Source organism: Coregonus lavaretus (genome assembly GCF_964263955.1).
Source record: "Coregonus lavaretus genome assembly, chromosome: 14".
Taxonomy (NCBI): domain Eukaryota; kingdom Metazoa; phylum Chordata; class Actinopteri; order Salmoniformes; family Salmonidae; genus Coregonus; species Coregonus lavaretus.
The window spans coordinates 31,979,072-32,123,250 of record NC_140001.1 but is presented as its reverse complement, the minus strand read 5'-3'; the positions used below and the strand labels follow the sequence as shown (position 1 = coordinate 32,123,250).

The window sequence follows — 144,179 nt, the reverse complement described above, 5'->3', positions numbered from 1 at the left end:
GGCTATAGAAAGAGCTATGGACGCAAGGACTGACCAGTCATAATATTAAAATGTTTTGAGGCTATACAGTGTTTGTTTACATTTGCTTTGTTTACAAACATTGTTTACAAACAACCTTATATTTGGGGTTCTGTTGGGGTATGACAGTTGAACTAAGCTCATGAGGCATTTATAAATTACATTCTTTTAGCGCGTTCGGCACAGGGACCTCATTCTCCGGCTGCTTCCAGTGAGGTGTCAAAGAGAATCATGTCTTCCACAGCAAATATGCTGTCTCGCTCTCTCTCTCTCTCTCTCTCTCTCTCTCTCTCTCTCTCTCTCTCTCTCTCTCTCTCTCTCTCTCTCTCTCTCTCTGTGTGTGTGTGTCTTCCACTTTTTCACGGTGACTAGAACCCTATAGTCCCTCCGCCTGGGTCTATTGTGATGATTAATGTGTGAGCGTGACTGTAAATCTTTAAATAGTCTGGCTTATAGAGAACTGTATTACTCTGTGTGTGAGAGTATGCATTACTGTGTGTTATGTTACTGTTCGAATCACAGTTTCACTTAATCCAGAAAGAATTTCTGGGAATTGGGAAATCTGTGGGGTGATTGAATGGACAGACATCAAACACACACACACACACACACAGACCTTTGATTGGTTGATTCATCTATTTATCTGATTAATTGATAGATCTATTGATTTACACATTACCATTCACAGTCAGTAGGTAGCCTATATTAGTTCGCCATAGAAACTGACAACAAGCTCTCTAGGAGGTGGGATGGCCACCCCTGAGCTAGGTTGACCCATCACTATATAGTTTGACCCACAAACACTGAAAAGCACAAGATAGTGAGAAAGGCTAGGGCTCGCTGAACACTGCTGAGTTTCATCCTTCCCCCTAATCGGACTGATTCAGACCTGGAACACCAGATGAGTCGTGTACATGGCCAAACAAGGTTAAAAAACAGTCAGGGAGAAAAGAAAACCGGGTAAAATGAACGTGCCTCTGTCTGTCAGTGATGGTTGGTCTAGTACAGGGCTATTCAACTCTTACCCTACGAGGTCCTACCTGATAATGAATTGCACCCACCTGGTGTCCCAGGTCTAAAGCAGTCCCTGATTAGAGGGGAACAATGGAAAAACACAGTGGAACTGGTTTAGAGGTCCAGAGTTGAGTTTGAGGGGTCTAGTAAGATTGGATCCTAGGTAGACACACAGGTTTAGTGTTTTTATCACAAGTACACTACTTGTCACAAGTACACTACATTCCTCAAGCCTTACAGTAGGGGGTGACAGTACAGAGATGTTGGTACAGGGATGTAGGCAGGGTATATCGTTTTTTTTATTTACCTCCTGGGATTGGTGAGGTGTAATAAATCAATAAATTGATCAAAAACCACAGAGGTGTTGGCTCAGGCTGGAGTGAGGGGTTGTGAGAGTATAGGTGTATGCATGTGTGTGTGTTTATGCATGTGTGCATTCGTGCGCTTGTTATGTGCATGTGACGACTTGTGATTTGAGTCATCATCGTGTGTTTGATGCTAACTAGCTTAGAGTGGAAGATTGAGACAGAGTTGGCTCTGGGCTCAGAGAAACCTTTCCTCACTCTCTCCCTCTCTCCCTCTCTCTCTATTTCTCTCTCTTTCCTCCTCTCTCACTCACTTTCACTCACTCTTTCTCTCTCTTTTACTCTCTGGGTCATTCCACAAAATGAGTGCCCTTTGATATTTTAAGTAGAAATTGTGCACCAATATTGAATTTTAAAAGCCTGTTTATTAAATGAAGTGCCCTCTAATATAGACCACATGGAGAATTCAATAAATCCGATTTTTAATATGAATAAATACTTGCTAAAGTGCCCAAATTCTATATTTTGACATGCCCCTCCGTGCACCCTCTGTGATTTCTAGGAAGATTTTAATCCACTTAACCTCAAAATGTATCCAAGTTTTCACCATCATTGTAAATCCCTAGTAATGTTGTTGCTTTGACAAAGTTATTTCTGAAGATTATTATTTATTTCATGTGATTAGTGATTGATTTACGTCTGTCAGCCCTGTTACGTGAACTGAACTCTCATTTTAATATGGTGAAACTATTCCTTTTAAAATATTTATTTAAAAAGAAACATTGAACATCTAATAGTGAAATCATAGTGTAAAAGCGGGTGACCTGGTTCTACTCTTTTTGGCCATTTTCTGGTGTTTTGTGGTGGAAAACTGAGTGGGTCAAGGATAACATGTCAACTCTGTTACCCATAGATAGACAGGCTATAAATGTTTTTACAATTTACATTTTGTAGTGAAGCATGCCACTCCTTGTTTGATTTGAACATTTTATTATACATAAAGAAGCCACACCAGGCAACCAATACATGTACCAAATTGCTGAGGATTATACAAAAAGTCAAAGACTTGTTTCCATTGTGGTCCTCTATTGGTAGGCAAGTGGGTGCAGAGCAAAACAAGTGATATGGGCACTCTGTGCCATACATTCAATCATACACAATGTCCACATATGTGATGAGTGTGATAACAGGAGTCAGGCGCAGGAGGGTAATCACCGAATGCAGAGTTTATTCCGTCGTGCAGAAATAGCGCTGGATAGCGACAAACGAAACAGGCACAGGGGAAATCTACCATGGCAATACAAGGTAACGGTAGTGTCACGCCCTGACTCAGGGGACGCTTAAATGTTGAGTCAGGGTGTGTATATTCTTTGTTGTGCGTTTTCTATGTTTGTATTCTAGTATGTGTAGTTCTATGTTGGCCGGTGTGGTTCCCAATCAGAGGCAGCTGTCGCTCGTTGTCTCTGATTGGGGATCATACTTAGGCAGCCTATTGGCACTAGTGGGTTGTGGGATCTTGTTCCGTGTAAGTTATGTTGTGTGTGCTACCTTGGACTTCACGTTTAGTTTCATTTGTTGTTTTGTCGTGGTGTTTATCAGTAAATAAACATGGACGTATATTACGCTGCGCCTTGGTCTGTCCCATCATTGAACGAACATGACAGAAGATCCCACCAAACGAGGACCAAGCAGCGTGCCCAGGCGGAGCGAATAGCCATGTCACAGGTGGGCAAATTGTGGTCATGGGAAGAGATATTCACGGGGAAAGGACCATGGGCTAAGGTAGATGCCCAGGCAGGAGAGGAGCAACGGCAACACGGAGGAGGTCGGTCGAGGAGGAAGCCCGAGAAGCAGCCCCAAGAAAAAAAAATTGGGGGGCACACGGGGTGGTTGGCGGAGCCTAGGGTTAGAGCAGAGCCAACTCCCCGTACTCACGCGAGGAAGCGTATGACTGGGCAAGCTCCGTGTTATGCGGAGCTACGTACTGTGTCGCCAGTGCGCCAGCACAGTCCTGTACGTCCTGTGCCAGCACCCCGCACGTGTAGTGCGAAAGTGGGCAGCCAGCCAGGACGGGTTGTGCCAGCTCTCCGCTCTAGACCTCCAGTCCGCCTCCACAGTCCGGCCCGGCCTGGTCCTGCTCCTCGCACCAAGCCAGTGGTGCGCGTCGCCAGCCCGGCCCGGCCTGTTCCTGCTCCTCGCACCAAGCCAGTGGTGCGCGTCGCCAGCCCGGCCCGGCCTGTTCCTGCTCCTCGCACCAAGCCAGTGGTGCGCGTCGCCAGCCCGGCCCGGCCTGTTCCTGTTCCTGCTCCTCGCACCAAGCCAGTGGTGCGCGTCCCCAGCCCGGCCCGGCCTTTTCCTGCTCCTCGCACCAAGCCAGTGGTGCGTGTCGCCAGCCCGGCCCGGCCTGTTCCGGCTCCTCGCACCAAGCCAGTGGTGCGCGTCGCCAGCCCGGCCCGGCCTGTTCCTGCTCCTCGCACCAAGCCAGTGGTGCGCGTCGCCAGTCCGGCCTGGCCTGTTCCTGCTCCTCGCAACAAGCCAGTGGTGCGCGTCGCCAGCCCGGCCTGTTCCTGCTCCTCGCACCAAGCCAGTGGTGCGCGTCTCCAGTCCGGCACGGCCCGTGCCCGTTCCACTCCGGAGCCAGAGCAGTCCGCTCCACCGGTGCCTGATCCAGTGCCGGTCAGCTGCTCCACTCCGGAGCCAGAGCAGTCCGCTCCACCGGTGCCTGATCCAGCTCCGGTCAGCTGCGCCACTCCGGAGCCAGAGCAGTCTGCTCCACCGGGGTCCAGTCCAGCTCCGGTCAGCGGCTCCACTCCGGAGCCAGAGCAGTCCGCTCCACCGGGGTCCAGTCCAGCTCCGGTCAGCGGCTCCACTCCGGAGCCAGAGTAGTCCGCTCCATCGGTGCCTGATTCAGCTCCGGTCAGCGGCTCCACTCCGGAGCCAGAGCAGTCCGCTCCACCGGTGCCAAGTCCAGCCCCGGTCAGCGGCTCCAGTCCAGACCATGACGTCAGCCCCTCTCCAGGTTCGGGGTCTCCCACACCAGGGTCCAGACAGGGCCTGGCGTATCTTGGGAGGAAGGAGAGGGGAAGCAGCGCGCCGAGGTCCAGACCAGACCAGGGGCGCAACAGGGAGGATCCGCCTCCGAGGCGGAATGCCCACCCGGCCCCTACCCTGTTATGTTTATGTTGTGCGGTCGGAGTCCGCACCTTTTGGGGGGGGGTACTGTCACGCCCTGACTCAGGGGACGCTTAAATGTTGAGTCAGGGTGTGTATATTCTTTGTTGTGCTTTTTCTATGTTTGTATTCTAGTATGTGTAGTTCTATGTTGGCCGGTGTGGTTCCCAATCAGAGGCAGCTGTCGCTCGTTGTCTCTGATTGGGGATCATACTTAGGCAGCCTATTGGCACTAGTGGGTTGTGGGATCTTGTTCCGTGTAAGTTATGTTGTGTGTGCTACCTTGGACTTCACGTTTAGTTTCATTTGTTGTTTTGTCGTGGTGTTTATCAGTAAATAAACATGGATGTATATCACGCTGCGCCTTGGTCTGTCCCGTCATTGAAAGAACGTGACAGGTAGCTCCAACAATAACAGGCACAGGGGAAATATCTACCCCGGCAATAACAAGGTACGAGTATCTCCACCGAGCTACACTACTCTCACGAATAAACAATCACCCACAAGGACAAGGGGGGCAGAGGGAACACTTATACACGGACTAATGAGGGGATAAGAACCAGGTGTGTGTAATTAACAAGACAAGACAAATGGAATGATATATGGAGGGCAGTGGCTAGTAAGCCGGTGATGACAAACGCCGAAGCCTGCCCGAACAAGGAGGGGAGGAAGCCTCGGCGGAAGTCGTGACAACATATTTAGATTTATACAAAAAAGCACAACAAGCTTCCATTACCCCTGTCACAACAGGATTTATGGCTGATTTAAGGTGAAATTGTTAACCCTGTTACTTTATTTGCCACTTAATTTATATTTACTATATATATTTTTTTTTTTTACATCTTGAGATGGGAAAATTAGTTTTTTAGGAAGTTGAACTTACCAAGTCAAAAGGCACCGAATTGGTGGAATGACCCCTCTATTTCGCTCTCATCCCCCTCTATCTCTGTCTATCTTTCTCCCTCACTCCCTCTCTCTCTGCAGGCATGGCTGACATTGATGAGCTGTTGACATTTTGATGTTTATGTAAACGATAATGTGATATTTACATGTGTACAGTATTTACATAGATAGTTCTGAGATATGTATTGAAGTAAGAGCGTTCGTCTAGTGCTGTAATTCAGGGGGGACTCATTCAAGACAGATCCAAGAAACTTTTTTATTCAAGAACTATGTCTGTCTGTGTTCCTGTGTCCTTCCCTCTGTCCATCCTTACCCCTTCTCTGTTATAATCAGGTCTAAACCAGGGCTGACCAACCAATGACCTAGAGCCCAGGTTCCAGCTCTTTACTACACTACTTGTGATCTAAATTGAAGACTATGTTTAGTTCATTATCTGATTCAGGTGTTAGTGCTGGGCTGGAACGAAGGTGTGCACACACTGTAGCCTTTAAACACTGGTACCTGTACAGTAGGAGCAGAATGAGATTACACTCACAGTCAGCATCATATGGCTTTACACTTACAGGTTCACTTCAAAGAAGAGACATTTTCCACAACTCTGTGAGTCCTCATCACTCAAAGCATTCACACACACAAACACACACACACACACCTGCAAGTGCATGCAAATACACCTGTTCAATCGGTCCCTAGAGAGACATACAGAGGCTCATTAATAATTGGGGGGTCTTGTAACCACATCCCCTAGAGAGGCACACACACACACAGCACTGTGTAGAACAGAATCAGTGTGGATATTGAGTGGCTGGAGCTACACAGGGAGAGATTTACAGTAGCTTTTTTCATGTGGCCAATGGTTTCATCTGGTTTTCACCAGAGGAAATAAAACATAATTAGTATAGTACAAACGATGACACAAATATTAGGATCAGTGCTCATGAATAGAAGACAGTATCAACTTTTTTTGATAAGGCGTGTATGTAGTACACAAAGCATGTTGATGGAAAAGCTTCCATTCTTGATTTTTGCAGGCTGAGCTCACATTGATCAACGTCCGTCCAGTACCCTGCCCTGAACCTTAGTCACTGTTCTAGCTGGCTACCATCCTGTACTCTACCCTGTACCTTAGAGACTACTGCCCTATGTACATAGAGTCATTGAACACTGGTCACTTTAAAAATGTTTACATACTGTTTCACTTTATATGTACAGTATATATTGTATTCTGTATTCTTATATAATATTTTTTAAGTTTTTATATGTGTGTATTTATTTTCTTTTTATTGCTAGGTATTACTGCGATAACATCTGCAAATCTGTGTATGTGACCAATTAACTTTGATTTGATTACTGTTATGTCAGTACACACACACGTATGCAAGCACAGACAAACACACACAAACACACAAACCACCCCTACACTCATGTCCATATGAATCTGCCACACTCCCACACACCCATGGTCTATGACAACCATGCGTTTTCTCACAGAGAAAGAGGCAGTCTCAGGAGACAGCAATAGAAGCTTTGGACTCCTCTCTCCCGGTCATGCTTTCCCCCCCCCCTATTGCTGTCTTTTCCTCCATCCTTCTCTCTTTCTTTTCATCAGTCTCTCTCCATCCATCCCTCTCTCTCTCTCTCTCTAGTAGCCATGTTACACAGTGTAAGTGGTCTTCGTTGGGTCAATACTCATTACACACACGGATCCTTTAAAGCAGACCACTGTCACACACACACACACACACAGAAAAGCAGAAAGGACAGAGAGAGAGAGAGTAGGAGGACAGGAGAGAGAAGACGAGCGAAGTGATTGACTGAGAAATAAATTGGGAGCAATGGAGAGATGGAGAGAGAGAGAGCTAGAGAGAGAGAGAGAGAGGATGGATATGTATACTGACACTGAGAGGAAGGAAAAATATGAATATCAAGGTCTAATGAGAGAAAAGGGAGATTCTGGTGTGTGTGTGTGTGCATTAACGACAAAAAATGAAAATGTGTCACTGACTCACCCATCGATTTCTGTTTCAGCATTGTCTCAGTGAAGAGTTCAGTGTTTGACTCGCTGGGTTATCCACTTGCGACATGCACATGCAATTACAAGACTGGCTTGAGATAGCGGCAGGTGCAGGATCAATATCCACCTTGGTAACATGGATGAAACCTGAGTTGGAATGTGAAGCTAACTGAAGCTGGCCAGCTTTAGAAAATTCAGAGTAGTTTCATTTGGCGTCATAGTATAGACCTCTGGTGTCTTTGCCAGGTCTGAATCCGTCCCGATAAGGTGGGAAGGATGAAAACCAGTAGTGTTGATAAACTGTAGGCCTACACTACAGTCTTTAAAACATGAGTAATACATAGTGGGGGAGGAGAAGAGGATAGGAGGGCAGGAGAGAGGAGTAGAGGGGGTACAAGGGCAGAGGAGGGAGAGAGAGGTAAACACACTCACAAACATATAGAGAGAGAGAGAGAGAGAGAGAGAGAGAGAGAGAGAGAGAGAGAGAGAGAGAGAGAGAATATCTCTCCATGGTGGTGTCACGATCGTCGTAGTAGTGAGTAGACCAAGGCGCAGCGGGTGAAACAAACATGACTTTATTTAATTAAAGTATCAAACAAAACACGACTCGTGAAGTCCACGGTTAACAATACCGACACGGAACAAAAACCCACAACACCCAAGGGAAAACATACAGTTTAAATATGGCTCCCAATCAGAGACAACCCACAACAGCTGACACTCGTTGCCTCTGATTGGGAGCCACTCTGGCCAACATAGACATAGAACAACTTAGAACACCCAACATAGAAAATGAACACATAGAATGAACACACCCTGGCTCAACATATAGAGTCCCAGAGCCAGGGTGTGACAGGTGGCCAGGCAGGATGTTAATCACACATGACTTATTAATGGATTACCCGTCTGTGACGCTACAGTCGAGGTCTCTTCTCTCCTCCGCTTCTCCTCTGCTCCTCTCCTTGCTTTGCTTCTCTCCTCCACTCCCTCTCCTCATCTCTCTCTTCAGTCCTCTTCTCCTCACTCCCCCTTCTCTCCTCCGCTCCCCTCTGCTCCCCCTCCTCACCCCTCTCTCCTGTCCACCGCTCCTCACTCTCCTTTGCTTCATTAGTGATGGGTCTATAATATCTCAGCATCTCTCATTCAGTACATCACCACATGAGGAAAAAGGCTATGTTAACCATAAGGGTTAGGTTTAGGGTTAGGGTTACAATTAGGGTTACGATTAAAATTAGGGTTAGGGTAAGGGTAAAATACAATTTTTGCTTGATCCAAAAATGTGGTCGGAGGCTCCGTAGGGAGGGTGTGACGCAATCGCGGAGCCTCCGGAGGCATGCAGAGGTCAAATTGAGCTCGGTACTGCATTGCTGTGCACCTCCCAAATTTTGTAACAATGCAGAGAGCTCCGTATAGCTCTGTATAGTTTCGCATTGACATGATTGGTTGATGATAGGTGGGGGCGGGAGGTCCTGTATAAACACAAACTCACTTCCTTGACAACTTCCTTCACAACAGCTCTACTCAACAGCAGTGCGGTTCTCCACGAAACGAAATAAGTATAAATGCCCTGACTTCTGCCGAGGCCGTATCCCTGTAAATGCGGCACGGCCAATGCAGACGGCAGATTGACCATGCAGAGCCTTTAAGGGGTTAGAGGTTAGGTTTACGTTTACGTTTAGAGTTAGGGTTAGGGTAAGGTTTAGGGTTATGGGATAGGTAAAATAGGATTTTGAATGAAAATTAATTTTAGGTCCCCACGAGGACAGAATAACAAAATATGTGTGTGTGTGTCTGTGTGTGTGCAGGCACGTGAGCCCACTCCTGTGTGCCTTTAAGCCTACATGTTTTTTATTTGTGTGTGTTGTGAAGGGCAGGATACCACTGTCTGTGCCCCTTCTGTATATTTGTGTGTGTGTGTGTGTGTGTGTGTTTGTGTGTGTGTGTGTGTTTGAATGCTAGACTGGCCTGACTGTATGAATAATCCAGCATGTGGGGTTTTTAAATCCAAAAGAAGAAGAGAGACGGAGATAGGGAGGAGGGCTAATTCAGGGTCTGTTGCTCCTCTCCTCTTCATTATACTTCTCTCCTCCTCCTCTTCCTCCTCTCTTCCCCCTCCTCTCCTCTCCTCCTTTTCTCCATCCTCTTTCTTCTTCCTGCATGCCCTCTCCTCGATTTTCCCTCTCTCTCTCTGTTACTCTTTACATTTTCACTCCAGTCCCCTTTTTACCTCATTTATCACCTGATTTACTTAAGAAAAGGCACATCTCAATAGGTGATCCAGGTATCCTCATGACCTGGCACAAGTGGGGGGTGGGGCTTTCATATTTTGTTCTCTATTGCGCCACTATTGTTTACTGGAAGCAAGGGGGGAGGCCGATGATATCAAAGGGCACCACCAGACCAACTCCTTGAATGGCCTACTCCTTGAAGTTTGCAGTTGTGTCTAAAAAATACAATTTTCCTCGAAAAACATTTTTGTACCCTTATTAAGTGTGTTTACATTCCTGTATTTATATGTGAGATATTGTTTTTCAACAGGAAAAGTTACAAAAATACTGTTCCTATCCTTCGTTTCTTCCTCTACATCTTCTCCTCTTGGTTGTTTCTTTTATTCTTAATCTGGCATGAAGAACGATAAAAAGATTTCCAGAGAATAGGATGGGTAGAATTATATCACTCCTTCATCTTCTTATGTGGTCATTCTGCAATGGGATATCTATGTGACATTAACACACACACACACAGGCACCACACACACACACATACACTCAATTCAATTCAAGGGGCTTTATTGGCATGGGAAATATATGTTTACATTGCCAAAGCAAGTGAAATGGATAAACAAAAGTGAAATAAACAATAAAACAGTAAATATTACACTCCAAAATAATAGAGACATTTAAAATGTCATATTATGTCTATATACAGTGTTGTAGCGATGTGCAAATAGTTAAAGGACAAAAGGGAAAATAAATAAACATAAATAAATACACTCTTTCTCATTATGTTGTTCTCCCCTACTTCTCTCTCCCACCTTATCTACCTCCATCTCTCTGTGAAATGCACAAAAATGGAAAATCAATTTGATATAATCTACTGTACATCTCTCCTTTGTCTCTCTCTTTGCCTCCACCCCTCTTCCTCTTCCTCTTTTCTCTCCATCATTATCTCCCTCTCTCCCTTATCCCTCTCTCTCTCTATCTCTAGCCCACCACTACCTCCTCTCTCTCATCCCTCTCTTCCCACTACTCTCCCGTCTCTCCTCTATCCTTCCTTTGCTCTCTTGCTTAGATAGCCCAGTATTCATTAGGATAAACCAAGAACAAACCAGTCCTTGTTTTCACTACATTCTCCCTCTCTCTTCTCTCTCTATTTTCTCTCTCTCTGTATAAAGAGAGGGATGAGCCTGTGTGGTCAGACTCCCCCATGATCTCACAGCCATCTACATTCCTCCACTGTGTGTTTTCTTCTCCCGTCATCCCTTGCTTCCATCCCACACGGCAGAGACCAAACAGAGCTCCTGTGTCTTCTCCCGTCATTTCCTTCCCTCTCTCACCAAGGGGACCTAGCCAATCATGTGTGTTTGTGTGTGTGGCTGTGGGGGTGAGACAGACGTCTGATCAATGGAGACATTTTAGAAGAGTTTAGGGAAATGAGCTGTATCTTATTAGATCCCTCATCCATCCAGACTGACATTCACAATGCCCTTGGACCACTCAATCACTTTGTTGAAACATCCATACGTAAAGAGACAATGCTGTTCTGCTATGCTTTAGGATTAGCGGTTAGCGGTGGAGACACACATAAACCCTAGGACCAATGTTCCCTCTAAGCTGCGTGGGTGCGCTTGTGAGCAGCTCCCCCGGGACTGCCACCCAGAAGAAATATCATCCCGCGCAGAGAAGCATGAGATTGAACTTCACTCAACTTTCTTGAGTTTTCCCCCTTAGTTAACACTATCAACGTTTCCCTTTACTGTGGGAATTGTGATCGAATCAACGCAATATTAACTACTTTCAATGCAACATACTGAAACAAAACGAACTATGCAAGAGATGTTGTTGGATGCAGAATGCATCGGAGTAGGATTCTATTGCATTGACACACATGACTCAGCCCATACTTTACACAGACCAGTGCGGCATAACCAATTAGAGCTGCAGTAGGCCTATATGCAAACAGACCATTGCCATATACAGTGCATTCGGAAAATATTCAGACCCTTTCCCTTTTTCCACATTGTTATGTTACAGCCTTATTCTAAAATGTATTACATATTTTTTTCCCTCCTCAATCTACACACAATACCCAATGACAAAGCGAAAACAGGTTTTTAGAATTTGTTGCAAATTTAAACAACTGAAATACCTTATTTACATAAGTATTCAGACCCTTTGCTATGAGACTCGAAATTGAGCTCAGGTGCATCCTGTTTACATTGATCATCCTTGAGATGTTTCTACAACTTGATTGGAGTCCACCTGTGGTAAATTCAATTGACTGGACATGATTTGGAAAGGCACACACCTGTCTATATAAGGTCACACAGTTGACAGTGCATGTCAGAGCAAAAACCAAGCCATGAGGTCGAAGGAATTGCCCGTAGCGCTCCGAGACAGGATTGTGTCGAGGCACAGATCTGGGGAAGGGTAACACATTTTTTTTGCAGCATTGAAGGTCCCCAAAAACACAGTGGCCTCCATCATTCTTAAATGGAAGAAGTTTGGAACCACCAAGACTCTCCCTATAGCTGCCCGCCCGGCCAAACTGAGCAATCGGGGGAGAAGGGCCTTGGTCAGGGAGGTGACCAAGAACCCGATGGTCACTCTGACCTAGCTCTAGAGTTCCTCTGTGGAGATGGGAGAACCTTCCAGAAGGACAACCATCCTAGTCAGGATCGAGGGAAAGATGAACAGAGCAAAGTACAGAGAGCTCCTTGATGAAAACCTGCTCCAAACCACTCAGGACATCAGACTCGGGCGAAGGTTCACCTTCCAACAAGACAACGACCGTAAGCACACAGCCAAGACAATGAAGGAGTGGCTTCGGGACAAGTCTCTGAATGTCCTTGAGTGGCCCAGCCAGAGCCCGGACTTGAACCCGATCTAACATCTCTGGAGAGACCTGAAAATAGCTGTGCAGCGACCCTCCCCATCCAAGCTGACAGAGCTTGAGAGTATCTGCAGAGAAGAATGGGAGAAACTCCCCAATACAGGTGTGCCAAGCTTGTAGCGTCATACCCAAGAAGACTCGAAGCTGTAATCGCTGCCAAAGGTGCTTCAACAAAGTAAAGGGTCTGAATACCTTTGTAAATGTGATATATCCGTTTTTTTTGTAATTTATAAATTTGCAAAAATTTCTAAAAACCTTATTTTTCTTTGTCATTATGGGTTATTGTGTGTAGATTGATGAGGGAAGAAAAAATATTTAATCCATTTTAGAATAAGGCTGTACCGTAACAAAATGTGGAAAAAGTCAAGGGGTCTGAATACTTTCCGAATGCGCCGTATGGATCTGTGCCATTCACTTTGAACTGGACTGTGTTCAGCATGAGTGGTCGTGAGCAGAAAAGCTTGTTTTGAGATCACATTTGTTCATAACCTTTGCTAGTTAGTGAGTTATTAGCCCAGTTACAGATAATTTGTAGTCAGCAATGGGGGAGTGATTGATTCCTACATTTCTAGACATCTTTGAAAAGGGGCAGTGTTGTATTTTGAGACGGTCTTGAATAAGCTAAGTAGCCAATAGGCAGAGGGTAACATTCTTTGTCTGATTCTCTGTAATAATGGTATGGGAATAATAATGCATTTTATTTTGTAAAGTGGTTTCTTGCATCAAACAACACAACAACATTTTCAGTCACCTACTTGTCTAAAGGACAAGTGGATAAACATGTTAATGTCAAGCCCTGCATGTTTTTTCAAAAGTCTCATGGAATGTAGGCCTACATTGAACACCACACATTGGCTTCTACTGTAGGCTGAATGATAGAACAGCTATTTCCATGTTAAAATGTTACGGGATGCATTTTCTCAATTGTTTTTGATGGTAGGCCACTCTGGTAGGCGTACATTATGATCAAATAGCCACAGTAGCCTACTTGACCACTGTCTGAAACTGTAACTCAAAGCAGGTACAGCCTCAGTGTTCACAGTAAACAAGCGCTGGAAGTTGCACAGAATTTTCACAACATTCAAGTGTGCGCTCAGCAGATGAAAGGGATTAGAGGGAACATTGCCTTGGACCTCTTACTCGTTCCCCCCATCCTTCTGTCGCTCCCCTCATCTGTCTGTTCTCATGTTGAATCTTTCACTGGAGTGTGATCTGATGACCCTCTACATCCATCTCTCTCTCTCACACACTCTCTCTCTCTCTCTCTCTCTCTCTCTCTCTCTCTCTCTCTCCATTCATCTTCATCCATCTCTCCTTCGCCCCATAGCTTTTTATAGTCCCGTAAGAACTTTACAGACAGAAATTTGTCACATTGCTTTCATCACTTTATTAATTTCTACATGTCCATACATCTCTGCTGTTAGACCAGCCCACAGTTGTTAGAGCTGGCATTTGACGGATTATCTTAATTACAAGACCATGGTGCTTGCCTATGGAGCAGTGAGGGGAACGGCACCTCTGTACCTTCGGGCTCTGATCAGTCCCTACACCCAAACGAGGGCATTGCGTTCATCCACCTCTGGCCTGCTGGCTCCCCTTCCTCTGCGGAAGCATAGTTCCCGCTCAGCCCAGTCAAAACTGTTCGCTGCTCTGGCACCCCAATGGTGGAACAAGCTCCCTCACGACGCCAGGACAGCGGAGTCACTCACCACCTTCCGGAGACATTTGAAACCCCACCTCTTTAAGGAATACCTGGGATAGGATAAAGTAATCCTTCTACCCCCCCCCCCCCAAAAAAAAAATTGTAAAGTGGTTATCCCACTGGCTATAGGGTGAATGCACCAATTTGTGAGTCGCTCAGGATAAGAGCGTCTGCTAAATGACGTAAATGTGCCCTTGAGCAAGGCACTTAACCCTAATTGCTCCTGTAAGTCGCTCTGGATAAGAGCGTCTGCTAAATGACTAAAATGTAAATGTAAATGTAATTGATGAATGGTTAATGATGAGCCATACAGTAGTATTGATAACAGTAACTATCTGTTATGGAGCTCGTGAGATGGAGCATGGCATTTGAAGTAGCACTGAATGGTCTCTAATGAGTCATTCACATGTGAACAGCCCAGCTTTTGAACACCTTATTCATTTAATCGACTACTCATCTTGATTAGCTGAATCAGGTGTGTTAGTGATGGGCTGGAACTAAAGCCTGCACACCCTGTATCTCTCCTCCAAGACTATGGGCCTGTGAACTGAAGTGTGCACTTGTGCCCTCCCTCTTGTGAATTTAAAAGGAATTAACTGGTATTTTAAAAAATGGTACAAACTCCCTCTATCCTAAGTTTACACCAATCCAATGTTTTAAATCCAAGGGAGGGAGTGAGCAAATGCTCACATCAGGGAGAGGGGTATGAGATCAGAACGCAGCATCCTATAGGCCCCATTCAGAATTGGTTCAATTAGTCCTTCTTTTAAATTAGTTAGCTACACTGTGGCCTTACTAAACACTCCTCAGAGATACAATATAAGAGCTCCTCAGAGAATAGAATGTAAGTGTAAGGTTAGAGGTCAGTAAAAGAGACACACAGAGCCTACATTGCTTTATTGATCCATTGTGCCTCTCTGTGTTTGCACATGTCTATCATCAATGGTCTACAGTAGTAATCATTCACTGTCTGTCTCCCTATGTGGTCTGCAGGTCTGTAATTGTTTTCTTTCTTTCTCTCTCAATTCAATTCAATTTAAGGGCTTTATTCTCTCTTCTCTGTCTCTCTCACTCTCTCTCTTGCTCTCTCTCTCTCTTGCTGTCTCTCTCTCGCTCTCTCTAGAAGGACGGTAAGGTGGTGGATGGCAGTCTGTTGGGGGATGCCAACGGGGTAGAGCCTGGTCCAGGAAGAGTGAAGGAGTCTGGGAAATGGCAGAAGCCCCAGTTCACACACAAAGCCCTGATGAACTGTTGTCTGGTCAAATGGATCATCACCAGCAGGACAACACCAGATAAAGGTGATGATGGAGAGGGTGGGGTGTGGGGTGTGGGGGAGGGCTGGAAGGTGAGGGGGGAGGGAGAGAGTGGCAGGTGAGGGGGGGGGGGAGAGAGAGAGGTGGAGAGAGGGGTAAGGGACAGAGAGAGGGGAGAGAGGAGGTGGAGAGAAAGAGGGAGATATGTGGAGTTGAATGTTTAAACTCTAATTAACTGGATTGGAATTTATTAATGAATCAGCTGTGTAGTGCTAGGGCAAAAAACTAAACATGCAGCCAGGAGGTGCCCCAGGACCGAGTTTGGGAAACCCTGGTATAGACAACAGCTAAAGCGGCTATTAAAAACATAAACTGGTCGCATACCTCTCCCTCTGCATGTCTCTAAATGTACAGCATTCACGTCATACTGTTCTATCAAACATCTGTTCCTTGAGTGAGTGTCTCCTCAGGAGTTTACTGTCACAGCTCTTCACCACCACCTTGTGGTCAGAAATGGGACTGCACATTGAAATGCGTTTGGAAAGTATTCAGACCCCATTACTTTTTCCACATTTTGTTACGTTACAGCCTTATTCTAAAATGGTTTAAATTGTTTTTGCCCCTCATCAATCTACACACAATACCCCATAATGTCAAAGCGAAAACAGGTTTTTAGAAATGTTTGCTAATTTATAAAAAAAATAGTAAAAAACTGAAATACCTTATTTACATAAGTATTCAGACCCTTTGCTATGAGACTTGAAATTGAGCTCAGGTGCATCCTGTTTACATTGATCATCCTTGAGATGTTTCAACACCTTGATTGGAGTCCACCTGTGGTAAATTCAATTGATTGGACATGATTTGGAAAGGCACACACCTGTCTATATAAGATCCAACAGTTGACAGTGCATGTCAGAGCAAAAACCAAGCCAAGAGGTCGAAGGAATTTCCCGTAGAGCTCCGAGACAGGATTGTGTCGAGGCACAGATCTGGGGAAGGGTACCAAAAAATGTCTGCAGCATTGAAGGTCCCCAAGAATACAGTGGCCTCCATCATTCTTAAATGAAAGAAGTTTGGAACCACCAAGACTCACCCTATAGCTGGCCGCCCAGCCAAACTGAGCATTCGGGGGAGAAGGGCCTTGGTCAGGGAGGTGACCAAGAACCCGATGGTCACTCTGACAGAGCTCCAGAGTTCCTCTGTGGAGATGGGAGAACCTTCCAGAAGGATAACCATCTCTGCAGCACTGCACCAATCAGGCCTTTATGGTAGAGTGGCCAGACGGAAGCCACTCCTCAGTAAAAGGCACATGACAGCCCGCTTGGAGTTTGCCAAAAGGTACCTAAAGGACTCTCAGACCATGAGAAACAAGATTCTGTGGTCTGATGAAACCAAGATTGAACTCTTTGGCCTGAATGCCAAGTGTCACATCTATAGGAAACCTGGCACCATCCTTACGGTGAAGCATGGTGGTGGCAGCATCATGCTGTGGGGATGTTTTTCAGCGGCAGGGACTGGGAGACTAATCAGAATCGATGGAAAGATGAACGGACCAAAGTACAGAGAGATCCTTGATGATAACCTGCTCCAGAGCGCTCAGGACCTCAGACTGGGCAAAGGTTCACCTTCCAACAGGACAATGACCCTAAGCACACAGCCAAGACAACGCAGGAGTGGCTTCGGGACAAGTCTCTGAATGTCCTTGAGTGTCCCAGCCAGAGCCCGGACTTGAACCCGATTGAACATCTCTGGAGAGACCTGAAAATAGCTGTGCAGCAACGCTCCCCATCCAACCTGACAAGGCTTGAGAGGATCTGCAGAGAAGAATCGGAGAAACTCCCCAAATACAGGTGTGCCAAGCTTGTAGCGTCAGACCCAAGAAGACTCGATGCTGTAATCGCTGCCAATGGTGCTTCAACAAAGTACTGAGTAAAGGTTCTGAATACTTATGTAAATGTGATATTTTCGTTTTTTTGTTTGTAATACATTTGCAAAAACTTCTACAAACCTGTTTTTGCTTCGTCATTATGGGGTATTGTGTGTAGATTGATGAGGGGGGGAAAACTATTTAATCTATTTTAGAATAAAGCTGTAACGTAACAAAATGTGCAATAAGTTAAGGGGTCTGAATAATTTCTGATTGCACTGTATGTGTTTCAGTACATGATACTGTTTAGTGTGTGTGAGGCATGAGAAACTTTGAGGTTTGACCTCACTCTGTGTGCATTCTGTTCTCAACAATGTAACAGAACCGCATGGATCTAAAGCTATAGAGTTATTCTAGGACGTAACAATGGACCATGGATCAAAAACTGATGTTTCTTGGATGTTATTCTAGCAGGTCAGTGAAATGTGATTAGGAAGAGAGAATCACATCCCTATATACCCTATATATTCTGTTTCTGTGGTCACAATCACAGTGTTCTGTGTCAGGAGCATGAACATCAGATAGAGGGAGAGAGAAAGAGAGAGAGAAAGAAAGAAAGAGAGAGAGCAAGAGAGAAATGGGAGGGAGAGGGGGGAGAGAAAGAGATAGAGAGGGGGAGATAGGGGAGGGAGGGATATATACTGAGGGGAGGTAGAGTGAGATAGAGAGGGAGACTGGGGAGAGAACAAGAGCGATAGAGAGGGGGGACAGGCTCAAGTCTGGTTGCTACTGTGAGTCCCTCTAATCCGCTGGATACACACAATCCTATTGCATGTAACAAACCATTATATCACCTGTAGCACGGTCAAGCAAGTTCATGTTTTCAACAGTTTACTAAACAACTACTGATTTAGAACCACGGAGTTACCGCAAGTCAGCACAAAGACAACAGGAGCACTGCCTCCGCTATTTCAGCACCATTTCAACACACACACACACACACAGACAGACAGACAGAAATCAGTGCCATGGACAGCCACATGATATTTAGCAACACTGATTTGACTAAATTGTTTTTGATATCTTTACGTTTGTTTTCAGTGTATTAAACTTAAGCATATATTGCCTTGTTGATTTGATTATGTTTAAATCTGTGTGTGTGTGTGTGTGTGCATGCGTGCGTGCGTGCGTGCGTGCGTGCGTGCGCAAGTAAAAACAACAGTTTTTTGCTCACTCTCTTTCATTTTGGCAAAACGGTCTATGACTCTGTCATACAGTACACTTTTAGTTTTTGTTGTCATAGGCTACCTAGCTAAAATGCTTGCTAGCCTAACTTCGTTGCATGGGCAACAATGAAACACAGAACCAGCTAAGTTAGCTAGCTAGCTAGCTAGTTAGTTAACGTGAGCCTACTATACTAAATCTAGGCTACATATTGAGCTTCAATGGTCTCAGGCCAGTGGCACAACATATTAAATTATGGTTGGATCATAATCATTGGCCTGTACAGAGAATTAAGTCAAAACCACAAGTCCAAATACCCATCTCCGTCCATGGCTTAGCAAAGGGACGATTTCGCAAGCTAGCTACTGCAGGACATCAACACAAGCAGACCAGAAACAGAAAGTGTTTCTGAAAATGACGTTTTGCTAAGGAAGTGATTTGATTGGTCTGAAGCCAAATCCAAACTTGCCTCCTTCAGGGGCGTTTTGCTGCACCAGGACAACCCACAGTTGAGCTCAGCTCAACGCTGATTGGCTAATTATTTTATAATATTTTGATCAAGGGAGGCCAAATGCTTGCTGGCATCAATCAATCAAATGCTACGGTGGCAACATGTTATAATCTTTTGGTCCAGACAGCATCAGATACATGGGCTACACATACTGAGACAGAGGGGTGCTGTTTCCCTCATTCAGGTGATTTCTCCGGTGAGATTCAGCCACTTGCATATTTACGGAAAATTATGAAAACACAGAGAGAGACGAAATGTAATTATTTTATCATTTTTATTTTCTAATTGGTCACATATTTGGGGAAGCCTGGCTTCCCTTGGCAGCCATGAATACACGCCACTGCACACTGTCGTGGAAATTCTACACAGGGACACTCAAAGTCAATCTTAAATGAATCATTCTTTATTATCAGTGCGCTAGAGAGGTTCCAACCAACTCAATACACCAAGTACACATGTCGATCAGGAGCTCTACTGGGGAAGTCCCGTTAGATCTCTTATATACTGGTTACAGACACATTACGGGGCGGCAGGTAGCTTAGTGGTTAAGAGCGTTGTGCCAGTAACCGAAAGGTCGCTGGTTCTAATCCCCGAGCTGACTAGGTAAAACATCTGTCGATGTGCCCTTGAGCAAGGCACTTAACCCTAATTGCTCCTGTAAGTCGCTCTGGATAAGAGCATCTGCTAAATGACTAAAACGTTTTAAAAAATAGGCATAGTTCATAGGGTTGGTTACGGCATGTGTCTGGCACTGTCTCCTATCTTAACTTGTATAAAATATTCTGGGCATTCTGCGAGAAGGTCCTGAGGAGGTGGTCATGTCACCCCCCCCCCCCCCCCCCCCCTAATATCTTTACCAAGCACAGGCAGGAACCAATGATTATTTATGACACTAAGACAAGATGAACATTTTCAAGGCTGTCCCTTCACAAGATACAATTTTCCATCACAACACGACACATGTATGTAATCGCTACCTCAGCCTCTACCTTAGCCTCTACCTCAACCTCTTCCTCAGGCTCTACCTCAGCCTCTACCTCTCTTTCTTTTTTTCTCAGTATCCTTGATCCTTAATCTCATAATGGATCTACTTTATGAGTCCCTATAATCAGGCCAAAATGAAAGACTCCACACATGTTAATTTGTCTTAACCTCAATTTACCTTTACGTGAATGTTATTCAAATGCTCCTCCTTTTATGGTTTGTATCCTGATTTCCTGGTTACCTCGGTCCTTCCTGGTTACCTTAGTGAGGATGAACGAGTGCAGGACGGAGATTAAGAAGGAGGTGAATAACATCCTATGCTGCTTCTTTGGCTTCCTTACCGGATCACTCGCTCCAGGTACTCCAGGTGGTCTCTTCCTCTGTGTGTCTCTCCAACATAGTGCCAGGCTCTTCTGTGCCAGTGACCTATATGTGTGGGAGACTAGATAGCATGAGGTTATTAAGTTACATCATGGGTCAGAACAGAGCAGAGCAGGTCACTAGGGTGCTTAATCCATTATATGGGGTCATTGGGTGGAACGCTCATTCTTGTCTCTCCTCCCATCTGGTTTGTGGTCTATCTTGCTCTCGGCAGGTTGTAAGTTTTAGCAACACTATGTTGCCACTCTTCAATCAGTGGGTGTTTTTGTTGTTTTTTAAGACTGGTACAAACACCAAGACAAATACATATCAGTGTTATTTAATGGCGTTAAAGGTTTTCTTGTGTTCTCTCTGACTTCTGGTTATGACTCGGCTTGTCAGTCATTCTGTCTGTCTGTCTGTCTGTCTGTCTGTCTGTCTGTCTGTCTGTCTGTCTGTCTGTCTGTCTGTCTGTCTGTCTGTCTGTCTGTCTGTCTGTCTGTCTGTCTGTCTGTCTGTCTGTCTGTCTGTCTGTCTGTCTTTTGACCGACAATTAATGAGATGTCTGCCTGTCCTTCCATTGTGCCATTGATTAGATGTAAAACTATCCCCCATCCTCCTCTGTCCTTCTGTCCAACAGCATCCATCCATTCATCACTCTCTCTGCCACTGCTGAATCAGCAAGCTCATGTCCTTCTCTTTCTATCATTTTTTCGTCCTCTCCTTTTTCTGACCTTCTCTGCTCCCATGCTGTCTTTCTCTTTCTCCGTCCTCTGTTATGTAGCCTATGGGTGTCTGGGGAAAGCATTTTTGAGTGTATGCCAGTGTTTGCTCGCCCTTCCCTTTCTAAACTAGAGAGGCCATTTTGAAAACAGATATCTGGATAGTATAAATAACTGGGGGCAGCTACTGAGGCTATACCTAAGAGTTCAGGGAGGAGGAGGAGGAGGAGGAAAGCAGTCCCATGGTGGACGGAGGAGTGTGGGGCAATGGTGAGGAGTAGGAACAGGACATTTAGAGTACTGAAAAGGACGCATAACTTCCAACATCTGATTCAGTATAAGCAGGCCCAGGCCATGGTGAGGGGAACTATCCGTCAGGCAAAGAGGTCATGTTGGCGTCGGTTCTGTGACACCATTGGAAGGGCGACACCTGTGGGAGAAGTGTGGGGGATGATTAAGAGGAGTGGGGTCAGAAGGGAGTGGGATTATCCATTGTTGACGAGTGGGGAGGATGTGCCAGTAACAGATGAGGTGAAGGCAGAGATGATAGCCAAAGCGTTCATCCAAGTGCATAGCTCTGCAAATTTGTCAGAGGAGGGGCAGCGGGGGAGAGAGAGATTGAGAGAGGAGCAACCAGGAGTGCTGGATAGGAGGGAGGATGTAAATAATGTGTTGAATGAACCATTTATCATGGCAGAGATGAAAAGGGCAATAGGTAAGGCTGGGTTAACCTCACCTGGGAAAGATGAGGTGTGCTATGCTGGCCCATCTTAGTGATGAGGCACTGGATAAGGTATTGGTGTTGTACAACAGAGTGTGGGAGAAGGGGAAACCAATCCGGAAGCCAGGGAAGGACCAAACGAGGCCAACAAGCTATCGGCCAATAGCAAATAACATAAAATGTGGTGGGATTATGGAACGTATGATTACGGAGAGGCTAACTTACTTCCTGGAGAGTAGGCGGCTAGTAGCGCCACATTAGAGTGGGTTCAGGAAAGGGGAGGGGAACTATGGACCCAGTGATCTGCTTAGAAGCAGAGGTCAGGAAGGCTTAGGTGAACAAGGAGACTGTTGTAGTTGTCTTTTTTTATTTGGAGAAGGCGTATGATATTGTAATGACCCTGCTGGGTCATAAAGGAAAAAGAGACGGACACCAGGTGTGCAGGGCAGAACACAGGTTTATTCCTAAACTGGGCTATTGTTCAGGCCACAGTCCACGCCACTAAATTCCGAACATACACAAATATACCATGTCAAGTTAAGGGCAGACTCATAGGAGCAGATCAGGGTCCCGAATAGAGAGAGAGAGATGAGACAGTAACCCCTATTTATGCATTTCAAAACCCAGTGGGATTACCCATCATACCCCCCCCCCCCCCCCCCAATATTTCCGTCTGTCCTGGCATATTTAACCCCTGCTAGCACCCATGAGAACAATAACACACCCACGAACACAGAACACAATACCGGGTCGTTACAATATGATGCGGAAGGAGGGGTTGTTAATCAAGCTTGATATTATGGGGGTAGGAGGAAGAACGTACAACTGGATAAAGGATTTCCTGTTTGGAAGGTCTATCCAGGTGAGGGTGGGGAAGTCTCTATCAGGCAGCTACCTGGTGGATAATGATACACCGCTGGGGAGCGTGATCAGTCCTCTGTTGTTCTCAATCATGATCAATGATGTTTACTCTCAGGTACGGCCGGATATTGGGAGGTCGTTATTTGCAGATGATGGGGCCTTATGGAAGATGGGAATACATAGCCATACATAGTCAGGAAGGTACAGGAAGCAATTGATGAGGTAGAGCGGTGGGCATTAATGTGGGGATTCAGGTTCTCTGTAGAGAAAACTCAGACAGTGTTCCTTACCAGGAGGAAGGTGGGAGATGAGGTATGCTTGAGGTTATTGGAGAAACTTGGAGAGGGTGGGGGCCTTCAGATTCCTTGGGGTATACTTTGACACTAGACTGACCTGGGCAGAACACATCGAGAGAGTGGTGGAAAGTATAAGAAGGGGGTAAATGTGATGCGCTGTCTGACAGGAAGGAGTGGGGGGCTGGGCGTTCCTCATTGAGGACCATGTATGTTGCATTGATCCGATCTGTAATAGACTATGGCAGTATAGCATATGGTACAGCAGCCCGAACCTCATTGGAAAGGCTAGATGTCATACAGGGGCAACGACTCAGAATATGTAGTGAGGCGTTTCGGACCTCCCCAGTGGCTGCACTATAGGTGGAGATAGGAGATATGCCAATTATTGGGTCAACCTACAGGGACATGGTGTGTCTCATCCTGCTAAAGGGATTTTACAGGCATGCTGGGAACATGAGTGAAGACAGAACACAAGCTTTGGGTGGGTGGGTAATACCCAGGCGAAGGAGATGGGACTGTATGGAAGGGAGTTTAGTCCAACGGTAGCTATTCCTGTAAATCCACCATGGCTACTCCCACCTCCAGTAGTTGATTTATAAGTGTTGGAGAGACTATAGAAAGATAGGGAGGGTGTTGATCCATCTGATTTGTTTAATAGACGTCTGTGTATCAGGATTTTGTGGCCATTTACACAGCAGGTTCAAAATATCCAAGGACAGGATGTACTGGGTCAGCATTTGTAGTGCAGGAATGTGGGGTGGCAGTCAGGAAATATATTACAGATCATCTGGCTGTATATACAGCGGAGCTGATGGCCATACTGTTGGCCTTGCAGTGGGTGGAGGAAGTCAAGCCAGACAGAGTAGGTATTTGCTCTGATTCATGTGCAGTGTTGATGAGTCTGCAGTCCTTTGGCTCATGTAGCAGACAATACCTGCTTTATGATGTACTACAAACCCATTGCAGGATTAGACAGATGGGTATACAGATAAGATTTACTTGGGTCCCAGCCCATGTGGGGGTGGAGGAGAATGAGGCAGTTGATGTACTGGCTAAACAGGCACTTAGTAGTGGGGATGTTGATGTTGTAGTTTCAATGAGCAAGGCAAAAAGCTTGATATGGACAGTGATGGTGCAGAGATGGCAGGAGCAGTGGAATAGAGATACTAAGGGCAGGCATTTATTTCAAGTACAGAGGAAAGTTGGGAGGACGGCAGGAAGGGACAGAAGAGAGGAGGCTACTTTTACAAGATTAAGGGTGGGACACAGCCGGTTGAATAAGACTTTAAATGTGATAGGAAAGCATCCAACAGGAAAGTGTGATTATTGCCAGGAAATAGAGACCGTGGAACATGTATTGCTACAGTGTGGGCAGTATCAGAGGGAAAGAGAGAGGCTGAGATCTAGTATGAGGGAGAAGGGGATACAGGAAATTAGTTTAAAGAGTATATTGAGTAGAACGTTATTAGATATAGTCTCAAATATTTTGTTATCTTTTTTTAAGAGCAACGGGCTGGCAGGTAGAATTTAGTTTCTCCCTGTCTCTGGCCTACACTCCAGTACAGTAGGTGGTGGTAATTCAACATTACGTTGGATGCCAACTGTCGATAAACCCCACCGAAGAAGACATGTTTCAACCGGAATATAGCGAAAGGTTTTGAAACAAAGAGACTTAGCTAACATTAGAAGCTCAGCTACAGCCGATGCCAGCACCAAGTAATCACTCCTCTCAATGACGCCCTTTCCTTGAGATCAAAACAATTCACATCTCTTGTCCCCATTCGTTTAACGCGGAGTGCCTGCTCCCTCTGACCAGCAGAAACACAAACAATTATCACCAGACCACTTCTGGTTACCTTCACCGATTCCACAGCACCCAACTCTGTTTTCACCCACCCTGAAACCACAAATGGATCAGCCAAAAGACGAGGGTCCACTTTTTCCAAAAATGTCACTCCTACTGTCACAGGCTCATCTTTATCCTGACCCTCAGTGCAAGCCTAGGGCTCCGAGAACTTCACCACACCTACAACCTCCGATACTTCGCCCTCATTCACTTCCATTTCTCCTCCTGTCTTTGATCCGGCGTACAGCTCCCTCTGCTTACACTTTCTACCATTCTTCTTTAACAAATCATCTCCCTTTTGTTCACAATTTTTAACCAACTCAAGCTCACCCTCTTCGTCCCTCTTCGACCTCCTCTGCCTCTCTTTTTCCCTCCAGTCCTCCTCCGTATTCCAAGTATACGTCTCCTTATGATAATTCTGCACTTCTCCTGACATCTTGTTCTTGCCCTCTCAAGGGGCGCCATATAACCGGCTGTCACAATCTCCGTACAATCAGCACAAACCCCTCGGGATGTAGCGCTCAACAGTGCATCCCACTTGTAAAGCAGCTGCTTCGTCTTGATGTTCTTCTTTGTCAGTAACTACCGAGAAGATTTTCCATTTCAAACAAGCGCGTTCTTCCAACCACCATCCACAGACACTTCCTCCCCCAACTGCCTCTCTACTCCTGTGTGTTGGTCATTCGAAGTAAACAATGCAATTATTCAAGTTTGTGGGCCCTCTACCTAGCAGTCTGTATCAGGATTTGCTATAAATGCTGGCCTTTGTGGTTCGCTATGAGTAGACAAATACATTTCGATTTGACATTTTAGTCATTTAGCAGACGCTCTTATCCAGAGCGACTTAAAATAGTGAATGCATACATTTTCGTACTTTTTTTCGTACTGGTTGCCCGTGGGAATCGAACCCACAACCCTGGCGCTGCTCTACCAACTGAGCTACACGGGAATACACAGGGAATAGACACTTCCTGATGTGCTAGTTCTGGCTTGTGGTTTGGATAAGTGTGATGTTTATGATAAAAACATAATGTTGTTCGTATACATTCATGTGGTCCTCTGTAGCTCAGCTGGTAGAGCACGGCGCTTGTAACGCCAAGGTAGTGGGTTCGATCCCCGGGACCACCCATACACAAAAAAAATGTATGCACGCATGACTGTAAGTCGCTTTGGATAAAAGCGTCTGCTAAATGGCATATTATTATTATTATAAAAAGTATTCAGACCCCTTCCCCTTTTCCACATTTTGTTACGTTAGAGCCTTATTCTAAAATTGATTAAACAAAATGTCCTCATCAATCTTCACACAATACCCCATAATGACAAAGCGAAAACAGGTTTTTAGAAATGTTTGCAAATGTATAAAAAATAAAAAACAGAAATATCTTATTTACATAAGTATTCAGACCCTTTGCTATGAGACTCGAACTTGAGCTCATGTGCATCCTGTTTCCATTGATAATCTTTGAGATGTTTCTACAACTTGATTGGACATGACTTGGAAAGGCACACACCTGTCTATATATGGTCCCACAGTTGACAGTGCATGTCAGAGCAAAAATCAAGCCGTGAGGTCAAAGGAATTGTCCGTAGAGCTCCGAGAATGGATTGTGTCGAGGCACAGATCTGGGGAAGGGTACCAAAAAATGTCTGCAGCATTGAAAATCCTCAAGAACACAGTGTCCTCCATCATTCTTAAATGGAAGAAGTTTGGAACCACCAAGACTCTTCCTGGAGCTGGCCGCCCGGCCAAACTGAGCAATCGGGGGAGAAGGGCCTTGGTCAGGAAGGAGACCAAGAACCTGATGGTCACTCTGACAGAGCTCCAGAGTTCCTCTGTGGCGTTGGGAGAACCTTCCAGAAGGACAACCATCTCTGCAGCATTCCACCAATCAGGCCTTTATGGTAGAGTGGCCAGACGGAAGCCATTACTCAGTAAAAGGCACATGACAGCCCGCTTGGATTCTGCCAAAAGGCACCTAAAGGACTCTCAGACCATGAGAAACAAGATTATCTGGTCTGATAAAACCAAGATTGAACTCTTCGGCCTGAATGCCAAGCGTCACGTCTGGAGGAAACCTGGCACCATCCCTACAGTGAAGCATGGTGGTGGCAGCATCATGCTGTGGGGATGTTTTTCAGCGGCAGGGACTGGGAGACTAGTCAGAATCGAGGGAAAGATGAACAGAGCAAAGTACAGAGAGATCCTTGATGAAAACCTGCTCCAGAGCGCTCAGGACCTCAGACTGGGGCGAAGGTTCACCTTCCAACAGGACAACGACCCTAAGCACACAGCCAAGACAATGCAGGAGTGGCTTCGGGACAAGTCTCTGAATGTCCTTGAGTGGCCCAGCCAGAGCCCGGACCTGAACCCGATCTAACATCTCTGGAGAGACCTGAAAATAGCTGTGCAGTGACGCTCCCCATCCAACCTGACAGAGGTTGAGAGGATCTGCAGAGAAGAATAGGATAAACTCTCCAAATACAGGTGTGCCAAGCTTGTAGCGTCATACCCAAGATGACTTGAGGCTGTAATCGCTAGTGGAAACACTGGTAACATATGTGTAATCGAATGGGATTATTTTGTTTCCATTTGGGTTCCTGTTTTGAATCGATTACATCCTTGTGACACTGAGACACTGAACAGGAACATAGGAATGACCAACCACGTGACACATTGTAGGTCTACACATATTACATGATCATGAATGTTTCTGTAGAACAGCTGAGTAAGACTTCATGTGATTCTTTAAATAGGTTGAACTATTATTTGATCCATCCTCTCATGTTTCATCTCTCATTGACTGCTAATTAGGAATGAAGATATCAGATGACAAACCTTTCAGCATTACTGTATACCAGAGCTGTATATAGGTAAACGTGACTCTGCTGCATACATGGTGTTACCGTCCTCTAGTGGGTATTATAAATCATTACACAGCTTTGATTTTGGCCTTAACATGGTTATATGACAATTTTGTCTGGTTATGTTGTTAAGACCCAACTTTTACAACAGTTTCTACAGTTCCTCAGGTACACATGTTACAGGCTGTATATTTGAAGTATTTCACATGTGATCATGGAACAGGACAAGAGAGCGGGAAGGGGAGATGAAGGGGGAGTTGAAGGGGACTTAAATGTGAGGAACGTGGACAGAGTGAGAGAAACAGACAGAGAGACTCAGTGGTGAGAGAAGTAGAGAAGAAAGAGGTGGAAGTGTGTGATGTTTCCTGTGAAAGGTCAGGCTCTCTGGTCTGTCCTGTTTGATCTCTCTCTCTCTCTCTCTCTCTCTCTCTCTCTCTCTCTCTCTCTCTCTCTCTCTCTCTCTCTCTCTCTCTCTCTCTCTCTCTCTCTCTCTCTCTCTCTCTCTCTCTCTCTCTCTCTCTCTCTCTCTCTCTCTTCATCTGTCTGACTCAAGCCCAGTGTCACAAACTCAAAACAGACTGGGAAATTTGACACACACACACCGTCTGCCCTCTCCACAAAGTTTTCAGTGTCAGTTAAATCTGTGCTGTGATCTATTGGGCTGTAGTTTGATATGACAGGTAGAATAGTTATTATCTGAGAGTTCACTTTATTATTACTTTATTTTCTGACTGGATCACTTTGCGTGTGTCTCGTTGAAATCTCATCTTCTCTCGTTGCAGTGTTAAGTTGTGACTAGCTGTCTCCAATCATAGTTGTCTCTTCTCGTTGGAATCTTGCATCAATTCTTCTAGGGTCATCTCATTGGAGTCTCTAGTTTGGCATTGGTGGCATCTCTATTCAGAGCTGAAGTCTAGTCTTGTCTAGTCTAGTTTATTCTCTAGTCACCTTGTGCCGTCTGGTCTTGCCTGGTTGCTATGGGTGCTGTGATGGCAGCTCTCTCCCTGGAGGCCAGGAGGCGTCTGTCTCGCCCCAGCTGTCTGTCTGACTGTCACCATAGTGCTGCACGCTACCACCGCTCAGGTAGGCTCTCACCCCACTCTATACTACTCTTCTCTCTGGCTTTCACTTCACTCTCTACCTCTCTACTGTGGCTTTTTCTCTCTATGCTCTTTATTTCTCTCGATACTCATTTTCTCTGTCTGACTGTCACAATAATGCTGCTAGATACCACTGTTCAGGTATTGTACACCATCACATGTACCCTCTCTCTCTCCACTCCCTCACTATACTCTCAAAAACCCATCCGCTGTACAATTCTCCTCTCCTCTCTGTTTCTTCTCTGTATCTCCCTCCCTCACTCTCCTTCCTCAGTAAGTCCTGTTCTGAATATGGCTCTACGGTGTTTAAAAGCAGTATTTAGATGTGTCCATATTGACAGGTGTGTATCTTGTCTGTTTGTGTGTTGGACCCTGTCGCTCTGCTACAGTAGGACTGTTTTCACCAGCCAGATACGGATAGCATGGATCAATCCTCAGGCTATCTATGGCACAGCTGTCCAGAGGCTGGGGCTGGAGCTAATGATGCTCCACTCACTGACCAGATACCAGACATTGAGCTCTTTCCTGTCTGTCTGCTCTGAAGCAAACTGTATGTTTTTTTGTGTTGAAGAAATGAGATAATAAGCTGATCTCTGCAGTGATGCTGGCTGGGATGAGACACACACACACACACCACTGTGTGGAACCAAATCACTGCGGATATTGAGTGACTGGAGCGACATACTGTAGGGAGAGATTTACAGTAGCTAAGTGTTTTCGTGAGGGTAACGTTTCCATCTGGAATTCACAGACAGACAGACATACAGTGGGGGAAAAAAGTATTTAGTCAGCCACCAATTGTGCAAGTTCTCCCACTTAAAAAGATGAGAGAGGCCTGTAATTTTCATCATAGGTACACGTCAACTATGACAGACAAATTGAGAAAATGAAAATCCAGAAAATCACATTGTAGGATTTTTTATGAATTTATTTGCAAATTATGGTGGAAAATAAGTATTTGGTCACCTACAAACAAGCAAGATGTCTGGCTCTCACAGACCTGTAACTTCTTCTTTAAGAGGCTCCTCTGTCCTCCACTCGTTACCTGTATTAATGGCACCTGTTTGAAACTTGTTATCAGTATAAAAGACACCTGTCCACAACCTCAAACAGTCACACTCCAAACTCCACTATGGCCAAGACCAAAGAGCTGTCAAAGGACACCAGAAACAAAATTGTAGACCTGCACCAGGCTGGGAAGACTGAATCTGCAATAGGTAAGCAGCTTGGTTTGAAGAAATCAACTATGGGAGCAATTATTAGGAAATGGAAGACATACAAGACCACTGATAATCTCCCTCGATCTGGGGCTCCACGCAAGATCTCACCCCGTGGGGTCAAAATGATCACAAGAACGGTGAGCAAAAATCCCAGAACCACACAGGGGGACCTAGTGAATGACCTGCAGAGAGCTGGGACCAAAGTAACAAAGCCTACCATCAGTAACACACTACGCCGCCAGGGACTCAAATCCTGCAGTGCCAGACGTGTCCCCCTGCTTAAGCCAGTACATGTCCAGGCCCGTCTGAAGTTTGCTAGAGTGCATTTGGATGATCCAGAAGAGGATTGGGAGAATGTCATATGGTCAGATGAAACCAAAATATAACTTTTTGGTAAAAACTCAACTCGTCGTGTTTGGAGGACAAAGAATGCTGAGTTGCATCCAAAGAACACCATACCTACTGTGAAGCATGGGGGTGGAAACATCATGCTTTGGGGTTGTTTTTCTGCAAAGGGACCAGGACGACTGATCCGTGTAAAGGAAAGAATGAATGGGGCCATGTATTGTGAGATTTTGAGTGAAAACCTCTGTCACGCACTGGCTCTAGGGACTCTTTTATGTTGAGCCAGGGTGTGTAGAGTCTATGTTTTGTGTTGATTGTTTCAGTATCTAGTTCATGTGTTTCTGTGTTGGCCGGGGTGGTTCTCAATCAGAGGCAACGAGAATCAGCTGTTGCTTGTTGTCTCTGATTGGAAACCATACTTAGGCAGCCTTGTGTTCACTTGTTATTCGTGGGATCTTGTTCCGTGTTGGTTTGTGTTTGCTACCAAGGACTTCACGTATCGTTTTGTTGTTTTTTGTTCGTGTGGTGAATATCTAATAAAGTATGTTCGCATTCCACGCTGCGCATTGGTCCACTCCTTTAGACGATCGTGACAGAAGATCCCACCATAACAGGACCAAGCAGCGTGTCCAGGAGCAGACAGCCTGGACTTGGGAGGAGATATTGGACGGGAAAGGGTCCTGGACTTGGGAGGAGATCCAGGCCGGTATGGATCGCCGTCCGTGGGAGGAGACGGTGGAGGCGCGCCGTAGAGAGGAGCAGCGGCGCCAACCGGGCTGACGTCGGACACGCAAGAGGCAACCCCAATAAATATTTAGGGGGGGGCACACGGCATGGACGACAAGGCTGCTGGAGGCAGCTACAGGGCGAGTTTGGGGATTAGGAGAGGAGGCCACCGGGTTTGGGGGGCCGGAAGGGAGGTTGGCGGAGCCTAGAGGTAGAGCAGAGCCAACTCCCCGTACTCAGGCTAGGCAGCGTGAGACTGGGCAGGTTCCGAGATATGCGGAGCTGCGTACTGTGCCGCGAGTGGTCCGGCTCAGTCCGGTACGTCCTGTGCGAGCACCACGCACGTGTCGTGCTAAGGTGGGCATGCAGCCAGGACGGAGTGTGCCGGCTCAACGCTCGTGGCCTCCAGTACCCTTCCTCGGTCCCGGATATCCTGCGCCAGTGTCACGTGCTGTAGTGCCAGTACGTGTACACAGCCCTGTACGTCCTGTGCTGATGCCTCACACAGAGTGTGTTAAGATAGGCATTCAGCCAGGACGGGTTGTGTCAGCTCTTCGCTCCAGACCTCCAGTCCGTCTCCACAGCCCGGTCCGGCCTGTTTCTGTCCCTCGCACCAAGCCAATGGTGCGCGTCGCCAGCCCGGTCCGGCCTGTTCCTGCCCCTCGCACCAAGCCTGTGGTGTGCGTCGTCAGCCCGGTCCGGCCCATTCCTGCTCCCCGCACCAAGCCTGTGGTGCGCGTCGTCAGTCCGGCACAGCCCGTGCCCGTTTCACCGGTGCCTGGTCAGGTACCGGTCAGCTGCTCCACACCGGAGCCTAAGCAATCCGCTCCACCGATGTCCAGTCCAGCTCCAGCCAGCGGGGCCAGACCAGACCAGGGGCACTACGGGGGGGTTATTAGAGGGTGGTGGTCACGCCCGGAGCCGGATCCGCCTCCGAGGAGGAATGCCCACCCGACCCTCCCCTGTTCGGTTTATGTGGGCGCGGTCGCAGTCCGTACTGTCACGCCCTGGCTCTAGGGACTCTTTTATGTTGAGCCAGGGTGTGTAGAGTCTATGTTTTGTGTTGATTGTTTCAGTATCTAGTTCATGTGTTTCTGTGTTGGCCGGGGTGGTTCTCAATCAGAGGCAACGAGAATCAGCTGTTGCTTGTTGTCTCTGATTGGGAACCATACTTAGGCAGCCTTGTGTTCACTTGTTATTCGTGGGATCTTGTTCCGTGTTGGTTTGTGTTTGCTACCAAGGACTTCATGTATCGTTTTGTTGTTTTTTGTTCGTGTGGTGAATATCTAATAAAGTATGTTCGCATTCCACGCTGCGCATTGGTCCACTCCTTTAGACGATCGTGACAACCTCCTTCCATCAGCAAGGGCATTGAAGATGAAACGTGGCTGGGTCTTTCAGCATGACAATGATCCCAAACACACCGCCCGGGCAACGAAGGAGTGGCTTCGTAAGAAGCATTTCAAGGTCCTGGAGTGGCCTAGCCAGTCTCCAGATCTCAACCCCATAGAAAATCTTTGGAGGGAGTTGAAAGTCTGTGTTGCCCAGCGACAGCCCCAAAACATCACTGCTCTAGAGGAGATCTGCATGGAGGAATGGGCCAAAATACCAGCAAAAGTGTGTGAAAACCTTGTGAAGACTTACAGAAAACGTTTGACCTGTGTCATTGCCAACAAAGGGTATATAACAAAGTATTGAGAAACTTTTGTTATTGACCAAATACTTATTTTCCACCATAATTTGCAAATAAATTCATTAAAAATCCTACAATGTGATTTTCTGGATTTTTTTTCCTCATTTTGTCTGTCATAGTTGATGTGTACCTATGATGAAAATTACAGGCCTCTCTCATCTTTTTAAGTGGGAGAACTTGCACAATTGGTGGCTGACTAAATACTTTTTTCCCCCACTGTACATACAGACATACACGCACACATTTAGGGTCACAGGTTATATGTCTATCTAATTGCCAAGCAGGCTTCCTTAACATGTCAGAGTAGTGATGATTGTAGTGTATAGAAATTAGGATATGGAGTGTTATAGTTAGTGCTGTGGAGGTAGGAGCAGAGGACAGGGGAGAGGCTCACCACAGGTTCATTGATCTCTCTCACGCTGGCCTCTCCCTGTCTCCCAGCCATCTCCATCAATGCATTAGCGTGCGCTCACACACACACACACATACACACGTGTCCATCACCATCTTACTCAATGCATTAGCAAGTCCACACTCATCAACTACTGTATCTTATCCTCCGTTTTTCACCACCTATCCACAGACCTATCCACAGATATGTCTTGCACAAGTGTGCGCATGCACACATACAGAAACATCTCCTTTTATTGTCTACTGAACACAGCCCTTGTCTAGCATTTGCTGTGTCTATGTGTGTGTGTGTATGTGTGTGTAAACCTTTAACATTGCAGTAGAAATCTTATCCTCATTTCTTTCTGTTTTTCTAGCTCTATGAGAGGAAAGGACAGAGGGAGAGAGGGCGAGTAGGAATGGGGCGGTGGGGTGTCTCTGCCATTTGATCTGTGTGTGTGTGTGTGTGTGTGTGTGTGTGTGTGTGTGTGTGTGTGTGTGTGTGTGTGTGTGTGTGTGTGTTTGATCCTCCTATCGGGCCCTCTCTCTGTCTCAGTATGGAAATGTGACTTCACCCCTGGTCCCCAAGCACTACATATGAAAAGAGATGAGAGGGGAAAGGTGGTCAGAAAGAGAAGAGAGGGAGAGATAAAAATAAATAAAAGAGGGAACAGAATTAGATACTGAGCCTGTGGTTGGAAAGCGTGAAGGAATAAATGTGGGGGATGGAGGTCGGCTGGAAAGAGAGTGAGAGACGGAGGTGGAGAGAGAGAGGTAAGATGAATGAGATGGACAGAGGGAGGAGAGGAGGGGCGATACGGACAGAAAGAGAGGAGGGGTGGAGTGGAGTGGACGGAGAGATTCACTGGACTGCCCACTGTAGCTTCATCATCTGTGGTTTCTTACGGGACAGTGGGACAGAGGGGAGAGAGAGAGACGAAAGGAGGGTGGAGAGAGAGAGAGAGAGAGAGAGAGAGAGAGAGAGAGAGAGAGAGAGAGAGAGAGAGAGAGAGAGAGAGAGAGAGAGAGAGAGAGAGAGAGAGAGAGAGGAGAGAGAGAGAGAGAGAGAGAGAGAGAGAGAGAGAGAGAGAGAGAGAGAGAGAGAGAGAGAGAGAGAGAGAGAGAGAGAGAGAGAGCCCAGAACAGGAGAGAAGGGAAGGCAAGGGGCGGTAAGGGATGGGCGGTGCTTGCTGGTAGCTCTTCAGTCCGTCGGACCCCTCTCAGCTCTACACAGACCCAATCCTCCGGACCCCTATGTGGTCACTTCCTGGACTAAACTGGACTGAAATTACTGGACCAGACTGGGCGTGTACTGCATTAGCGTGAATCACATCGAACCTGGCGTGAACCCAACCAGATCTGGACCAGATTGGATTGGACCGGACTGGACCAACTGTTACTGAGAGAAAGAGGAAGGAATGGTCGGGAAACAAAGAGAAATAAGTGCAAAGATTGTTCGTAGTGCCTTAGAAAGTGGTGTTTGGTGAATTATCAGGGACTAGAGGACTGATATTTAACTAGTCTATTGATCTGTCAATTATAGTATTGATTATATGGTGGATTGATTGATTGACTGATTGATTGACACATACTGTATACTATGACAAGATCTAAAATAAGGAAGGGAAAGGCACCCAGGGACGTTGGTGTTGTGTTTCATTCACAGAGAGGGAAGTTCAGAGATTCTGTTTCTTTATGTTATAGATGTTCTTATAGTTCTGTTTATATCGTGGGAAAGATGAGATGATCACAGTGAGCTGTAGGATTTCACTCTCACCACTTCACTTCTACATACCTTCCTGAGTCAGCAAGTTAGTCATCTGATTCACTTCAATGATTAACAGTTTTAAAACACATCATCAACCGGATATCACATAACATTGATAGGAATTCTTCGTAATACCTGAAGGTGTTTTTATCCAGAGATTATTCAGTCATTCAGTCCCACAAATGACGGCTCTAAGATGATTGACGTTTACAATTTGGACTGTAAAGGTGTACAGCGATGCTCTATCAATGGCTATCTGTCTGGATTTTTGAGAACGACTGTGGAGGAATGACTACAAAGTTAACTTTAGACCGCTCCTCACCACCAAAATAAGTGGCCTTTGACTCAACCTCCATTTTCCCACAGGTCAGATCTAAAGAGAGCGTTTTTTCCATGTCTACCCACTTTAGAATATTTTCCATTACATCATCTTTGACATTTTATATCCATTTTCTTGTCCATTCTTTCATGCTGCTCAGCTCGTTATGTTAGCACCAGCTGATAAGCTTAGCCAAGCCTCCAAGTACCTAGCCTACCTGACTGACTGGTGGATAGTCTAGCATCTGTTGTTCAACCACAGCGACTATTACAATCACTAACCTTGCACCTGCTGGAGTCTCCCACCCTGCCCCCCTGCCCTCCCCGGCACCAGGCCTCTGTGTGTGGGCTTGCCCTCAGCGGGACCCCCTTGCCAACTCCCAGCCATGGGGTTTCAGATCCAGGGCATGGAGCTGTTTGCCATTGGTGTGGTCATGATCATGTTTGTGGCCGTGCTCAAGGGCTTTGGCATCCTGGAGCCCATGTCCTCCTTTGAAGGTAAGGGCCCTGAGGGGGCTCCAGATACTGAAGCTGAGGCTGGAAATACAATGAAATGATTGGGAGGCAAAAATGCTGGTGGTCTATATCTTTTTATTCCATGTCCACAAAGGTGGACATGGCATTTAGGTATGTGTTTCAGCAAAGGCAGGGCATTAACTATCTGCTATCTGCTATCTGAGGTTGGGTGTTCAATTTGTATATTGTATTTGAGGCAAAGTAGATATGTGGTACCATGGGGTTACACATTAGATATTCTGGGATCGTATCTGGTATCTGGGTATCTAGTATCTGGGATAGGGCATTTGGTGTGTGATACTTTGGCATTTGATATATTCTAAGATAGTATAAAAAGAAAGGAAGAAAGTGGCACACTCTATATATGCTCCCAACAATTTAATGGGTAAACTTAACCAAACCTAAAGCTCCCCTCTCCTGAGGCTGGGGTAGGGCAATGTGTATCTTGCAATTGGGCATTCTGAGATAGGGGATTATGGTATCTATTAGTAAATCTCTCTCAAGACAAAAATGTTTTAGTGGGCATTAAAGTAAAGTTTACTCTAAAGGCTGTAAAGAATCACATCATTCAGATTCTATAATGTTCCCTGAAGAATATATAGTTTTAGGCCAAAGGCCGGACAAAGTGTTCTGTAGTCACTGTGCCAAAGCAATTACAATAGAAAGCCTCCAAACCCACATTAAAGTGCTTCAGTTTAGACTTATCACAGACATCATAAGCATTAGAGAGCAGTATAACGCCACGTGTGCCTTTTATCTTGTTATCTATGGATCAGGTAAATGATGTAGTATTTGACACATTTATTGCTCCTCTGTCGCTCTCTCTCTCTCTCTCTCTCTCTCTCTCTCTCTCTCTCTCTCTCTCTCTCTCTCTCTCTCTCTCTCTCTCTCTCTCTCTCTCTCTCTCTCTCTCTCTCTCTCTCAATTCAATTCAAAGGGCTTTATTGGCACGGGAAACATATGTTTACATTGCCAAAGCAAGTGAAATAGATAATAAACAAAAGTGAAATAAACAATCAGAAATGAACAGTAAACATTACACCAACAAACGTTTCAAAGGAATAGAGACATTTCAAATGTCATATTATGGCTATGTACAGTATAACGATGTGCAAATAGTTAAAGTACAAAAGGGAAAATAAATAAACATAAATATGGATTGTATTTACAATGGTGTTTGTTCTTCACTGGTTGCCCTTTTCTTGTGGCAACAGGTCACATATATTGCTGCTGTGATATTTGGGAGTTTATCAAAATTGGATATAAAAAAAAAAAAATTGTGGGTCTGTGTAATCTGAGGGTCTCTCTCTCTCTCTCTCTCTCTCTCTCTCTCTCTCTCTCTCTCTCTCTCTCTCTCTCTCTCTCTCTCTCTCTCTCCTCCCTCCCCCTCTCTCTCTCCATCTCTCTGTGGTCACATCTTCAGAAAGGCAGGGCCCACACCCAGGTCTAGCATTACCTAGCATCAATTATACATGCCGTATTGAACAGGCTTTCTTTGAGAACGCCTAAATATGGAGCCTGCAGTACTTCGCCAGGACCATGAAGGACACTGGCCATCCCGTAATGGCCCCCAAAATCCTCTCCCACTGTTCAATAGTGTCCCACAATAGCTTTTCCTCTCCTCTTTTTTTCTCTCTCTCAATCTCTCTCACTTTCTTTCTTAAGTGCCCCTCTGACATACAGCAGAAATGTACATAGAGAAATACAAAATTACGTAGCCATAATAATAATAGTTACATAGCCAAATTGATCAGCAGTCAAATAAGAGCATCTGTTTTACCAGCTACATTATGTACGGTATATCCATCTAGCACTCAGCAACAGGACCATTAACCACCATCCAATAATGGGTATGGGTGTCTGTTTGTGTGTGTGTGTGTGTGTGTGTGTGTGTGTGTGTGTGTGTGTGTGTGTGCCACACAAATTCCTAGTTGCTTTTGAATTGAGACTTTTTACCAGTCCTAATGTGTGTTGTATTTTGGATCTGTTTGGTTTATTTCTGGTATGTGTGGTGGTGCTGTGTATTCTGGATTGTGTGTGGCGTCAGTGAGATGAGAGAGTCTGGCCATTAATGTAATAATGGCCGTCGACTGATCAATATTGCCTGGACTTCTGCCTTCTACTTCCTTTCCACTGCCACCAGAGGACAGTATTGATCACCCCCTGTCTTCATCTCAATGGGGTGTTGTATTGTGTGTGTGTGTGTGTGTGTGTGCGGGTGCGTGTGCGCATGTGTGTGTGCACATGAGCGTGTATGTGTGAGTTGCAAAGCACTAGTATGAGGACGTTGAAATAACGAGATGAGTTTTTGGCAAGTGTCACAGGCCTCGAGGGAACCAGCGTCCAATGAATTACAGTAATGCTGTATATGTTCTGACTGTGTCTGACTATGGGTGTGTCCCAAATGGCAACCTATTCCCTATATAGTGCACCACTTTTGACCAGGGCCCACAGAGCCATTTGGGACGCATCCAGTGTGAAGTGTCTGCCTGCTGAGAGCTGTGTTTATGAACTCTGGAGAGATGAGAACAATTAGACTTGAACTGGATCACAGAGCCTGCTGGGGACATGGGATTTAGGACAGATGGGCTGGGTCTCATTACTCTAAACTAAAGATTCTTCCTTTCCTTGCTTCCTCTCCTTCATTTGCACTGATCTGAAAACATAGGCTTGGTGAAAGTAATATGCCGGATGTCTATTGGGTATCAGCTTCCACCTGTCTTGTTCTGTCAGATCAGAGCAGATGAAGGAAAGAAGACGAGGAGAGGAAGCCACTTTAAACTATTGAGACACAGCCATCTACACTGACTCCTCAATGGCAAATGGGTTCACTAACAAGCACTGCATTAATGTTGTGGAAACATCTTGTTAAACATCTTCATAATGAATGCAGACTTCTTGTTACAGATTTGTCTTGTAAGCAGAGGGTACGTGGGATTTATTTTGTCGGTGGAACTGTCCCTAAATGTGTGTGATTTGTCATGATTATGAAAAAATAAATGTGTTAGGTTCCGTCTGTATCTGTGGGTAGTTTTGACAGGAGTCCACAGGTTAATGGGATGAAGATAATGAGAGGAGGAGGGGAAGCCAAGGAAAGAAGGAGGGATGAAAGAGAGTAAATTCTCACGGTTAAGTGACGCATGTCTGTTGGCTCATCAGAGTTTGATTCAGTGAGATGATATGAGTAACCTCTCACCTGGATGTCCCAGGACTTGGGAGTAAAAGGACGGGACAATAAGTAAACAATTGGAATAATCTTTTGGGACAACAGCTTGGGAATTCTCATGGAAAGAAGGATTGTATTTGTTCCCTGTAGTTTCAGTTTTATTTGAAAGGTTGTTTTGTCCTTTTGGATATCATTGAGCGTGAATCTGGTACAATCGCTTTTCATGGCTTCAACTTAAATCTCTCTGCATCACAGTTGGAACTATTCTCTCTAGAACTGTAGAACTCTCTGGAACTTTATAGCATCCCAAGGATCCAAAGCAATATCTGTCTTTAGTTTGAGAGACAGGTGGTCTTTTATTGAGAGACTGGCGGAGGGAAAGAGGGTACGGAGGGAGAGATAACTGAGGGAGAGAGGACAGAGAGACAGAATTTTCACGCTGGGGGAACAAAAAGATGGAAAGACGGAGGAAGAAGGGGAGATGAGTGTCAGGTGGGAGTCAGAGGGGCTACAGACGGTTGGGATTGTCTGCCTTGTACTAATGTTCCTCAAATTGATGCACTTACTGGGACTCATCGACATCACAGAGACTGGTAAGAGAGAGGGGGATGGAGGGAGATGAAGATAGAGAGAAAGTGTCAGAGAGAGGTAGTATGGTGGGAGTATGAAGGGAGAGAGTGGGACTAACTGCATTTATAAAGATTATGTCTGTTCCCCTCTTGTTCTCCCTAGTCAGTATTTGCGTTCCACAATGTCTGACTTGACTTGACCATGTTCTCTGTTTTTTCCCTCTCTTTTCTCACTGTCTCTCTATACCTCTCTTTACTCTGTTAACTGTCTTTACATCTCTCTATCTCTCTTACTGTCTCTCACACACACACACACACTCTCTCTCTCTCTCTGTTTTATGTGTTTAAAGATGGTGAGTATGGAAGCAATAGAAACTCTTGGTTTCTAGAAACTTATTTTTGAGCTATGTCTTGCTTTTTTCCCCCCAGTGTTAGTGCTTTCTCTTACTGTGTTAGAACGAGTAGGACTAATGCACATCAAATAAAATCAGTCTTATAGTCATGGCTTTCATTGGATATTTCAGAATTGAGTTCTTTCAATGCCTTGTTATTGAATATTACTAATTTGGCAGGTGTTCACTCAAATGTAATCAGTGAATACTAACAGAAAACGTAGTTTCTTTGCAAAGATCACACTATAAAAGAAAGTACCTCCCTCCCTTTTGAGTCCTCTCTTTGTTATTATCTCATTCTTCTTCACTTTCTTGATCTGACCCTCTTCCCACCCCTTACATTTGTTTTCCCTCTTCCTCTCTTTCCCTGCCTGCCATGGTCTTCCTATCCCTCTCTCCCACTTTCCTTCATCTCTCCCTCTCTTTCCCCTCTCCTTCTCTCTATCCCCTTCTCTTTTCTCTTTCGCTCCCCCTCTCTTTTTCTCTATCCCCCCCCCCCCCCTCTCTCTCCCTCTCTCTCCCTCTTCCCCGCTCTCTCTCCTACAGACAGTAGTGACAGTGATTTGGAACTGTCTACAGTTCGTCACCAGCCAGAAGGCTTGGACCAGCTGCAGGTTCAGACGAAGTTCACCAAGAAGGAGCTCCAGTCACTATACAGGGGCTTCAAGAACGTACGTAGGGGAGCAGAGAGGATGGGGTGGGGATGCTGTAGGACTGTATTTGGGAGGTATTTTTTAGCCTTTATTTTAGCAGGTTGAGCGTGGATCTTTATTTGTGGGCAGGTTGGAGTTCTACATGAGAATGTAGAATAAATGAGAGTAGATTTGAGCATATTGATATACTGAAATGACTTTACTATTAACTCTCTCGCTCTTTCTCTTTCTCTTCTCTCTCTCTCGCTCTCTTTCTCTCGTAGGAGTGTCCAAGTGGTTTGGTTGATGAAGAGACGTTCAAGACCATCTATTCTCAGTTCTTTCCCCAAGGAGGTGAGAGGATAGAACTATCTCCATTGAAGCTACTCTCTGTCTCATTGTGCCTGGAATATGCTAATAGTACACCTGAACTACAGGGAGAATGACAGGAAAAGCTTATGGTTGTCACGATCGTAGGAGGAAGTGGACCAAGGCGCAGCGTGATATGCGTACATAATTATATTTATTAGAGTACCACACGAACAAAACGATACGGGAAGTCCTAGGTAACAGACACAAACCATACACGGAACAAGATCCCACAATACACTGTGGAAAACAGGCTGCCTAAGTATGGTTCCCAATCAGAGACAACAAGCAACAGCTGATACTCGTTGCCTCTGATTGAGAACCACCCCGGCCAACACAGAAACACATGAGCTAGATAATGAACCTAGAAAACAAACCCATAGAAACTACACACCCTGGCTCAACATAACAGTACCAGAGCCAGGGCGTGACAGTACCCCCCCCCCCAAAGGCGCGGACTGCGACCGCGCCAAACATAAACCGAACAGGGGAGGGCCGGGTGGGCATTCCTCCTCGGAGGCGGTTCCGGCTCCGGGCTTGACCACCACCCTCCAACAATCCCCCCGTAGCGCCCCTGGTCCGGTCTGGCCCCGCTGGCTGGAGCTGGACTTGACATCGGTGGAGCGGATTGCTTAGCCTCCGGTGTGGAGCAGCTGACCGGTACCTGACCAGGCACCGGTGACCCAGGCACGGGCTGTGCCGGACAGACGACGCGCACCACAGGCTTGGTGCGGGGAGCAGGAACGGGCCGGACCGGACTGACGACGCGCACCACAGGCTTGGTACGGGGAGCAGGAACGGGCCGAACCGGGCTGACGACGCGCACCACAGGCTTGGTGCGGGGAGCAGGAACGGGCCGGACCGGGCTGACGACGCGAACCATTGGCTTGGTGCGGGAAGCAGGAACAGGCCGGGCCGGACTGGCGATGCGCACCATTGGCTTGGTGCGGGGAGCAGGAACAGGCCGGGCCGGGCTGGCGACGCGCACCATTGGCTTGGTGCGGGGAGCAGGAACAGGCCGGGCCGGGCTGGCGACGCGCACCACAGGCTTGGTGCGGGGAGCAGGAACGGGCCGGACCGGGCTGACGACGCGCACCATTGGCTTGGTGCGGGAAGCAGGAACAGGCCGGGCCGGGCTGGCGATGCGCACCATTGGCTTGGTGCGGGGAGCAGGAACAGGCAGGGCCAGCTGGCGACGCGCACCATTGGCTTGGTGCGGGGAGCAGGAACAGGCCGGGCCGGGCTGGCGACGCGCACCATAAGCTTGGTGCGGGGAGCAGGAACGGGTCGGGCCGGACTGGGAACACGCATCACTAACTTAGTGCGGGGAGCAGGAACGGGTTGGGCAGTACTGGGAACACGGACCACTAACTTAGTGCGGGGAGCAGGAACGGGTCGGGCCGGACTGGGAACACGCACCACTAACTTAGTGCGGGGAGCAGGAACGGGCCGGACCGGACTGGTGACACACACCACTTGCTTGGTGTGAGGAGCGGGACTGGGTTTCTTCATAACCAGCCGCTCCCTCAGCTGCCTACACAGTTCCTCTCGCCGTGCCTCTACTCTCTCCTTCTCCCTTATCGCCTCCAGTAGCTCCTCCCTCTGACCCACTAACTCCTGCTCCCTCTGGACCAATAGCCCCCTTAACCTGGTGGCCTCCTCTCCTATTCTCCCGATACGCCCCGTAGCTGCCTCCTGCTGCCATGTCATCCATGCCGTGTGCCTCCCCCTAAAAATTTAATGGGGTTGCCTCTCGCCTGTCTGACGACGGCACTGTTGGCGCCGTACCTCCTCTCTCGCCAGGGCCTTAACTTTAGCCCATGGCCCTTTTCCCGCGAGCATGTCCTCCCAGGACCACCATTGGCCCACCTGGGCCATCGCCAACCTCTCCAGCTCCTTACCCGGCGCTTGCTCCTGGACACGCTGCTTGGTCCTGTTTTGGTGGGATCTTCTGTCACGATCGTAGGAGGAAGTGGACCAAGGCGCAGCGTGATATGCGTACATAATTATATTTATTAGAGTACCACACGAACAAAACAACAAAACGATACGTGAAGTCCTAGGTAACAGACACAAACCATACACGGAACAAGATCCCACAATACACTGTGGAAAACAGGCTGCCTAAGTATGGTTCCCAATCAGAGACAACAAGCAACAGCTGATACTCGTTGCCTCTGATTGAGAACCACCCCGGCCAACACAGAAACACATGAGCTAGATAATGAACCTAGAAAACAAACCCATAGAAACTACACACCCTGGCTCAACATAACAGAGTCCCAGAGCCAGGGCGTGACAGTACCCCCCCCCCCCCAAAGGCGCGGACTGCGACCGCGCCAAACATAAACCGAACAGGGGAGGGCCGGGTGGGCATTCCTCCTCGGAGGCGGTTCCGGCTCCGGGCTTGACCACCACCCTCCAACAATCCCCCCGTAGCGCCCCTGGTCCGGTCTGGCCCCGCTGGCTGGAGCTGGACTGGACATCGGTGGAGCGGATTGCTTAGGCTCCGGTGTGGAGCAGCTGACCGGTACCTGACCAGGCACCGGTGACCCAGGCACGGGCTGTGCCGGACTGACAACGCGCAACACAGGCTTGGTGCGGGGAGCAGGAACGGGCCGGACCGGACTGACGACGCGCACCACAGGCTTGGTGCGGGGAGCAGGAATGGGCCGAACCGGGCTGACGACGCGCACCACAGGCTTGGTGCGGGGAGCAGGAACGGGCCGGACCGGGCTGACGACGCGCACCATTGGCTTGGTGCGGGAAGCAGGAACAGGCCGGGCCGGGCTGGCGACGCGCACCATTGGCTTGGTGCGGGGAGCAGGAACAGGCCGGGCCGGGCTGGCGACGCACACCATAAGCTTGGTGCGGGGAGCAGGAACGGGTCGGGCCGGACTGGGAACATGCACCACTAACTTAGTGCGGGGAGCAGGAACGGGTTGGGCCGTACTGGGAACACGCACCACTAGCTTAGTGCGGGGAGCAGGAACGGGTCGGGCCGGACTGGGAACACGCACCACTAACTTAGTGCGGGGAGCAGGAACGGGTCGGGCCGGACTGGGAACACGCACCACTAACTTAGTGCGGGGAGCAGGAACGGGCCGGACCGGACTGGTGACACACACCACTTGCTTGGTGTGAGGAGCGGGACTGGGTTTCTTCATAACCAGCCGCTCCCTCAGCTGCCTACACAGTTCCTCTCGCCGTGCCTCTACTCTCTCCTTCTCCCTTATCGCCTCCAGTAGCTCCTCCCTCTGACCCACTAACTCCTGCTCCCTCTGGACCAATAGCCCCCTTAACCTGGTGGCCTCCTCTCCTATTCTCCCGATACGCCCCGTAGCTGCCTCCTGCTGCCCCGTCATCCATGCCGTGTGCCCCCCCCTAAAAATTTAATGGGGTTGCCTCTCGCCTGTCTGACGACGGCACTGTTGGCGCCGTACCTCCTCTCTCGCCAGGGCCTTAACTTTAGCCCATGGCCCTTTTCCCGCGAGCATGTCCTCCCAGGACCACCATTGGCCCACCTGGGCCATCGCCAACCTCTCCAGCTCCTTACCCGGCGCTTGCTCCTGGACACGCTGCTTGGTCCTGTTTTGGTGGGATCTTCTGTCACGATTGTAGGAGGAAGTGGACCAAGGCGCAGCGTGATATGCGTACATAATTATATTTATTAGAGTACCACACGAACAAAACAACAAAACGATACGTGAAGTCCTAGGTAACAGACACAAACCATACACGGAACAAGATCCCACAATACACTGTGGAAAACAGGCTGCCTAAGTATGGTTCCCAATCAGAGACAACAAGCAACAGCTGATACTCGTTGCCTCTGATTGAGAACCACCCCGGCCAACACAGAAACACATGAGCTAGATAATGAACCTAGAAAACAAACCCATAGAAACTACACACCCTGGCTCAACATAACAGAGTCCCAGAGCCAGGGCGTGACAGTACCCCCCCCCCCAAAGGCGCGGACTGTGACCGCGCCAAACATAAACCGAACAGGGGAGGGCCGGGTGGGCATTCCTCCTCGGAGGCGGTTCCGGCTCCGGGCTTGACCACCACCCTCCAACAATCCCCCCGTAGCGCCCCTGGTCCGGTCTGGCCCCGCTGGCTGGAGCTGGACTGGACATCGGTGGAGCGGATTGCTTAGGCTCCGGTGTGGAGCAGCTGACCGGTACCTGACCAGGCACCGGTGACCCAGGCACGGGCTGTGCCGGACTGACGACGCGCACCACAGGCTTGGTGCGGGGAGCAGGAACGGGCCGGACCGGACTGACGACGCGCACCACAGGCTTGGTGCGGGGAGCAGGAACGGGCCGAACCGGGCTGACGACGCGCACCACAGGCTTGGTGCGGGGAGCAGGAACGGGCCGGACCGGGCTGACGACGCGCACCATTGGCTTGGTGCGGGAAGCAGGAACAGGCCGGGCCGGGCTGGCGATATGCACCATTGGCTTGGTGCGGGGAGCAGGAACAGGCAGGGCCAGCTGGCGACGCGCACCATTGGCTTGGTGCGGGGAGCAGGAACAGGCCGGGCCGGGCTGGCGACGCTTACCATAATCTTGGTGCGGGGAGCAGGAACGGGTCGGGCCGGACTGGGAACACGCACCACTAACTTAGTGCGGGGAGCAGGAACGGGTTGGGCCGTACTGGGAACACGGACCACTAACTTAGTGCGGGGAGCAGGAACGGGTCGGGCCGGACTGGGAACACGCACCACTAACTTAGTGCGGGGAGCAGGAACGGGCCGGACCGGACTGGTGACACACACCACTTGCTTGGTGTGAGGAGCGGGACTGGGTTTCTTCATAACCAGCCGCTCCCTCAGCTGCCTACACAGTTCCTCTCGCCGTGCCTCTACTCTCTCCTTCTCCCTTATCGCCTCCAGTAGCTCCTCCCTCTGACCCACTAACTCCTGCTCCCTCTGGACCAATAGCCCCCTTAACCTGGTGGCCTCCTCTCCTATTCTCCCGATACGCCCCGTAGCTGCCTCCTGCTGCCATGTCATCCATGCCGTGTGCCTCCCCCTAAAAATTTAATGGGGTTGCCTCTCGCCTGTCTGACGACGGCACTGTTGGCGCCGTACCTCCTCTCTCGCCAGGGCCTTAACTTTAGCCCATGGCCCTTTTCCCGCGAGCATGTCCTCCCAGGACCACCATTGGCCCACCTGGGCCATCGCCAACCTCTCCAGCTCCTTACCCGGCGCTTGCTCCTGGACACGCTGCTTGGTCCTGTTTTGGTGGGATCTTCTGTCACGATCGTAGGAGGAAGTGGACCAAGGCGCAGCGTGATATGCGTACATAATTATATTTATTAGAGTACCACACGAACAAAACAACAAAACGATACGTGAAGTCCTAGGTAACAGACACAAACCATACACGGAACAAGATCCCACAATACACTGTGGAAAACAGGCTGCCTAAGTATGGTTCCCAATCAGAGACAACAAGCAACAGCTGATACTCGTTGCCTCTGATTGAGAACCACCCCGGCCAACACAGAAACACATGAGCTAGATAATGAACCTAGAAAACAAACCCATAGAAACTACACACCCTGGCTCAACATAACAGAGTCCCAGAGCTAGGGCGTGACAGTACCCCCCCCCAAAGGCGCGGACTGCGACCGCGCCAAACATAAACCGAACAGGGGAGGGCCGGGTGGGCATTCCTCCTAGGAGGCGGTTCCGGCTCCGGGCTTGACCACCACCCTCCAACAATCCCCCCGTAGCGCCCCTGGTCCGGTCTGGCCCCGCTGGCTGGAGCTGGACTGGACATCGGTGGAGCGGATTGCTTAGGCTCCGGTGTGGAGCAGCTGACCGGTACCTGACCAGGCACCGGTGACCCAGGCACGGGCTGTGCCGGACTGACAACGCGCACCACAGGCTTGGTGCGGGGAGCAGGAACGGGCCGGACCGGACTGACGACGCGCACCACAGGCTTGGTGCGGGGAGCAGGAATGGGCCGAACCGGGCTGACGACGCGCACCACAGGCTTGGTGCGGGGAGCAGGAACGGGCCGGACCGGGCTGACGACGCGCACCATTGGCTTGGTGCGGGAAGCAGGAACAGGCCGGGCCGGGCTGGCGACGCGCACCATTGGCTTGGTGCGGGGAGCAGGAACAGGCCGGGCCGGGCTGGCGACGCACACCATAAGCTTGGTGTGGGGAGCAGGAACGGGTCGGGCCGGACTGGGAACATGCACCACTAACTTAGTGCGGGGAGCAGGAACGGGTTGGGCCGTACTGGGAACACGCACCACTAGCTTAGTGCGGGGAGCAGGAACTGGTCGGGCCGGACTGGGAACACGCACCACTAACTTAGTGCGGGGAGCAGGAACGGGTCGGGCCGGACTGGGAACACGCACCACTAACTTAGTGCGGGGAGCAGGAACGGGCCGGACCGGACTGGTGACACACACCACTTGCTTGGTGTGAGGAGCGGGACTGGGTTTCTTCATAACCAGCCGCTCCCTCAGCTGCCTACACAATTCCTCTCGCCGTGCCTCTACTCTCTCCTTCTCCCTTATCGCCTCCAGTAGCTCCTCCCTCTGACCCACTAACTCCTGCTCCCTCTGGACCAATAGCCCCCTTAACCTGGTGGCCTCCTCTCCTATTCTCCCGATACGCCCCGTAGCTGCCTCCTGCTGCCCCGTCATCCATGCCGTGTGCCCCCCCCCTAAAAATTTAATGGGGTTGCCTCTCGCCTGTCTGACGACGGCACTGTTGGCGCCGTACCTCCTCTCTCGCCAGGGCCTTAACTTTAGCCCATGGCCCTTTTCCCGCGAGCATGTCCTCCCAGGACCACCATTGGCCCACCTGGGCCATCGCCAACCTCTCCAGCTCCTTACCCGGCGCTGCTTGCTCCTGGACACGCTGCTTGGTCCTGTTTTGGTGGGATCTTCTGTCACGATCGTAGGAGGAAGTGGACCAAGGCGCAGCGTGATATGCGTACATAATTATATTTATTAGAGTACCACACGAACAAAACAACAAAACGATACGTGAAGTCCTAGGTAACAGACACAAACCATACACGGAACAAGATCCCACAATACACTGTGGAAAACAGGCTGCCTAAGTATGGTTCCCAATCAGAGACAACAAGCAACAGCTGATACTCGTTGCCTCTGATTGAGAACCACCCCGGCCAACACAGAAACACATGAGCTAGATAATGAACCTAGAAAACAAACCCATAGAAACTACACACCCTGGCTCAACATAACAGAGTCCCAGAGCCAGGGCGTGATAATGGTTACTGATTATTTGAATGTCTGCCTACCCCCAACATTCTCTTCTCCCCTCCATCTCTCTCCTCTCTTCATCCCTTTTCCCCTAACCTCTCTCTCTCTCCCTTCTTCAACCCTTTTCCTGTACCCTAACTCCCCTCTCTTTCCTTTCTTATTTTCTCTCCTCTTCCCCCACCCCCCTCTCTCCCTCTATCCTACAGACGCCACCACCTATGCACATTTCCTGTTCAATGCATTTGATATGGACAGAAATGGCTCCATTCGTTTTGAGGACTTTGTGATTGGCTGTCTGTTCTTCTGAGAGGGTCAGTCACAGAGAAACTCAACTGGGCCTTCAATCTGTATGACATAAACAAGGACGGATACATCACTAAAGAGGTACACTGCGATTGGCTACTATAGAAACATCACATATCTAAATGATTGGCTACAGATGTAGGATCTTAATTTGATCCGTTTTTTGTTGCTGAGAATTTGCAAACGTGTAGTGTATTTGAGGTTTAATTAAAAAGGTTTCTAAGTCCATCATTTCCACTTAAATTTCCACTTGATTTTCCCTAACGAAAAATGTATCAACCCCTAAAATAAAATGTCCATTCATTATTATCCACATAATCATTCACATTTCCTGTTGCTGCAGGATTGTTTTTCCTGCTGTAGCAAACTGGCTCAAATTAAGATTCTACATCTGTAGCTTTAGATACATCACGGTAAACTCTGACCCCTCTCTCCTCTATCTCCTCTCTCTCTCTCTCTCTCTCTCTCTCTCTCTCTCTCTCTCTCTCTCTCTCTCTCTCTCTCTCTCTCTCTCTCTCTCTCTCTCTCTCTCTCTCTCTCTCTCTCTCTTCTCCTCTCTCTCTCTCTCTATCTCTCTCTCTCTCTCTCTCTTCTCTCTCTCTCTCTCTCTCTCTCTCTCTCTCTCTCTCTCTCTCTCTCTCTCTCTCTCTCTCTCTCTCTCTCTCTCTCTCTCTCTCTCTCTCTCTCTCTCTCTCTCTCTCTCTCTCTCTTCTCTTCTCTCTCTCTCTCTCTCTCTCTCTCAGGAGATGCTGGCTATTATGAAGTCCATCTACGATATGATGGGCAGGTACACCTACCCCAGTGTACGGGACGAGGCACCCTCTGAACATGTGGACAAGTTCTTCCAGGTGCCCACAGCTCTGTGCGCACAAACACACTCACACGCACACAACATGCACACACACACACCTCAACAAAAACGTTTCTTACCCACTGAACATGCTTTCTTCCTCTCTCCTTACTTCATTCATTCTGCGTCTCCCTTACCCCTCCCTCTCTCCCTCCCTCCCTCCCTCCCTCCCCTTCTCCTTTCTTCAGAAAATGGACAGAAACAGAGATGGAGTGGTGACCATTGAGGAGTTCATTGAGACATGTCAGAAGGTACCACAGTTACAAAACATACAACAACACAACAGCAGACCTGTACGCTACCTCACACTTTTGACATAATGAATAAAATACATAGATGATGTGAAGGGGGTATACATAAGGCATTCATAACACCTTTATGAAACCAGTCATAACACCTTTATGAAACCAGTCATAACACCTTTTGAGTGTTGCAGTATCATTCATTACAAACCTTTAACACATTTATTCAACATTAGTCATAAGAAGTACAGTGGAAATGTGTATTTATACTGCCACAGTACCCAATCCTCTGAAACACTATTCACATCAGGCTAGGACCAGCACAGGGTAAGTGGGTAGTGACTGTGTGCATTGAGTGTTCTCTGTCCTCTCTAATGATCTTTAAATATGGCAGAATGCCACCTTGGAATTATCATTATTAGCTTATTAACTTTTCTGGTAGTGGTGTGGTTAAGAATAATAATTGTTTAGTTTGTGATAAAAGCACCAAATCATATAATCAAAGTTTATTGGTCACATGCACACAGTACAATGGAATGCTTCTGGGAACACAGAGAGGAACATTTGGTGATGCACAATATTTGCAGCATGTGCTAGGTAAACTGCATCTATGTTGTTATCTAGCTCACATGTTTTAGCTAGTACAGTGTCAATGTCTTCATCAAATACCATCAGAACCAGTGATGTAGTGGTAAAGAAATAGGTGGGTAAACACTGGTCGCCGTTGGCTGTCAATGCAGTAACAGGTAGGTAAACGCTTGCGCAAAATAAGACAGGTGTGTAAATGGTGTTTATGTGCGTTTACCCTCAACTACACCACTGATCAGAACATCCCCTCCCTTGTTTTGGGCCCGCATAATAAAAGTTTGATTAAAAAATATATATATTAAACGAATCCTGGAACAAGCAGCTTCCTAGAAGAATCCTGGAAGAAGCAACTGCCGTGACCTGTGCTCCTCTCAACTTTGTGTGTGTGTGTGAGATGTGTGCTATCTGGGGAGTTATGAGTAATGAGAGCAGAAGACACATTTCTGTTGTTCGCTGTAACATGGACAATTAATTTGTATTGTATTGTATTGTATGGCGGAAACAGAGTACCTGGCCTGGAGCACCAATCCTGCTCTTAGGATAACACTTAGGGGGTTGGCTACTGTGGCTGTGAACATATTTCTGTTGTAGTATGGATTAACAAGACAACAGGAAACATGTTGTCCCCCACAAATGATGCAGCTCCCCCCATTGGGCTAATTGAGATATTGTGTGTGAGTAACACATTTCAGTTATCGTGTGTGACCACAGATTATCCATTATATTGACCAGATACTCAAGTGGCCACTCTAACAATGAAAAGAAATGTCTTAAAAAATGGAAGGCAGTCGAGAGGAGGCAATATCAGGTGGGACCATTCTAGCCAATGAGAGGGCAGATACGCGTGTGAACAACAGGCACCACTCCGAAATAACGTTTTTTTTTTTCAAAGTTACTTATATCAGTACACACATAACAACCTAACCACAACTTATATTTGATCAAAGAAGCCACATGTAGCAAATAAGCCATTACATTGTTTGTTAACCAAATTCGACACTCTCTCATTGACATCCATACAAAAACTACTCACTTGGTGAGCAAAAACCCCCCTGAAAAAACACCACCTGCTAGAGAAGACAGATTTTGGACCCAGTTATCCCTCTCGCTTTGCCTCTTCCTCTCTGGTGTGACTCACACATTTCAGTTAATTAGTATAGCTCCCGCCTTGGGCCAATCAGTATAATTGTGTAAATGTCAGATCTTCATGGCAAGACACATCATTCACCAAAGTTTGTCAAAATGGGGCCAGTGCTGTCTGAGATATTGCGTGTGACTAACGTACGTACATGCAAACGGACAGACGGGCGGACAGAGATTTCATTGTGGGGAACAAAAAATATCTTGAAGGTGTTATGACTGGTTTCATAAAGGTGTTGTGAATGTCTTATGTAAACCCCTTTCAAGTAAAGTGTAACCTGGATGTCAATGGAAGATTTGCTGGATGTTTGAGTTTGTGGAACAATAATCCAAGTGAACAAAGAACCAGACTCATGACTTTCATTCAACAGTCTGTCCTGTCTGTCTGTCTGTCTTCCAGGACGAGAACATCATGAACTCCATGCAGCTCTTTGAGAACGTGCTCTAGAACCCAGCAGAATGTTCTACGCCATTCTCCCATCGTCTGATCCTGTCCTCCTGTCTATACACAACCCCTGTCCAATCCCACAATACACACACACACACACACACACACACTCAATTTAGTACATCCTAATATAGGATGGCTAATCCACAGATATGTACGTGTGTAGAAACTAGCAGAGTTTCTTTACTGCTGCACTAGCCTCAACCTACCACTGCTTGTGGAAAGAGAGCACTAGAGAAAGAAAAGAGGAGAGAAGAGAGCTACTGGGACCTCTTCTACTTTACAGCTTGGCAGCTTCCCAAAGAAAAGAGAAAGAAGGACCAAACTGCTTAACACTGATGATCCTAGGAGCTTCTAGAACTCTGCCTCCTCATTGGACCATAAAGACAGATTACCAATCAAAAGATGGAGAGAGAATGTGAGACTGGAAATAGTGGAAATTCATCATGATGTTGCTGACCTCCAGACCGGGATCCTGTAGCTATAACACACAAGTACAGTAGCCTCCACACTTACACATACTATATGTGGACACACTGACACACTTCTTTGAAGAGTGTTTAAGAGAGTTGATGTAGTATGTAGTAGATGTATGCACTCACTAACTGTAAGTCGCTCTGGATAAGAGCGTCTGCAAAATGACTAAAAACGTTTAAAAAAAAAATTTTATGTAGTATACAGAAAGCTGGATTGAGCCTGAGAAAGGACACCGGCACCAAACACCACAGAGACACTAAAAAGAAAATAACTGAAGCATGCGCTTGCACTAAGAATCATTCATATTGTACAATATGCACCAGAAGAGAATGCATTGTAAATTTAGATAGCCACTGTAAACCACTAAAAGAAAACTCAGTGTGTATGTAGATATGTATAGACAATAATATATAATAATAACATATCCTAAATAAAGCTAGGTGTTGTGCTCTCATCTGTACTGCACTATGGGTAGTAAGTTGTAGGTGGTGTTAAGGTTTTCTTAACACCTACAGAATACTAATTGATGGAATTGTAGCCTTACATGTTTAGTAGAAGTATTTTTGGATCATTTGATCCTACAGGTATTTTGTTTCATTTCAAGTCAGTTCTGGAGTTTTGAGGAACCCCTACAGGCGGTGGGTTCTACTCCCATAGTTCTAGGTGACACAGGGAGGGTCACTGGTTCTGCTCTGTCACCAATGGACCAGCGAGTCAGAATAAGCATGAGATGTACAGTATGTCAGTGCCACCTTATAATGTGTGTAACAATAAGACCGATATACTAAGATGTATATGTGTTGTAAACTAAAGCCATCCTCAGATGAATACAGAGTATACAGCTATGGCATAATCCCTCTTCTCAATCGTTCATCAGATATTTTGTTTTGTTAATGTCCCAAAATGGCACCCTATTCCCTCTCAAAAGTAGTGTACTATAAAGGGAATAGGGTCCATTTGGGACATCTATGATGTCATCATCTGAGGTCTGAGCACTGGCCCCTACTGATGACATCACTGTTATTTCCTATCCTAAGCCCTGATAAGATATGTGTTGTTGTTGTTGTTGTTGTACAGATATATACAGTAGTGAATGAGGGAACAGTGTTCCTGTGGCAGAAAGTATTATTACATCCCCATTCTTCTCATTGAAACCAAGGACAATTATGGGATGGCAAAACTATATCATAATCCTGATATAGTAATACCATGGTAAATAATGGTCATACTATAACCCTTTATAACTGTAACACTTTGACTGCTAAGACTGGAGAAAAAAAAACACCCAGCCCCACCCCATTCTCTCATACCCCTACACCTAAGCCCTAACCACCACAGCCCCTAGGCCCCAGGCCCTATTTACAGTATTGTACCCTGTGGACCTGTTCTAGGAAATCACATTGTCTCAGAGGTAGAGTGTTGTAACAGAGGTTTTCTCTGTCTTTGCCATAACAACATAGCTCATGTGACCTGGCCTGGAGCAGATTAGTTCTGTTCACGTGTGTGTGTGTGTGTGTGTGTGTGTGTGTGTGTGTGTGTGTGTGTGTGTGTGTGTGTGTGTGTGTGTGTGTGTGTGTGTGTGTGTGTGTGTGTGTGTGTGTGTGTGTGTGTGTGTGTGTGTGTGTGTGTGTGTGTGTGTGTGTGTGTGTGTGTGTGTGTGTGTGTGTGAGAGAGTGCACGTGTTTGTTTGTGCGGTGTGGCATGAATGAATGAAACAGACTAGAGACCAAACCATGGAACTAAAGCATACACAGACAGCATGGCAAAGCCCTGGTGCCTGGCCTAGAACTCATACACACACACACGCTCCATGTGAGCCGCTCTCTCCATGAGAAAACAATGTTGTGTTATAACTATTTACCGTTTGAAGGAGGGCCTGTTTTGAAGCAGAAAGACTAGAATGACCAGTACAAACATGATGGTAATTCTTAACTCATAACTCATTTGAATTCCAAACTGCCTCATTGAGAATTCCCAGGATTCCTAGGTTGTATGTGTCGATCACTTCAGTATCCGTGGAATGTCATCTCTCAGTGATGTCATCAGAAATCTCAGGACTGTATCATCAGAAAGTGTATGAGGGAGGAACTGACTGAGAAGGTACACCTCTCAAACTGTTTTGATAGATGGTTGTGACATTTCAGGGGTACTAAAAGTAGCAGGAAACACTATACTTTTAAGTCATGTGTCAAACTCATTCCACGGAGGCCGAGAGTCTGCGGGTTTCGCTCCATCCTTGTACTTGATTGATGAATTAAGGTCACTGTCGCGTAGAATAGGCCAGAAGGCTTAACTGGAAAACCTAACCTCTACTAAATAAAATGATGGCGGAGCCGCAAAAGTACTTCTGTGCAAGGGTGTTTATTTACATAGTGATTCCGGAAGAAAAACAGTACTGCCACCAAAAGTATACATTATGGGGACAGCTAAACAGTGCTGCCCCATCAACAGCATGTGGGGCATGTTTTGCAGTATGTTTGCACATCATTATACATGGAGGGCCAAAAGAAACGGGAGCCTGAGGTAGGTCTTATGTTGCCATTGATGGCCTGTCCATGGAACTGTATGTGCAAGGTTGAGAACAAGTGGTCTACAACTAGACGGCACCACTAACTTCTTGCTCTCTGCTTCTGACCCAAGGTAGAGTATGTGGTTGTCTACGAAATCCCCCCACATGAAGATTGGCTGTCCCCAGCTAAGGCCTTGTCAAACAACAGTTTCAAGGTTGCATCATACTTTTGAAGTGTAGCAACATTTTGGGGAACATCCCATTGCACCTCTAACCCAGACACATCAGCAACAGGTACAGGGGCCCCCACATACTTCTCAAGACGCAGCTGGCGGCGTGACTTTCTGGGCCCTTTGGTTCCCCCCTCGCACAGACTATCACAGAAGTCAGGCACAGGTGGTAAACCAGCTTTGGCCTGGGCACAAGTGACAACTGAGCATGACACATGAACATCAGACTGGCAAACTGACTGCTCGTATAGCTGACCCCCCACATTTCCCAACAGATCAGAGAGTACAGGCACATCCCTCCCCAAAATCATCTCAAAAGGTAGCTTCTCCATTACCCCAAATTGAGGAGGTACTTCTGGCCTATTCTACGCGACAGATGGTGTCAGCGGTGGGATGGCGCACTGCAAATCAGTGAATTCCAAAAAGAGACGTAAAGGAACGCGTATAGGGTTGTGTTCTCAGCAACAGCATCAACTGTCAGAAAAGGTACCTAAAATTGAAACGGGGTGGAATACCATGGAATCATCCGGTGAAGAAGAGGTCAATTATGAGAAACTAGGAGCCCGACCAATGGGCCAACCAGAACCAGAACCGCCTGAGCTGCCAATAGAAACACCAGATACAGCCATAAAAGACCAGCCGACTGAAGGAGCAGTTGTGGGACCAGAACCACACCCAACCATGGTAGCCCTTTTACAGCTTACCAAATGCTGCCCGCGGCCAGTGACGGACTTCTCTGTCACAGTCACTAATTAGAAAAGAACTCCCTTCACCTGGTTGTCTAGGTCTTAATTGAAAAGAAAAACCAAAAACCAGCAGACACTCAGCCCTCTATTGGAATGAGTTTTACACCACTGCGGCAAGTAGTTTCAAGGAAGAGTGTGTGTGTGTGTGTGCATGTGCGTGTGTATGTGAGCGTTAGAAAGTGTACGTGCGTGTGCATGAGCTCTAGAACGTGTGTGTGTGTTGCCAAGTGGAACATGATGTAAATCCAGGCTTTAGCATCTGTAGTGCTACTCCTCCTGCCAAACACCTTCACAAACACGTGACTCCTGATTCTACTGTCCCAAATCCCCAGGTCTCAGCTCCCTTACACCACACGTGCACACACACACATTAAGATTCAAGTTCTAGAATACTACAGGCCTACTTAAGCCTTTACCTTACATACCTGTAGTCATAGTCATGTGGTGTACTTTATCTCACATGCTTATTTAACCACCAAAGAGAGCACTGAGAGAGAGGTGGTGTATGTCTGCCATGTCTGATCTCAGTCCCTGTTGTATGCGTCAGTGGCAAGTGCTGGTAGGGTAAAGGCTGATTGGGGATTAGCCAATAGCCAGGCCATAGCAGGTCAGGAGGACACAGCCACTTTGGCCAATGAAAAATGAAGCACTTTACATAGTTAATTGAGTAGATGACATACTGTAGCAGATCTTACACTACAGGGCCAATAATAAACTACATAAAGAGTAGATCAGGTCCCTGCTGTACATGTAATCTTATTCATTATTGTCTAAAAGGCTAAACTGATCCTAGATCAGTACTTCTACTCTGAGACGTTTGATAAATACGGGCCCAAATATGACTTTGTTTCTGGATGGAGATTGATTTGCCAGACTGCTGTATATATTCCTCTGTTGGTCTTTCAGTTGACTGCCTGATCTGTTAGGTATCTGCTTTAGCTTTCAAATAGATCATTGGTTTAGTTGCTGTGAGTTTTATTGTTGTTATTTATCTGTGTTGGAAAACGGCGGTGATAAAATAACATGGTTATTGCTTATGATGGTGGAAGGGAATTGAAGATGACCAGAGTAATGTAATGACGAGATGAGACCAGATGGAATGTGATGAGATGTGATATTGTTGCATTACATGAGAATATCACCACTTGATGCCGATGAAGAACACCACTATGAGGAAGTTGGACTTTCACATCGTGAAATGGAAGGGTGAGATTTAGTAGGATAGCCTAGGTTAACGATGTGGGCCTGCAATTGGAGGGTCGCCAGGCTGAATACCATGTCTGATTGGAAAAAATCTGGTAGTATTCTAGATAAGACCTCAAACTTATATTACACTTTATATACATCACAGAAGACTGAAATATAACAAAACCATTTCACATAGAAACACCGGATTTTCAGCGTAATTTTTTAAAAAGTTTATTAATTATACAATTATGAAAGATATGAATAACATTCCACCCATGAGGCCACTAGAGGGAGATTTGGTAATTTGACTGCAGGAAAGGGCTACCAGAAATTAATGTAACCAAATTATGAGGATTAACGGTACATTTACTACTGGTGATATACTGTATGTAATAGGGAATTGATCAAAATAAACAATCAAAGGGCAACTCAATAATCAGCTAGGCCTATTGCCACGCCCCTGCACTCAGCACCCCCTATTCAAAACATATTCCTGCTGCTATACAGGCAGGCAGGCAGGCAGGCAGGCAGGCAGACACACACACACACACACACACACACACACACACACACACACACACACACACACACACACACACACATATATAGAGAAATTGAACTATTAGGAAACTGGTTAATATTGGCCCAGTTCACATTTCAACAGTAAGATGATTGCACAATATTACAGTGCTTCAGTCCACAATGCAATCTGGAGACAGTTTTTTTTTAGAAGGCCTACTTTAAACCATTAATATCTTCCTCCCCCCTCTTGGTCTTGTTTTGGATATTTAATTATTTGGGTTATATATTTGGGCAGCATGCCTTTGTTTGTTGAGCATGGGTCCTGAAGCACTGCGAGCAGTAACTGACTTTAAAATAGCAAATAGGTTATGTTGCTGCGATACGCTTAGAAGACCACTAGATGTGAGTATGGAACGGTGTAAATATCCACAGAACCAGGGAGAAAGTGGAAGACGCCATTTTTTGTTAATAAAAACGGAGATAAGCTTAGCGAATCGGAGAGCGCGGAGAAAGAGAGGGAGATGGGAGGAGGAGAGAAATTGAGAGGAGGATGGGTAGGTTTATGGAACCAGCGTGCCAAGAACACACCGACTTTTGCCGCGTTCAACAACTGGGAACTCGGAAATCTCCGACTTCCGAATTCAGTGTGTTCAAGACAACTGGGAACTCGGAAAAAAAACTAGCTCCGACTGGGAAAAATAGTTTTGAACGGTCAGCCAACTCGGAATTCCAAGTCAGAAACTCGGGTATATTTCTAGAGGTCCGACTATCCGACCTGAAGATCACTGACGTCCTGATTTGACCTCGTTTTATTCCGAATTCCCAGTTGTCTTGAACGCGCTAAAGTCGCAAGTCGGAGATTTTCGAGTTCCCAGTTCCTGGTTGTCTTGAATGTGGCAGTAAGCACCAAGAGGAAGGGCCTGACGTCAGGGCCTATTTGAGCATGCGCGATTTTGTGTCCAGTCAACCCGGTGTCTATCTGTAGACTACATAATACACAGTCTTTCTGTATATATAGACATTGCTATCTGACAGCCACATACACTGGTACGGTAGACTGCAAGAAGAGGTATTTCCTACCTACTAAGAACTGGACCAACACACATCTAACGCTCCTTTCGGCTTCATTTGAAGGTTGTTGTTCGGGTTTAGCCTACCTTTGGCTGTATCACCCCTAACCAACTTACCTCACCACCACCGTCACGGTTTCCTGAAGGGAAACGGGTCCTGCCGATTCTCCTTCCCCAGAACAGGTGAGTCTTTACCTGGGGAGCCAGCTGTTTGGTGCTCACTAGCCGTATTTGCATCATTCTCGTGATGATGATTATGACGGCATAGCTAGCTACAGTGTGACAGAGAGAGAGAGAGAGACACCATCCGAGGATGGACCAACAGCAAACGCGGAGGGAGCAGAAGGATCATGTCTATAGCAATGCAGAGGGCCTCATCATTTAATGATAAGAGATGCGCAGTGGTATAGTAGGAGGCATTGCGTTATATTGATTAGCATATGGGCAATTCCATGGTATCAGAATGACGCTGAGACTGATTTTTTACAAAGTCAAACAAACCATACAACTCTATGCACAAAGACTACTTTCAAAAATGTCCACAGAAAACAACACATATACTTAAAGAGTGCAGATGTAAAGTTTTGTAACAGAATGACAGTAAAATGTCCCTCAGTTTATGTGACCAAGTTTTCCAAAAAACTCTGTTCAATATCTACTCTGAATGATGATTCAAAGATGTCTGCAGAAGGCTATGATATGACACATTTGAAAACATCTGAACTATAATGAACAAAAATATAAATGCAACATGCAACAATTTCACCGATTTTACTGAGTTACAGTTCATAAGGAAATCAGTCAATTGAAATAAATTGCTTAGGCCTTAATCTATGGATTTCATATGACTGGGCAGAGGCGCAGCCATGGGTGGGCCTGGCTCCCCAGTGGGTGGGCCTGGCTCCCATGCCAGGCCCACCCATGGCTGCGCCACAGCCCAGTCATATGAAATCCATAGATTAGGGCCTAATCAATTTATTTCAATTGACTGATTTCCACCCACTGGGGAGCCAGGTCCAGACAATCAGAATTATTTTTTCCCCACAAAAGGGCATTATTACAGACCGAAATTCTCTTCAGTTTCATTAGCTGCCCGAGTGGCTGGTCTCAGACGAACCCGCAGGTGAAGAAGCCGGATGTGGAGGTCCTGGGCTGCCGTGGTTACACATGGTCTGCGGTTGTGAGGCCAGTTGGACGTACTGCCATATTCTCTAAAATGACGTTGGAGGTGACTTATGTTAGAGAAATTAACATTAAATTCTATGATAACAGCTCTAGTGGACATTCTTGCAGTCAGCATGCCAATTGCACGCTACCTCAAAACTTGAGACATCTGTGGCATTGTGTTGTGACAAAGCTTTACATTTTTAGTGGCCTATTATTATCCCCAGCACAATGTACACCTGTGTAATGATCATGCTTTTTAATCAGCTTCTTGATATGCCACACCTGTCAGCTGGATGGATTATCTTGGCAAAGGAGAAATGCTCACTAAACAAATTTGTGGACAACATGAGACGATAGGCCTATTACTTAGCCCTACTACTAATATTAGATTCAGGACACCAGTGTCACTCCCTAAAACAAACACAAATGAATAACCAATTACATAATAATAGGCCAACATGGGATTCAAATATACCACAGTTAGATTTTTCAGATGTTTGGGGCACTGTTATGGATAATTGGCCTGAAAGTATCGTCTTCTCCACACTGCCAAGCAGACTATAATGGCTGACATAGAGCAATAGGCTACCATTCCAGCTGACTAGCTTTTTTTCTTGGACACACACACACACAGGCTGGATCCCTGGCGGGACTGGCTGGATCGTGGCGGGCATTGCTGGCTTTTGTAGCTGGCAGCGGCTGATGGGATCTGCTGGGGTTCGCCAAGCTGCAGGCCCTCCCCAGTGGAAGTTTTTAGAGGCTGTCGTCAGGAGCACCATCAGGGCGCTACCCTCAAGACACTCATTTTCCTATTAATAGCCTAATAATAATAGGCCTACCTGTTATTTTAACAACCACTGGTCAATGAGTAGGGGAGGCTACTGTGTTAGAATGTCTACAATTAATCAAGAAAATAAATCTTACATTCATAAAAGTAGGCCTATAGGTGTTGCAAAAGCAAACTGTCTGGGGACTAAATGGAAACTAGATGACTAAGGAGTCCAATCCAGCTCAATGTTACAAATAAATCCATGAGATCCGATTAACTCACCGCATTTATGTGTGTTAACTTAATGTAAATATTCAAGTGTACATTCACCTTTTGTTATTTAAACTTTTTGATGACGCAAGGACTTTGGCTAAACTGCTGAAAATCTAACTCATAATCGTTTGTATAGGACACTTCTCACCGTCTTCTAGGGATGAAAAGAATGCCCCTCCTGAAAAGTAGATATGGTAGGAAGGCCTACAGTAGTACAGTGTTGATAAAGAAAAACCTAGCACTAACAAGTAATACATTCAATTATTTATTAAACTTCACACAAGTAGTTTGTTGAACATGATGATTAGATAGAATTATACAATTACTAACATTTCATTTGGGTGAATTAGTGAGTTCTGGATGAGGTTAGTGTTAAGGCTAAGTTAGCCTACAGCATTGACACTAAGCATAACCTCTGCGAATAACCAGCTGGTTCCTATGCATCGAACAGCCCCCGCGATATGCAACTTTTCAGGGAAGTCAGGAACTAATATACACAATCAGTTAGGAAAGCAAAGGCTAGCTTTTTCAAACATAAATTTGCATCCTGTAGCACTAACTCCAAAAAGTTTTGGGACACTGTAAAGTCCATGGAGAATAAGAGCACCTCCTCCTAGCTGCACTGAGGCTAGGAAACACTGTCACCACCGATAAATCTACGATAATCAAGAATTTCTACAAGCATTTTGCTACGGCTGGCCATGCTTTCCACCTGGCTACCCCTACCCCGGCCACCAGTTCTGCACCCTCCGCTACAACTTGCCCATGCCCCCCCCGGTTCTCCTTCACCCAAATTCAGACAGCTGATGTTCTGAAAGAGCTGCAAAATCTGGACCCCTACAAATCAGTTGGGCTTGACAATCTGGACCCTTTCTTTCTAAATTAGCTGCTGAAATTGTCGCAACCCCTATTACTAGCTTGTTCAACCTCTCTTTCGTATCGTCTGAGATCCCCAGAGATTGGAAAGCTGCCGCGGTCATCCCCCTCTTAAAAGGGGATGACATTCTAGATTCAAACTGTTACAGACCTATATCCATCCTGCCCTGCCTTTCGAAAGTATTTGAAAGCCAAGTTAACAAACAGATCACCGACCATTTCGAATCCCATTGTACCTTCTCCACTATGCAATCTGGTTTCCGAGCTGGTCATGGGTGCACCTCAGCCACGCTCAAGGTCCTAAACAATAGTATATCCGCGATCGATAAAAGACAGTAATAATATAATAATAATAATATGCCATTTAGCAGACGCTTTTATCCAAAGCGACTTACAGTCATGCGTGCATACATTTTTTTTTGTGTATGGGTGGTCCCGGGGTTCGAACCCACTACCTTGGCGTTACAAGCGCCGTGCTCTACCAGCTGAGCTACAGAGGACCACCCAGTACTGTGCAGCCGTCTTCATTGACCTGGCCAAGGCTTTTGACTCTGTCAATCACTGCATTCTTATTGGCAGATTAAATAGCCTTGGTTTCTCAAATGACTGCCTCGCCTGGTTCGCCTACTACTTCTCAGATAGAGTTCAATGTGTCAAATCGGAGGGCCTGTTGTCTGGACCTCTGGCAGTCTCTATGGGGGTGCCACAGGGTTCAATTCTCGGGCCGACTCTATTCTCTGTATATATCAATGATGTCGCTCTTGCTGCTGGTGACTCTCAGATCCACCTCTACGCAGACGACACCATTTTGTATACATCTGGCCTGTGTTAACAAACCTCCAAATGAGCTTCAATGCCATACAACACTCCTTCCGTAGCCTCCAACTCCTCTTAAACGCTAGTAAAACTAAATGCATGCACTTCAATCGAACGCTGCTTGCACCCGCCCGCCCGACTAGAATCACTACTCTCGGCGGGTCTGACATAGAATATGTGGACAACTAAGAATATGTGGACAACTACAAATACCTAGGTGTCTGGTTAGACCATAAACTCTCCTTCCAGACTCACATTAAGCATCTCCAATCCAAAGTTAAATCTAGAATTGGCTTCCTATTTTGCAACAAAGCCTCCTTCACTCATGCTGCCAAACACGCCCTCGTAAAACTGACAATCCTACCGATCCTTGACTTTGGCGATGTCATTTACAAAATGGTCTCCAACACTCTACTCAGCAAATTGGATGTAGTCTATCACAGTGCCATCCGTTTTGTCACCAAAGCCCCATATACTACCCACCATTGTGACCTGTACGCTCTCGTTGGCTGGCCCTCACTACATATTCGTCGCCAAACCCACTGGCTCCAGGTCATCTATAAATCACTGCTAGGCAAATCCCCGCCTTATCTTGGGGCGGTGCACAATTGGCCCAGCGTCGTCCAGGGTAGGGGAGGGAATGGCCGGCAGGGATGTAGTTCAGTTGGTAGAGCATGGCGTTTGCAACACCAGGGTTGTGGGTTCGATTCCCACGGGGGGCCAGTATGAAAAATAAAAAAAGAATGTATGCACTCACTGTACTAACTGTAAGTCGTTAGTCAAGTTAGTCATTTAGCAGACGCTCTTATCCAGAGCAACTTACAGTTAGTGAGTGCATACATTTTTCATACTGACAGTGCCGAGGGTAGTCACTCACATTCCAGACACCAGAGATCACGTGGAGACATAGTTATTTCTGATGAACCTATGTACCATAGACTGGAGGCAATTGATAGGCTGATATTGTCTCTCTTTTTAAGCACCTCTTAGACACCTTACAGTCAAACATAAATAGCTTACGACAGTCATCTCTCGATACTTTGCCATTTGTAAATGAACAAAAATGAACATTTATTGCAGAATGGTGAAATGAAATATTACCACCTCCTCACGGCTGTAGTCATACTGATAGGTTCAGCAAGTTTGTGAAATGGGAAAATTATAAATTATTGGTTAAAGCTGCAATCAGCAGTTGAAACAATAACAAAGCAGACTCCCCACCACGGTATGAAGCCGGGGGATTGGGCTGGAGAAATGTAACCACTCTCAAATTCAAAAGAGGCTATGGATGCAAGGCTGACCATCTGATATCAAAATTATAGTTTTAACCATGTTTTTTATGCTTTACAGTGTTTGTAAACAAAGTAAATGTAAACAAACATTGGAGTAAAACAAGCTTATGTTTTGGATTCTGATGGGTTGTGACAGTTGAACTCAGCTCACGAGACATTTCTAATTAATATTCTTCAAGAATCAATGGGTACATATCATTAATTTACAAGTCTTATAATGGATGTAGCAACTTATGATTGCCTTTAAGTGATGGTCTGGGATCAACAGGATATTCTTCTTTAGATTGTCCCACGCTGGTCCAGCTCTGTCTCTGTGGAGTGATATGGGCTTTTTGTTGACCATGTGTTGTAAAGCAAGGTAGCCTCAGGAGCGTGTTATTGAAGATAGGACTGTCCATCCCATGGCGAGTGAGGCTGTAGGAAATTGCTGTCTCCAGCTGTTCTCTGTTTCCAGTTATTCAGGCTTGCCTATTGAAGATGAAGGATCAGTGAGGCACTTCTCTGTACAATCAATACGTTTCTTTATTCACCGTCCTGGGGAACACTGTATCACAACCAAGCATGGCAGAAACATATTGAAAGACCAGGCCACACAAGTCAGTCTTATATTTCTGAGTTCACATTACATCACTGTCCTGGCTCGTAGTGAGATAAAAGATCTGAGATATAGGATGGGGCTAAACCAAGCCTAGCCTTAAACATGATTAATAACATTTTAAAATCTATTCTAAAAGGGTACCGGTGCCTGTTAAAAGCCGAGCTGCAGCTCTTTGAACTAACTGTAGACGATGGAGTGATTTCTGACTGAGACAGGTATATACAAAAAGTTACAGTAATCTAGGCATGAGGAAATAAAAGCATGTATAACTTTCTCCAGATCAGTGACTGAGATAAAAGACTTGACTAGCTATATTTCTTAGATGATGAAAGTAGAACCCCTGCAATTCCCCCCTTTTCCCCTTGCTGGCATACCCTGTGAGAAACACCATACAAGCACTTAATATATCACACAACCTTTGCTATCTCTGCTGTATGTTATGCCTAACAAGCAATTTTCTTGTTTTTCAATTATTATTACATTCTCCACATCAATCAATAATATATAGTGTAGCAACCTGGTGTGCATTCCTTGTATTCCATGTAGCAACCCCTGCATGTGCTAATGGTATACAGTGGGGGGAAAAAAGTATTTAGTCAGCCACCAATTGTGCAAGTTCTCCCACTTAAAAAGATGAGAGAGGCCTGTAATTTTCATCATAGGTACCCATCAACTATGACAGACAAATTGAGAAGAAAAAATCCAGAAAATCACATTGTAGGATTTTTAATGAATTTATTTGCAAATTATGGTGGAAAATAAGTATTTGGTCACCTACAAACAAGCAAGATTTCTGGCTCTCACAGACCTGTAACTTCTTCTTTAAGAGGCTCCTCTGTCCTCCACTCGTTACCTGTATTAATGGCACCTGTTTGAACTTGTTATCAGTATAAAAGACACCTGTCCACAACCTCAAACAGTCACACTCCAAACTCCACTATGGCCAAGACCAAAGAGCTGTCAAAGGACACCAGAAACAAAATTGTAGAGCTGCACCAGGCTGGGAAGACTGAATCTGCAATAGGTAAACAGCTTGGTTTGAAGAAATCAACTGTGGGAGCAATTATTAGGAAATGGAAGACATACAAGACCACTGATAATCTCCCTCGATCTGGGGCTCCACGCAAGATCTCACCCCGTGGGGTCAAAATGATCACAAGAACGGTGAGCAAAAATCCCAGAACCACACGGGGGGACCTAGTGAATGACCTGCAAAGAGCTGGGACCAAAGTAACAAAGCCTACCATCAGTAACACACTACGCCGCCAGGGACTCAAATCCTGCAGTGCCAGACGTGTCCCCCTGCGTAAGCCAGTACATGTCCAGGCCCGTCTGAAGTTTGCTAGAGTGCATTTGGATGATCCAGAAGAGGATTGGGAGAATGTCATATGGTCAGATGAAACCAAAATATAACTTTTTGGTAAAAACTCAACTCGTCGTGTTTGGAGGACAAAGAATGCTGAGTTGCATCCAAAGAACACCATACCTACTGTGAAGCATGGGGGTGGAAACATCATGCTTTGGGGCTGTTTTTCTGCAAAGGGACCAGGACGACTGATCCGTGTAAAGGAAAGAATGAATGGGGCCATGTATCATGAGATTTTGAGTGAAAACCTCCTTCCATCAGCAAGGGCATTGAAGATGAAACGTGGCTGGGTCTTTCAGCATGACAATGATCCCAAACACACCGCTCGGGCAATGAAGGAGTGGCTTCGTAAGAAGCATTTCAAGGTCCTGGAGTGGCCTAGCCAGTCTCCAGATCTCAACCCCATAGAAAATCTTTGGAGGGAGTTGAAAGTCCGTGTTGCCCAGCGACAGCCCCAAAACATCACTGCTCTAGAGGAGATCTGCATGGAGGAATGGGCCAAAATACCAGCAACAGTGTGTGAAAACCTTGTGAAGACTTACAGAAAACGTTTGACCTGTGTCATTGCCAACAAAGGGTATATAACAAAGTATTGAGAAACTTTTGTTATTGACCAAATACTTATTTTCCACCATAATTTGCAAATAAATTCATTTAAAATCCTACAATGTGATTTTCTGGATTTTTTTTTCTCATTTTGTCTGTCATAGTTGACGTGTACCTATGATGAAAATTACAGGCCTCTCTCATCTTTTTAAGTGGGAGAACTTGCACAATTGGTGGCTGACTAAATACTTTTTTCCCCCACTGTACATGGTTCGGAATTGTTGATGGTACTTTTCTGAATATGTATTCCAAGTTACGACACCTGTGTAAAAAAATTAAATAACAATAATCTTGTCAATGTACTAAACCAGTGGTTCCCAAACTGTGGGGTCGTGCATACCTTAGAGAGCTACAGTGGGGGAAAAAAGTATTTAGTCAGCCACCAATTGTGCAAATTCTCCCACTTAAAAAGATGAGAGAGGCCTGTAATTTTCATCATAGGTACACGTCAACTATGACAGACAAAATGAGGAAAAAAAATCCAGAAAATCACATTGTAGGATTTTTAATGAATTTATTTGCAAATTATGGTGGAAAATAAGTATTTGGTCAATAACAAAAGTTTCTCAATACTTTCTTATATACCCTTTGTTGGCAATGACACAGGTCAAACGTTTTCTGTAAGTCTTCACAAGGTTTTCACACACTGTTGCTGGTATTTTGGCCCATTCCTCCATGCAGATCTCCTCTAGAGCAGTGATGTTTTGGGGCTGTCACTGGGCAACACAGACTTTCAACTCCCTCCAAAGATTTTCTATGGGGTTGAGATCTGGAGACTGGCTAGGCCACTCCAGGACCTTGAAATGCTTCTTACGAAGCCACTCCTTCGTTGCCCGGGCGGTGTGTTTGGGATCATTGTCATGCTGAAAGACCCAGCCACGTTTCATCTTCAATGCCCTTGCTGATGGAAGGAGGTTTTCACTCAAAATCTCACGATACATGGCCCCATTCATTCTTTCCTTTACACGGATCAGTCGTCCTGGTCCCTTTGCAGAAAAACAGCCCCAAAGCATGATGTTTCCACCCCCATGCTTCACAGTAGGTATGGTGTTCTTTGGATGCAACTCAGCATTCTTTGTCCTCCAAACACGACGAGTTGAGTTTTTACCAAAAAGTTATATTTTGGTTTCATCTGACCATATGACATTCTCCCAATCCTCTTCTGGATCATCCAAATGCACTCTAGCAAACTTCAGACGGGCCTGGACATGTACTGGCTTAAGCAGGGGGACACGTCTGGCACTGCAGGATTTGAGTCCCTGGCGGCGTAGTGTGTTACTGATGGTAGGCTTTGTTACTTTGGTCCCAGCTCTCTGCAGGTCATTCACTAGGTCCTCCCGTGTGGTTCTGGGATTTTTGCTCACCGTTCTTGTGATCATTTTGACCCCAGATCGAGGGAGATTATCAGTGGTCTTGTATGTCTTCCATTTCCTAATAATTGCTCCCACAGTTGATTTCTTCAAACCAAGCTGCTTACCTATTGCAGATTCAGTCTTCCCAGCCTGGTGCAGGTCTACAATTTTGTTTCTGGTGTCCTTTGACAGCTCTTTGGTCTTGGCCATAGCGGAGTTTGGAGTGTGACTGTTTGAGGTTGTGGACAGGTGTCTTTTATACTGATAACAAGTTCAAACAGGTGCCATTAATACAGGTAACGAGTGGAGGACAGAGGAGCCTCTTAAAGAAGTAGTTACAGGTCTGTGAGAGCCAGAAATCTTGCTTGTTTGTAGGTGACCAAATACTTATTTTCCACCATAATTTGCAAATAAATTCATTAAAAATCATACAATGTGATTTTCTGGATTCTTTTCTTCTCAATTTGTCTGTCATAGTTGACGTGTACCTATGATGAAAATTACAGGCCTCTCTCATCTTTTTAAGTGGGAGAACTTGCACAATTGGTGGCTGACTAAATACTTTTTTTCCCCACTGTATTTATACATTTATTTAAAAAAATGTCGTCTCTCAAATATCTCATGAATTAATTAGACATTGCAAAATGTATAGAATTGCAAGAAAATGTGCTTTACGACTGCAAAATGTTCTTTGCACCCAATGAGAAAATGTGTAGAATTGCAGGAAATACGTTTTAAACCTGCTAAATTCTCTCCACCAACAAGGGGGATGTGAACTGTGTGTCATGAACAGTGCTTGTGCCTATAGAAATAGACGTGGCGCGTGTGCGCGCAGGGGGGAGCGGGATGTTCTGTAGGCATACATTCTGTAGGCGCTGTCCCCTTCTGTATAACGACCTCCATTAATATATGGCCCAGTGTCATTATAGAAAACTGTGGAGCATATTACATAACAAAGATGTATCAAAGGGAACAGGATTTCATTCCATTAAATGATTTACAAATGTTCACCAAAATCATTCAACTATCCAACTTTTTTACTACCTTGTGGATGAAACATGTTGGATCGTCACCTTTTTGAAAGAGAAATACATTGGAGTACAGAAAGGGATCAATGCTTATATCCCAATACCTGTTTTAAGTTAAATAAATTAACACAATATGGCTGCTTCTTTTTCTTTGCAATAGCAAAGAACAAAATGTGTCTTTCCTGGGTACAAACTTGATGTGGGTGATGTGGCTGGGTCTATAGTAATTCTATCCACAACCTATTGTTTCCTTCAGCTAAAACTTTAGCTTCCTGCTAGTGTCGGGTTAATGCATGCTACTATATAGTGCATGCCATTTTTCTTTCGGTTGGGAGGGAAGCAACTGGTGAGATGGAGTTAGCTTCAGACAAAAAACAGGTTGCCTCCTTCATCCAATGGGCAAATTCCCTTCAGCGGGGCTCATAGTTGAAACAAGAAGCAATGACAGAAGTCTGAGTTAGTTAAATAACAAGGAAGTCCTATACAGATGTAGGTTCTTAATTTGAGCCAGTTTACTGCAGCAGGAAAATAATCCTGCAGCAACAGGAAATTATAATTATTATGTTGATTATAATTGCTGAGTTCTAACATTTGCACATGCACTGAACAAATGATGGGATTTCAGTCCTGCCCCGCAACAGCTAACCCTCATTGACTCTTGTTTTAAGTCACGTTCGAGGCATAGCCCTAATGGTACAGTCCTGGGAAATGTTGTATCTATACCAATTCAAGCCAGCCCTATGGTATCTTTTTAAACAGAGGGTTACCTACTGAACATAGCATGGTTGTTTTAGATACTCTGTCTGATCTGAAATCCAGCAGCTGGGGCCTTGGACTGATTCATGTAAATGCCATTTTATTGTAACTCTGGCTTCTCAAACCAACTCAGGTATTCTGATTATTACTCAATCTTGGTTCAATCAATCAATCAATCAAATATATTTATAGAGCCCTTTTTACAACAGCAGTTGTCACAAAGTGCTTATACAGAAATCGTGCCTAAAACCCCAGAGAGCAAGCAATGCAGATGTAGAGGCACGGTGGCTAGGAAAAACTCCCTAAAAAGGCAGGAACCTAGGAAGAAACCTAGAGAGGCTCTGAGTGGTGGGCAGGGTGGAGATTATAAGAGTACATGCCCATTAAGGCCAGATCGTTCTTCAAGATGTTAAAATGTTCATAGAAGACCAGCAGGGTCAAATAATAATCACAGTGGTTGTAGAGGGTGCAAGAGGTCAGCACCTCGGGAGTTAATGTCAATTGGCTTTTCATAGCTGAGCATTTAGAAGTTGTTAAAGGAGTCTATGCCGAATTTTGATGTGTCTCTGACCTGGTTATAATGTATCTGAAAGAGTTAGAAGAGGTGGGGGTGTCCCCATATTCGTAAAAAGCAAGTTAAATGTTTCTGTTTCCCTTTCCACCTCTGTCCCTAAGCAATTTGAATGTCTAATCCTACACGTGGGCCTTAGTAATAATGCCCAGCTGACACTAGTGGGAATGTATCGCCCTCCCTCAGCTCCGCCTTGTGCTGTCAGCAAATTGTCTGAATACATTTCTGACTATGTTAAATCTCAATTATTAATATTGGGTGGTCTTAATCTGGATTGGTTGATGCCAGTATCAGATGGGCTGAAAGATATTTGTACTAAGCTAAATATAACTCTGCTGATAACTAAACCAACTCGCCCCAACTTTAAACACCCTGAGAAATTATTCTAACAAATGCCATCGTAAGTACTGTATACTGCCAATGGAATCTTTGCAAATGTGCTCAGTGACCATTGTCTCATTGCCTGTATAAGAGATGCTAAACTACCTAAATCCTGCCCAAGCATTATTACAAAGACATTTTTGGAATTTTAATGAGCAACATTTCATGTCTGATCTGGGGTTGTGTGACTGGGGGATTGCGTCATCCATCTCTGACTCGGATCAGGCCCTAAATTGTTTTACTTCTCTGTTTAACCCATAAGAGTCTAAGCCAGGAGTAAGTATCAAAAAAAAATATTTGATGAAAAATTATTTTGGCCTTACTGCTGTTAGCCAATACTAACGCATTGAATAACAGATTCACTACATGGAACAACAGTCGCCCAAAAAAATCAAAAGGAAGTTTGTTCTGAAGTGTCTGTCCTATATCTGAGATATATATATTTACATGTATTTAACCCCTTATTTTTGGCACTATACAGTCTCCATATATACTTCCATTCATTTTTTCAACTGGTACCTGGGGATCTTCAGACGAGTCTTGTGAGGCCTGTGGGCATCCTAGAGCAAAACAACCGACATGTTTGTGAGAGTCTCATATTTCCATTCTTTGTAGGCCAAACCGGTCGGATGCTACAGACGATTTTGTGAGAAGACCGCAGATGTGTGACAAAGGCGGATGCGGTGGATTGAGACGCATCCAATGAAAAAAAAAAAACAACAACATATCTTTAGCTTAAATGGACAGATTTCTATGTTTTTATTATTATGCTAATTACATTTTCGACGGGGCGCGGACATCGACCTTAGGGGGTCAACACTGTTGTAAATAAGCATGCTCCGTATAAAAAAACTAAGAGGAAAGGATAGATCAATCCCTTGGTTCATGCATGAGTTGTCTGAAAAATTACCAGCAAGAAATTTAGCTTGGGCTAAGGCTAGATTGACTGATATTACGTCTGACTGGCAGTCCTTCAGACATTTGAGAAATTGATATCTATCTCTGGTTAGAAAAGCAAAGTCAACATACTTCCTGAACTGTGTATCTGAGAATCGTGGGAATCCACTTCTGGAAAGTAGTCAAATCTCAAATCTCCTCTTTATTCACCTTGAAACAAACTGTAGAGAATGATGCACACCCAGATAGTCATTCTCTAATTTCATTTAAACCATTTTATATCTATGATGTACTAATAAGTGCCTTGCTAAAAATCGATGTAAAAAAATTTCACAGGGGCTAATTCTCTTGATCCCTTTTTACTGCAGCTCTCTGCCCCACTTATTGCAGAATCATTAACCTATATTTTCTGGTGTTATCCTCCTACCTAAAGTAGGAGATAACTTGGAAGTTGGACGGTAGTTATCTTGCCTTTCCAAAGTTTTAGAATCCTTGGCCAACTCTCAACTAAGAACTTTTGTAACTTCTCATTCTATTCTAAATGTGCACCAGTCTAGTTTTAGACCTGGACATAGCACCGTTTCAGCTGCTACACTTGTTCTAGATGTGTTAAATTGCTTAGATCATAAAAACCATTGTGCTGCCTTATTTATAGACCTTTCCAAGGACTTCGACACTGTTGACCATTACATTATAATTCAAAGGCTGACTGAAATAGGACTGGGTCAGGCTTCTTGCAAGTGGTTTGAGAATTATTTGTCAGATAAGACACTGTGATTTTTGATAGTGTCAAGTGTAGTTTCCTGGATATTAAAGGTGTAGTGCAGGGGTTGGTATTGGGACCTGTTCTCTTTACTATTTATATAAATAATATTGGTCTATCTGTTAAAACTTGTAATATTCATATGTATGCAGGTGACACTGTTATGTATGCCATTGCCCCAACTGTTGACCAGGCTATGTTAGAGTTGCAATCTGACTTTGTTGCTTTACAGAGAGCCCTGGTTGGTTTAAAATGTGTACTTAATGCGGGCAAGACTAAATATATGTTTTTTCTAATTCTCAGAAAAATGTTTCAGATGGATTACATATTTATTCATTGGATGGTTCTCCCATCGATCAGGTTCCCGCCTATAAATATCTGGGCATTTGGATTAACAAAAATGTAATGTTTAAAAAACATACGGATGAGCTAGTTAAAAAGCTAAGCTTTAAAGTGGGCTTCTTTTTTAGAAATAGATCTAGCCTCTCCCTAAATAGCAGGAAGCAGATTGTACAGTCAACTTTCCTGCCAGTTCTTGACTATGATGACACCATTTTACCAGATAGCAGCAGCCACTTTAAACCTTTGGATGCAGTCTACCATAGCGCCCTTCGCTTTATCACAGGTGACAGTTTTAATACTCACCACTGCATCCTGTATCAAAAGGTTGACTGGTCCTCATTACATTTCCGTAGATCACTTCATTATTCCCTTTTTGTTTACAAAGCTCTACTACACAAGCTTCCGACTTACCTAACTTCACTGTTAAAATATAAAAACGAGATACAAAACACGTTCACAAGGTTGGTTAACTCTTTACGTTCCTCGGGTCTCCACCAAACAAGGTAAATCCGCTTTTACAACAAAAAAATAACAGTTCATATAAGGAAATCAATCATTTAAAAGTAATTCATTAGGCCCTAATCTCTGGATTTCACATGACTGTAAATGCATATATGCATCTGTTGGTCACAGATACCTTAAAAAAACGTAGGGGCGTGGATCAGAAAACCAGTCCATATCTGGTGTGACCACTATTTGCTTTATGCAGCGCGACACATCTCCTTTGCATAGAGTTGATCAGGCTGTTGATTGTGGCCTGTGGAATGTTGTCCCACTCCTCTTCAATGGCTGTGCGAAGTTGCTGGATATTGGCGGGAACTGGAACACGCTGACGTACATGTCGATTCAGAGCATCCCAAACATGCTCAATGGGTGACATGTCTGTTGAGAATGCAGGCCATGGAAGAACTGGGACATTTTCAGCTTCCAGGAATTGTGTACAGATCCTTGCTACATTGGGCCGTGCATTATCATGCTGAAACATGAGGTGATGGCGGCAGATGAATGGCACGACAATGGGCCTCAGGATCTCATCATGGTATCTCTGTGCATTCAAAATGCCATCGATAAAATGCAATCGTGTTCATTGTCCGTATCTTATGCCTGCCCATACCATAACCCCACCGCCACCATGGGCACTCTGTTCACAATGTTGACATCAGCAAACCGCTAGCCCACACAACGCCATACACGTTGTCTACCATCTGCCTGGTACAGTTGAAAGCGGGATTCATCCGTGAAGAGTACACTTCTCCAGCATGCCAGTGGCCAAAGGTGAGCATTTGAAGTAGGTTACGACGCCGAACTGCAGTCAGGTCAAGACCCTGGTGAGGGCGACGAGCACGCAGATGAGCTTCCCTGATACGGTTTCTGACAGTTTGTGCAGAAATTCTTCGGTTGTGCAAACCCACAGTTCCTTCAGCTGTCCGGGTGGCTGGTCTCAGACGATCCCGCAGGTCAAGAAACCGGATGTGGAGGCCCTGGGCTGGCGTGGTTACTCATGGTCTGCGGTTGTGAGGCCGGTTGGACATACTGCCAAATTCTCTAAAACAACATTGTGGTAGACTTATGGTAGAGAAATGAACATTCAATTCTCTGGCAACAGCTCTAGTGGACATTCCTGCAGTCAGCATGCCAATTGCACACTCCCTCAAAACTTTAGACATCTGTGGCATTGTGTTTTGTGAAAGAACGGCATATTTTAGAGTGGCCTTTTTTTGTCCCCAGCACAAGGTGCACCTGTGTAATGATCATGCTGTTTAATCAGCTTCTTGATATGCCACACCTGTCAGGTGGATGGAGAAATGCTCACTAACAGGGATGTAAACAAAATTGTGCACACAATTTGAGAGAAGCTTTTTGTGCTTATGGAAAATGTCTGATCTTTTATTTCAGCTCATGAAACATGGGACCAACACTTTACATGTTCTGTTTTATATTTTTGTTCAAGTGTAGTTTTCAAGCACCTAATTGCTGGAACCAACTACAAAATACATTACAGTTGGATGTTCTGGTGCCGCTCGGGCACAAAAAAATATTGATTGGGGACCTTCTTATTGAGGAATGTGATTGTTTTTCTTGAATATTTGTGTTGTGTTGTATTTTCCTTGTTTTATTTGTATTTGATTTAGTCTTATGACATTGTATGTGCAGGGCTCCCTTGTGAAAGAGACACTGGTCTCAATGGTGACTCCCTGCTTAAATAAAATATAGAATAGGATAATTTTGGTCATAGTCAGTCAAAACTGAGTTTTGTAAGTGAGTTCATCATGACTTACTTGAGGGTTCGGTTTTGATTTCGCCAATACTCACTTGCCCACTAACAAGGGATACACAGCTGCGGTGATTGTGCTCTATCCAATCCTATCAACAGTGAGACCGACTGCCCAGCAGCACAGCGGATCAGACTTTATGTACATAAGACAACATGTCACGCATTTTTTTAACTTGAGAAATACTGCACCAAACACCTTAGTTAGATGTAAAATTGTGTGACTAAAACCTCCTCGGCAAAAAAACGTCAAAATGAAAGGCCTAGTGCAGTCAAAAACGTGATTTACCTGTGTTTTTATATACTGTATATTTCCACACTGAGGTTGAAATAATACTGTGAAAATTATGTCCTTTTAATGTAAGAGCTGTTTGGAAATTTCAGCCTGTTTTGGTGGGATGGAGTTTTGCTCTTCCATGTTGACATCATCATTTGGTAAATGAGTTAGTAGACCAATAAGAGAGTTCCAAACCCATCTGTCAATAGCAGCACATTTTCCGTTTTTCCCTCTCCACTCAGATCAGTCCTAGCAAAATTCTTGCTTGAGAAATTGCCCTTTTCTATGAAGCTTTACCTTCTTTTTTAAACTGAAATTAATCACAGTAAGCTGCTTAATTGTTACCCAGAAATGATTTGATATTAAGATAAAACTGCTGCATTGGACCTTTTAATTACAGATTTCTTGAGTTATCTTCGATTCATTCTGACTATTTTGAGTAAGTGATACTGTCTTTATTGCTATGGTTTCTCATGGGGGAAATGAGAAACTGCCACATCGAACCACACCCCAAAGACTGAAATCTCGTTTTTCTTAATGAGCAACAGAAAAACACATGCGGAATCGGTGCTTTCAGTCACTCTTTAAATTTCCTGCATTGAAAGAAAGTTCTCCTGCAACAGGGTGATCAAATAAAAATCCTACATCTGTATATCCCAGTCACTGTGTTTCCTAAATAATGTTTCGACATGCACCAGCCATTTAGAGACTTCTGTTATCATATAGGCAGTGCACTTTTCTGTCAGTACAAAGTTACAATACAGTTGAACTGATGAGAACTTACTTCAGCACAACAGTTCTGAGAGGACTATTTTGTGGGGAATCTAATTTGCACATCAAACAGATATTTAGTTGACTTATCCTTTGGTGTTGGAGTTCTCGAGCAACATGGCACACCACCACTTTCTCAATGCTGGCATGTCGGTGTAAACGAGGGGGGAAAAAGTGTATTGTCGTTGACAGTTAACAAAAATGTGTATTTCAAACAAGCACAACAAAAGGTACATTTTTCAGTATTATTGCGATCTGTAGACATTTCATTTCAAGGTGACAGTTATTTCAGCTAACCTGGGAGAAGTCGAACGGGGCATCCAGTGCCATGTACAGTGCATACTGTAAAAACAGAAATGTATGATGCTAAACAATTGTGCTACATCAAAATATGGACACAACAAAAAACTATTGGTTTTACCATCAGCATAAATATCCCACAGTCCCAGTGGTTCTCCTTTCAGGAAAAGCCCTAATTTAAAGAGGAAAAAGTGATACACAAAAATGTTACACACAAAGAAACATCAACACCTTGTGGACAGCAGGAGTTGATATGCAGCAATGTTTGAAATAATGTGAAGGCTGGTTAAAAAAAAGGTACAATGTCTGCTCCACATATCTGAGTCCACTGACCTGGTGATATACGCTGTGCAATGTCATTGAAAGAGAGTTATTATGATGCATTACAGTGAGGGGAAAAAAGTATTTGATCCCCTGCTGATTTTGTACGTTTGCCCACTGACAAAGACATGATCAGTCTATAATTTTAATGGTAGGTTTATTTGAACAGTGAGAGACAGAATAACAACAAAAAAAATCCAGAAAAACGCATGTCAAAAATGTTATAAATTGATTTGCATTTTAATGAGGTAAATAAGTATTTGACCCCTCTGCAAAACATGACTTAGTACTTGGTGGCAAAACCCTTGTTGGCAATCACAGAGGTCAGACGTTTCTTGTAGTTGGCCACCAGGTTTGCACACATCTCAGGAGGGATTTTGTTCCACTCCTCTTTGCAGATCTTCTCCAAGTCATTAAGGTTTTGAGGCTGACGTTTGGCAACTCGAACCTTCGGCTCCCTCCATAGATTTTCTATGGGATTAAGGTCTGGAGACTGGCTAGGCCACTCCAGGACCTTAATGTGCTTCTTCTTGAGCCACTCCTTTGTTGCCTTGGCCGTGTGTTTGGGTCATTGTCATGCTGGAATACCCATCCGCGACCCATTTTCAATGCCCTGGCTGAGGGAAGGAGGTTCTCACCCAAGATTTGACGGTACATGGCCCCGTCCATCGTCCCTTTGATGCGGTGAAGTTGTCCTGTCCCCGTAGCAGAAAAACACCCCCAAAGCATAATGTTTCCACCTCCATGTTTGGCGGTGGGGATGGTGTTCTTTGGGTCATAGTAAGCATTCCTCCTCCTCCAAACACGGCGAGTTGAGTTGATGCCAAAGAGCTCGATTTTGGTCTCATCTGACCACAACACTTTCACCCAGTTCTCCTCTGAATCATTCAGATGTTCATTGGCAAACTTCAGACGGGCCTGTAGATGTGCTTTCTTGAGCAGGGGGACCTTGCGGGCGCTGCAGGATTTCAGTCCTTCGCGGCGTAGTGTTACCAATTTGTTTTCTTGGTGACTATGGTCCCAGCTGCCTTGAGATCATTGACAAGATCCTCCCGTGTAGTTCTGGGCTGATTCCTCACTGTTCTCATGATCATTGCAACTCCACGAGGTGAGATCTTGCATGGAGCCCCAGGCTGAGGGAGATTGACAGTTATTTTGTGTTTTTTCCATTTGCGAATAATCGCACCAACTGTTGTCACCTTCTCACCAAGCTGCTTGGCGATGGTCTTGTAGCCCATTCCAGCCTTGTGTAGGTCTACAATCTTGTCCCTGACATCCTTGGAGAGCTCTTTGGTCTTGGCCAAATAGTTATATATATATATATATAACGGGTGGGTCTAATCCTGAATGCTGACTATTAAAACCGCATTGCAGCGGGTGTCTATTCCACAAGTTACCACCGGCTAAATCTATGACGTTAAAATGCCTATTTATTCTGTTCCATCTGACTGCGTAATCCACTGTCTCATCAGCACAGCCAGGCAATTTATAAACTTGATCTCCACTATAAAAAGCAGCTACACATTATCTCACATTTCTTTTAGACTAACATTTGGTTTTCAACAGCGGAGATTTGTATAAACCTTGCTGTCTGTCTCTCCGACATTTGCAACATTGTTTCAATATTCAGATTCGTACTCCACTCAGGCAGCTTTTCTCAGCCAGTCGAAAACATGAATCAGTATAATTTTTATGGATATATACAAAGAAATATAGGCATACTAATAATAATTAGTATGCCTATTAGTACGCAATTTCTGGAACTAGCTCTATCTTTTGTAGGGCATGCCTGCCATCTTTGGAGTTGTCCTGGTGGAATACGTCAGATAAAGCATTGTGTTCGGCTGATCCCATCAAGGGATGCCAATTCAAATCCGACTTCTCTTTTCTCTGTTGAAGCCATGGCAAGTGCACCTTCAGTTCCCCCTCCTGAGGCCAGTTTCATGTTTTCAGGTAAAGGATGAAGTAGCTAGCATAATACAAAGTGTGCGCTTCTACAAGCTATTCATGCAATCATTCACTGTAAGCAGGTATTGCTGAAAAATAGAGTTTAACAACTATGGTTTAATACACTAACAGTCAACGACCAAAAGTACATTTTAATTTTAATTACCTGAGGCACCCCAGACCTGCTGAAAGACCTTGTCTTATGTAGCTTGGGTCTTCATCTTCTCTCATAGCCTGATGACAAGGTCTAATTCAGGGGTGTCAAACGTCCGGCCCGCGGGCCGGATCAGGCCCGCAAACGGGTTTAATCCGGCCCGCGAGATGATAAAAAAAAAAAAAAAAAAAAACTAATAATAATTTTTCAATAAAATAAACTGCTGTTCCAATTGCGTCCACTGGATGGCGCAATAGCAATTGTGTTAAGCAAGCAAACTGTTTATACCGGGGCAGAGCAAGTAGGTCAAGCACGTGCAGCCAATGAGCTACTTTGTTTTGCCCGCGATATTTATTACGGCTTCTACTTTTAACATTATGTGCTTTGGCACCCTCATTGCCCCAATATGTCTCTGTCAAAAAAGAGAAAAGTGGACGCAGAGTGCAGAGTGTTCCAAGAAAAATGGTCATCCTATTTCTTCACGGAATTGAATGGGAAAGCTGTATGTTTGGTGTGTTCAGAGCATGTTGCAGTGCTGAAAGAATATAACCTTCGTCGCCACTATGTGAGTCTTCATGCCGACAAATATGACAACTTTCAAGGACAGCGGAGATGAGAGAAGGTGAATGAACTGTTGGCGGGTCTGACGAAACAGCAGTCTGTGTTTACTCACAGCCGAGACATCAGTGACGCTGCAGTGAAAGCTAGCTACCTCATTGCTAATGAAATCGCAGTGGCTTCAAAACCATTTAGTGAGGGTGAATTTGTAAAAACATGCATGATGAAGGCAGCGGAGATTGTGTGCCCTGAAAAGCGGCAGGCTTTTGCAAATATCAGCCTGACAAGAAACACAGTTGCAGACAGGATTTCCGATCTTTCAGTGGATTTGGACAGCCAGTTGAAGCAAAAAGTAAAGTCATTTATTGCGTTTTCGGTTGCAATTGATGAAAGCACGGACATTACAGATGTTGCACAACTGGCCATTTTCATCCGCGGAGTTGATGACACATTGACCGTCACCGAGGAGTTCGTGGAGTTGGTGCCGATGACAGATACAACGACAGCAGCTGATATTTTTACCGCACTCGTCGGTGCGCTGGACAGGGTCGGAGTGGACTGGTCCCGCGCTGTCAGCCTGGCTACAGATGGTGCGCCCTCAATGATCGGGAAAAAAGCAGGCGTTGTGACAAAGTTCAGAGAGAAAGTGCAATCTGCAAATGGAGGACGTGATTTTTTGACTTTTCACTGTATTTTGCACCAGGAGGCTTTGTGTTGCAAGTCATTAAAGATGGATAACGTGATGAAGGTGGTCATCCAAACTGTTAATTTCATCCGATCCAGAAGCCTGAATCACCGTCAGTTTGACAGCCTTCTCAGAGAGAAAGACCACATCTATGGCCTGCCATACCACACTGAGGTAAGATGGTTAAGCCGAGGTGCTGTGCTGAGGCGTTTCTTTGATTTACGAGAAGAAATGGAACAGTTCATGGAAGAAAAGGGCAAACCAGTGTTAGAATTTCATTCCGCAGAATGGATGCAGGACCTTGCATTTATGGTGGATGTTACAGAGCACCTGAATAACTTGAACAAACAGCTGCAAGGGCGCAACAAAGTTGTCATGCAGTATTATGACAGCATACGTTCTTTCAAGTTGAAGCTGTCATTGTGGGAGACGCAACTTGCCGGTGGTGATGCAGCTCACTTCCCCTGTCTGAAAAATGTGTGCGCGACCCAACATGTGGCAGACATGAAGCGGTTCAAAGATAAAATAACGGGACTGTTACGGGAGTTTGAGCAACGCTTTCAGATTTATGTTTATATGTTTTTATGTTGATGTGCTATTGTTTTTAATTGATTTTATTTTATTTGTATATTTAACCTATTCTTGACTCTGTGGTTCTTGCACTTGTTTGGGGAACAGGATTTCATTATTTTTATCTACATTTCTGCCTGAGAAATGACACCCTGATATAGTTCTGTGATCTGTGAAACAGTTCTGTTAATCACTGAGGCATTGTGTGTTTGTGTGTTCTTTGTCCTCAGAACTTTCAAATAACTTGAGGTGTTTTATGATTAATAGTGATGTTGTGCTTTTGGACACTGTCCTCAGGCTCCAGCTTTATGTTTATATGTTTTTATGTTGATGTGCTATTGTTTTTAATTGATTTTATTTTATTTGTATATTTAACCTATTCTTGACTCTGTGGTTCTTGCACTTGTTTGGGGAACAGGATTTCATTATTTTTATCTACATTTCTGCCTGAGAAATGACACCCTGATATAGTTCTGTGATCTGTGAAACAGTTCTGTTAATCACTGAGGCATTGTGTGTTTGTGTGTTCTTTTTCTTTAGAATTTTTAAATAAACTTGACGTGTTTTATGATTAATAGTGATGTTGTGCTTGTACTATTTTGGACACACTGTCCTCAGGCTCCAGCTTTATGTTGTATGTTGATCGTATTAAAACAAAGAAAACAATCTGAAGTTGTTGTTTTTAAGTTATATATATATATATATATATATATACCATGATTTTTCCGGTCCGGCCCACTTGGGAATAGATTTTCCTCCATGTGGCCCCTGAGCTAAAATGAGTTTGACACCCCTGGTCTAATTGATTGATGGTTATAACTAAAGGACAGATAAAATAAAAAATCTTATTTTGGAATTTTGTTCATTAGACCACTGTTGGGGGATTCAGTCTCAAATGTATATCACTTCAAGTAAAAAGCAAAAACATGCAAAACTCTAATTTGATCAAATTCATCAAAAGGGTGGGGAGAATGTGTGGTAATTGACTTTGTGAGAATTGTGATATTGAAATGGGGAGAACTAACGTTACTCCTCACTATCCCTAAACGAGGCCAGTAACAATAATTTTAACTGCTATGCATTGACCTTTCCTTAATTTATATTACAGGGAGTAACTTTGCATTTCTATGCTACCTCTGTACCTGTGACTATGCTAGTTAGCATTGCTATCTAACGTTAGCTAGCTCAGCTAAAAAGTTACATTTCTTGTAGCACTCAGTACAACTTGGAAAATAACAGCAGTAGAAAGGTTTTCACATGTTTCAAACATCCTTATTATGGTTGGTTGTCTATACAATACAGTTTCAGGGGTTTGTCGACTTTACAGGGTTGTCTTCAGGAGCAATAGCACCACATGTACATACACTATGTGGACACCCCTTCAAATTAGTGGATTCAGCTATTTACAAATTTCATTTACATTTTAGTCATTTAGCAGACGCTCTTATCCAGAGCGACTTACAGTTAGTGAGTGCATACATTATTTGTTATTTTTTTATACTGGCCCCCCGTGGGAATCAAACCCACAACCCTGGCGTTGCAAACGCCATGCTCTACCAACTGAGCTACACCCCTGCCGGCCATTCCCTCCCCTACCCTGGACGACGCTGGGCCAATTGTGAGCCGCCCCATGGGTCTCCCGGTCGCGGCCGGTTACGACAGAGCCTGGATTCGAACCAGGATCTCTAGTGGCACAGCTAGCACTGCGCTGCAGTGCCTTAGACCACTGCGCCACAGCCACACCCGTTGCTGACAGGTGTAAAAAATAGAGCACACAGCCATGCAATCTCCATAGACAAACATTGGCAGTAGAATGGCCCGTACTGAAGAGCTCAGTGACTTTCAACGTGGCACCATCATAGGATGCCACCTTTCCAACAAGTCAGTCCGTCAAATTTCTGCCCTGCTATGAGTTGCCCTGGTCAACTGTAAGTGCTGTTATTGTGAAGTGGAAACGTCTAGGAGCAACAACGGATCAGCCGCGAAGTGGTAGGCCACACAAGCGCACAGAACAGGACTGCTGAGTGCTGAAGTGCGCAGCTCATAAAAATAATCTGTCCTCGGTTGCAACACTCACTACAGAGTTCCAAACTGCCTCTGGAAGCAACGTCAGCACAATAACTGTTCGTCGGGAGCTTCATGAAATGGGTTTCCATGGCCGAGCAGCCGCACACAAGCCTAAAAATAACCATGCGCAATGCCAAACGTCGGCTGGAGTGGTGTAAAGCTCGCCGCCATTTGACTCTGGAGCAGTGGAAATGCGTTCTCTGGAGTGTTGAGTCACGCTCCACCATCTGGCAGTCCGACAGACAAATCTGGGTTTGGCGGACGCTAGGAGAACGCTACCTGCCCCAATGCATAGTGGCAACAATAAAGTTTGGTGGAGGAGGAATAATGGTCTGGGGCTGTTTTTCATGGTTCGGACTAGGCCCCTTAGTTCCAGTGAAGGGAAATCTTAAAGCTACAGCATACAATGACATTCTAGACAATTCTGTGCTTCCAACTTTGTGGCAACAGTTTGGGGAAGGCCCTTTTCTTGTTTCAGCATGACAATGCCCCGTGCACAAAGCGAGGTCCATACAGAAATGGTTTTTCGAGATTGGTGTGGAAGAACTTGACTGGCCTGCACAGAGCCCTGACCTCAACCCCATCGAACACCTTTGGAATGAATTGGAACACCACTGCGAGCCAGGCCTAATCGCCCAACATCAGTGCCCGACCTCACTAATGCTCTTGTGGCTGAATGGAAGCAAATCTCCACAGCAATGTTCCAACATCTAGTGGAAAGCCTTCCCAGAAGTGTGGAGGCTGTTATATCAGCAAAGGGGGGACCAACTCTATATTAATGCCCATGATTTTGGAATTAGATTTTCGACAAGCAGGTGTCAACATACTTTTGGTCATGTAGTGCACCTTCTTTTTCTTTGGAGTTCAATAACTGTCTGCTACTGTGACCCGTAGAATGAGGAAGCAGCTACTGCGACCCGTAGAATGAGGAAGTAGCCAGGAGCCAATTGAAAGAGGGGGCAGGTTTTGCGCCGGTTTTCCCTGTGAGGTTCTTGCCTGGTCAGGGAAGAACCGCCCAGGACGCGGGTCGCAGTCAGACCCAACTCTCAGACGTGGATTGTGGTGTATTTGCCCGCCGTAGGTAGCATGTGACTAAGATTACACTGCTGTGCTGGGTCACACCGTGTCTCTGTTGACCTCTAGAGAGAGGAGTGAGGGAAATAAAGAAAAGAGACATAGTGAGAGAGTGTGGAGGTATAACTTCTGTGGCTCAGAGTGCGATCACCGATAATAAGTCATCACTGAAGCACATGTTCCATTTCTCTGAATAACATTCCATTCCAGCATGGGGTGCAGGCAGGTAAATAAGCAGGCTTCAATGCTTAGTTCTTCAGCAGCGGCCTTTATAATCCAGAATACAACGGTCACAAATAGGGCTGTTACGGTGACAGTATTACCGCCACACCGGCGGTCACGAGTCATGACGTGACTGTTTAGTCATGGTAATTGGGCTTCTCTAAGCTCTGATGCTGCTGATGGTCATTTGTAGCCTACCAAACTTGCTAACTGCCATGCAAATGTATTCGAAATCTAATCAATCTCTTTTTTTTTTACCTTTATTTAGCTAGGCAAGTCAGTTAACAACAAATTCTTATTTACAATGACGGCCAAACCCGGACGACGCTGGCAATTGTGCGCCTGGAATCGAACCAGGGTCTGTAGTGATGCTTCTAGCACTGAGATGCAGTGCCTTAGACCGCTGCGCCACTCAGGAGCCCACTTCATGAGAGCCCATGAGCTCATGTTGCGTAACATTTCTATAGGCTATGCAATTGCGTGAGAAAACTGAGTGATGGCCTTCTATTAAAAATAGGAGGATCCCATCAGCTTTCTATAGGCTGGGCCTACTATATTTATTTCTCAACTTTCCTAATATAAAGCACATTGCTTCTCTTTACAACAGGAGTATAGCCTACCTGGCTGGCATGAAAATGAACCAACGGAAAAGAGTCCTCCATTCGCTATTTAAGTGCATGTTTCGAGACAGGTGCATGATAATGGTCGATTCTAAATCAAAACAAATTTCACACATATTATTTTATATATGTAAAGACAAGATTAAATCAAGAGTAGTGTGATGGGTGACAATATTAGCCTATCACTTGTGAACGATGCCCAGCTTAAGACAAGAAATGGCTAATGCTTTTTTTTGTGACTTATAATGTGAAGAAATAGCCTAATAGTTTTTCAAAATGTTAAGCTAAATGTTCTCATCTGTTGCGTCAGGCTCATTGCTAAAAACAGGTTTTTTGATGCAAATGGTTGTATTAATTTGGGATCTATCGCATCCCACAACTGTCCCAGACTATGTTTGGAATATTTATTTCTCGCACAGAATAGAATAGGTTAACTTTTGTACTATGGGGGATAGTAGATTGACATAGGCTAGTGCTTTTGCTGTTCGTTAGGCCTACTCATCTTGTTGGCTGACGAAAAGTAAATGAAGATAGTTCTTCCAATATCTTCAATATGTGCCTTGGAATTGGAAAAGGACGCACACAGTTGCGTCCCCGATATCTGTCTTCACTTGTAGCCTGTGAGAAAGACCCGATCATGTGACTGAGAGCCATGTGAGTGAGAGGTGCATCAGCACGCAACTCAACACAGAATAGCCACGTGTGCACTCCCTCAAATCTTTTGGAGAGAATATCCTTTTTATTTTATTCAGCTATGTTCAATTGTATTCTTCATACTATAAAATAATATAAAATAATGCCACAGAATTCTAAGCAAATCTTGTCTGCTAAATGAAGTAGTGTAGCCCACAGCCATATGGCATAGCCAGATCAGGGCCTAACATAAGAACAACCCAGAGTATGCTATTCTGTTCTTCTGAAATAGGCTACATTTTCTTCATATCATGTGTCTTTAGACCCGTCTAAAATAAATCATGGATTTGTTGTGATGGTGTAGGCTATATTACATGGATTTATTAGACTTTTTAAAATGTAGATGTTCCAAAGGTCTGAATCAGTGGCTTGTAGGCTTTGCGTGGAAGCCAGGAGATGCTAAATGTGTTTATGTTAATTAACGGTCAATTACCGTGAGACCGGCAGTTATTTGCTTGACAATCACCATCTGACAAAATGTTATGACTGCCACAGCCCTAGTAACAAATTAATGAATCAGGTGAATCCGCTCAACATAATAGACAAACACAATCTCTACCTGTCTTTTTTATGGGGTGCACGTTATATACTACATTAAAACGTTTGTTTTATTAAATTAAGAATTTGAATTGTCATGGTTTATCTTTTGTATGTAACAATGGATATTTTAATTTAATTTAGAAAAAAAAAATTCATTGTTAAAATAGGCCTATACTTTTTTTCTCCTTACACAAGTTTTCGAATACTAACTTATGTTCGGATATACGATTAAGCGTGCCCATCCCTGCTTGACATACAGTACACACACACACACACAACTTAAGGCAGATGACAATCTAACCAGAGTGATGGTTAAATCTAGGATTTTATGTCCTTCCGTGTACGTAAATCCATAGACAGGTCTGGCAACCTGTATTACAGGGATGGACAACTGGCGGCCCCCCTTTTGTAGGCCTGCAGACCAATTTCACAAACAATTTTAAATATTTGTATTTATTTATTGTTACTCAGTCGGGGTCTCAACTTACTGTTGAGAGTTAAAATAATAGAATGCACAAGGTGTAATTTCGAAATTTGGTAGTGCATCAGCAGTCACTCAATTCGCCCATGTCAGCATAATTTTTTTTGATTGGTAAATTAGTCCAGTCACCAGCTATCTAAACTTGTATTAAGCATGGTCGAATTACCGACCAGGGTGGGGCCCATTGATCATCAGTTATCATATAAAAAAACTGCAAACATTTGCCTCCACCCTATTGCAAACTGTGTAGAATTGCAGGAAATTCGCTGTAAAACTGCTAATTTTTCTCTCTGCCCCATGGCAGAATTTATAGAATTGCAGCAAACTTGCTTTAAAATATAATCATTATCTCTACGCCCCATGGTAAATGTGTATGGGGTACGCAGACCCACAAGCCAATACAGAGACCCACGAGCCACTCCGGCCCCTCATGATGAGTTAAAAAATTTTGTGGCCCCCACCCCCATCAAAGTTGCCCATCTCTGCTGTATTGTGTGCATTAGGTAGATTTAAGCATATTTAAAAAGAAGACCAAACTCCACCACAGCGGTAATCTTGATGCTTCCAACAATTTTAACAGATCCTATTGACCAACGTTTCGGTCTCAAACAACCTTCAGGTAGGTGTAAGCAGTAGGACTGTGATGATTATGGAATGTTGGGTAACAATGAATTGTCATGCAAATCACGACGGTTATTGACGTAATTGTCATTTTTGTAAACATGTTTTTTTGCTTGTAATGCATCAGAATGCATCTTTGAACATTCGCTACAACAGGTAATGAATACAACACAGGTTTGGTGACACCTTGGTCTAAAACATGAATGGTTTTGACCGCTTGGAACTTTTGGAAATGACGTTTTTCCTCTTGACCGCGATTTTCTGCTCATAAAATAATGAATCACCTCTTCAGGTAAAAAATTTAATAAAAACATATTGGGTAAACTACATGTAACTGCCAAAATAAAGGAAACACCAACATAGTGTCTTAATAGGGTGTTGGGCCACCACGAGCCACCTTAACAGCTTCAATACACCTTGGCATTGATTCTACAAGTGTCTGGAACTCAATTGGAGGGATACGACACCATTCTTCCACGAGAAATTCCATCATTTCGTGTTTTGTTGATGGTGGTGGAAAACGCTGTCTCAGGCACGGCTCCAGAATCTCCCATAAGTGTTAAATTGGGTTGAGATCTGTTGACTGAGACACACACACACACCCTTTAAACCCCCTATGCTCCTATGAGACCCCTCTTTCAAATTCACTTAGATATCTTCTTCTAGCCATGGTAGCCAAAATAACTTTAATTGCTTAATTAACTCAGAAACCACACCTGTGTGGAAGCACCTGCTTTCAATATACTTTGTAACCCTCATTTACTCAAGTGTCCGGCCCCCTCTAAAATGAATGTATTTACACGATTATGAATTTTTCCCAGACTCACAGCTGTGATTGCTGGCAAAGGTGATACTAACATGTATTGACTCAGGGGTGTGAATACTTATGTAAATGAGATATTTCTGTATTTCATTTTCAATAAATTTGCTAACATTTCTAAGAACATGTTTTCACTTTGTCATTATGGGGTATTGTGTGAAATCCATTTTGAATTCAGGCTGTAAAACAATAAAATGTGGAAGAAGTCAAGGAGTATGAATATATACTGAACAAAAATATAAACGTAACATGCAACAATTTCTACGAGTTACAGTTCATATAAGGAAATCGGTCAATTCAAATAAATGTATTAGGCCCTAATCAATGGATTTCACATGACTGGGCAGGGGCGCAGCCATTGGTGGGCCTGGGAGGGCATAGGCCCACCCACTGAGAAGCCAGCCAATCAGAATGAGTTTTTCCCCACAAAAGGGCTTTATTACAGACAGAAATACTCCTCAGTTTCATCAGCTGTCCGGGTGGCTGGACTCAGACGATCCCGCAGGTGAAGAAGCCTGATGTGGAGGTCCTGGGCTGGCGTGGTTACACGTGGTCTGCGGTTGTGAGGCCGATTGGACGTACTGCCAAATTCTCTAAAACGACATGGTAGAGAAATGAATATTACATTTTCTGGCAACAGCTCTGGTGGACATTCTTGTAGTCAGCAAGCCAATTGCACGCTCCCTCAAACCTCGACATCTGTGGCATTGTGTTGTGTGACAAAACGGCACATTTTAGAGTGGCCTTTTATTGTCCCAGCACAAGGTGCACCTGTGTAATGACCATGCTGTTTAATCAGCTTCTTGAAATGCCACACCTGTTAGGTGGATGTATTATCTTGGCAAAGGAGAAATGCTCACTAACAGGGATGTAAACAAATGTGTGCACAACCTTTGAGAGAAATAAGCTTTTTGTGCATATGGAAAATTTCTGGAATCTTTTATTTCAGCTCATGAAACATGGGACCAACACTTTACATGTTGTGTTTATGTTCAGTGTATGTCACTGAGTGTACAAAACATTTTAAGAACAGCTTCCTAATATTGAGTTGCACCCCCTATGCTGGCCCATGTTGACTCCAATGCACCCCACAGTAATGTCAAGTTGGCTGGATGTCCTTTGGTTGGTGGACCATTCTTGAAACACAGGAAACTGTTGAGCGAGGAAAAACCCAGCAGCATTACAGTTCTTGACACAAACTGGTGCGCCTGGCACCCCGTTCAAAGGCACTTAAATATTTTGTCTTGTCCATTCAACCTCTGAATGGCACACATACACAATCCATGTCTCAATTGTCTCAAGGCTTAAAAATCCTTCTTTAACCTGTCTCCTCCCCTTCATCTAGACTGATTTGAAGTGGATTTAACAAGTGACATCAATAAGGGATCATAGCTTTCACCTGGATTCGCCTGGTCAGTCTATGTCATGGAAAGAACGTTTGTATATACAGTGCATTCGGAAGGTATTCAGACCCCTTGACTTTTTCCACATTTTGTTATGTTACAGCTTTATTCTAAATTTGATTTAAAAAATAAACAAATATTCTCATCAATCTACACACAATACCCCATAATAACAAAGCAAAAACAGGTTTTTAGAAATGTTCGCAAAAAATGTAAACAATAAAAAAAATCTTTACTCAGTACTTTGTTGAAGCACCTTTGGCAGTGATTACAGCCTCAAATCTTCTTGGGTATGACGCTACAAGCTTGGCACACATGTATTTGGAGAGTTTCTCCCATTCTTCTCTGCAGATCCTCTCAAGCTCTGTCAGGTTGGATGGGGAGCACAACTATTTTCAGGTCTCTCCAGAGATGTTCGATCAGGTTCAAGTCCGGGCTCTGGCTGGGCCACTCAAGGACATTGAGAGACTTGTCCCGAAGCCACTCCTGCGTTGTCTTGGTTGTGTGCTTAGGGTCGTTGTCCTGTTGGAAGGTGAACCTTCGCCCCAGTCTGAGGTCCTGAGCGCTCTTGAGCAGGTTTTCATCAAGGATCTCTCTGTACTTTGCTCCATTCATCTTTCCCTCAATCCTGACTAGTCTCGCAGTCCCTGCCTCTGAAAAACATCCCCACAGCATGATGCTGCTTCCACCATGCTTCACCGTAGGGATGGTGCCAGGTTTCCTCCAGACGTGACGCTTGGCATTCAGGCCAAAGAGTTTAACCTTGGTTTCATCAGACCAGAGAATCTTGTTTCTCATGGTCTGAGAGTTCTTTAGGTGTATTTTGGCAAACTCCAAGCGGGCTGTCGTGCCTTTTACTGAGGAGTGGCTTCCGTCTGCCCACTCTACCATAAAGGTCTGATTGGTGGAGTGCTGCAGAGATGGTTGTCCTTCTGGAAGGTTCTCCCATCTCCACAGAGGAACTCTGGTGCTCTGTCAGAGTGACCATGGTGTTCTTGGTCACCTCCCTGACCAAGGCCCTTCTCCCCCGATTGCTCAGTTTGGCCGGGCGACCAGCTCTAGGAAGAGTCTTGGTGGTTCCAGACTTCTTCAATTTAAGAATGATTGAGGCCATTGTGTTCTTGGGGACCTTCAATGCTGCAGAAATGTTTTGCCTCGACACAATCCTGTCTCGGAGCTCTACGGACAATTCCTTTAACCTCATGGCTTGGTTTTTGCTCTGACATGCACTGCCAACTGTGGGACCTTTTATATAGACAGGTGAGTGCCTTTCCAAATCATGTCCAATCAATTGAATTTACCACAAGTGGACTCCAATCAAGTTGTAAAAACATCTCAAGGATGATCAATGGAAACAAGATGCACCTGAGCTCAATTTCGAGTCTCATAGCAAAGGGTCTGAATACTTATGGAAATAAGGTATTTCTGTTTCTTTCTTTTTAATACATTTGCTAACATTTCTAAAAATCTGTTTTCGCTGTGTGATTATGGGGTATAGTGCGTAGATTGATGAGGGGGAAAAAAACAATTTCATCCATTTAGAATAAGGCTGTAATATAACAAAATGTGGAAAAAGTCAAGGGGTCTGAATACTTTCCGAATGCACTATATGTCTATTAACAGGTGCTCTATGCTCCATTCTCTTACAATACTGTAAGTGCAGTAACTTAATCCCTGAAATCTTAAATCCAGTTAGCAGCACATCTAATTTAATGTCGTTTGGTCATTCTTTAAAGTAGCAGAGGTAGATGTACAGTGGGCAGAACAAGTATTTGATACACTGCCGATTTTGCAGGTTTTCCTACTTACAAAGCATGTAGAGGTCTGTAATTCTTATCATAGGTACACTTAAACTGTGAGATACGGAATCTAAAACAAAAATCCAGAAAATCACATTTGTATGATTTTTAAGTAATTTATTTGCATTTTATTGCATGACATAAGTATTTGATACATCAGAAAAGCAGAACTTAATATTTGGGACAGAAACCTTTGTTTGCAATTACAGAGATCATACGTTTCCTGTAGGTCTTGACCAGGTTTGCACACACTGCAGCAGGGATTTTGGCCCACTCCTTCATACAGACCTTCTCCAGATCCTTCAGGTTTCAGGGCTGTCGCTGGGCAATACGGACTTTCAGCTCCCTCCAAAGATGTTCTATTGGGTTCAGGTCTGGAGACTGGCTGAGCCACTCCTTAGTTGCCCTGGCTGTGTGTTTCGGGTCGTTGTCATGCTGGAAGACCCAGCCACGACCCATCTTCAATGCTCTTACTGAGGGAAGGAGGTTGTTGGCCAAGATCTTGCGATACATGGCCCCATCCATCCTCCCCTCAATACGGTGCAGTCGTCCTGTCCCCTTTGCAGAAAAGCATCCCCAAATAATTATGTTTACACCTCCATGCTTCACGGTTGGGATGGTGTTCTTGAGGTTGTACTCATCCTTCTTCTTCCTCCAAACACAGCGAGTGGAGTTTAGACCAAAAAGCTCTATTTTTGTCTCATCAGACCACATGACCTTCTCCCATTCCTCCTCTGGATCATCCAGATGGTCATTGGCAAACTTCAGACGGGCCTAGACATGCGCTGGCTTGAGCAGGGGGACCTTGCGTGCGCTGCAGGATTTTAATCCATGACGGCGTAGTGTGTTACTAATGGTTTTCTTTGAGACTGTGGTCCCAGCTCTCTTCAGGTCATTGACCAGGTCCTGCCGTGTAGTTCTGGGCTGATCCCTCACCTTCCTCATGATCATTGATGCCCCACGAGGTGAGATCTTGCATGGAGCCCCAGACCGAGGGTGATTGACCGTCATCTTGAACTTCTTCCATTTTCTAATAATTGCGCCAACAGTTGTTGCCTTCTCACCAAGCTGCTTGCCTATTGTCCTGTAGCCCATCTCAGCCTTGTGCAGGTCTACAATTGTATCCCTGATGTCCTTACACAGCTCTCTGGTCTTGGCCATTGTGGAGAGGTTGGAGTCTGTTTGATTGAGTGTGTGGACAGGTGTCTTTTATACAGGTAACGAGTTCAAACAGGTGCAGTTAATACAGGTAATGAGTGGAGAACAGGAGGGCTTCTTAAAGAAAAACTAACAGGTCTGTGAGAGCCGGAATTCTTACTGGTTGGTAGGTGATCAAATACTTATGTCATGCAATAAAATGCAAATGAATTACTTAAAAATCATACAATGTGATTTTCTGCATTTTTGTTTTAGATTCTGTCTCTCACAGTTGAAGTGTACCTATGATAAAAATTACAGACCTCTACATGCTTTGTAAGTAGGAAACACTGCTGATTTTGCAGGTTATCAAATACTTGTTCTCCCCACTGTATATCCTGACTGTGGTAATTGGAGCCCACACGGAGAGCAGAGGCGTGGGTCTGGCTTTGAAGATTTACTTCGGACTAACAGAACAATGGATCCACAGGGCTTTAGGTGTCTTAATATGTCTTAAGTGTTTTTAACCTAGTTACCTGGCAATATGCCTGAACACCACTGTGTTACTGCATAATTAAGAGAACAAACAAACCTAACCTTTCCTTACTCACCAGTTAGGCTTGTAGTAACTTGCTGTAATGGTTCTTATGAATTACAGTAAGTCAACTCTGTCTCAGTGAGGAGACTGTTTGTTTGTTTCTCCTGGTGTTTGATGTACCCCTCAGTAACAAGGTTATTATAGTTTTGTGTTTTTTATTAGTTTTAAAGATGTTTTTTGAAATTCTGTTTTTCAGTTAGTTTTCAGATCTACTTTACACTTTTAATTAGTTGAAGTTTTATCAAAACATTTCTATTTCGTTTTTATATTATTTAGTTTGTGTTAGTAACCTATGTGTGGGAGGCTAGGAGTCATTTGTGTTGTATAGGGGCAGTAATGCATAAGGTGATGGGTCAGGTCATAGGTCAGGTTAGGTTTAAAGGTAGACTAAATGAGATTACATAGATGCACGAAGTAAACAGTAGTAGTGGGTCAATTTCCGCAAACAACCAATGGGCGCGTTCGAACTGATCACTTTTGTCAAGTCCGTGACCATCGTTGGTCACAATCTTTCAAAGTGTGTTGAATTCTGGGGATAAAAATTGCCAGACTGGCGCCTACATGTCAACTTCATGAATTTAACAAAAATGTGATCAAATGTCAGGAAGTTTTGACTGCAGTCGTCTGCAAGTTTCTGCAGTTGCTCTTCACCAACTTAATCCTGCAGCAATTGCCTGCATTGTAATAATAATAATAATAATAATAATAATATGCCATTTAGCAGACGCTTTTATCCAAAGCGACTTACAGTCATGCGTGCATACATTTTTTGTGTATGGGTGGTCCCGGGGATCGAACCCACTACTTTGGCGTTACAAGCGCCGTGCTCTACCAGCTGAGCTACAGAGGACCACAGGCTTTAGTTTCAACCATTCGTTTTTGTTTGTCCCATGCAAATGTGACCAAAGACATGACTGATACAGGAACCAATTTGCTGTGATTTATGTGTACAGAGGATATATACAAATAAATGTGATATTTGAGGCTTTCTCTCACTAATTGATTGTACAATGTGTAAACATATTGTATGGCGGCAGGTAGCTTAGTGGGTAAGAGCGTTGTGCCAGTAACCGAAAGGTCGCTGGTTCTAATCCCCGAGCCGACTAGGTGAAAAATCTGTCTGTGCCCTTAAGCAAGGCACTTAACCCTAATTGCTCCTGTAAGTCGCTCTGGATAAGAGCGTCTGCTAAATGACGAAAATGTAAATGTATTATATTATGATTTCAGTTTGTGATTGTGTGATTTGAGGGTTAGATACATGTTTATTTCGACATTATAAAAAAAATATGTTTTATTAACAATGCAAACACTGCCATGTTCATCTGAGCCTTGCTGTTTGACTTTCAGCTGCCTCAACTTGCTTCTACAGTCGGTTGCTTTAGCCTTACCACTCAATCGCGCCCAATATCTGCAGTGCTGCTCATGGCAGCGCCATCACGCTGAGTCTACCTTAAAATTATAAAGTCAATCTCAATGTGACCCGCCAGATTCAGAAGCTTGAAAATCCCATCAGAGAAAAAAGCTGAACATAATTTAACATCATTCATAATGGTTTTTATTTTATTTTAGTTCGTTTTGGAGTCAAAGATGATAGTTTCAGTATAGTTGGAGTTTTTCAAACGGGTTTGTTAATTATTGTATTTTCATTTACTAAATTGTTTTCATTTACTATAATAACCTTGCGCTGTAATACCCAGGGCCCTACAGTAGAATATAATACATTTAACTACAATTACACCAATTTACCCAGGGGGGATTCATATGAACTCAAAACCATTCTATCCCGTGTTGTGCAACAAGAATGCATGTTTGGATTCTTTACATTGATAGAACCATGGTTACCATGTGAATATAGTGTTTAGTCAACTCCACTGTGTTAGTGTTTGGAGTGAGCGGTGCTTAGTCTGTGTGTACTGTAAAATATGGACTTGGATTTCATGGATAGATGCTCTGTTACAATACACTACACACACACATCCTTTCTGCCTGCTGTCTTTCTTTAGTATTTTAGCCCTTTTGTGTTGTAGGTGTACTGTATAGAAGGTTTAAACATAACCATGTTTTATTAGTATTTAAGCTCTTTGTGATGGGCTGTATAGCGGTGGAGCATTAACATGGTTTAATAGGCCTTCCTGGGGTGTCGGCATTCTTTAATCCCCAGACTCAGAGTGACAGGCGGGGTCCCCACAGAGTCAACTAATGAATTGCAACACCAGCCACAGCTGCTGTAATGAAAAGGACCAGAGAGATTTACAGCCAATAGCTCTTATCCCCTCTAAGGAGGGAGGCGTCGCGATTCCACTCTGTCACTCTTCTCTTCAACTACTTTTGTTAGAATTTTCAACAAAGTAGAGTTGGCCGTGTTGCCTCTGTTCTGTATCTCAAAGGTTAAGAGTATTTAGTGTTTTAATAGATCGGTCTCCAGCAACAGTACATAAAATAAATGCTGTAGTCTTGACTCTTGTTCAATTGAAACGGTCTGTTTCTGTTGCTAGTGAGTGTTACAGATTATTATTGACGAGAAGAGTGCCCACGCTTTGCGGGGGGGGGGGGGGGGGGGGGGGGTTGAAGTTTGAGGCTAATAGAAAATTGTCAGAGTGAGAGGAGATAGAGATGCAGGAGTGATGGAAGAGCGATGGCGAGGAAACGGAGAAGCAGCAAAGCTGCATAGTTACAAATCAATACTATTGTGTAGAGTTAGGCTTTCATACCAAATTGGTTAATAGAAAATTGTCAGAGTGAGAGGAGATAGAGATGCAGGAGTGATGGAAGAGCGATGGCGAGGAAACGGAGAAGCAGCAAAGCTGCATAGTTACAAATCAATACTATTGTGTAGAGTTAGGCTTTCATACCAAATTGGTTTGGAGCGTTTTTTCCGAAATCTGGGGCGTCCCCCCCCCCTCGGTGTGAAGACTATCTGCACTCGGGAGCGCACTAAACAACGCACCGTGGCTCACTCAAAAAGACTGGCCTCGGTCGGATTCCATTTGTACCATGGTGCGGTTCGCTGCAGGCGAGAACGCAGTCCGGACCAAACACGGGAAAATAACCAGAAGCGGGCATTATTATTGGTTGTTTGACTGAGAGTAATTGATGAAATGCACACAGTACCATCATTTCATATCTACGAAGCATTCAGTGAGGAGCAAGCAGCGCATCTATGATCACATCCGATGCAGATTAGGGGAGACTGGACCGGGGCTATACCGGCGATATAGCGTAGTCATGTCGCAGTTAGAGCGCAGTTCCTCCCGCATGTTGTTGGAAGACCAAAGCGAAAGTAATATGAAGTTTGTGACACACAAGATAGATGGATTTTAATGTGAGCATTTTTCTCCAATAAACAAATGACTTCCATGAACACAGTTTTGTGTAGGCATTTTAGTTTGTTTGACATTTGGCAATGTGAAACCAACCGGACCAAATGAAAAAAAATACAATGTAACAAATAATCGAACTCTGATTCAAGTAATTCTGAATGTACATGCATTTTTGTATTTGTTCCATCGCAAACTGTCCTAAATATAAAGCTCCTGGCTACTATCCAATCAAAGCCACATTTGACATTATCCCAACCGTGGTTAGCCACTATTGGCTTAAAAAGCCGAACGTAACACAATATCTGACAATTAAAGGGGAACTACACAAAAAAATTCAAGTGTTCGTTTTTTTTCCCCAGACCTAAAAAATTGTCTTCTGGTGTGATTTAAGCATTGACATGGACTAAGAACATACATTTTTGTTGTTTCTCTATGAATAATTGTAATATTGAGAGTAAAAAACAGAGAGAAAATAATCCCAAACCAGGAAAAATAAATGGTTGTTAACCATTATTTTACCAGGTATATTGACAGAAGAGAAGAATGTGCCTATTTGAACGTTTTAAAAAATGAGTAGCTCGTGACGTTTAATTTCTTAAAAGTAGCTCTCGTGCTAGAAAAGGCTGGAAACCCCTGGCTCAGAACTGTGTGAAAATGCACTTAGTTTGACTGTTATGTCCCTCTCACATCCCTAGTAAGAGATTGTATAAGGGCAGATCAAAGACCGGTAAGATCATAGGTTAACTATTTGGTTTCTGAATAGAAAAGTACCAGCAGAAGCCTCTGATGAATAGGCCCCTAGGCCTAGGTTGCTTAGCTCTCTGACATTTGTTGTAGATTGTTGGCTAGTCTAAGCATAACAATTTATCGTTCTTGCGAAGACCTGGCCATGCTTAGCTGTGGACAAACATCTGGTGGACTGGGATACACACACACACACACACACACACATACACACACACATCTGGTGGGCAGGGATTGTGTTCCTCCTCAAGTGGAATCTTACATCACAGTGGAACACAGCTCAGGTTACCATGGTGATGTAGCCAGCACTGCCAATCAAGGGTATACTGGGTAGGGTTAAAGTTAGCGTTGCACGTGTCTTTCTCCTCTCTCTCTGTTCCCCTCTCTTTCTGTCTCTGTCTTTTTCTATTTCTGTGTACCTCTCACGCTCTCTGTTTCTCTTTTACCCACTCCGTCTCTCCACACATTCTAGTCCACAGGGTATGTGCTTCTGATAAAGAAGTTGTATTTTTGTTGTTATAGGACTGTGTTCATAGGACAATAAATAGATTGAACATGAGGTTATTCTAGGTGCTTCTGTAAAGTTCTGATTTCCTACTCTTGTAAATTTCACTATTTTTTTTCTGGAACTGCAATGGCTGAGGAGTCATATAACTCTCACACACACACACACACACACACACACACACTGAAATGTGTACCCTTCAGAATCCAGGGTTTGAAGAGAGGGGAGATGAATTATTGTCAACACGAAGACATCAGCTCCATGTCTCTCTCTGTATCTCTCTTTCTCATGGTGGACGCTCTCTCTGGCCCATGTGAAGAGCCCTTGATGTTGTTTCCGTGGTTTCCATGCCCTGGGGGTAGTAATGGTGTGCAAGTCAGTCAGCCACACAAGCGCTCTCTGACTCGCTCTCTCTTTCTCTCTCCGCTCGGCTCACATTTTAGTGTCTCCTCGTGTTAAAACGGGGCTCATCAGAATGAATTGAGCCGGGAGAAACAGAGCTGTGGTAGTCCCTGTCACACAACACTGTAGCCTATGGGACAGACTGCCACTGTAGGACAGCCTGTTAGGGCACCAACTCATGTGTTTTATTATTATTTACATGTCACGAAAAGGTGTGTGTGATAGGCCTATGGCTTTGTAACAAGCTCTTGTGTGTGTGTGTAGAGAGAGAGAGAGAGATCAACCAATCAATTAATCAATCTCATTAATTACCTGACTGATGAACGGTTAATGAATGTTGGCTGTCATATTAACTACTATCTCACCCCCTCCCCTTACCCCTCACCTGTCCACCCCCCACCTCTCTCCTCTCTGTCTCTCTCCGCCTCTTTCTCCCCCTCTCTATCGCTTTTCCCCCCTCTTTCACCCCTCCCACACAGATGCACCCCGCTGCCCAGCTCGACAGGAGCGATGGGATGTGTCAACTAGGTACTAAACTTACCAACATTAAACACTAACCGGGGGAAGGAAGGGGTGAGGGGCTTAGAAAAGGGAAGGGGGGTCAGGGGTGGAGGGAGACGGGTGGGGGGGTGATGTCAACTGGGTACTTCACACATTAACCAACCCAAAACCTGAAGAAGGCGAGGAGGGGGGAGGAAGAAGAGGGTAGCAGTCAACACTGCTGGCAGACACAAGAGAGAAGGGGGGAGGTAGAAGAATGGAGGATGGGAGAAGAGGGTTTGTGCAGGTGGGGTAGAATAAGGGTGAGGAAAGGGTAAGGACAGAAGGAAGCTCAGGGCTGGTTTCCCGGCACTAGATTAAGCCTACTCCTGGACTAAAAAGCTTTCTCTGGAGAGTAGGCTTAGTCTGTCATTTTTAAAGCAGGGGGATGGGGTGAAGGTGTTGAGGAAAAGGTATTAGTCTGACAGAATGCCTTGTGCCTCATGGGGGTGAGACAGTGGGTGAGGGTGAGACAGTGAAAGATAACTTACAGATAGACATGCAGGGTGAGACCGGGACACAGATAGTCACAGGGCTAGACTCAACCCAAACATTTTGTTTTACGTAAAGTGGAGTTGAAATAACACCACCCCCTGACCAACAAACTTACCTCCCTCCCTCCCTCTATCCCTCTCTCCTTTTCTCTCCCCCTCCTCCCCCTCACACCTCCTCCTCCTCCTTCCCATCTCCGCCTTTTATCCCTTTCTCTCCCTCTTCCTTCTTTCTCTCCTCCTTTGTCTATCCCTCGCTCTCCTCCTCATTTTCCCTGTCTACTCTGCTCTCCTTTCGACCCTATCTACCCCTCCCCAATGCCCTGTCTTTATCCCTCTCACGCTCTCTCCTCCCTTGTCCCCTACCCCCTTCTCTGTTTGTAGTCGATCCCTGACAGAATGTACTGTGTGAGTGCATACATCTGGGAATGCATCCCAAATTGCACCCTATTCTCTTTTTAGTGCACTACTTTTGACCAGGGCCTATAGAGCTCTGGTCAAAAGTAGTGCACTATAGAGGGAATAGGGTGCCATTTTGGACTCATGCTGGGTCTTCCAAGCCCATCCCAGTATCAGGTCTCTCCACAGTCCTGGATCACCTCTGACCTTTGATGCTCATGATCCAGTCTGGGGTGAAGAGAAGGTGACTGTGCAGATACTGGTGCCTCATGTCAGGTCTGGGGCTCTGGAACCAGGACCCGACCGCTGTCTATCTATAAACTCAGTTTTAGGCCCAACCCTGCTCCCCAGCCAGCCACAGCTTCAGCCCCAGCCCCAGCTTCAGTGACCCCTGTGGAGCTTTTGACCCAGTGAGCAAAGGGCCCAGTTCCAAAAATACTCTACATAGTACAGTACCTACTGTAAAACTCTAGTCTAGAAGGCCTCATGGGCACACTCAGGAAAGTCATAGTAAATAACCTCTCTCTCTCTCTCTCTCTCTCTCTCTCTCTCTCTCTCTCTCTCTCTCTCTCTCTCTCTCTCTCTCTCTCTCTCTCTCTCTCTCTCTCTCTCTCTCTCTCTCTCTCTCTCTCTCTCTCAGTAGATGACACATACCTGGACCATGTAAGGGAGCTGAAGGCGCAATCTGCAGTGTTTCTACCAGAGAGAGTGAGGGAAGAGGAGGAAGGGGAGGAGAGAGGAATGGGCGTGGGGAAGAATATCACCTCTAAGTCGATGGAGGGAGAAGGAGCGAAGTATGAGGAGGAGAACAAACACAGCGCAGACTTCTACCCCATTCCGGTACACTGTGTACTTGTGTGTGTATGTGATCGGTCTGCATGCATCTGTGTGTGTGTCTGCTTGCACAGGGGGATTTAGGCAGTTAAGGTTCATCAAGCTGACATACTAACAGAGGATTGATTGTAATGACAGGGTTAGGCCACCATACACACAGACCTGTCATTAGGATCACTTAACACTCTTCAGTGTCACACACAAATGCACACACACACACACACGTCATGACAGTTTTGTTCTGGCCATTCCCTCTTGGCTGCAGCACAGTCCCCTCATGTACGTCACACCACAAATCAACAATAACAAGGGTTTTCCCTAGCCACACACTTAAATGTAAATGTAATGGACAGATGCATGTGATACTGTGCTGAGAAGCTCCAACACAAAGCCTGTCCTGTTTTTGATTCCATCAGAGATTTACAACTGTAGTGCGTTAAAGTATTCACTTATTCACATTTTGTTTTGTTACAGCCTGAATTCAAAATGGATTAAATATATTTTTTTACCTCACCCATCTACCCCATAATTACTAAGTGAAAACATGTTTTTAGAAATGTTTGCTAATTTATTGAAAATGAAATACTGAAATATCTCATTTACATAAGTATTCACACCCCTGAGTCAATACATGTTAGAATCACCTTTGGCAGCAATTACAGCTGTGAGTATTTCTTGGTAAGTCTCTAAGAGCTTTGCACACCTGGATTGTACAATATTTGCACATTATTCTTTTTAAAATTCTTCAATCTCTGTCAAGTTGGTTGTTGATCATTGCTAGACTGCCATTTTCAAGGCTTGCCATAGATTTAAGTCAAAACTGTTACTAGGCCACTTAGGATCATTCCATGTCTTCTTGGGAAGCAACTCCAGTGTATATTTGGCCTTGTGTTTTAGGTTATTGTCCTGCTGAAAGGTGAATTTGTCTCCCAGTGTCTGTTGGAAAGCAGACTGAACCAGGTTTTCCTCTAGGATTTTGCCTGTGCTTTGCTCTATTCTGTTTATTTTGATCCTAAGAAAACTCCCTAGTCCTTGCCAATGACAAGCATACCCATAACATGATGCAGCCACCACCATGCTTGAAAATATGAAGAGTGGTACTCAGTGATGTTGTGTTGGATTTGCCCCAAACATAACGCTTCATATTCAGGACATGAAGTTTATATCTTAGCACATTTTTTTGCAGTTTCACTTTAGTGCCTTATTGCAAACAGGATGCATGTTTTGGAATATGTTTTATTCTGTACAGGCTTCCTTCTTTTCACTCTTGTCATTTAGGTTAGTATTGTGGAGTAACTATAATGTTGTTGATCCATCCTCAGTTTTCTCCTATCACAGCCATTCAATTCTGTAACTGTTTTAAAGTCACCATTGGCCTCATGGTGAAATCCCTGAGCGGTTTCCTTCCTCTCCGGCAACTGACTTAGGACTTTTTACCCATCTATCAATAGGTGCTCTTCTTTGCGAGGCATTGGTCTTTGTGGTTGAATCTGTGTTTGAAATTCACTGCTCGACTGAGGGACCTTAAAGATAATTGTATGTGTGGGGTACAGAGATGAGGTAGTCATTCAAAAATCATGTTAAACGCTATTATTGCTATTGAGTTCATCCAACTTATTATGTGACTTGTTAAGCACATTTTTACTCCTGAACTTATTGTGGCTTGCCATAACAAAGGGGTTGAATACTTATTGACTCAAGACATTTCAGCTTTTCATTTGTAATTAATTTGTTCAAATGTCTAAAAACATAATTCCACTTTGACGTTATGGGGTATTGTGTGTAGGTCAGTGAAACAAAATCTCAATTTAATCCATTGTAAATTCAGGCTGTAACACAACAAAATGTGGGAAAAGTCAAAGGACGTAAATACTGTCTGAAGGCACTGTATATCCTGTTTATTATAAGTATCAAATTCACATGCTCCTGTCTGCTGTTACTGAATGGCTGAATGGGACAGAGGTGGATAAAGGGACACAATGGCTATTCTCAATGATCTGCACAGCAAAAGTCCCACATCCCTCCCTCCCTTCTTTCTTTCTTTCTTTCTTTCTTTCTTTCTTTCTTTCTTTCTTTCTTTCTTTCTTTCTTTCTTTCTTTCTTTCTTTCTTTCTTTCTTTCTTTCTTTCTTTCTTTCTTTCTTTCTTTCTTTCTTTCTTTCTTTCTTTCTTTCTTTCTTTCTTTCTTTCTTTCTTTCTTTCTTTCTTTCTTTCTTTTCTTTCTTTCTTTCTTTCTTTCTTTCTTTCTTTCTTTCTTTCTTTCTTTCTTTCTTTCTTTCTTTCTTTCTTTCTTTCTTTCTTTCTTTCTTTCTTTCTTTCTTTCTTAATCCCCACCTTGCTCTCCCCACCATAGCGCTCTCCCTGCATGTCTTCCCCAAGGTTACTAGTTTTGAATGGGACAGAGGTGGATAAAGGGACACAATGGCTATTCTCAATGATCTGCACAGCAAAAGTCCCACATCCCTCCCTCCCTTCTTTCTTTCTTTCTTTCTTTCTTTCTTTCTTCTTCTTTCTTTCTTTCTTTCTTTCTTTCTTTCTTTCTTTCTTTCTTTCTTTCTTTCTTTCTTTCTTTCTTTCTTTCTTTCTTTCTTTCTTTCTTTCTTTCTTTCTTTCTTTCTTTCTTTCTTTCTTTCTTTCTTTCTTTCTTTCTTTCTTTCTTTCTTTCTTTCTTTCTTTCTTTCTTCTTTCTTTCTTTCTTTCTTTCTTTCTTTCTTTCTTTCTTTCTTTCTTTCTTTCTTTCTTTCTTTCTTTCTTTCTTTCTTTCTTTCTTTCTTTCTTTCTTTCTTTCTTTCTTTCTTTCTTTCTTTCTTTCTTTCTTTCTTTCTTTCTTTCTTTCTTTCTTTCTTTCTTTCTTTCTTTCTTTCTTTCTTTCTTTCTTTCTTTCTTTCTTTCTTTCTTTCTTTCTTTCTTTCTTTCTTTCTTTCTTTCTTTCTTTCTTAATCCCCACCTTGCTCTCCCCACCATAGCGCTCTCCCTGCATGTCTTCCCAAGGTTACTAGTTTTGTGATGTCCTGGGACATTAACTAATGTCCATTAATACAAATGACAGACATAGAGACAGACAGACAGACCAACCGAAAAACATATCAAGAACAGACTGTATAATGTATCATCTTTCATTTAGAATCCATTGTCTAGAACCTAATATTCAGTTCATTCTAAGGTCTCTCATCTGATGTCTGCTCTGTCAGAAATGATCTTTACAAGCTAGTGAAAAATGGGCAGTAGGATAAAATGTGATGTGGCCCCAGGAAAGGTTCTCTCCCTCTCCCTCTCCCTCTCTCACACACACACACACACACACACACACATAAACACACACACACACACACACATAAACACACACAGTTTAATGCCGATGACATTTGAGTCTGAACAAAAGTATTTTGTTATTTTCCATGCCTGACAGGCGAGATGCAAAGACGGATGAAAGAATGCAAAGACGCATCCTCAAATCAAATGAATGTGTGTGTGTGTTCGTGACCTTTATCTATAATTTGCTAACCGAGTCACAGACAGAGAACACAACATCAAACAGGATACGACACACACACATACACCCTGGATCCCTAGAGCGTATGTGTGTCCGTCAGCGTGATAAATAGACCAATGCATGGACTAATGAAGGAACTAATTTACTTATGGCCCTGTATTCCCCTGGATCCTTTTTATAAAGATGAGGTGCAAAGGCCCCCAAAGCAACACCCAGGCTGTCCTTCTGTGTTCGGTCTGGTAGTTTAGTTTACCTTACCCAAGCATTATCAATGTCCTTGCTTTGCTTTCCTTGAAATGTACTCTCTCTTGCAGATACACACACTTGTGCGTACACGAGTGTGTTAGTTGTGTTACTTTAGATAGTGTGTGTGAACTGTTTGCAAAATACTTAAGGGAGCGTTTTTGCCCTGCCAAAACAGACTATCACTGCAAATGCACAGTGTATGAGCGTAACACTTCATTCAAAAGTTTAGAATGCAACAAACCCACCATAGCACTTTCTATTATATGAATTGTAAACATGCATTATACGTTCTGCATTATATGTTCTGTACCGCTCCTCCTTCATTGCCGTGTTGTAGACCTACAGTTAAAGCGTCTGAAATACATGTTGTTGTGAGTAAGACCGTAATAATGACATTGTCAGTTCTTGGTAATTACAATGTCTGTGTATGTACTGTCTTGTAGATGGATAAAGTATTGACATGTATCTGTCTGTACGGTAGGTGGTGGTGAATGGAGTGGGACAGGCCGCTGGAGAGCAGGACACTGAAGATACTGAGCTGATGGCCGTCTACACTAAAGAGAACCAGGGAGGAGAAAGGGTACTCTACCTTTCTAAATCCCTACCTCCCTAGTCTTTCTTCATTACTAAACTCTCTTGCTGAATCTTTGTCTTTCTCTCTTTCATTCTGAATCCTCCGCTCCCCACTCCTCCCCCTCTGTCTGGACATGTGGCTGTGACATCATCAGCCTGTGACTATGGGCTCTGGTCAAAAGTAGTGCACTAAATTGGGAATAGGGTGCCATTTGGGACACAGCCTATAATTCATCCTACTACCTGTGACTCATGTCAGTAACTAATGCTTTAATGACAGCCCCAAGAGTGGTTGGATTCAGGTTTTACCTCCCTCAGGCACACACACTCACATAGAGATTACTACCTGTAACACTAAACTACACTTAGACTAACACTTAGTCTTAACCCTTTACTCCAGAGACCATATACCCTGTGGTGTTTAAGGGTGTACATCTATAGTTCTCAACTTTTGTGTGTGTGTGTGTGTGTGTGTGTGTAGAGTTCCATGTCGGAGACGTTGGACAGTGCAGACATGAATGCCAGGCGAATGGACATGATCTACACCATTGAAGACACTCCTCCCTGGTACCTGTGTATATTCCTGGGCTTACAGGTGAGACGCATGCAAGCACACACATAACATACACACAAACACCCCCCCCTTGGTACCTCTGGGTTACCTTTAAAAGGATATTGTGAGATTCTGGCAAACAAGCCGTTTTTGAAAGGCAGATGAACTCGTGGATACCATTTGTATGTCTCTGTGTGCAGTATGAAGGAAGTTAGAAGTAGTTTTGCGAGCCAATGCTAACTAGTATTAGCGCAATGACTGGAAGTCTACATAGCGTACCTGTATACTTCCAGTCATTGTGCTAATGCTAATTAGCATTGGCTCTCGAAAGTATCTCTAACTACTGCATGCAGAGACATAAACATGGTATCCACAAGTTCATTTGACTCTGGGTAAGTAGAAAAGCGTCTTACAGATGTCTGCTCTTTAACTTGATCGGTCTTTCGTTGCGTATAATTTTTCAGAGGCATCAGGAAATTTAAATTAGTCTTGTGATTGGCAAAAAACGAGCAGTTCTCTTTCTCTCCATTCGGGGGCAGTCGAGTCATTGGGATCAGGGCTCGCTATCTTAAAATAATGTTCTCGCTCGCGCATGCTATAGGCCTAGGTTGTATTACTGCAACACTTAAATGTACAAAAATGTATCTGAGATGCAGCCATACACATCAACTACCGTCATTTTATATAGATGAATAACACAATATGGTTATTGGTCTCCACTAGGCTACGACATACAAGTGTCTAAATGAGGAAATACTTTATTTCTATTGTACAGAATGCTTGTAAAATAGATAAATCGCCCTTAGTCTGTTCAAAAAGGACCAAATTGTTTCGATGACAAAACCAACCTGAAGGCGAACATATCTTGAAAGACAAGCAGGACTAAGGCAGAGAGGAAGAGGCAAAGCGAGAAGGCTCACTCTCGCCAAAATAAGCCCAATGCGTTTCAATTGGCTTAATATGCAGACCTAAGCTTGTCACCTGCCTTACCGCCTTTGGGACGACTCCCATTGGGCGAAGACATGAGCATCTTGTCATTATATACAGATCTCTGACTAAGGTAACACAGATGTCATCTATTAGGGAGTGGTAGAGGTGACCAATAATGCTTGCAATTGAGATCAGCTGTGCGGGTGAATTTGGCGCATATTGATGGTTTAACGAGACCTCAGTTGGCGATAATCTTGTGCCATCGATGGTTGCAATAGGCCCCTTGTTATTTTATTATATTCCTATTGGCTACCCGACAGCCTATCGATAGTCACATAATGAAAGGTGTGAAAAACGATAATCTACTGTTTGTGTTTCCCTGGCTAAATTGATGAGCTGATTTGGGCCATCAGTTGATTGACAGATGTAGGCCTACTGTAGAACGATAAACTTTCCTCCAGTGTGGATGCTCGCCCACATTTTATAGTTGGGCTATGTATAATTTGCAGAGGTGGGTAGAGTACTGAAAATCTGTACTTAAGTAAAAGTACTGTTACTTACAGTAGATTGTAATTTACTAATAATTTGCCTTAAGAAACTACTCAAGTAAGAGTAAAAAAAGTATCCGGTCAGAAAACTACCTACAGTGAGGGGAAAAAAGTATTTGATCCCCTGCTGATTTTGTACGTTTGCCCACTGACAAAGACATGATCAGTCTATAATTTTAATGGTAGGTTTATTTGAACAGTGAGAGACAGAATAACAACATAAAAATCCAGAAAAACGCATGTCAAAAATGTTATAAAGTGATTTGCATTTTAATGAGGGAAATAAGTATTTGACCCCCTCTCAATCAGAAAGATTTCTGGCTCCCAGGTGTCTTTTATACAGGTAACGAGCTGAGATTAGGAGCACACTCTTAAAGGGAGTGCTCCTAATCTCAGTTTGGTACCTGTATAAAAGACACCTGTCCACAGAAGCAATCAATCAATCAGATTCCAAACTCTCCACCATAGCCAAGACCAAAGAGCTCTCCAAGGATGTCAGGGACAAGATTGTAGACCTACACAAGGCTAGAATGGGCTACAAGACCATCGCCAAGCAGCTTGGTGAGAAGGTGACAACAGTTGGTGCGATTATTCAAATGGAAGAAACACAAAATAACTATCAATCTCCCTCGGCCTGGGGCTCCATGCAAGATCTCACCTCGTGGGGTTGCAATGATCATGAGAACGGTGAGGAATCAGCCCAGAACTACACGGGAGGATCTTGTCAATGATCTCAAGGCAGCTGGGACCATAGTCACCAAGAAAACAACTGGTAACACACTACGCCGTGAAAGACTGAAATCCTGCAGTGCACACAAGGTCCCCCTGCTCAAGAAAGCACATATACAGGGCCGTCTGAAGTTTTTCAATGAACATCTGAATGATTCAGAGGAGAGCTGGGTGAAAGTGTTGTGGTCAGATGAGACCAAAATAGAGCTCTTTGGCATCAACTCAACTCGCCGTGTTTGGAGGAGGAGGAATGCTGCCAATGACCCCAGGAACACCATCCCCACCATCAAACATGGAGGTGGAAGTGGTTTTTCTGCTAAGGGGACAGGACAACTTCACCGCATCAAAGGGACGATGGACGGGGCCATGTACCGTCAAATCTTGAGTGAGAACCTCCTTCCCTCAGCAAAGGCATTGAAAATTGTTCGTGGATGGGTATTCCAGCATGACAATGACCCAAAACACACGGCCAAGGCAACAAAGGAGTGGCTCAAGAAGAAGCACATTAAGGTCCTGGAGTGGCCTAGCCAGTCTCCAGACCTTAATCCCATAGAAAATCTGTGGAGGGAGCTGAAGGTTCGAGTTGCCAAACGTCAGCCTCGAAACCTTAATGACTTGGAGAAGATCTGCAAAGAGGAGTGGAACAAAATCCCTCCTGAGATGTGTGCAAACCTGGTGGCCAACTACAAGAAACGTCTGACCTCTGTGATTGCCACCAAGTACTAAGTCAAGTTTTCACTATCATTTCAAGTACGTGATGGTGAATGCATACTAAAAATATTTACACCAAGTGTGATGTTTAATTTTTCACTCAGAATGAACAAGTAAGTGTTACAACAGTCAAACAATAAATACTGAAATGTCACTATCAATCATGTTACTAGTATGCAAATCAGACACATTTCACCATGGAATTAAATTGACGTCAAAAGTAGAATTAGTTTAGCATTTTAGCTAACCCTAATTATTTTCCTAACCTTAACTTACTCCTCCTAACCTGCTACGAAAGTCCATTTTTGACAAGCTGTATCCCTTCTAGACAAAACCGGATTTACACTCCATCCTCCTTCTCTTCCGAACCTCTTCTTTCCACTTTCCATTCTCCTCGGTTGTGCCACTACAAGCTGTAAATAAAAAGACACACACACAAAAAAAACTTGATTTCTAGTAAATGGCACAAAAAGCTTACTGAGATGATACACTGACTGTATGACAGAGGTGCTTATAGGGCCTGTCATTAAAACAGAATTACATTTAGAAACACACCCACATACAGAGGGAGAGAGGGAGAGAGGGAGAGATCAATGCGTGGGAGGATGCTGCAGTGGACGGACCCGTTGATCTAGCTAACGTTAGCTAGTTACATGGTTGACACTACAGCTAGCTAGCTAGCTTAGACGCTTATCTAGTGGCAACCTAATGTGATAGCTAGTTAGCTATTACCACACACATCTGATTACTCTATTCACTCTTTATGCCAATGACAAGGTGGCTAGTTGGGCAACAAACAGAGATTATATGAGGAGATAAAAACAGGAGATAAAACTGTTAGCTAGCCATTTGATTTGCACTAGTCGTCAACTCAATTTCAACAGCAGAATTATATCTTAGAAATACTTATCTTACTCCAGGAATATATAATATTACAAAGGCAGAATGTAATTAAAGTGCAATTGACATCTGATCGCATCTGGATAAGAACCCAAGAACAGAAATATGAAGATGTGGGCTTCACTTTAAGAGCTGTGGTAGAGATAAAACTGGGTTTGAGTCAATGGACTTAAGAGTTTTGATGACAAGCTATTTTGAATACATGTCCTTGGTCAAAAAATACATCTACCCCCTAAAAATATTGTCTGTTTATTATAATCCTCATAATAATTCACATGTGATGCGCTGTAGCCTACATAGGCTACTTGAACTGACACCCAGTGAACCTGTAGTCTAAGTTATTGTATCATATTGTATCAGACAGTCCCCCTGGCAGCAATTCTAAATATTAAATAGACATTTAAATCCGCCTGCTGCAGGATTATTTTCCTCCTGTGACGAAATGGGTCATATTAAGATCCGACATCTGTAATTGCCAGAATCTTGCAGTATCCCTTTAATTACCAGATACACCTGTGTTATTATGTGGTTGATTGTCTGATATATGTGTAATATTCAAATAATGCCATGTTGACTCTATCTAATATGCAAATAATGACAAAACTGACTTGTGTCCTCCAGAGATTTTCTATTACATACAGTGGGGGAAAAAAGTATTTAGTCAGCCACCAATTGTGCAAGTTCTCCCACTTAAAAAGATGAGAGAGGCCTGTAATTTTCATCATAGGTACACGTCAACTATGACAGACAAAATGAGATTTTTTTTTCCAGAAAATCACATTGTAGGATTTTTAATGAATTTATTTGCAAATTATGGTGGAAAATAAGTATTTGGTCAATAACAAAAGTTTCTCAATACTTTGTTATATACCCTTTGTTGGCAATGACACAGGTCAAACGTTTTCTGTAAGTCTTCACAAGGTTTTCACACACTGTTGCTGGTATTTTGGCCCATTCCTCCATGCAGATCTCCTCTAGAGCAGTGATGTTTTGGGGCTGTCGCTGGGCAACACGGACTTTGAACTCCCTCCAAAGATTTTCTATGGGGTTGAGATCTGGAGACTGGCTAGGCCACTCCAGGACCTTGAAATGCTTCTTACGAAGCCACTCCTTCGTTGCCCGGGCGGTGTGTTTGGGATCATTGTCATGCTGAAAGACCCAGCCACGTTTCATCTTCAATGCCCTTGCTGATGGAAGGAGGTTTTCACTCAAAATCTCACGATACATGGCCCCATTCATTCTTTCCTTTACACGGATCAGTCGTCCTGGTCCCTTTGCAGAAAAACAGCCCCAAAGCATGATGTTTCCACCCCCATGCTTCACAGTAGGTATGGTGTTCTTTGGATGCAACTCAGCATTCTTTGTCCTCCAAACACGACGAGTTGAGTTTTTACCAAAAAGTAATATTTTGGTTTCATCTGACCATATGACATTCTCCCAATCCTCTTCTGGATCATCCAAATGCACTCTAGCAAACTTCAGACGGGCCTGGACATGTACTGGCTTAAGCAGGGGGACACGTCTGGCACTGCAGGATTTGAGTCCCTGGCGGCGTAGTGTGTTACTGATGGTAGGCTTTGTTACTTTGGTCCCAGCTCTCTGCAGGTCATTCACTAGGTCCCCCCGTGTGGTTCTGGGATTTTTGCTCACCGTTCTTGTGATCATTTTGACCCCACGGGGTGAGATCTTGCGTGGAGCCCCAGATCGAGGGAGATTATCAGTGGTCTTGTATGTCTTCCATTTACTAATAATTGCTCCCACAGTTGATTTCTTCAAACCAAGCTGCTTACATATTGCAGATTCAGTCTACAATTTTGTTTCTGGTGTCCTTTGACAGCTCTTTGGTCTTGGCCATAGTGGAGTTTGGAGTGTGACTGTTTGAGGTTGTGGACAGGTGTCTTTTATACTGATAACAAGTTCAAACAGGTGCCATTAATACAGGTAACGAGTGGAGGACAGAGGAGCCTCTTAAAGAAGAAGTTACAGGTCTGTGAGAGCCAGAAATCTTGCTTGTTTGTAGGTGACCAAACACTTATTTTCCACCATAATTTGCCTCTCTCATCTTTTTAAGTGGGAGAACTTGCACAGTTGGTGGCTGACTAAATACTTTTTTTCCCCACTGTAGGCTGCAACTGAATAACATGGCTTCCTCTCCTTGTCTCCTCTCCTTTATCTGCACTGATGTGAAAGACTTGGAGAGGTGGAGGCTAATGCCTGATAGGGTTCCTCCCTATTGCTTTCACCTGTCCTTTGTTATCAGTGCAGATGAACAAGAGGAGACGAGGAGTGGAAGCCACTTCCGACTGTTCAGATGCAGCCATGCCCAGGTCAGAAAATGCCATCTCACCACTTATTCAAGACTCTTCCTATTTCCCCTTCTATAACCCATATGATGTAACAGTCTCCCCACTCATTTTAAATTTAAATTTTAGTCATTTAGCAGACGTTCTTATCCAGAGATCGACTTACAGTTAGTGAGTGCATAATTTTTTTCCCCATACTGGTCCCCCGTGGGAAACGAACCCACAACCCTGGCGTTACACCATTCTCTACCAACTGAGCTACACGGGACTGATGTAACTAAGCCCCTCCCCTTCACACTGATGCTTATTAAACATACTCTTATGAAAGTTGATGCTCTGCTTCACTGTCGCACGCACACACACTTTCACATTGTAACCCTCTCTCCTCTCACTCTCTAGCACTACCTGACATGTTTCAGTGGTACCATTGCGGTGCCGTTCCTGCTAGCTGAAGCCATGTGTGTAGGGTTTGACCAGTGGGCTACCAGTCAGCTCATAGGAACTATCTTCTTCTGCGTGGGAATCACCACCCTGCTACAGACTACACTGGGCTGCAGGTACACACATGGTCTCACACACACACACACACACACATATACACACACACACACACACACAGAGTGATGGGTTTAGGGCTGATGCAGACACCTGGGGAAACTGTAGGCCAGTGTTGTGGCTACAGGCTACTGTACATTTACATTTTACATTTACTCTTACGCTCTTATCCAGAGCGACTTACAAATTGGTGCATTCAACTTATGATAGCCAGTGGGACTACCACCCAATTATTATTCTTTTTTTAATGGGGGGGTGGGGGAGGGGGGGGGGGGGGTAGAAGGATTACTTTTATACTATTCCAGGTATTCCTTAAAGAGGTAGGGTTTCAAGTGTCTCCGGAAGGTGGTCAGTGACTCCGCTGTCCTGGCGTCGTGGGGGAGCTTGTTCCACCATTGGGGTGCCAGAGCAGCGAATAGTTTTGACTGGGCTGAGCGGGAACTGTGCTTCCGTAGAGGTAGGGGGGCTAGCAGGCCAGAGGTGGATGAACGTAGTGCCCTCGTTTGGGTGTAGGGTCTGATCAGAGCCTGAAGGTAAGGAGGTGCCGTTCCCCTCACAGCTCTGTAGGCAAGCACCATGGTTTTGTAGTAGATGCAAGCTTCGACTGGAAGCCAGTGGAGTGTGCGGAGGAGCGGGGTGACATGAGAGAACTCTATCCTATTGATTTTCTCTCCTGCACTTTCCCCTTTACACTTTTTTTTTTACATCCCTCTCTTTCTCTAGTGTTCTCTACCTCTCCTTCTCTCTCTCCTTTTACCCTCTGCCTCTCACCCCCTACTCTCTCCTCTGTCCTCTCTCTCTAAGTACCATTTACGCATAATAGACAGTGTTGAAGAGACTGTGAAAAGTCACTACTCCCTCCGTTCTGTTCCGCCTTCATTCCTCTTTATCCCTCTATCATTCTCTAGTGTGTGTCAAATCAAATCTTATTGGTCACATACACATATTTATATCTCCTCTCTCCCTCTCTAGAAATATGATATCCTTTAGAAATACCACAGCCAGGTTTCATCATTGTTGCCATGGTTATTATCACTACAACACGTGAATGTGTTGCTAGATGCCATGTCACGTTATGGTAATCTGTCTGTTGTTTGTAATTGTGTTTACATGTCTGTCTCATGGCCAAGATACAGCAGCATTGATGGGAAATCACTGCACATACACACTGGACACACACACACACACACAGAAGGTACTCTCCTAGTCTCATGGCCTTGAGTGATTCCTGTCTGAAACAAGAGAATGAAGCAGTATTTTACTGTTTCAGCGACTAGTGTCTAACAGTCAGGCTACAGCCCTGAAAAGAACTGCACATACACACACACTCACACACAGACCAGTGGTATGGCAGACACACACTCCTCTCAGCTCAAGGAGAAACCAGGCGTTCAGCCACATAGGACCACTGTGAAAAAAATGGGTTGATGTAATCTAAGCTGTGTCCAATTGAACCCTTCAACCAAAGAACCGTAAATGTGGGCCAAAGAGCTCTATTTACATGTCATCTGACCATAGCACCATCTGGAGTTTGATAAATTCCATTGGCACTTGGATTGGAATCAGTGCTACGGTCAGATATCATGAAAATATAGCTATTTGGCCATGCACACCAGTGGTGAGTTTGGTGTTGAAAAACAGAAGCATATGCAGAAAAGTACTTCATACCTACGGTAAAATATAATTTCCAAAAAATATGAGCATGCAATAAAGCACAGTATTTGTATTTATACAGTCTTTTTTGCTCATCTTTATCAAGGATGCCAATAATTATGGACCTGACTGTATATTATTTTTCGGTTGAAGGGTTCAATTCTCCTGTCTTTAGTCCTGCAATTACGACTGATCACACAGAGAAGCATACACAGAGGATTAGCCTATACATAGCACTTGTACAAATGTTAACATCATGCACCATAGAGGGCTGCGGGTCCCAATAGAGAGAGGGGTGTGATCTGCATTTTTCATGCTGTAGTTGGGAGCAGGCGGTCAGACAGACAACTTGGGGATGAAAATATTTTTGTTTTCCCGCAGATTGTTTGGAAACAGTTGTCTTTCTGCTTCATATGCGTTAGCCTACCTATTGTAATAAAAGCACATATTTGTTGCATTATTCACACAATCAGAATTCGCTGCTTCAAGTTAAGTAGCCTGTGGGCCAAAGAGCTCTATTTTCATGTCATCTGAGCAAGTGTCTTCACTGACATTTTCAACATGTCCCTGACTGTGTCTGTAATACCAACATGTTTCAAGCAGACCACCAGAGTCCCCTTGCCCAAGGACACTAAGATAACCTACCTAAATGACTACCGACCCGTAGCACTGACGTCTGTAGCCATGAAGTGCTTTGAAAGGCTGGTCATGGCTCATATCAACACCATTATCCCAGAAACCCTAGACCCACTCCAATTTGCATACCGCCCCAACAGATCCACAGATGATGCCATCTCTATTGCACTCCACACTGCCCTTTCCCACCTGGACAAGAGGAACACCTACGTGAGAATGCTATTCATTGACTACAGCTCAGCGTTCAACACCATAGTGCTCTCAAAGCTCATCACTAAGCTAAGGATCCTGGGACTAAACACCTCCCTCTGCAACTGGATCCTGGACTTTCTGACGGGCCGCCCCCCAGGTGGTAAGGGTAGGTAACAACACATCTGCCACGCTGATCCTCAACACGGGGGCCCCTCGGGTGCGTGCTCAGTCCCCTCCTGTACTCCCTGTTCACCCATGACTGCATGGCCAGGTACGACTCCAACACCATCAAGTTTGCCAACGGCACAACAGTGGTAGGCCTGATCACCGACAACGATGAGACAGCCTATAGGGAGGAGGTCAGAGACCTGGCCATGTGGTGCCAGGATAACAACCTCTCCCTCAACGTGACCAAGACAAAGGAGATGATTGTGGACTATAGGGGGGAAAAAAGAGGACTGAGCACGCCCCCATTCTCATTGTCGGGGCTGGAGTGGAACAGGTTGAGAGCTTCAAGTTCCTTGGTGTCCACATCACCAACAATCTATCATGGTCCAAACACACCAAGACAGTCGTGAAGAGGGCACAACAAAGCCTATTCCCCCTCAGGAGACTGAAAAGATTTGGCATGGGTCCTCAGATCCTCAAAAAGTTCTACAGCTGCACCATCGAGAGCAACCTGACTGGTTGCATCACCGCCTGGTATGGCAACTGCTCGGCCTCCGACCGCAAGGCACTACAGAGGGTAGTGCGTACGGCCCAGTACATCACTGGGGCCAAGCTTCCTGCCATCCAGGACCTCTATACCAGGCGGTGTCAGAGGAAGGCCCTCAAAATTGTCAAAGACTCCAGCCACCCTAGTCATAGACTGTTCTCTCTGCTACCGCACGGCAAGCGGTACCGGAGCGCCAAGTCTAGGTCCAAAAGGCTTCTCAACAGCTTCTACCCCCAAGCCATATTACTCCTGAACCGCTAATCATGGCTACCCGGACTATTTGCACCCTCACCCCATATTTTTACGCTGCTGCTACTCTGTTAATTATTTATGCATAGTCACTTTAGCTCTACCCACATGTACATATTACCTCAACTAGCCGGTGCCCCCGCCCATTGACTCGGCACCGGTACCCCCCTGTATGTAGCCTCCTTACTGTTATTTTATTTTACTTCTGCTATTTTTTTCTCAACACTTTTTTGTTGTTTTATTTTACTTTTTTATTAAGAAATAGATGCATTGTTGGTTAAGGGCTGTAAGTAAGCATTTCACGGTAATGTCTACACCTGCTGTATTCGGCGCATGTGGCAATTAAAATTTTATTTGATAGTCGCGGGAAGTAGGGATTCTGAGGGTGCTGCAGCACCCCCTGAAAAATACAAAAGTAGTGCACTGGGCCTTTACTTGTATTAGCGGACCGATATAGACTTCAACTTTTTTTCAGCATCTCCGCTTTGACAAGAAAGGTAGTTGTCGAATCAAGAACATTATCTTGCAGGATTCAATAGTTGGAATTGTAAGAGTTGTTTCCCTGTCCCTTTCTCTGCAATTGTCATTCTAAAGGAATCCAGAAAGAACAAAACCCTGTCCTCATATTTACATCAAAAGGTGCAAAGTTATGGGCAAAGACAAAACATCCATATTAAATGTGATATTTTTCATGATCAAATAACATGGAAAACATTTTCATCTCCCGAGTGGCGCAGTGGTCTAAGGCACTGCATCGCATCGCAGTGCTAACTGTGCCACTAGAGATCCTGGTTCGAATCCAGGCTCTGTCGTAGCCGGCCGCGACCGGGAGACCCATGGGGCGGCGCGCAATTGGCCCAGCGTCGTCCAGGGTAGGGGAGGGAATGGCCGGCAGGGATGTAGCTCAGTTGATAGAGCATGGCGTTTGCAACGTCAGGGTTGTGGGTTTGATTCCCACAGGGGGTATGAAAAAAATAAATAAAATTATGCACTAACTGTAAGTCGCTCTGGATAAGAGCATCTGCTAAATGACTAAAATGTAAATGTAAATGAAAACAACCACATTCTGCAGTATTAATTTACCATCCTTACAAACCACTTAATGTCAATGTACATTACTGTATTGTACATAGGCTGGTTATCTAGGTTTGTACCTGTAGACTTTCCTTCACCATGAAGAAAAATAATGCACAATACAGTAATTGAGTACATTGAGACGTCAAGAGGTTGGTGATGAGGCGCAGTTTGTAGAGCATGGCGCTTGCAATGCTAGGGTTGTGGGTTCGATTCCCACGGGGGTCCAGTAAGAAAAAGTATGCACTCACTACTGTAAATTGCTCTGGATAAGAGCATCACCTAAAATGGAAAAGGAATGAATAGACCATTTCAGTGTTCACATTGTTACGTTCCACAGCAAGAAAACCAAAAATGTCGCTCAAACAGAAGGGGGAACTAACAAAGAGTCACTGACCAACAACCAAAACGAAACAGGTGGGATTTAAGGAGGGGTTCTGAAAGACACACTCATGGGGGTGACCACTGAAAGTTAACTAACAACAACTGGAACCTAAAAGACACCCACCATGTGCACCCATTAAATTTGCAGAAGAAGAGGTAAACTAAATAAAAACCTACACCAAACTTAAAGACGGGAAGCAACCCAAAAAGGTGATCAGGGAAATCATATAAAGGATTGTTTGTCTAGAAATCAGAATAGGGAGCACCAACTAAAGGTGTTAACCCTCTACATCATGGTTGCCCAACCCTGTTCCTGGAGCGCTACCCTCGTGTAGGTTTTCGCTCCAACCCTAGATGGGGCCTCCTGTTGCTCAGTTGGTAGAGCATGGCGCTTGCAACGCCAGGGTTGTGGGTTTGTTTCCCACGGGGGGCCAGTATGAAAAATGTATGCACTCACTAACTGTAAGTCGCTCTGGATAAGAGCGTCTGCTAAATGACTAAAAATGTAAAATGTAAAACAAATTTACTAACCTGATTCATCTTATCAACCTGCTAATTATTAGAATCAGGTGTGCTAGATTAGGCTTGGAGCAAAAACCTACAGGGCGGTAGCTCTCCAGGAACAGGGTTGGGCAGTCGTGCTCTACATCTATCAAGAAAGCACAGGTGAAAGACCTTCCCACTAACGAGATGGCAACCAGCACAGGTGTAACACATATTGACTAAGGAGGTGACACCAATCGGTGTGCCGTACGTGCTAATGAGCTATATGTGCTAAAGTCTAACATCAAAACATAAATGGAAAAACCAAAACCTGTAATAATATAGAAATAAGTTGTGTTTGCAAAGTATTTCAAGAAACTGGAAAACAAAGTATGTTTGTTCTGACTTCTGCAGAGGCCGCCTCGCAGTAAATGCTGTATGGCCACAGCAGACGTTGGATTGACCATGTAAAGCCTTTAAGTCGCTTTGGATAAAAGCGTCTCCTAAATGCCATATATTATTCTTATTAAATTAATTAAATAGAGTAGGCTATATAGCCTATGCATGGGCGGAGAAGCACTGGGCAGTTATCTTTCCAAGGAAATGTACTTCATACATATGATTAGGCTATAGTTTACTACATTGCCTAGACAAATATTGATCACCCATATTGTCTCCGTCTGAAAATCGTCCCACTCTTAAAAGGTAGGCTGTAAAACGTAGCTCAAGAGAATATGCAAGTCTCTCCAACTCTGCTCACTTAAAACTACGTCTAGCCTATTGGCTGATATGTCCTAGTAATACCGATAGTCTAATATAATGGTCCACGTGAGAATCAGTGCTAATTTATCTATTTCTTAGGTTATTTTTGCGCATTTTGATATTGCCTATAGGGCGCAAAATTGCTGCGACCATGTCTGGCAAGTGAGCTGCATCACATACGCCTAAAATAACATTGCGGGACTGCGTTTGGGTTCGGGACCAATTCTTGCTGTAGCGGGTGGGAGTCAGACAGAAAGCCGGCGGGTGTGGTATGAAAAGCTGCGAGAGCGGGATAAATAAATCAGTCCCGCACAGACCTATAATGCACCGATCACAGTTGTATTTTTCTGTGCCATGTAATTAACATTATCACAGGCTGCGAGAACTCAAATAAGCATTTGAGAAGTTGTAAGTGAGATAGCTGTTCTCTGCTCCATTGTATCTCTCTCACAACACACACACACACACACAGTCTGTAGCCAACAACTCAAAAGTCAATATTACGTCCATCTTTTCACTAATGACTGTCATCTCTGTGTCACAAATCACAGCTATCTGAGTCACCCCTGCAATGTGGAGAGGGCGGGAGTGGTGGGAGGGGGAAAAAAGGCGGACTGAGGTAGAGGGCTGAAGATGAGGAAGAGATGGATGAGAGGCGACAGAGGCATGAGGGGAGTGCGGGGGTAGGCAGACGGAGAGAGATGGAGGGCGGAAGGGATGCAAAGAGGAATAGAGAAATGGAGAGTGAGTGGTGAGGAGAGGAGTGCTAGTGGCTGTGTTTGATGAGTCACCGTGCCAAGTGAGGTCAGATCAGTGAGCACACACACTGTTCTAGGAAAGGTGACGTGTTTGTGTGTGTGCTGACGTGTGTCCCTACCAGTGTATATCTGTGTGTTTCTGTCAGAGTGTAGCGCTGGTTTGTGTGTGTGTTTGCGTGTCAGTGTGTGCACAGCTGGTCCCACCTGGGAACAACATGTGACCCTCTGAAGTAGATGAGTGCTGCTGGGTAAATCGGCGTCTGTGCGTTTGTCACGATCTCTCCCCCTTTCTCTCTTGTTCTCTCTCTCCTTCTGTCTCACTCCCCCCACACACACATCAGTGAAGATGACACTCAAATGGCCTGCAACAATTTCAAAGATGTTACTGAGTTAAAGTTCATATAAGGAAATCAGTCAATTGAAATAAATTAATTAGGCCCTAATTTATGGATTTCACAAGACTGGGAATACATAAATGCATCGTTTGGTCACAGATACCTTTAAAAAAAGGTAGGGGTGTGGATCAGAAAAACAGTCAATATCGGGTGTGACCACCATTTGCCTCATGCAGCGTGACACATCTCCTTCGCATAGAGTTGATCAGACTGTTGATTGTGGCCTGTGAAATATTGTCCCACTCCTCTTCAATGGCTGTGCAAAGTTGCTGGATATTGACAGGAACTGGATCACGCTGTCATACACATCGATCCAGAGCATCCCAAACATGCTCAATGGTCAACATGTCTGGTGAGTATGCAGGCCATGGAAGAGCTGGGACCTTTCTCAGCTTCCAGGAATTGTGTACAGATCATGGGGCCGTGCATTATCATGCTTATGGTAGAGAAATTAACGTTCAATTCTCTGGAAAACGCTCTGGTGGACATTCCTGCAGTCAGCATGCCAATTGCACGCTCCCTCAAAACTTTAGACATCTGTGGCATTGTGTTGTGTGACAAAACTGCACATTTTAGAGTGGCCTTTTATTGTCCCCAGCACATGGTGCACCTGTGTAATGACCATGCTGTTTAATCAGCTTCTTGATATGCCACACCTGTCTGGTGAATGGATTATCTTGGCAAAGGATAAATGGTCACTAAATTTGTGCACAACGTTTGAGAGAAATAAGCTTTTTGTGCATATGGAACCTTTCTGGGATCTTTTATTTCAGCTCATGAAACATGGGACCAACACTTTACATGTTGCGTTTACATTTTTGTTCAGTGTAATAACAATAATGTTAATAAAGTGATAGTTCATTTGATGTATAGCAAACATCCAAATACAGAGGAGCCTTAAAGGTACTTAACAGGCAAACGTTTTTATTTGTCATGACTGGTGGGTGACTGGTTGTCCTGCTATTCTTATGCATTATTGACATGGCTAATTTCACCTGCCTTGTACATTTCCATTGATATCAGTTACATGCATATTCATTATTAATTGATCTCATTAATCTGGTTGTTGATTAGAGTTAATGATGATGTCTAACTGCACACTGACTGACCAGCATTCAAATCAGTACTAATTATCAGCAATCACCAGCTCCATTCAAACACCACAGCTCTGTCAGTGTCCATGCTGTTGCTGTTACCTAGCCAGGGTTAACCCTGCTTCTGTGTTCACTAGTGACACCTACTGGACAGACAGGATAACTGTTGGTTACACTCTACTTGAGTCCATAGCTGTAAGGGCTTCATAACACTGGCTTATTCATCACATAACCATCATGACAGCTGTTATCACACACACTATGATAACTGACTTTACACTGTTTTACAACTAACTGACACAAACTATGTTTGACAGTTTTTGATAGTTTTCAGCAATTTTACATGTGGATTGCAGTCACTCCTTGTCCATAAACTGCATTCAAGGAAACACATATCTAAATATGTAAAACTATATATTTATTATTTTCATACTAAAGCACATCTATCACTTTAAAAATATGCCTAGTGTGTGTATTAGAGGAATGTGTGTGTGTGTTCTAATTGAGTGAGTTGCTGTTGTGTGTGTTGTCACTCAGCTAATAAGATAATAATCTGTTAATAAGATGCTTAGTGTGTGTGCGTTTGTGTGTGTATTCTTACTAATAAAGTGATTGTGTGTGTGGTTGTCATTCCAGACTTCCTCTGTTCCAGGCCAGTGCGTTTGCCTTCCTGGCTCCCGCCAGAGCAATCCTGTCACTAGACAAGTGGAAGTGCAACGCTACAGGTAAACACAAACACACGTATACACACACACACACACATACACACACTGAGTACACACACCCCACGAGTGCCTTCATTATGACCTGGTCTCACCCTCACTTTCCTGCCCACGTGAGCTGGCATCAGTAGTGCTGACTGGCACCTCAGTTGGCATCAGATGAGGTTTTCAGGTTGCCATCAGATTAGATTTCCAGGTTCAGTGCCAGTGTGTTAATCTATAACATCAGTGTCCTGGAAAAACCTTGTATCTCACTTTTTGTAGATTTTGATTTTATTAAACATAAATCGATATTAGTCATGCCCCTCCATGTTCTATGAACCTTTCATTACTCTAGAATTGGAACTAATAAAAAGTCATCCAAAATGCCTTGTAAACTAGCCTGGCTGACGCGTCCCACGTGACTAGTGAAGAGCTGTTTGAGAGCTGATGTCAGCCAGAGTACTTGTGAACCTCCATGGCGATAGATCAGAAAATAAACCGTGACTTTTAACTTTTTTGAGATACACGTTTTTTCCAGGACGCAGACGATAACAGAATGATAAATGTGTTTTATCATTCTTCTCTGTTCTTTTTGTTTCTCTTTTTCTTCTCTCTTATTTTCTCCGTCCCTCTGTCAGTGGTTCCTCCCATGTTCAACGAGACTGAGCTGCTCAACACTGAACACATCTGGCATCCTCGGATACGAGAGGTGAGAGCGAGGGGAAATTAAATGCAAGATGGAAGGAGATGACATAGAAGGAGAGAGCAGGAGACATATTTTAAAGTATCCAATCCTTTACATTGCATAGTGTACAGAGAGAGGTCTACTCCTGTGTTCTGTGTCAGTGTTGTTCAAAGCCCATGTTAGCCAGTCAGCACATCCCAGTCACAGTGATACCCTCTGGGCCTACACTAAAACAAAGAGTACAAAGAGTTCTAATTGATTATGTTTCTTTAGGCCTGTTGCTGTGACTCAGCCTTTAGCCGTGTGTGTTGCGTGTGTGATTGCGTGTATGCACACATCGTATGTGTGCATGTGCACTGAGAGTGTGACGGAGGCCTTTAACTCACATTAACCTTTTATAAGGCTTGTGTAAGTGGGTTTGGTAACCCTGTTTTGATGCGTGTGTGAGGCGGTAACTCAATCACGATGTCACAATGAATAGAATTAGAGACAAGGACGTCGATAGACTATCAAGGCTGTACCAATGTCTGTCTCTTTACCCTCCACCAGATCCAGGGGGCTATCATTGTGTCGTCTCTGATAGAGGTGTGTATCGGCTTCCTGGGGCTCCCAGGGCTCCTTTTGAAATACATCGGGCCCCTGACCATCACCCCGACTGTGGCCCTCATCGGCCTGTCTGGCTTCCAGGCTGCAGGGGAGAGAGCAGGGAAACACTGGGGCATCGCCATGCTGTGAGTAGTATACTGTGGCTCTAATCTCTCCTGACTGACTACTTGTATAGTCCCCTGTACAGTCCCCAGCCCTCTATATGTTTTCCTATAGTATCTGTTGTTGTCTTTGTCTTGTTATGATGCATGGCAAATTTAGGTGAAAACAGAAAGTAAAATGCTTTCATATCTTATCTATCTTTTGTTATCCTATAAGACTGACTCCCACCCCCCAGAGGCATCCTTAGCCAATCAATTATCGTAACAGCCCATTAAATAGCCAATCAGAATGAATTACCGGCAGACAGTCGCCCCTGCGGAATAGAGGTCAGGTAACCTTAGTGCTCCAGACAGAGACCTCTGGGCCTAGGTTCAAGAAGGGCTGTGTCTGTTGGTAATTGTTTGTGTCTGCTACATTGTTATTAATTTATTTATTTTATTGTCTCTTTCGGGAAAATGTGTCTTGCAACTCATCGCATAGCACAGCATCACAGATGTTATATGTAACTTATTTGAGTTATCAATTAATTGATTTCCTTGTTTCTTTTTTGAGAATTACACATTTTGATCCAGCTGTCTTTATAGGAGGGTTATTGGTTCTCTTGACAAATGTTTAACTGTTCTACAAATCAAAGCAGATAGTGGATGTTTCCAAGTGTGATTACTGCTTTTCCTTCACCCCTGACTTCTGTATTTCTTACTCGTCATCTTGCTCTCGTTCTCTCTCTCTCTCAATTTAAGGGCTTTATTGGTATGGGAAACATATGTTTACATTGCCAAAGCAAGTGAAATAGATAATAAACAAAAGTGAAATAAACAGTAAAAAATGAACAGTAAACATTACACTCACAAAAGTTCAAAAATAATAAAGAAATGTCAAATGTCATATTATGTCTATATACAGTGTTGTAACGATGTGCAAATACTTAAAGTAAAAATAAATAAATAAACATAAATATGGGTTGTATTTACAATGGTGTTTGTTCTTCACTGGTTGCCCTTTTCTTGTGGCAGCAGGTCACAAATCTTGCTGCTGTGATTGCACACTATGGTATTTCACCCAATAGATATTTTTTTAATTATTTGTGGGTCTGTGTAATCTGAGGGAAATATGTGTCTCTAATATAGTCATACATTTGGCAGGAGGCTAGGAAGTGCAGCTCAGTTTCCACCTCATTTTGTGGGCAGTGTGCACATAGCCTGTCTTCTCTTGAGAGCCAGGTCTGCCTACAGCGACCTTTCTCAATAGCAAGGCTATGCTCACTGAGTCTGTACATAGGCAAAGCTTTCCTTAATTTTGGGTCAGTCACAGTGGTCAGGTATTCTGCCACTGTGTACTCTCTGTTTAGGGCCAAATAGCATTCTAGTTTGCTCAGTTTTTTTGTTAATTCTTTCCAATGTGTCAAGTAATTATCTTTTTGTTTTCTCATGATTTTTTGGGTTTAATTGTGTTGCTGTCCTGGGGTTCTGTGGGGTCTGTTTGTGAACAGAGCCCCAGGACAAGCTTGCTTAGGGGACTCTTCTCCAGGTTCATCTCTCTGTAGGTGATGGCTTTGTTATGGAAGGTTTGGGAATCGCTTCCTTTTAGGTGGTTGTAGAATTTAACGGCTCTTTTCTGGATTTTAATAATTAGCGGGTATCGGCCTAATTCTGCTCTGCATGCATTATTTGGTGTTTTACTTTGTACACTGAGGATATTTTTGCAGAATTCTGTATGCAGAGTCTCAATTCTGTGTTTGTCCCATTTTGTGAATTATTGGTTGGTGAGCGGACCCCAGACCTCACAACCATAAAGGGCAATGGGTTCTATAACTGATTCAAGTATTTTTAGCCAGATCCTAATTGGTATGTCTAATTTTATGTTCCTTTTGATGGCATAGAAGGCCCTTCTTGCCTTGTCTCTCAGATCGTTCACAGCTTTGTGGAAGTTACCTGTGGCGCTGATGTTTAGGCCGAGGTATGTATAGTTTTTTGTGTGCTCTAGGGCAACGGTGTCTAGATGGAATATGTGTTTGTGGTCCTGGGAACTGGAACACTATTATTTTTGTCTTACTAAGATTTACTGTCAGGGCCCAGGTCTGACAGAATCTGTGCAGAATATCTAGGTGCAGCTGTAGGCCCTCCTTGGTTGGGGACAGAAGTACCAGATCATCAGAAAACAGTAGACATTTGACTTCAGATTCTAGTAGGGTGAGGTCGGGTGCTGCAGACTGTTCTAGTGCCCTCGCCAATTTGTTTATATATATGTTGAAGAGGGTGGGGCTTAAGCTGCATCCCTGTCTCATCCCACGGCCCTGTGGAAAGAACTGTGTGTTTTTTTTTGGCAATTTAAACCGCACACTTGTTGTTTGTGTACATGGATTTTATAATGTCGTATGTTTTTCCCCCAACACCACTTTCCATCAATTTGTATAGCAGACCCTCATGCCAAATTGAGTCAAGAGCTTTTTTGAAATCAACAAAGCATCAGAAGACTTTGCCTTTGTTTTGGTTTGTTTGTTTGTCAATTAGGGTGTGCAGGGTGAATACGTGGTCTGTCGTATGGTAATTTGTTAAAAAGCCAATTTGATATTTGCTCAGTACATTGTTTTTACTGAGGAAATGTACAAGTCTGCTGTTAATGATAATGCAGAGGATTTTCCCAAGGTTGCTGTTGACGCATATCCCACGGTAGTTATTGGGGTCAAATTTGTCTTCTCTCTCTCTCTCTAGGACTATATTCCTGGTGTTGTTGTTCTCACAGTATGCGAGGAACGTACAGCTTCCTCTGCCCATCTACAAGGCTAAGAAAGGTTGGACCTCTTATAGATTACAGCTCTTCAAGATGTTCCCTGTGAGTACCCTCACACGTGCACACACACACACACACACACACACACACACACACACAGAGATGTGCACGCACAGAGAAATACACTGGCAGGAGTACACACACATACACTCCTAGATACACATCCCCTCTCCTGGAGTGTGTTTATTGATCCAATCCGTCACAGTGCCAAGTGAGGTCAGATAAATGGGCACACACTCCTCTATCTCTCTCCATCTTTTAGATACCTCTTTCCATCCTCCCATTACCTGTCGAATCCTACTGTTCAAATCTTATTCACCTCCCCTGTCTCCTCCTCCCCCGTTCCTCTTAATAAGATCTGAAATTATTCAGCCCCCTATGGGGCCCTTTCTCTCTCTTTTTCCCTGTTCTGCACTGTATATACATCTCCCGTGTGTCTGTCTGCCTGTAGCTGTATCGGAAATGTGTCTAGCCTACTACTTACTAAAACTGCATACTGTGTACTAATCGTACTACATACTATTGAGAACGTACTGTTTGGTAAAAACGTATGCAGTAAGTAAGCAACAATCGTGCTTTTTCCCTACCATTCGTAACTTTCTGTTAGTATGCAAGTATGAGTATTCGGACACGGCCTGTGTGTTGTAGCCCGCCTGTACCCTACATTCTATTGGCAAATGTGCAATCACTGGAGAATAAGCTGGAGGAGCTCCGTTCGAGACTATTCCATCAACGGGACATTAAGAACTGTAATATACTATGCTTCTCAGAGTCATGGCTGAACAAGGACATGGATAATATACAGTTAACAGGGTTTTCTGTGCATCGGCAAGACAGAACGGTAGCGTCCAGTAAGCTCCGGGGGGAGGGGTGTCTCTTTGTTAACAACAGCTGGTGTGCAATCTCTTATATTAAGGAAGTCTCTAGGTTCTGCTCGTTTGTGTTAGAATACCTCATGATAAGCTGTAGACCAAACTATTTACCAAGAGTTTTCATCTGTAGTTGTTTATTTACCACCACAAACTGATGTTGGCACTAAGACCGCACTCAACGAGCTGTATAGGGCCATAAGCAAAGAAGAAAATACTCATCAAGAGGTGGCGCTCCTAGTGGCCGGTGATTTTAATGCAGGAAAACTCTAATCCGTTTTACCTAATTTCTACCAGCATGTCACCTGTGCAACTAGAAGGAAAACAATTCTAGATCAGCTTTACTCCACACACAGAGGCACATACAAAGCTCTCCCTCTCTCTCCATTTGGCAAATCTGACCATAACTCTATCCTCCTGATTCCTGCTTACAAGCAGAAACTCAAACAGGAGGAATCAGTGACTCACTCAATACGGAAGTAGTCTGATGAAGCGTTTGCTAAGCTACAGGACATTAGCTTCAAAGACTGGAATATGTTCCAGGAGTTTACCACATCAGTCACTGGTTTCATAAATAAGTGCATTGATGACATTGTCCCAACAGTGACCATACGTACGTACATATCCCAACCAGAAGCCATCGATTACAGGCAACATCCGCACTGAGCTAAAGGCTAGAGTTGACACTTTCAAGGAGTGGGACACTAATCCGGACGCTTATAAGAAATCCCACTACGCCCTCCGACAAACCATCAAACAGACAAAGCGTCTATAAAGGACTAAGATCAAATCCTACTGTACCGGCTCTGACGCTCGTCGGATGAGGCAAGGCTTGTAAACTATGATGGATTTCAAATGGAAACCCAGCCACGAGCAGCCCAGTGATGCGAGCCTAACAGACTAACTAAATACTTATATGCTCGCTTTGAGGCAAGCAAAACTGAACAGTGCATAAGAACACCAGCTGTTCCGGATGACTGTGTGATCACGCTCTCCGTAGCCAATGTGAGTGAGCCCTTTAAACAGGTTAACATTCAGGCCGCAGGTCCAGACGGATTATCAGGACACTTACTCAGAGCATGTGCTGACCAGCTGGCAAGTGTCTTCACTGACATTTTCAACCTCTCCCTTTTCAAGCAGATCCTGTGCCCAAGAACACCAAGGTGACCTATCTAAATGACTACCCTCCCGTAGCACTCACATCTTTAGCCCTGAAATGCTTTGAAAGCCTGGTCATGGTTCACATCAACACCATCATTCCAGATACCCTGGACCCACTCCAATTCGCGTACCGCCCCAACAGATCCACAGATGCCGCCATCTCTTTCCCACCTAGACAAAAGGAACACCTACGTGAGAATGCTGTTCATTGACTACAGCTAAGCATTCAACACCATAGTGCCCTCCAAGCTCATCACTAAGCTAAGGACCCTGGGACTGAACACTTCCCTCTGCAACTGGATCCTGGACTTCCTGACGGGCGCCCCAAGGTGGTGAGAGTAGGCAACAACTCATCCGCCAAGCTGACCATCAACACGCAGGTCCTTCAGGGGTGCGTGAAAGTCCCATCCTGTACTCCCTGTTCACCCATGACTGCGTGGCCACGCAAGATTCCAACACCATCATTAAGTTTGCCGCCGACCACGTCAGTGGTAGGCCTGATCACCGACGACGATGAGACAGCCTATAGGGAGGAGGTCAGAGACCTGGCAGTTTGGTGTCAGGACCACAACCTCTCCCTCAACGTGACCAAAACAAAGGAGCTGATCGTGGACTACAGGAAACGGCGGGCCGAGCACGCCCCCATCCCCATCTACGGGGCTATAGTGGAGCAGGTCGAGAGCTTCAAGTTCCTCGGTGTCCACATCACTAAGGAGCTATCATGGTCCAAACACCAACACAGTCGTGAAGAGGGCACGACAACACCTCTCCCCCTCAGGAGCCTGAAAAGATTTGGCATGGGCCCTCAGATCCTCAAAAAGTTCCACAGCTGCACCATTGAGAGCATCTTAACTGGCTGCATCACCGCTTGGTATGGCAACTGCTTGGCATCCGACCGCAAGGCGATACAGAGAGTAGTGCGTACGGCCCAGTACATCACTGGGGCAGAGATCCCTGCCATCCAGGACCTCTATACCAGGCAGTGTCAGAGGAAGGCCCTAAAAATTGTCAAAGAATGTTCTTGTCTTGTCAAAGACTGCAAGCGGTACCAGAGTACCAAGTCTGGGACCAAAAGGCTCCTGAACAGCTTCTACCCCCAAGCCATAAGACTGCTAAATAGTTAGTTAAATTGTTAGTCCAGGTAGCAATTTGGTTATCTGCGTTGACCCTTTTTGCAATTACTTTTTTGACTCATCACATACGCTGCTGCTACTGTTTACTATCTGTCACTTTATTCCTAGTTATATGTACAAATCTACCTCAACTACCTTGTATGCCTGCACATCGACTCGGTACTGGTACCCTGTGTGAATGTATGTGTGTATGTATATATATATATATATATATATATATATATATATATATATATATATATATATATATATATATATATATATATATATATATATATATATATATATATATATATATATATATATATATATATATATATATATATATATATATATATATATATATATATATGTATGTGTATATGTTATCGTTACTCATTGTATTTATTATTACTTTTATTATTACGTGTTTTACTTTTCTATTATTTCTCTATTTTCTTTCTCTCTGCATTGTTGGGAAGGCCTGTTAGTAAGCGTTTCACTGTTAGTCTACACCTGTTGTTTACGAAGCATGTGACAAATAACATTTGATTTGATAGCTGCTCTGGTCATTTGATGTCATGATAGCTCATATATCTGCTGCTCTAATAGACAGACACTTGCTTGTATTGGTGACTACACTCAAATAAAGCCCTCTTCATCACCATCACTCTCTCTATCTGATTAAAGGTTCCACTCTTAATTATTATTATTTTTGTATTATTAAATTTTTTACTTCTACCCCTTTTTCTCCCCAATTTCGTGATATCCAATTGGCTGTTAGTCTTGTCTCATTGCTGCAACTCCCCTACGGACACGGGAGAGGTGAAGGTCGAGAGCCATGCGTCCTCCGAAACACGTCCCTGCTAAGCCGCACTGCTTCTTGACACACTGCTCACTTAACCCGGAAGCCAGCCGCACCAATATGTCGGCGGAAACGGCGTCCATCTGGCAACCGAAGTCAGCTTGCAGGCGCCCGGCCCGCCACAAGGAGTCGCTAGAGCGCAATGGGACAAGGAAATCCCGGCCGGCCAAACCCTCCCCTAACCCAGACGACGCTGGGCCAATTGTGCGCCGCCTCATTGGTCTCCCGGTCATGGCCGGCTATGACACAACCTGGGATCGAACTCGGGTCTGTAGTGATGCCTCAAGCACTGCGATGCAGTGCCTTAGACCGCTGCGCCACTTGGGAGGCCGGTTCCACTCTTTATTAATCTGCCCTTTACTGTTTGAACTGGTGACCTCACAACTCCCATATTGAAAAAAATAATAATCGCTCTCCCTGTCTGTTTAAAGGGCATTCTATAGACGTTCTGCAGTTCATTATGGTGCTCTTCACTGTAACTCACCAGGACATACTGTATTTCTGTGTGTTTTGAGGTTCATGTTTGACCCTTAGTGTTTCCCTCTCCCTCAGATCATCATGGCCATCCTGGTGTCATGGCTGATTTGTTTTATCTTCACCATAACCAATGTTTTCCCGCCGGAGAAAGACAAGTACGGTTACTACGCCCGAACCGACGCACGCCAGGGGATACTGGCAGCCGCACCCTGGTTCAAGATCCCATACCCCTGTGAGTTACCACTCCTTATGTTGTTCAACCCGCCCCTAGCTATGCCCAAACTCTGAATCAGAGCATCCAATAGCTTCGTAGCTTTCTCAAATCTAGAATGTTGTGGGTTTTTTTGTTCCATATCAGTGTGTTGATGTTGAGTTTGTGTTTTTTACCCATAGTTCAGTGGGGTGTTCCTACGGTGACAGCGGCGGGGGTGATCGGAATGTTCAGTGCCGTGGTCGCCAGCATCATTGAGTCCATTGGAGACTACTACGCCTGTGCCCGCCTCTCCTGTGCCCCCCCACCCCCCATTCATGCCATCAACAGGTACTTGACCTTGCTTGCATAGCTCCTTGCCTAATTCACCTCATAGAATCTGCTTACATCACACAAACACAATGGTTTGAATCATGACTTGAGATCCGTCTCTCTCTCTCCCTCTTCCTTTCTGTTTTTTTCTCTCTCTGTAGGGGTATATTTATGGAAGGTCTGTCCTGCGTGTTGGATGGGCTGATGGGGACAGGAAACGGCTCTACTTCCTCCAGTCCTAATATAGGCGTGCTGGGCATCACTAAGGTAACCATCACACACTTCAACACACAGTCAGAGTCCCACTACAAGTTCTGTTCAAATATTAAATATTAATGTTTTAATTGGCTAGTAGTCTGCTTGGATTTAATTTGCTCTGTAGAGTGGGACTATTTTATTCTTCCTGATGTCCTTGATTCACTTTCTTACACCCTGCTGCTCTCTGATTGGTCCTCCAGGTGGGCAGCCGCCGTGTGATCCAGTACGGTGCTGCTATGATGCTGCTGCTAGGGCTGGTGGGTAAATTCAGCGCATTGTTTGCCTCCCTGCCTGACCCTGTCCTGGGGGCGTTGTTCTGTACCCTGTTTGGGATGATTACGGCTGTGGGACTGTCCAACCTGCAGTTTGTAGACCTCAACTCCTCCAGGAACCTCTTTGTTCTGGGCTTCTCCATCTTCTTTGGCCTGGTACTGCCCAGCTACCTCAAACAGAACCCTCTGGTCACAGGTGAGTAGAGGACAAGTGCACTACAGAATTAGCTCATTGGCCTACTCCTTCAGTGTTCACACATCTAAAAGGACTGGGTAGGTCTCTGAACTCTCTCTCGCTCTCGCTCTCGCTCTCTCTATCCCTCTTTCTGTCTCTCAGGTATAGTGTCGATAGACCAGGTGTTGAACGTGCTCCTGACCACAGCCATGTTCGTAGGGGGGTCAGTGGCATTTGTGCTGGACAACACTATCCCTGGTGAGTGGACTGAACTATCACACTATCACTGTTTGTTATTACACTATCCCTGGTGAGTAGACTGTACTATCCCACTATCACTGTTAGACTAAACTATCACACTACTACTATTAATCTACCATTGTACTCAACCCTTTTGAGTGCATTTTGAGATAGGACAAGCATATCACAAACTGTTGCCTTCTCCAATCGCTCACCCCCTCATCCTCTGTCTTCCTCTTTTCTCTCTCTTTCCTTTCCTCCTGTCAGGTACCCTGGAGGAGCGAGGGATCAGGAAGTTGAAGCGTGGGTCGGGACCCAGTACTGCGGAGCTGGAGGGGATGAGAACCTACGACCTCCCGTTCGGCATGGACTTCCTGCGCCGCCACACCGTCTTCCAGTACTTCCCCATCAGCCCCACCTTCAGCGGCTACCAATGGGGCGCGATCATCAAGGCCTGCAGACGTAGGGGGGGACGGGGGGAGGCAGGGAAGGCAGCAGAGATGGAGGGAATCGCAGAACCAGGGGAGAGCGGGGTATAGCAGATGGGTAGAACCAGGCTGGAGGGGAGAGAGGATGGAGTTTGGAACCATGGAAGGGAGGAGGGGTGGAGGTTTTTGGGTAGCGTCAGTGCAGTGTGACATGCTCAACCCTGTCTTGTATGTCTGTGTGTGTGTCTGTATAACTCACTGTCTATGCCCTATTCATGCTGTTATTAGCATGTTATAACAGGTGTCATAAGCGTGTAATAACAGATGTCCTTATAGAGGAGGGTTCAGATGGAGTTGCAACACGCTCTCTGGCTCTTGTCTCTGCCTAGTATGTGTGCATAAGAGTGTCTTAGACAGCCCATTATTGAGGTCCCCCTCTTCCCCCATTTCTACTGGGTCTTCAGTTAAAACACTTATTTTCTCAGTCAACCTGTCTACATCAGTCAATCTGTCTACATTCATTCCAAGAGGAATGGTAAGAAAAGGTTTGTTCTCTGCTGTTGAACCAAAATACTCAGATGTATTACACTCCCAGTGGCCTCCGTGTGCGTGTGTGTATGTATGCCCACCCATGATATTGTGATGAGGTAGGGTGTGTCATTTGCGCTGGCACATTTCCTGTTTAAGAACAGATGGACAGAGACAGACAAATGGATGGACAGTATCTCATTTACAGCAAAAGTTTAAAGCTGAATGATTGACACCTTACAGGCCCAATGAGAATCAGACACAGCTAGTCAGTCAGCCCTGTTTAGCAAACCTACATTGCCCAAGGTGGTTATGGGAAATGTAGTCTCCTGTTGAAAGGGGACTGGATGGAAGCTGGAGAGGCTTTATGCAAATTCACATTAGACTAATAATTTGCCTGCACACTCAATTTACACACACACACACACACACACACACATAAGCACACTACCAAACACAAGCTTAATTGCATGCAGACAGGCAAGGGCAGATAATGTAGATGCAAGTGGCTTGTCAAGTGGTAGACCTTAGCAAAGCAAAGTGATTGTGATGTTAGTTTTGCACTATTAGTCGCAAGAGTTAATGCACAGAATGTTCGCTGAAACCTGCCACTCTATTTGGCTTCTATTACCCACATAACACAGCCACACGTCAAACACACAATTAGGGCTGTTATGGTGACCGTATTACCGCCACACCGGCAGTCACGAGTCATGGCCGCAGTCAAATTCCACGTGATCGTTGAGTCATGGTAACTAAGCTTCTCCAAAGCTGTGCTCTGATGCCACTGATGGTTATTAATAGCCTACCAAATTTGCTAACAGTCACTAATGGCCTGGGACTCAGTGCTCTATTGTCCCTCTAATCACTCTGACATCAATGCAAATGCAATCGAAAATCAAATCAAACACTTCATGAGAGCCCAGGAATTCAGAGTTTGAGCGGAATAGGATCACCTTTTGAGCAGCTAGAGCCAGCTCCTCATAGCTCAACCTGGACTCAAGGGTAGACGTAACATAGTACATGTAAATCCGGGACACTCCATTTAGTATGACATGTTACGTTTCATATGGTATGTATTCATTTGCTGTTATAACCATACCAAACATAAGATATCATACTAATTTGAGTGTCCCGGATATACGTTTACTACACAACATGACAAAAAGTATGTGGAGGCCAGCTCGTCAAACATCTCATTCCAAAATCATGGGCATTAATATGGAGTTGGTCCCCCCTTTGCTGCTGTAACAGCCTCCACTCTTCTGGGAAGGCTTTCCAATAGATGTTGGAACATTGCTGCGGGGACTTGCTTCCATTCATCCACAAGAGCATTAGTGAGGTTGGGCGATTAGGCCTGGCTCGCAGTCGGCGTTCCAATTCATCCCAAAGGTGTTCGATGGGGTTGAGGTCAGGGCTCTGTGCAGGCCAGTCAAGTTCTTCCACACCGATCTCGACATTTCTGTATGGACCTGGCTTTGTGCACGGGGGCATTGTCATGCTGAAACAGGAAAGGGCCTTTCCCAAACTTTTGCCACAAAGTTGGAAGCACAGAATCGTCTAGAATGTCATTGTATGCTGTAGCGTTAAGATTTCCCTTCACTGGAACTAAGGGGCCTAGCCCGAACCATGAAAATAGCCCCAGACCATTATTCCTCTTCCACCAAACTTTACAGTCGGCACTATGCATTCAGGCAGGTAGCATTCTCCTGGCATCCGCCAAACCCAGATTCGTCCGTCGGACTGCCAGATGGTGAATCGTGATTCATCACTCCAGAGAACGCGTTTCCACTGCGCCAGAGTCCAATGGCGGCGAGCTTTACACCACTCCAACTGATGCTTGGCATTGCGCATGATAATCTTAGGCTTGTGTGCAGCTGCTCGGCCATGGAAACCTATTTCATGAAGCTCCCGATGAACAGTTATTGTGCTGACGTTGCTTCCAGAGGCAGTTTGGAACTCGGTAGTGAATGTTGCAACCAAGGACAGACGATTTTTACGTTCTACGCGCTTCAGCACTCGGCAGTCCTGTTCTGTGAGCTTGTGTGGCCTACCACTTCAGGGCTGAGCCATTGTTGCTCCTAGACGTTTCCACTTCACAATAACAGCACTTACAGTTGACCGGGGCAGCTCTAATGGGGCAGAAATTTGACGGACTGACTTGTTGGAAGGGTATCATCCTATGACGGTGCCACGTTGAAAGTCACTGAGCTGTTCAGTAAGGCCATTCTACTGCCAATGTTTCAATGGCTGTGTGCTCGATTTTAGAAAATGGGTGTGGCTGAAATAGCCGAATCCACTAATTTTGAAGGGGTGTCCACATACTTTTGTATATATAGTGTATGTTAAGTCTAGTCTATTACATTTACATCTACATTTTAGTCATTTAGCAGACGCTCTTATCCAGAGCGACTTACAGGAGCAATTAGGGTTAAGTGCCTTGCTCAAGGGCACATCGACAGATTTTTCACCTAGTCGACTTGGGGATTAGAACCAGCGACCTTTCGGTTACTGGCACAACGCTCTTAACCACTAAGCTACCTGCCGCCCAAAATATAGTCTATGAGACCAGGCTGCGTAGCTGGGGGTTTATTTTTGCCTGCGCTACAGACAGCTATATCAAAACTGCTCGCCAATACAAGACTAGGAAAAGACCCAGTGCACTACATTTTATTTTATTTTATTTTTATATACAGTACCAGTCAAATGTTTGGACACACCTACTCATTCAAGGGTTTTTCTTTTTTTTACTATTTTCTACATTGTAGAATAATAGTGAAGACATCAAAACTATGAAATAACACATGGAATCATGTAGTAACCAAAAAAGTGTTAAACAAATCAAAATATATGTTATATTTGAGATTGTTCAAATAGCCATCCTTTGCCTTGATGACAGCTTTGCACAGTCTTGGCATTCTCTCAACCAGCTTCACCTGGAATGCTTTTCCAACAGTCTTGAAGGGGTTCCCACATATGCTGAGCACTTGTTGGCTACTTTTCCTTCACTCTGCCGTCCGACTCATCCCAAACCCCAGTCATTGCGCAATCGCGTGTGAAAGCAGAGTTTTGGCCAATATTTAAAGGATCCCAGCTTTCAAGCGCTGCTATATTTATTGCTCAATTCTTAAAATTAAGCACATTAATCCACTTTACAACCGGTGTAGCCTACCTGGCATATTAAAAAATGAAACCGCACGTAACCTCCTTTCGCTATTCGAGTGCAGGCTACAGATGACGATTTTTTTTTTTTGTGGGCCATTAAATCTAAAATAATTCCACACATTCTAAGGTTTGTATCACAACTACAGTTGCATAAATAACTCTAAATTAAGCATATAGGAGGACCTGTTTCAAATTATCACTTTGTTAACCGCTCAACACAGAATTGCCGCATGTGTGCACTCCCTCTGAAATCGTTTTGGGGAAATATCCTTTCTATTTTATTCAGCTTTGTTCAATTGTATTCTTCTTACTATGAAATAATATAAAATAATTGCACTAGAATTATAAGCAAATCTTGTCTGCTAAATGAACTGGTGTAGCCCACAGCCATATGGTATAGCCAGATCAGGGCCAAACATAAGGATGACTCAGAGTATGCTATTCTGTTCTTCTGAAATAGGCTACATCTTCATATCATAATGTTTCTTTAGACCTGCCTAAAATAAATAATGGATTTGTGAAAGTGTAGGCTATACTAAATAAATATATTAGACTTAAAATGTAGATGTTCCAAAGGTCCACATCAGTGGCTTGTAGGCTATGCGTGGAAGCCCGGAGATGCCAAACGGGTTTATGTTAATGAATGGTCATTTAATGTGAGACCAGCAGTTTATTTTAAGAATGTGAAATGTCAGAATAATAGTAGAGAGAGTGATTTATTTCAGCTTTTATTTATTTCATTATATTCCTAGTGGTCCTCTGTAGCTCAATTGGTAGAGCATGGCGCTTGTAACGCCAGGGTAGTGGGTTCGATCCCCGGGACCACCCATACGTAAAAATGTATGCACACATGACTGTAAGTCGCTTTGGATAAAAGCGTCTGCTAAATGGCATATTATTATTATTATTATTTGCATACACTCAATCAGTATTTGGTAGCATTGCCTTTAAATAGTGTAACTTGGGTCAAATGTTTCAGGTAGCCTTCCACAAGCTTCCCACAATAAGTTGGGTGAATTTTGGTCCATTCCTCCTGACAGAGCTGGTGTAACTGAGTCAGGTTTGTAGGCCTCTTTGCTCGCACACGCTTTTTCAGTTCTGCCCACAAATGTTCTATAGGATTGAGGTCAGGGCTTTGTGATGGCCACTCCAATACCTTTGTTGTCCTTAAGCCATTTTGCCACAACTTTGGAAGTATGCTTGCGGTCATCGTCCATTTGGAAGACCCATTTGCGACCAAGCTTTAGCTTCCTTACTGATGTCTTGAGATGTTGTTTCAATATATCCACATAATTTTCCTTCCTCATGATGCAATCTATTTTGTGAAGTGCACCAGTCCCTCCTGCAGCAAAGCACCCCCACAGCATGATGCTGCCACCCCCGTGCTTCATGGTTGGGATGGTGTTCTTCGGCTTGCAAGCAACCCCCTTTTACCTCCAAACATAACGATGGTCATTATGGCCAAACAGTTCTATTTTTGTTTCATCAGACCAGAGGACATTTCTCAAAAAAGTACAATCTTTGTCCCCATGTGCAGTTGCAAACCGTAGTCTGGCTTTTTTATGGCGGTTTTGGAGCAGTGGCTTCTTCCTTGCTGAGCGGCCTTTCAGGTTACGTCGATATAGGACTCGTTTTACTGTGGACATAGATACTTTTGTACCTGTTTCCTCCAGCATCTTCACAAGGTCCTTTGCTGTTGTTCTGGGATTGATTTGCACTTTTCGCACCAAAGTACGTTCATCTCTAGGAGACAGAACGCGTCTCCTTCCTGAGCGGTATGATGGCTGCGTGGTCCCATGGTGTTTATACTTGCGTACTATTGTTTGTACAGATGAATGTGGTACCTTCAGACGTTTGGAAATTGCTCCCAAGGATGACCAGACTTGTAGAGGTCTACAATTTTTTTTCTTAGGTCTTGGCTGATTTCTTTTGATTTTCCCATGATGTCAAGCAAAGAGGCACTGAGTTTGAAGGTAGGCCTTGAAATACATCCACAGGTACATCTCCAATTGACTCATTATGTCAATTAGCCTATCAGAAGCTTCTAAAGCCATAACATCATTTTCTGGAATTTTCCAAGGTGTTTAAAGGCACAGTCAACATAGTGTATGTAAACTTCTGACCCACTGGAATTGTGATACAGTGAATTATAAGTGAAATAATCTGTCTGTAAACAATTGTTGGAAAATAATAATATAATATAATATGCCATTTAGCAGACGCTTTTATCCAAAGTGACTTACAGTCATGCGTGCATACATTTTTTGTGTATGGGTGGTCCCGGGGATCGAACCCACTACCTTGGCGTTACAAGCGCCGTGCTCTACCAGCTGAGCTACAGAGGACCACAATTACTTATGTCATGCACAAAGTAGATGTCCTAACCAACTGTGGTCCTCTGTAGCTCAATTGGTAGAGCATGGTGCTTGTAATGCCAGGGTAGTGGGTTCGATCCCCGGGACCACCCAAACGTAAAAATGTATGCACACATGACTGTAAGTCGCTTTGGATAAAAGCGTCTGCTAAATGGCATATTATTATAACTTGCCAAAACTATAGTTTGTTAACAAGAAATGTGAGGAGTGGTTGAAAAACAAGTTTTAATGACTCCAACCTAAGTGTATGTAAACTTCTGACTTCAACTGTAAATGCCCTCTCGTAGATCTGAAAGAACTAGAATGGATGTATGGAAGTATCATGGTAACAGCCCTCTAAAGGGTTAGTTGAAGCTAGTAGGCTACCACTTTGATTACACCTGTCTGTTTCTTTCACATCCAGGAAGGGCTATGAAGAAGAGTCTAGGCCAGGGGCTTGATTGGGACTGGAAATGAGGGTTCAAGTTTATATGTTCACCCAGTCAGCTTGCAGGCCTTACTGTGTCAGTATTATCTTTAGCATCGTTAACTAACACCACCAAAACCAGCTCTCTAATGAACGCATACTCCCTCATCCAGCTGCTGTTATTACAACTGGAATTAATACGTCATTTCAAGATGGACTTATAAACTGCTTGTAAGACATTATTGAATAGTTTGTTAACTAGTAATAACTATTTGTAAGTCATTGCTGTAAGTAAGCTGTCCATGTATTTATTAACCTGTAAGGACCTATAATCATATAAATAACGAGCAACAGGCTGTATACAATCTAATGGTTAACCAACTGTGTAATAATGTTCATAAGCAGTTCTTAAGCACACTTTCAAAAGCATTCATACTATTTTTTATATATAGGCTACAAACGATTTAGCACGAAGCAGAATGCACTTGTATTGCTAGTTGTGCGATCACACCATAGTTTTTAAAATGTAGACATTTTTTCTAACACTGATATCCTTAATTTTGTTATTGTGTGTTAGATTCATACATAGACTAGTGTTGGGTAGTGTTTGTCAGCACATGCATGGGGGTATATGTGGTGTGACCACTGACCATTCCACAGCCTGAGGAAAGACCATGCTATGATAAAGGCTTATGTACCAGTGCATGGTTTGCAAAGGAAGGAAGAGGACGCTCCACAGATTTAGCTAGGCAAATGACCAGAAAAACCTTTTGTACCCAGATGCCTGAATGAAAGTGAGAAATAGTGAAAGAAAATAGGTGATTTTAAAGTGCCAATCACATCCCTGATTTCTGTCCTGCCCTCTGCTCTGTCCTACTCTGAAATAGGTGTCATGTGGTCTACACTACTGTTCTGTTCAAGTGAACACGTTTGATTTACAGACACTGCACCATAACATAGTCTTCAGGCTTAAGGGTTGGATGTGTAATGGAGGGGGTATTTTAAAATGTTTATAGGGGAGGGGTTGTGGCGGTATTTTTTCTCAATGGCTCACAGACTGTACAATCTTATCCTGCACCTATTGATTCTGACTATTGATTACTATTATTGTTATGATTGTTACTAGTGTTATTGTTCATATTGTTGGCATTGTTCACTTATTTGTGAATAATGTAACCCCCCTCCCCCCAAATCCTCTCTCCATCCCCATGTGTGGTAGAATGTTTCAGAGCTGGGGTCAAGTTTATGTCAATAATTCACAACTGAGGGTGCATCAGAAATGGCACCCTATTCCCTATATAGTTCACTGTACTGCATAAGGAATAGATTGCCATTTGGGACACACTAAGTGTGATTGACATGGAGGCGACCCTTTGGAACCTCTGCTATGTGTGTCTGCACTGGAGTGCTGTGTGTTACTGTGTGAGCCTTCATCCATCGAAAACCAATGGTTGACTGTTGAGGTAGGGTTAAATTGGGACTCCTTCTGGCCAGGGTAGTTGACTATCATAAGCCTACATAACAGACTTAACAACATTAACAAGATTCAGACTGAACCAAAATGCAAAAGAAGCACCTGTCCTTTCTTCATTCTTTCTCATAAACTATTTCCCTTGCCCTTCTATTTGCTGCACCAAAACAATGAGAGTGGTGGTAGTCACTGGTTCACAATTGCAGAAAAAATAAAATAAAATGTAAGTAACATTTCAGATTTACTTTGTTTTATCTCGTTGATTGTTTTATTTATTTATGATTAGTAAGAAAGTCAGTGTTTAGTGAGTATTTGTGTGCCTTATGCACAATGTCAGAAAGATATTTATCAGTTTAGAATTTACTTGTTCTGCCCCTATAATCATGTTGTTATGATTATCCCTTGTAGCAGAGAGATAATGATAGTGTTACAGTTCCCACAGGCAGCAGGTTGAAGTTACCTCTGGATACTGATCTTAGATCAGTTTAGCGTTTGTTGTGGTTAAGCTGGTCCTATATCTGTGCCTAACTTCTACATGGAGCTCTATGGAGGGAGACGCTCTAGCGAGTGCTCTTAGAACCTGGACAGGGAATAGCAACATTCTTAGAAAGGTCATATAATCAAGGTGCTGTTCTTGAAGTAGGTCATTCTATGCATGTTATATTTTTGTGAAAACACTTCTGAACTGGACATGACTCAGTTAGGCCCTCAAACTAGACCTGGGGGTGAGAGGGTAAAGGACAACACCTTGAACATTCTGCTCTAAACAGACTGTAACTATAGTCCGAGTGTGGAGAGAAGAGGTTAGTCAATGGTTTTGTACCAGTGTTTGATATGGCAGCATGCTTGATTCTGCTTAGAGGGGGTTATGACATGTCACATACTGCCTTCCTCTGCTCTGCTCCGTAGAGCTAGGAACAGCGGATATGATAGACGGAATAGACCAGTCCTTCAACTTGCTGTCTTTTGTATGGGGGTTGGGGATGGGGAGTGGGACAGGAGGCGGTGTATTCTGGCACTTCTTGTGGGGAAATTCCTTTGTACACACACATGCATGTTCTATAATGCTATTTCTATGACATCACCACACGGTAATGCAACTAGCAGAGATTTTTTCCACCGTTTCCTTCCTCACCCCTTCCTCATCTTCCTCCACGCCTGCAGTGCAGATTTGGTGTCCGTGTCCTCACCTGTTTTCTCTATTGAAATCTTGATGTCACTGAGTACAGGAATGGACAGTGGTTGGCCACCTTATTAAGAGTGTGGAGCCAGGGCAAGGAAGGAAGGAGAGAGGGAGAGATTATACCCATGTTAAACAATAGTACAATGTAAACCAGGGGTATATCTGAAATGGCATACTATTCCCCATGTTGTGCACTATTGACTATTGTGGAAAGTAGTGCACTAGGGGAGTAGGGTGTCATTTCAGCTTCAGCCCATAGACCACCTAATTTGAAGCCAATGCCTCACCTCTGTATGAGCTTTAACTCATTCACAAGGTCAAAAACCATGCCCCACGATCCAGGTCATGGTATGGCCACGAGATCTATGACACAAATAAATATATCCCTTTCAGTTATTTTGAAGGGGAAGCTACCTGAAGAATATACATTTCTCTCTCCCAAGTGTTTTATCTTTTTCAATATTTTTCTTGTTTTTTAATACATCATTATGTTTTTTACAGACAAATGTTTGTAAGAAAATAAATCATGCATTTTAATATTTTGTCATGCTGCAATGCGCACCATTTTTGTTAAATTTTTATTTAATTAAAATAAATAAAATACATTTGTTTCTATTTTGAATCTGTAGTTTGGTGGAATACTTTTGCTAGTTAGAATTGTTTTTATATTGTATATTTCCAACATTGCTTTCTGTTATCATGTTAATAAAATATTCATACAAATCGAGAAACAGCTGACAAATTTTAAACAGATGTAAAAAATATATAAATGTATATTGAATTGAGTAGGCTACAGTGTGCTGAAAACTTCTGGACCAGGCATTGTGTATACTAATAGTAGCAACAAAATGTTATATTCTTTGTTCCTAAAACTATTTAATAAGATGTTACAGAATGAATGCTGTCTATTGTCTTTATTGTTAGTAGAAATGAATAGATTGTGTTTAGACCTCTATCTTACTATTCCAGCCTAGGCTTAACATAAAAATACACTAGATCTACTGCACAACATACCCACATCATATATAGTCTCAACAGTTATATTGTTTAAATTGTCCTCTCTCCATCCCTGAGAGTGAGTGTTCGTGATAGAGAGATTAGGCATACTGTTGTGTCTAGTAATATCACCCACCAAACCATCCTCTTTATTGACGTCAGAACGTCTGAGCGGCGCAGGGAGAGCAGATGTTACTGAAGAGATTAGTGGGACATAGAGAAGAGAGCAGCTGAGGAGAACACCACTTAATGGCTCCTACTTTAAATACCTAATATTGACTGACTGTGTTTAGAATAAGAGTGATTAAATACAGCCTACAACCATACAACCACACATATCAGCTGAAATCAGTCAAAGCACATGGACATGTATTAAGGGTTAAGTACCTATAGGCCTAATGGTTTTAAAATTGAACTTGACCTATACAGTTTAAAAATGAAAATTGCAACTCTCACTTTAAGTAGGCCTATGAGCACCTACCTTGTGTATGCGCAGTGGGTCTAGTTATCTATCATCCCTATGCATGTATGGGGGGTTGTATTGTTTTCAGGATTCCCCTCCTATTCTATTCACCTATTCAGAGAGCGAGCAGTCTGCGCGAACAAAGCGGAGGCAGATCGCGCGCTGATTGGTTACCGGGTACGGTGCCAGAGGTCCGCTACAACAGATGGGGTTCTCCTCTCGACGCGCGGACGCCACGCATGCAAGCCCCGGTGCGTGCATACACCCGATTGTTTCCGATGCGCGGATAAGGCGAACCGAGCAGGGAACGAGCAGACTGGGCGACGCACGGTTAACAACTATCCCACCCGAAACCCAGCGTAGCAGAGAAGAACTAGGCCCAGTTGATCGTTCGTAAACAATAACAACTAAAGCCCGAAGAGGTCCTGAAAATTACCAGACTATCTAGCAGCTCCGTCCGTAAGTAGGCTATATGTTAATTTGCATAGAAATTGGCTACAATTTCGCCAGTTAGAGCAAGTGTGACTGGATAAAGAATGCGTGCGAGACTCATTTAGATCCATAGACAGAGTTTAGAAGTAATCGAAGATAAACGTTATTCCATCGATAATGCAATACTATTAGCCCTCAACTCACATTAAGTAGTACCAAATGACACTGCTGCGGGGAAACAAATCCGCATGTTTTTCCAGTTTTTATTATGTTATTGCACAGAAGTGAAACCTATTAGAAGCCGTATCTGGGCTCTGCCTATACAGTTTAGTAGGCTAGTCTATAAAACAATATGTGTTTGTCTGGACAGATTACATAACATCAGTATCAGATAGGCTACTTAAGATTCTTCTCACACAAACTCATACACACACACACACGCGCGCGCGCACACTGGCAAGTGGTAGTGCCCAGAGACTGATCCTCTCAGATGGTGGATGTCCAAGCATGTGGTCATATTTTCCACACTAAGTTGTGAGGGAATTCATAATATTGGCTTGTACCTTTAATGATTAATAGGATATTATGCTTCCTAAGGTCATATACAATTTCACCATAATCGTGTGATTCTGAAGAAGGCCATTGAAGGCCGAAACGTCAATCTTTTAAACTTGTCTAATAAAACTACGTATTTTTAATGGTGAGCAAGCATTGCGCCTTTTCCTGTCTAATGACACCATAAAGGTGTGAGCCAAATTGAAGGGGCATCTGTCTATTTACACAGACACACACAAAAGCTTTGCCACTGTGTGATAGATTTGGTTGTTAGACATCGGATGTTTTTAGGGTTGCTATGACAATGTGAACAATAGTGGGCGAGCAAAGTTGGGGTTGAGAGGGAGGAATTCAGGAGGAGTACCGAACTGGAGGTTTGAACCTGCATTCATCCCTTCAGCTAAAGCAGTTCAGGACAGAGGCAAGGGGCAAGAGATCAAAACACAAGTGTGTGTGTGTGTGTGTGTGTGTGTGTGTGTGTGTGTGAGAATGAGAGAGAGAGAGAAGTCACGAAATTGTGGTCAGGCGTTTTAATGGCAGTGGATTGGTGCCAGTCTGTGGGAGGTGGGGGGGAGTCAGAGAGGATGGTAAAGGGATGGAGGAAAACAAGTTAGATAAAGAGGACAACAAAGGGAAACAACAACATTAAGGATAATATATGTTTTAGAACAAGGAAGCAATAGACCAGGAGTTCATTAGTCTAGCTCTGTAGTGCAAGAGAGAGAGAGAGAGAGAGAGAGAGAGAGAGAGAGAGAGAGAGAGAGAGAGAGAGAGAGAGAGAGAGAGAGAGAGAGAGAGAGAGAGAGAGAGAGAGAGAGAGAGAGAGAGAGAGAGAGAGAGAGAGAGACACCCTCAGCACACAGGGGGACAAACACCTACCTGGAGGTGACAGCATTCCCTCACCCATATGCCCCCCTAGGCACAACTACGACAACATAACCAACAAAAACGGGTCACGACTCCTGCAGCTCTGTCGCACACTGGGTATGTACATAGTCAATGGTAGGCTTCGAGGGGACTCCTATGGTAGGTACACCTATAGCTCATCTCTTGGCAGTAGTACTGTAGACTACTTTATCACTGACCTCAACCCAGAGTCTCTCAGAGCGTTCACAGTCAGCCCACTGACACCCCTAACAGACCACAGCAAAATCACAGTCTACTTGAACAGAGCAATACTCAATCATGAGGCATCAAAGCCAAAGGAACTGAATAATATTAAGAAATGCTATAGATGGAAGGAAAGTAGTGTTGAAACCTACCAAAAAACAATTAGGCAACAACAAATTCAATCCATTCTAGACAACTTCCTGGACAAAACGTTCCACTGTAATAGTGAAGGTGTAAACTTGGCAGTAGAAAACCTAAACAGTATATTTGACCGCTCAGCTTCCCTATCAGATCAAAAAATCTCTAACAGAAAACCAAAGAAAAGTAACAACAGTGATAAATGGTTTGATGAAGAATGCAAAAACCTAAGAAAGAAATTGAGAAACCTATCCAACCAAAAACATAGAGACCCAGAAAACCTGAGCCTACGCCTTCACTATGGTGAATCACTAAAACAATACAGAAATACACTACGGAAAAAGAAGGAACAGCATGTCAGAAATCAGCTCAATGTAATTGAAGAATCCATAGACTCTAACCACTTCTGGGAAAATTGGAAAACACTAAACAAACAACAACACGAAGAGCTATCAATCCAAAACGGAGATGTATGGGTAAACCACTTCTCCAATCTTTTTGGCCCTATAACAGAGAACAAACAGCAAAAAATATATACATGATCAAATGCAAATCTTAGAATCAACTATTAAAGACTACCAGAACCCACTGGATTCTCCAATTACATTGAAT

General features: G+C 44.4%; 1 protein-coding gene and 1 pseudogene across 5 annotated transcripts; both read left to right on the top strand.

Moving 5' to 3' along the window:
• The first annotated feature begins 11,471 nt into the window (after positions 1 to 11,471).
• LOC311141122 (calsenilin-like) lies at positions 11,472 to 53,108 on the top strand (annotated as a pseudogene). The gene is made up of 8 exons: positions 11,472 to 11,507; positions 15,363 to 15,537; positions 40,502 to 40,626; positions 40,872 to 40,941; positions 48,419 to 48,596; positions 49,259 to 49,363; positions 49,554 to 49,616; positions 51,736 to 53,108. The product of its transcript is annotated as a calsenilin-like (transcript).
• A 5,286-nt stretch (positions 53,109 to 58,394) lies between these two features.
• On the top strand, positions 58,395 to 131,339 carry LOC311141297 (solute carrier family 23 member 2-like). Of its 4 annotated transcripts, none has more exons than XM_084176589.1 (16): positions 58,395 to 58,708; positions 97,759 to 97,807; positions 99,350 to 99,549; positions 103,763 to 103,861; positions 104,336 to 104,449; positions 110,928 to 111,085; positions 120,115 to 120,203; positions 120,821 to 120,891; positions 121,417 to 121,598; positions 124,287 to 124,407; positions 128,925 to 129,081; positions 129,243 to 129,390; positions 129,534 to 129,639; positions 129,831 to 130,098; positions 130,240 to 130,335; positions 130,585 to 131,339. In XM_084176589.1, the coding sequence occupies exons 2-16, from the start codon at positions 97,759 to 97,761 to the stop codon at positions 130,854 to 130,856; spliced, it is 2,130 nt and encodes a 709-aa protein (XP_084032715.1). In that variant the 5' UTR covers positions 58,395 to 58,708; the 3' UTR covers positions 130,857 to 131,339. The 4 variants fall into 4 exon arrangements, with proteins under 4 accessions (XP_084032715.1, XP_084032717.1, XP_084032716.1 ...); XM_084176590.1 differs by having other exon boundaries at positions 58,422 to 58,708; positions 99,353 to 99,549; XM_084176591.1 differs by lacking the exon at positions 97,759 to 97,807.
• The last annotated feature ends 12,840 nt before the right edge of the window (positions 131,340 to 144,179 follow it).

What these genes read in the sequence shown, in the direction of transcription:
- LOC311141297 (XM_084176589.1), top strand. Translation starts at nt 97,759, where the DNA reads ATGCACCCCGCTGCCCAGCTCGACAGGAGCGATGGGATGTGTCAACTA. An exon ending in CAGACTACACTGGGCTGCAG is followed by an intron (nt 111,086 to 120,114) that starts GTACACACATGG and finishes TTGTCATTCCAG; the next exon opens with ACTTCCTCTGTTCCAGGCCA. An exon ending in GCGTGCTGGGCATCACTAAG is followed by an intron (nt 129,640 to 129,830) that starts GTAACCATCACA and finishes TTGGTCCTCCAG; the next exon opens with GTGGGCAGCCGCCGTGTGAT.